The following is a 144,179-nucleotide window of genomic DNA, read 5'->3' as shown; positions in this document are numbered from 1 at the left end:
TAAGTCAGACTAAACGATCTACTATAAATATGTCTGCTTCTGACAAGTCAATGCCAACCATCCAAGGCGTCATGAGGTTACAGGAGGACGCTCCTGAGAGTGATAATCAAATGTGGAAACGGTTAGGTTGAACATATGATTCTGTTTCCTCTTTATGGACCACGCCTGCACATCAGACTTGTATGTCTGATGTGCTGGCTTTATGGGTCATTGAATGTGTACACTTTGCAACTCATTGTGGGGCTCGAGGGACTAGTGATTTGTTGCTGGACACTTGGTGGCACCCTAAAATGCAGGGGTTGGCCCAAAGTATCAGTAATCGGTGTTTGATTTGTCAGCAATATAACACCGGAAAAGGTATCCCTTGTGGGAAGGGGCAAACCCCGTTGCCCAGTGGTCCCTTTGAGACGCTCCAAATGGATTACATTGAGTTGGAAAGGTGTCAATGTTACAAATATGTTTTGGTCATTGTGGATGTGTTCTTAGATGGGTCGAGGCGTATCCGACTATCGATAATAAAGCTGCTACTGTGGTTAAAGTCTTGATGAGGGAAATCATTCCCCGGTACGGTATACCAGCTCAGTTAAGTTCTGATAATGGGCCTCGTTTTATTGGACAAACTAACAAGGAGTTTTGCTCCCAGTTGGGCATACGCCAGCAGTTACACTGTGCTTACAGACCGCAGGCGGCCGGGGTGGTTGAGAGACACAATCAGACCCTCAAAACTAAATTGGCTAAATTAAGAGCAGACACGGGACTGACATGGCTTAAGTTGCTCCCCGTTGCCCTCTTCCAGCTGCGGGTTACACCTGCGGGACCGGCCCGGCTCTCTCCCGCCGAGATTCTTTATGGCAGGTCTCTTTGAACTCCCTGGAGCCTGCAGGTTCCCAGACTGGTTCAGTTTCATTAGATGACTGAAGAAATGACCGCCTATGTTCTAGCCCTTACGCAAGTGCTCAAGGAACTCCGTGGCCAAGTCCGCGCGGCTCACCAGCCATTGCCCCAGTACCTAGCTCACTTTCAGTCCAGTCCGGTAGTTATGTCATGGTCAAAAATTGGACTAGGAAGGGGTCGGAGCCGCGATGGGACGGGCCCTTCCAAGTTCTCCTTACCACCCCCACAGCAGTTAAAGTGGAGGGGCGAAGTGCTTGGGTCCACCTACATCACTGTAAATTGAGTCCATCTCCACTACTGTAAAAGGTCGGATACTAACCTGCCTCCCTTCTCCAGTGCTATTTTACAGGTGTGGAGCATGATGGAGTGGCTACGCATCGTCTGTCTGATATTTGGCCTCACTTCGCTTTGCGTGTTATTGGCGATGGACATGGAAAAGGGGAATATTATGTATCTGTGTAGCCCCAACCAATCTACAAGGATACATCACCTATGCAAAGGTAATGTTTTCGCTGCCCCCATATACGAGGACATGGTATCGACTCATGGAAGGTCTTCAAAGTTAAGGAGAATGCAGGAGTCATGAAGCAGTTGCACCGGTCCCGGCGATAGAAAGGGAACATTATATGGACATTGCCTTGTTTTTGGAATACATGTAAATTTGATTTTGGATGTGTTAAGAGTGGTACAATAAAGGTCAAATCAGGCTGTCAGAAGAGTGTAGTAAGAGGCTATGAGAAAGAGAAAGGGACTAGAGAGAGGACGGGGCGTATGAAAAGGGAAGTACAGCTAGAACGTAGGTTACCGGGAGATACACTTAAGTTAGTTAAAGGCCAAACTGAGGAAAACCCGGGTAGTAAACCTTGGGAGCCCTCGGGGCAATAACCAAGGAGTTGTCTCAGCTACGGTTGTTTGCAATGCAGAACCGGTATACTCTTGACTATCTTCTGGCCCGTGAGGGTGGGGTATGCGCCATAGTACAGGGCAAGTGTATCATGGGTGTTCAGGACTTGACCGCTAACATTACTAAATTTATGGATCGCATACGGGATCACTTGGACGGGATGCAGGATCCTGGCTCTTGGGGTAACTGGGGACTTGGAGGATGGAAGGACTGGTTGATAAATATGGCCATGTATCTAGTGGTAGCTATCGGCTGCATCTTTGTGGGCCTGGCCATCCTTAAATGTGTGATGGGTAGAATGCGGGGTGCACTGGATCAGATCACCGCCCCAATCACCGAAAAAAATTTAACTGTTAAAATCCATGAGGGTGAGGCAGATGAAGGGGGGCTAAGGCAGGAATTGGAAATGCAGCGACGGATCTTTTAGATGAGGAACCGTAGCTATGGATTGGATAGTTCGGTTATCATGGAATGATAAAAGGAGGGAATGACGAATGTGATATAAAATAGTTACTTTAGAGATACTAGTTAATGTAATGTAGAAATAAGCCACTTTGATTCTGGCAGTTAGGGAGAAAGGGATTTGAGAACGCATGGAAAAAGCAGGAAGAGGTGTGTCTATGAGAGTGATGCTGCATTGATCGGGGCCAGAGAAAGGGATTGGAAGTGAGCCAATCAGAATAGATCAAACAGGTCAGGAGGGATATAGGCTGACCTATGGGCGTCGAGTATGTGAAACTTGATACCATTTGAATTGATTTGCAGAGATCCCTTTGTTTCTTTGTTCATTCGCTTTCTGGGATATAGGAAACTGGATGTCTCTTATATTTCTAAGAAATGAATCAAGCTTGCAAGCTAAATAAATAACTTCTTTTTACGTGCGAATCCATCTCAACTTTTATTGAGGCCAGACTGACAGAGAAAGAAATTTGGGAATCAACACCCGTAACTCTTGATGCACTTACTGGCCAGGAATCTATCCCAGTGTTACATTTACACAAGGACTCTACCCCCACTGATCACCGTGGAAAGCAGTTACAAACACTTAGAAGCCTCTGAGAGACGAAATTCGGCCAGTGCCCAGTCTGAAATAGGCACGCATCTGTTCTAACACTATTCTCCCTGGTCCAAGTGTCTCCCATGAAGGGCAACGTCCTCTCATGCATTTAACCTGACAACCTCCTTGAGAAACCTTTTTTCAGTGAGATCATCTTGCGTTCTTTTAAAATCAATGATTAGATCCCCAACACGTTTAATCATTGCTCTCAATAATCCAGATTAGGACGTTGCACAGTTATCCGTTGTTGCCAAATTGCCCCACTTTTAAACCACAACCCTTTGATCGAGCCAACATTCCATTCGCCTTACTAATGAGCAGCTGAATCCCTGTGCGAACTTCGTCTCTTTCATGCAAACATACGCCCAAGACTCGTTGTGTTGCTGTTTTATGCAGTTATTTCGTTGTTTAAACAATATGCTCTCATTGTAATGTCTTCCGTAATGAACACGTTTACGTTTTTCCTCGTTGTACTACATTTGTAAATTTTTGACCACTTTCTCAACCAATCGTGATCTGGTTGCAAACTCTTCGCATTGCCTCGCAACTTGTCTTTCCATTTAGTGTTGTGTCATCTGAAAATGCGGTTATAGTACATTTTATTGTTTCATCCAAGTGATTAGCATATATTGTAAACATTCGCAGTCCTAGCACTGTTTCTGCGGAATCTCACTGGTTACAAATCGCCAGACTTAAAATTAATCCTTTATTCGCCTTTTTTCGGCCCATGCCAATATGCTACTCCAACATCATGGTCTCTTAATGATGATTTAAATGACCGTGCGGTGCCTTACCTGAAGTATTTTAGCAGTTCGAATACAACGCATCCACTGGTTCTCCTCCAGAACTCTGTTGGAGACATCCTCTAATTGTGTAATACGTTAGTCAGACACAGTGTGCTTTTCATGAGGACATGATTCCTCTGCTGGATGAGATTGTGATTTTCCAAATGTATTGCTATTCCTGCCTTAATAATTTGTTTCAATATTATTACAAAAAAACATGTTAATGAAATTCGTCAATATTTACGGGTATGCTGTCTCCCTCCCAATTCGAATAGGTTTTATACATTGTAAGATTTCCAATCCTCCAGAATCGAAGCTGTTTAGCAAAATTGTAACCAATGTATCCATTATCTCTGTAACTACTACATTTAATATTCTAGGGTGCAAGCGATATGACAATGTTCTTGCCTGCTTCTAGCACAATTAGCTTGTCTAATATTACTGCTCTCGTGACGGTGATGTTATTCAATTGCTCCCCTTATTACTTAAAACGAATGGAATGTTTGAATTATTTTCCACATTCAAGGTTGATGTAAAATATATATTTGCCTTCTCTGCCATTACCTTGTTCCCCTAGTTTTCCCTGCGATGCCATTCCCAACAATAGCTTCCAAAGCGGTACTTTGTTTTGCACGGGAATGGTCACAGCATAAATGCACACTGTCTGTCCCATCTTATTTCTCTACCTGGTGGTCACGCGTTCCTTTCCTGCCTGGGGAGTCCGTGCCTGTGGTCTGCCGACCTGCATATGTATGCTATCGAGACAACTCTCCGCCTCGCAGATGCTCCACAGTGACACTGCCGCTCACGTTCTTCAACTCGGATTTGCAGGAAATTCAGCGGAGACACTTCTTGCACAAACGATGGCGCCGGGAACACGGAATTCGACTAGACTTCCATTACGAATCACCGGGATTGAACCACGGATTGGAACTCTCCTGCAATGGAATAACTTTTAAATTAACCATTTTGAAGATACGTGATATACGTTAATGCCAATTATGCTCATGTTCTTCTTTCCTGCTCCGTGTCACAAAAGAAGATGGCAAAACAAATAATAAGTGATAAAAGTAGTAAATACCTACCCGACGACTCCGATGGCTGAACAATAAGGCAATTGGTTCTGTCAGCTGAAACCTCTACTCATGTAACAGGTATTATGGCCCGGGGCTCAGAGAATATCAAAGTACATCATGGAGTTCACACGACCCACAACATTGAATAGATTTTAGGAAAGAAGAACATGAGCATAATTGCCATTATCTCATATCAAGTATCAGCAAAAGGGTTAATTTACAATGCATTCCATTGCAGGAGAGTTTTAGATATGGGGAGCACAAAGGCCCAATTAACAGCTGTGGTGCAACAGTGAACAACAGGTATATTTCAACAATAACAATGAACAAAGAACAAATAACAAAGACAAGTACAGCACATGACCAGGCCCTTCGGCCCTCAAAGCCCGTGCCGACGATGCTGCCCGACTAAACGTCAATCTTCTGCACTTCCTGGGTCCGTCTCCCTCTATTCCCATCCTATTCATGTATTTTTCAAGATGCCCCTTAAATGTCACTATCGTCCCTGCTTCCACCACCTCTTCCGGCAGCGAGTTCCAGGCACCGACAACCCTCTGTGTAAAAAAGTTGCCTCGCACATCAACTCTAATCCTTGCCCCTCGCACGTTAAAACAATGCCCCCTACTAATTTACCCCTCTACCCTGGGGAAAATCCTCTGACTATCCACTCTGTCTATGCCCCTCATAATTTAGTAGACCTCCATCAGGTCGCCTCTCAACCTTCGTCGTTCCAGTGAGAAGAACCAGAGTTTATTCAACCGCTCCTCATAGCTAATGCCCTTCATACCAGGCAACGTCCTGGTAAATCTCTTCTGCACCCTCGCTAAAGCCTCCACATCCTTCTGGTAGTGTGGCGAGCGGAATTGAATACTAAACTCCAAGTGTGGCCTAACTAAGGTTCTATAGAGCTTCAACATGATTTGCCAATTCTTATACTCAATGCACCGCCCGATGAAGGCAAGCATGCCGTATGCCTTCTTGACTACCTTCTCCACCTGTGTTGCCCCTTTCAGTGACCTGTGGACCCGTACACATAGATCTCTCTGACTTTCAATACTCTTGAGGGTACTACCATTCACTGTATATTCCCTACCCGGATTAGACCTTCCAAAATTCATGACCTCACATTTGTCCGGATTAAATTCCATCTGCCATCTCCCCGTCCAAGTCTCCAAACGATCAACAACCTGCGGTATCCTCTGACAGTCCTCATCGCTACCCGCAATTCCACCAACCTTTGTGTCGTCTGAAAACTTACTAATCAGACCAGTTATATTTTCCTCCAAATCATTTATGTGCACTACGAACAGCAAAGGTCCCAGCACTGATCTCTGCGGAACACCACTCGTCGCAGCCCTCCGATTCGAAAAGCACCCTTCCATTGCTACTCTCTGCCTTCTATGACCTAGACAGTTCTGTATCCATCTTGCCAGCTCGCCCCTCATTCCAGTATACCAGGAGGGACCTTGTGAAGTCCATATAGACAACATTCACTGCCCTACCTGCATCAATCATCTTTGTGGCCTCTTCGAAAAACTCTACAAAGTTAGTGAGGCACGACCTCCCCTTCACAAAAACATGCTGCCTCTCATTAATACGTCGATTTGCTTCCAAATGGGAGTAGATCCTGTCTCGATGAATTCTCTCCAGTAATTTCTCTACCACTGACGTAAGGCTCACCGGCCTGTAGTCCCTTGATTATCCTTGCTGCCCTCTTAAACAAAGGAACAACATTGGCTATTCTCCAATCCTACGGGACATCACCTGAAGACAGTGAGGATCCAAATATTTCTGTCAAGGCCTCTGCAATTTACACCTGCGCCTCCTTCAGTATTCTGGGGTATATCCCATCAGGCCCTGGGGACTTATCTACCTTAATATCTTTCAAAACGCCGAACACTTCGTCTTTTTGGATCTCAATGTGACCCAGGTTACCGACACACCCTTCTCTATCGCAACATCCACCAGTTCCTTCTCTTTGGTGAATACTGATGCAAAGTATTCATTTAGTACCTGGCCCATTTCCTCTGACTCCACACATAGGTTCCCTTGCCTATCCTTCAGTGGGCCAACCCTTTCCCTGGCTACCCTCTTACTTTTTATGTACGTGTAAAAAGCCTTGGGATTCTCCTCAACCCTATTTGCCAATGACTTTTGGTGACCCCTTCTAGCCCTCCTGACTCTTTGCTTAAGTTCCTTCCTATTTTCCTTATATTCCAACCAGGCTTCGTCTGTTCCCAGCCTTCTAGCCCTGATTAGTGCCTTGTTTTTCTTTTTGACGAGGCGTACAATATCTCATGTAATCCATGGTTCCCGAAATGTGCCGTATTTATCCTTCTTCCTCACAGGAACATGCCGGTCCTGAATTCCTTTCAACTGACACTTGGAAGCGTCCCACATGTCAGATGTTGATTTGCCCTCAAACATCCGCCCCCAATCTAGGTTCTTCAGTTCCCGCCTAATATTGCCAGAATTAGTCTTCCCCCAATTTAGCACATTCATCCTAGGACCACTCGCATCCTTGTCCACCAGCACTTTGAAACTTACTGAATTGTGGTCACTGTTCCAGAAATGCTCCCCGACTGAAACTTCTACCTCCTGGCCGGGCTCATTCCCCAATACCAGTCCAGTACAGCCCCTTCCCTAGTTGGACTGTCTACAAATTGTTTCAAGAAGCCCCCTTGGATGCTCCTTGCAAACTCGGCCCCGTCTAAGCCCCTGGCACTAGGGAGTCCCAGTCAATATTGGGTAAGTTGAAGTCTCCCATCACAACAACACTGTTGTATTTGCTTTTTTCCAAAATCTGTCTACCTATCTGCTCCTCTGTCTCCCGCTGGCTGTTGGGAGGCCTGTAGTAAACCCCCAACATTCTGAATGCACGCTTCTTATTCCTGATCTCTACCCATATATCCTCACAGGCCTCTGAGATGTACTCCCATAGTACAGCTGTGATATTCTCCCTAACCAGTAGCGCAACTCCGCCACCTCTTTTACATCCCCCTCTATCCCGCCTGAAACATCAAATCCTGGAACTTTAGCTGCCGGTTCTGTCCTTCCCTCAACCAGGTCTCTGTTATGGCAAGAACATCATAGTTCCAAGTACGAATCCAAGCTCTAAGTTCATCTGCCTTACCCGTAATACGTCTTGCATTAAAACAGATGCACTTCAGGCCACCAGACCCGCTGTGTTCAGCAACTTCAACCTGTCTGCTCTGTCTCAGAGCCATACTGGCCCTATTCCCTAGTTCTCCCTCAATGCTTTCACCTTCTGACCTATTGGTCCTGTGCCCACCCCCCCTGCCATACTAGTTTAAACCCTCCCGTGTGGCACTAGAAAAATTCGCGGCCAGGATATTTATGCCTCTCCAGTTTAGATGCAACCCGTCCTTCTTATACAAGTCACACCTGCCCCGGAAGAGCTCCCAGTGGATCAAATAACGGAAATCCTCCCTCCTCCACCAGCTGTTTACAATGTTTATTCTATGGGTGCAGTTAACGTTTTTACAAACCCACAGTAAACATCTTACCAACTAGCAACACTGATAATCCCCACAGATTCAAATCTCTTTCGGAAACCCTTGATAACTTTCCTAACAACATCCATATCGCAAAAAACTCTTTACAACAAAGACAGTATGTTTGAATTCCTTACAGAAACAGGTATGGCTTTGAAAGCATCAAGTGGTCTGTTGACATTCTTTAGATTGCAGAGAGAAATATCAATACACATCTGCTTGGTTTGAATGCAGTTCTCCAATTGAAAGCGAAACTAAACACGGAGCCAAAAACAGCTCCGAGCTCAAAGCAAAAGTAAAGAGCTGAGCAGAGCCCAGCTCCACCCATACAATGACATCACTTCGGCCACTTAAGAAGGCAAACATTTCTTAAAGTGACATTCATATGACACACGGCAAATCTACCCTCTGAAGAGGAATAAAATTAGGAAACAAAAAAAAAATAATCAGGTATAATCCCCCCCTCCCCCCCTCCCCCCCCCCCCCCCCCCACCAGCATTGACTTCTCACTCTGCTCCTAATTTTCGATAACCACATACACATTGGCTGTGTTTCACTCCCGATGAATTTTCTTCCAATGTTAGTGCGAAGCGTCCATTGATCTGGCGGTACAAGTTTCAGATACCTCATTCCAACTACCTCGATGACGTTACACTTGAATATTCCCTATTTAAAAATGACATCAGTTTGAGAAGTTGTAATGACTAAGAGGCACGTCAGCCATCTTCCTTATTATCTATTTGAATGATGAAGCTTTTCTGGCATCGCTATTTGAACCTTGTGCATGGTATGAATTGTGTGTCGTATTTTTTTGGTTCCCGATCAGTTGACATGCCTTTTGCAAATCCACACTTCTGAACAGAACATTTTTCTTTAACGTTAAATTGGATGTGCCAATACTTTTAATCCTCTTAAGCCTCTCATTTTAAAATTCATTCAAGAAAAATTAGAAAATCCACTCTGAAATTGTGGTAAATCAACAAAGCGTCATGTTCAAATACATAATCCCTTTAATCCGTACCATGCAGAGAATGTAAACCAGGAATATGAATGCAATGCAATATAATCTTCGTCCAATTTAATTGCGTAAAAAAATAGTGTAAACGAATCTCGAAACAGTGTGTCCTATTTGTCACGTAGTTTATAACGTAGTCTAATTGCTCCAATTGCACTTCCACAGATGCATAAATGAATAAGGACGATATTGAATTTTGAAATTATCATGATCAACTGTGCTGAGTAGTCCAACTGTTCGTGTATGCCGCCCAGCTGCTTTAAACCACCAACGGCCTCACACCACTACTCCAAGCCCCACCTCCGCCGCTACTTTGAACAGTATTTTATGTTGGCGATATAGTGGGAATGACTGTTGAATGTATTCGTGGACAGGCGCCACTGAGGTGTTTCACGATATCGTCGCTTTTGAATCTGACGCGGCTGTGTTGACAACTAATTTGACATTTCTTGGTTTTCGCCCCACTGTGCTATCATCCCCTTGGCAGATACAATAACGCTGTGCCACTGATTGTGTGATACTTAGAACATAGAACATAGAACAATACAGCGCAGTACAGGCCCTTCGGCCCACGATGTTGCACCGAAACAAAAGCCATCTAACCTACACTATGCCATTATCATCCATATGTTTATCCAATAAATTTTTAAATGCCCTCAATGTTGGCGAGTTCATTACTGTAGCAGGTAGGGCATTCCACGGCCTCACTACTCTTTGCGTAAAGAACCTACCTCTGACCTCTGTCCTATATCTATTACCCCTCAGTTTAAAGTTATGTCCCCTCGTGCCAGCCATATCCATCCGCGGGAGAAGGCTCTCACTGTCCACCCTATCCAACCCCCTGATCATTTTGTATGCCTCTATTAAGTCTCCTCTTAACCTTCTTCTCTCCAACGAAAACAACCTCAAGTCCATCAGCCTTTCCTCATAAGATTTTCCCTCCATACCAGGCAACATCCTGGTAAATCTCCTCTGCACCCGCTCCAAAGCCTCCACGTCCTTCCTATAATGCGGTGACCAGAACTGTACGCAATACTCCAAATGCGGCCGTACCAGAGTTCTGTACAGCTGCAACATGACCTCCTGACTCCGGAACTCAATCCCTCTACCGATAAAGGCCAACACTCCATAGGCCTTCTTCACAACCCTATCAACCTGGGTGGCAACTTTCAGGGATCTATGTACATGGACACCTAGATCCCTCTGCTCATCCACACTTTCAAGAACTTTACCATTAGCCAAATATTCCGCATTCCTGTTATTCCTTCCAAAGTGAATCACCTCACACTTCTCTACATTAAACTCCATTTGCCACCTCTCAGCCCAGCTCTTCAGCTTTTCTATATCCCTCTGTAACCTGCTACATCCTTCCACACTATCGACAACACCACCGACTTTAGTATCGTCGGCAAATTTACTCACCCACCCTTCTGCGCCTTCCTCTAGGTCATTGATAAAAATGACAAACAGCAACGGCCCCAGAACAGATCCTTGTGGTACTCCACTTGTGACTGTACTCCATTCTGAACATTTCCCATCAACCACCACCCTCTGTCTTCTTTCAGCTAGCCAATTTCTGATCCACATCTCTAAATCACCCTCAATCCCCAGCCTCCGTATTTTTTGCAATAGCCTACCGTGGGGAACCTTATCAAACGCTTTGCTGAAATCCATATACACCACATCAACTGCTCTACCCTCGTCTACCTGTTCAGTCACCTTCTCAAATAACTCAATAAGGTTTGTGAGGCATGACCTACCCTTCACAAAGCCATGCTGACTATCCCTGATCATATTATTCCTATCTAGATGATTATAAATCTTGTCTCTTATAATCCCCTCCAAGACTTTACCCACTACAGACGTGAGGCTCACCGGTCTATAGTTGCCGGGGTTGTCTCTGCTCCCCTTTTTGAACAAAGGGACCACATTTGCTGTCCTCTAGTCCTCTGGCACTATTCCTGTAGCCAATGATGACATAAAAATCAAAGCCAAAGGTCCAGCAATCTCTTCCCTGGCCTCCCATAGAATCCTAGGATAAATCCCATCAGGTCCCGGGGACTTATCGATTTTCAGCCTGTCCAGAATTGCCAACACCTCTTCCCTACGTACCTCAATGCCATCTATTCTATTAGCCTGGGGCTCAGCATTCTCCTCCACAACATTATCTTTTTCCTGAGTGAATACTGACGAAACATATTCATTTAGTATCTCGCCTATCTCTTCAGATTCCACACACAATTCCCCATCCCTGTCCTTGACTGGTCCTACTCTTTCCCTAGTCATTCGCTTATTCCTGACATACCTGTAGAAAACTTTTGGGTTTTCCTTGATCCTTCCTGCCAAATACTTCTCATGTCCCCTCCTTGCTCGTCTTAGCTCTCTCTTTAGATCCTTCCTCGCTACCTTGTAACTATCCATCGCCCCAACCGAAACTTCACACTTCATCTTCACATAGGCCTCCTTCTTCCTCTTAATAAGAGATTCCACTTCCTTGGTAAACCACGGTTCCCTCGCTCGACGTCTACCTCCCTGTCTGAACGGTACATACTTATCAAGAACACGCAGTAGCTGATCCTTGAACAAGCCCCACTTATCCAGTGTGCCCAACAAGTGCAGCCTACTTCTCCACCTTATCCCCCCCCCCCAAGTCACGTCTAATGGCATCATAATTGCCCTTCCCCCAGCTATAACTCTTGCCCTGCGGTGTATACTTATCCCTTTCCATCATTAACGTAAACGTCACCGAATTGTGGTCACTGTCCCCAAAGTGCTCTCCCACCTCCAAATCCAACACCTGGCCTGGTTCATTACCCAAAACCAAATCCAACGTGGCCTCGCCTCTTGTTGGCCTGTCAACATATTGTTTCAGGAAACCCTCCTGCACACACTGTACAAAAACGACCCATCTATTGTACTCGAACTATATCTTTTCCAGTCAATATTTGGAAAGTTAAAGTCTCCCATAATAACTACCCTGTTACTTTCGCTCATATCCAGAATCATCTTCGCCATCCTTTCCTCTACATCCCTAGAACTATTAGGAGGCCTATAAAAAACTCCCAACAGGGTGACCTCTCCTTTCCTGTTTCTAACTTCAGCCAATACTACCTCGGAAGAAGAGTCCCCATCTAGCATCCTCTCCGCCACCGTAATACTGCTCTTGACTAGCAGCACCACACCTCCCCCTCTTTTGCCTCCTTCTCTGAGCTTACTAAAACACCTAAACCCCGGAACCTGCAACATCCATTCCTGTCCCTGCTCTATCCATGTCTCCGAAATGGCCACAACATCGAAGTCCCAGGTACCAACCCACGCTGCCAGTTCCCCTACCTTGTTTCGTATACTCCTGGCATTGAAGTAGACACACTTCAAACCACCTACCTGAACGCTGGCCCCCTCCTGCGACGTCAAATCTGTGCTCCTGACCTCTATACTCTCATTCTCCCTTACCCTAAAACTACAATCCAGGTTCCCATGCCCCTGCTGCATTAGTTTAAACCCCCCCCCCCCCCCAAAGAGCACTAACAAATCTCCCCCCCCAGGATATTTGTGCCCCTCAGGTTCAGATGTAGACCATCCTGTCTGTAGAGGTCCCACCTTCCCCAGAAAGAGCCCCAGTTATTCAAAAATCTGAATCCCTCCCGCCTGCACCATCCCTGTAGCCACGTGTTTAAATGCTCCCTCTCCCTATTCCTCATCTCACTATCACGTGGCACGGGCAACAACCCAGAGATAACAACTCTGTTTGTTCTAGTTCTGAGCTTCCATCCTAGCTCCCTGAAAGTCTGCCTGACATCCTTGTCCCCTTTCCTACCTATGTCGTTGGTGCCAATGTGGACCACGACTTGGGGCTGCTCCCCCTCCCCCCTAAGGACCCGGAAAACACGATCCGAGACATCACGTACCCTTGCACCTGGGAGGCAACATACCAAACGTGAGTCTCTCACGCTCCCACAAAATCTCCTATCTGTGCCCCTGACTATAGATTCCCCAATTACTAATGCTCTGCTCCTCTCCCCCCTTCCCTTCTGAGCAACAGGGACAGACTCCGTGCCAGAGGCCCGTACCCCATGGCTTACCCCGGTAAGTCGTCCCCCCCACAAGTATCCAAAGCGGTATACTTGTTTCTCAGGGGAACGACCGCAGGTAATCCCTGCACTGACTGTTTTTTCCCAGTCCCTCTTACAGTTACCCACCTATCTCCAATCTTTGGTGTAACTAATTCCCTGAAGCTGCTATCTATGACCCCTTCTGCCTCCCGAATGATCCGATGTTCTTCCAACTCCAGCTCCAGTTCCCTAACTTGGTCTTGGAGGAGCTGGAGATGGCAGCACTTCCTGCAGGTAAAATCAGCAGGGACACGAACTGCATCCCTCACCTCAAACATCCTGCAGGAGGAACATTGCACTCCCTTCCCTGCCATTCCTCTAACTTTCTACCAAGATCTGGCTAACAACTAAATTAAATTTTTATAAAAAATAATAATAATATAATAAAATATGGTACTTCCCTCAGACCAATGGGTTTTATTATTAGGTTAGAGGAGGAGGGCGGGTGGGAGACACTACACGTGTAGTGTCTCGGGTTTCCTCTCCACCAGAATTTATTGGTGAGGGTCTTCCCAGACGTCCGCGGGTCGACTTCCTGATCCCGCCTAAAAAACTAATTAAAAAAAAAAGAAAAATTCTCAGCTCCTGCTGAAATTGACTAACCATCCAGCTGTTCTCACGCCGCCGAAATCGACTGGCCTGCCCCTTGGGTTCAGGTTCATGTTAAATCTCATTTATGCTGAGTTGCGGCAACAGCAAATCGAGTTCCGATTTGGAATGAAAATGCTCAAAGTCCTCGGCCATTAAGCACATAGACCACGCCCCGATTCTCTTTTGCATTTGGAGTTGGATTTTATTCATTGTCACGTGTAACGAGGTACAGTGAAAAATATTTTTCTGCGAGCAGCTCAACAGATCATTAAGCACGTGAAATGAAAAGGAAATAAAAGAAAATGCATAACAGGGCAACACAAGGTGCACAATATAACTTCATAACACCGGCATCGGGTGAAGCACACAGAGGTGTAGTGGTGTTAATGAGGTCAGTCCATAATACGGTCGGTTAGGACACTGGTATCAGCGAGAACAAGCTGTTTATGAGTCTGTTCATGCGTGTTCTTGTTCGTGCGTGTGCTTTTTGATAGTTGTGCCTCAAGAATCCTAGTTTGTCACCGGCTATCTGATTAATTCAATTTGAATTACATGAATATGAAACAGGGAAAGGTGGACTTCGGCACAAATCTATTAATTCTAAGTTATGTTATGTCGCTCGTACCCTTGTGGCATTTTATGTGCCACATTGCTAACACTAAAGGATAAACAAAATAACCATTGGCTCACATTGCTCAAAATTCCTCAATCCTGCCTGCGTCCACTGTGATTTGCCTCACATGAGCACAGCAACTTCGCCAACCGTTTGCACTCCTCCATTAAAGGTCCTTTTTTGAAAATGTTTTTATTCAAGGTTTTCAAAAATTTGTACAAAACACTCCAAAAGGGAAAATAATACAAAGAAAACAGAGCAATATGCAAACAAAACAAAACACTTTACCCTCTAAACGATTAACAATTTAACACCCATCTCAAAGCAGAGTGGGACATGCGCCCCTTACGAAAAGAAAAATAAATCAGCCCTCCCACCATCCCCCCCCCCACCACCCCCGGGTTGCTGCTGCTGACCTCCACCTAACGTTCCACGAGAAAGTCAAGGAACGGTTACCACCGCCCGGAGAAGCCCTGCAAGGACCCTCGCAAGGCAAACTTAATCTTATCCAACCTAAGAAACCCCACCATGTAGTTGACCCAATCCCCTACGCTTGGGTGCTTCGCATCCCTCCACATGAACAACAGCCTTCTCCGGGCTACCAAGGAGGCAAAGGCCAGAGCTCCGGCCTCTTTTGACTCCTGCACTACCCGATCTTCCGATACCCCAAAGATCGCTATCCACCAGCTCGGTTTTACCCGAGTATCCAAGACCTTGGACATAGCCTTTGTGAAGGCCTTCCAAAATGCCATAAGCGCCGGGCATGTCCCAAACATATGGGCATAGTTAGCTGGGCTTCCCGAACACCTCACATACCTATCCTCTACCCCAACAAACGTACTCATCCTTGCCCCTGTCATATGAGCCCTGTGCACCACTTTAAACTGGATCAGGCTGAGCCTGGCACAATATGAGGAGGAATTGACCCTGCCCAGGGCGTCAGCCCACAGGCCCTCAGCCAACTCCTCACCCAGCTCATCCTGCCACTTGCCCTTCAGCTCCACCAACGAGGCTTCCTCCGCCTCCTGCAGCTCCTGGTATATTTCCAATATATCACCCTCCCCGACCCACACGCCTGAAACCACCCTGTCCTGTATGCTCCGGGCAGGCAGCAGCGTGAATTACCGTGCCTGCGTTCTCACGAACGCCCGAACCTGCATATACCTAAAGGCATTTCCCGGAGGTAACCCACATTTCTCCTCCAGCGCCTCAGACTGGCAAATGTCCCGTCAATTAATAAACCCTCCATCCTTTTAATTCCCACACGGTGCCAGTTTAGGAACTCACCATCTATCCTACCTTTAACGAACCTATGGTTGTCCCGTATCGGAGCTCAGACTGAGGCCTCTACCCCCCCCCCCCCCCCAGCCACCCACCCCCCACCCCCGCTATACCGTCTCTACTGCCACCAAATCCTCAATGTCGGTGCCACCATCGGGCTCGTCGTATACCGCGCCGGCGGAAGGGGCAACGGTGCCGTCACCAGTACCCCCAGGCTAGTACCTATACAGGAAGCCGCCTCCAACATTTTCCACGCCGCCCCCTCTCCTTCCATTACCCACCTCCGAATCATAGACACATTGTCTGCCCAGTAATAGCTGCACGGGTTTGGCAGTATCAACCGCCCCCCCCCCTCTCCCCCCCCCCCCCCCCCCCGCCGCCAACACCACCACCCGGCTGCGCTTCAAGAACAGCCTCTTAACCCTCGGGCTCCTATTTGCCCACTCAAATCCCATAATGCCCCTGTTAACGCGTCTAAAGAAGGCCTTGGGTATGAGAATGGGCAGGCACTGAAAGACGAACAGGAACCGAGGGAGGACCGTCATCTTAACGCACTGCACCCTAACCGCCAGGCAGAGTGGCAACATGTCCCACCTCCTGAAGTCCTCATCCATCTGGTCCAGCAGCCAAGCCAGATTGAGCTTATGCAAGACCGCCCAACTCTTGGCCACCTGGATACCCAAATACCGAAAACTCCTCTCCAACATCTTGAGTGGTAGCTCCTCCAACCTCTTTTCTGGTCCCTCGCATGCACCACAAACAGCTCGCTATTCCCCACGTTGAGCTTATATCCCGAGAAGTCTCCAAACTCCCTAAGGGTCTGCAATACCACCCCCATCCCCTCCACCGGATCCACAATGTACAACAGTAGGTCATCCGCATATAGTGAGACACGGTGCTCCTCCCCCCCCCCCACCCCCAACCAACCCCCTCCAGTTTCTGGACTCCCTCAACGCCATGGCCAGCGGCTCAATCGCCAGGGCAAAGAGCAGTGAGGACAAAGGGGACCACTGCCTCGTTCCACAGTACAACCTAAAAGACCCTGACCACAGCCGGTTCGTCGATACACTCGCCACCGGGGCCTGGTACAGCAATTTAACCCATCCTATGAACTCTTCCCCGAACCTAAATCTGCCTAACACCTCCCACAGGTACTCCCACTCCATCCAGTAAAACGCCTTCTCCGCGTCCATTGCCGCTACCACTTATGCATCCCCCCAATCCGTGGGTATCATAATCACATTCAGGAGCCTCCGCATGTTCGCGTTCAGCTGCCTGCCCTTCACAAACCCTGTCTGGTCCTTATGTATCACTCCCGGAACACAATCCTGAATCCTAGTGGCCAATATTTTTGCCAACAGCTTGGCATCCACATTGAGGAGCAAAATCGACCTCCAAGAGCCATACTGCAACGGGTCCTTATCCCGCTTGAGGATAAGCGAGATCAAAGGCTGCGACATCGTCTGGGGAAATATTCCTTTTTCCTTCGCCTCATTAAAGGTTCTCAGCAACAACGGGCCTCTCAGCTCCGTGAACTTCCTGAAGGACTCAACCGGGAACCCATCCGGCCCCGGGGCCTTGCCAGCCTGCGTACTCCCCAACCCTTTAACTAGCTCCCCCATCTTGATCGGGCCCCCCAAACCCTCTACCCGCCCTTCCACCATCCTTGGGAACCTCAGTTGGTCCAGGAAATGCCGCATCCCACCTCCCCCCCCCCCCACTCCGGGGGTTCTGATTTGTACAACTTACCATAAATGTCCCTAATGACCTCGTTTATTTTAGCTGGAATCCGCACCGTGTACCCCCCTCTATCTCTGACTGCCCCAATCTCACTAGCCAGCTCCCTCCTCCGCAGCTGATGCGCCAACATCCGACTCGCCTTCTCCCCATACTCGTACACTGCTCCCTGTACACTCCTCCACTGGGCCTAAGCTTTCCCCGTGGTCAGCAAGTCGAACTCCATTTGGAGCGTTCACCTCCAGCAGCCCCTCTTCAGGGGATTCTGTGTATCTCCTATCCACCCTCAGCATCTCCCCCACCAATCACTCCCTCACCATCATCTCCCTCTTCTCCCTGTGTGCCCTGATTGAAATTAGATCCCCCTTACCATTGCTTTCAGCGCCTCCCAGACCACACTCACTGACAATTCCCATTATTATTGGCCTCCACATATCTTTCGATGTCCCCCCTGAATCCGCCCACAAACCTTCTCGTCTGCCAGCAGTCCCACATCCACTCGCCACAATGGCCGCTGGCCCCTCTCCTCCCCCAACTCTAGCTCCACCCAGTGTGGGGTGTGATCGGAAATCGCAATGACCGAGTACTGTGCCCCCCTCCACTCTCGGGATCAGCGCCCTGCTTAACACAAAAAAGTCTATTCGCGAGTGGGCCTTGTGCACATGGGAGAAGAAGGAGAACTCCCTCGCCCTTGGCCTGGCACACCTCCACAGACCCACTCCCTCCGTCTGCTCCACAAACCCCCTCAGAACCTTGGCCGCTGCCGGCCTCTTACCCGACCTCTACCGATACCGATCTAGTGCCGGTTCCAGTATTGTGTTCAAGTCCCCCCCCCCCCCCCCCCCCCCCCATTATCAGATTACCTGCCTCCAGATCCGGGACTTGACTCAACATCCGCTTCATGAAACCTGCATCGTCCCAGTTTGGGGCATACACATTCACCAGCACCATCTGGGCCCCCTGCAGCCTGCCACTCACCAACACATATCGATCCCCTTTATCCGCCAGAATACCCACCACCTCAAATGCCACCCGCTTACTCACCAGGACTGCGACTTCCCTGTTTTTCGCGTCCAGCCCACAGTGTAAAACGTGCCCCACCCATCCTTTCCTCAGCCTGGACTTATCCGCGATCTTCAGGTGTGTCTCATTTAACATGGCTACGTCTGCCTTTAGCCCCTTTAAGTGCGCAAACACCTAGGCCTACTTGAGCGGCCCATTCAAGCCTTTCACGTTCTATGTGATCAGCCGGATCGGGGGACTACTCGGCCACCCCCCTGCCGACTAGCCATCTCCTTTATAGGCCACCCACGTGCCCGAGCCTCCCGCACTCTACAGCCCCCCAGGCGGAGGCTCCACACCCCGACACTTCCTCTTACCTTCAACTCCCCCTTAGTCAGAACAGCAGCCACCCAGTTCCCCCCCTCCCCCAACCGCCCCCAACCTCCCTCCCACGGCAAGAACCTGTTTAACGCACCAACTTCCCACATTGCACTCCCGTAAGTCAGGTGACTGCTGCTGACCCCGGCCGCGCTCGCCTGCTGCTCCCGAGACCACTGAGCCCACGCTGCATGTCCCCCCCCCCCCCCCCCCACGCCGCCATTTGGCTTTTCGCACCCGTTCTGCTCTCTTCTCTAGTGCCACGTTTTTGACCGCTTCGCTCCTCGTTCGCTCCATACAGTGCTGGGGGAACCTCACTGCTTCCTTCCCACAACGGGAATCGTCGTCCAAGTGCCGCTGGAGCTCCTTTAAAGGGCCCAAAGGTCCGTTACCGGCGGGAGCTGCCGACCGTGCGACCTACCCAGGCATAGCCGCAACCGGAAGTCCATTAATGGTCATTTTGAATCAGCGATGACAGTATGGAAGAGCTGAACAGCTTACCTTCAGAGATGCAGGATATCGGCATAGAAATATAGGACTTAACAGTGGAAGAAACCCAGTCATTTGTACAAGGATACTCCCCACTCTATAGGTACATGGCAAATAAGAAAAAAAATAGAATCTTATGATGTTTTATAGGTACAATTAGGATAAACGGTTAAATTGAGAAAGAGAAGGGTCCATTAAGAATCAGAATAGTATTTCTGTCTGGAGCAGGAGGATTTAGGTAGTTTTCACAATCAATATACAGTGTCAGTGTTCACTCATCAGAGTGACAGTGTGTCTCCAGAAATTATGGAGACAGTGGTTCTCGATTGGTTCTTCTCTTCCGCAAGCTATCCGTTTACCCTTAATGTACTTGTAAAATATCTTTGGATTTTTTTTTATTTTACTTGCCAGTATCCTTCCGTGTCCAATTTCTACGCTCTGAATTCTCTTTTTAAGGGACAATAGTACAGATAATAACATATACAACAAGGAAGTTCTGAGTGGTCTTGCAGGACTGAAGGTAGACAAATTTCCAGGGCCAGATGAAATGCAAACTTGGTGTTGAGTGAGGCAAAGGAGGAAATGATATTGTCTCGGGCACTAATTTTGAATCCCTCCCAGACTACAGAAGAGATGCCGGAGTACTGGAGGACAGCCAAAGAGCTCCTCTAATTCAAGGAGGGAGAAATGGACAAACTGGGAATTACAGGCAAGACAGTCTAACCTCAGTGGTGGGGGAACTATTGGAAGAGTTTTGAGAGTAAAATTAATATGTATTTGGAGAGAATGGATTAATCGGGAACAGTCAGAATGGTTTTGTTACGGCGAGGTCATGTCTGACTAACTTGATTGGACCTTTCGAAGAAAAACCAGATGTATTGATGAGGGAAATGCATTTGAAAATGGATACTTGGACTTCAGCCAGGTAACCAAGTTAGGAGCCATGGGAACCAAGGAGCGTTGGTAAGTTGGGTCCATAATTGGCTGAGTTGTGGAAAACAGAGACTGAACTGGTGGCGTTTTTCTGACATGTTGTCTGTGCAGAACTGGTTACTTTCCGGATCGGTGTTGCGGCCCTGGTTGTTTATGCTGTATATGAATGACTAAGATCTAAATGTAGGCAGGTTAATCAGTACGTTTGCAGATTATGTGAAAAATGTTTGAGTGGTAAACAGTGATGAGCATAGCCTTCGATTTCAGGAGGATGTACACGGGATGGTCAGATGGGCTGAGCAGTGGATAATGCAATTTTATCCGGATAGATGTGAGGTGATTCAATTGGGCAGGACAAACAAGACAATCCAATGCAAAATAATTGACAGGACCGAGAGAAGCACCGGGGATAGGAGGAAAATGGATTTGCATGTATACACATCCCTTAAGATAGCAGAGAAGGTGGGGACAATGGTTCGTACAGCATATTGTTTAATTGGCTTTCTTAGCCAAAGTATAGAGTTTAAGAGCAATGAGGTTACGCTGGAAATTTCTAATAATAAGATAATAATAATCGCTTGTTGTCACAAGTAGGACCAATTTAGTTACTGTGAAAGGCCCGTAGTCGCCACATCCCGGCGCCTCCTCGGGGTGGCCGGTAAGGGAAGCCCACTTGGTTCGGCCACAGTTAGAGTATTGTGTGCATTTATATAATTTTCCTTGTATGAGAGATGTGATAGCACATGAAAGAGTCCATAGGACCTTTGCCAGTATGCTTCCAGGCCTGGAGATTTATGGTTATGTTGAGAGATTGGATAGACTTGGGTTATTTTCCTTAGCGCAAGATACTAAGGAGGGACATGATTGATTTGGATGAAAATATGAGGGGAATGGTAGAATTGACAGAGAGGAACCTTTCACCTTGCTGGAGGCATCAATGACCAGGGGGCATGAATTTTATGTTAGGGGCAGAACGTTTGCACGGGATAAGAGGGAAAGATGTCTTATCTAGTCGCTGGTGGGGAGTGTGGAACTCAGTTCCTGAAAGGGTGTTGGAGGCAGAGGCCCTCATACTATTTAAGGAGTATTTATATGTGCACGCGGGCAGCGCGGTGGCGCAGTGGGTTTTCACTACGGCCTCACGGCACGAGGTGCCAGGTTCGATTCCAGCTCTGGGGCACTATCCATGTGGAGTTTGCGGATTCTCCCCGTGTTTGCGTGGGTTTAGCCCCCACGACACAAAAATATGTGCAAGCTAGGTGGATTGGCTAAGCTAAATTACCCCTTACTTGGAAAACAATGAATTGGCTACTCTAAATTAAAAAAAAAGATGTGCGTGCGATCCTAAGGCATACAGGACTGTCGGCTAAGTCTGGGAAATGGGATTATCTTTTGACCGGAGCAGACCTGATGGGCCGAATGGCCTTTTCTGTATTGTATGAAAGCTATAAGGCTGTGACCCTACCCCCATGTAAAATGATAATTCAGTGAAGTAAAAAGCCTGGTGTGGCTAAAACGAGATTTGATCTTTCAGAAGCCAAATCTCTGAGGAAAGCTGCAGCCTTTTCGATTTTTGTAACAGTTGGGTAACCATAGAGCCACAGAGTCATAGATTTTTACAGGATGGTATCAGGCCTTTTGGCCCAGCTTGTCCACGCCAGCCAGATTCTATCATTAAGCTAGTCCCGCTTGCCCGCATTTGGCACATATCATTCTATAACCACACTTCCCACGTAAATGTCTAACACTTTATTAAAGGAAAACATTGTATCCGCCTCTACCACTGCCTCTGGCAGGTCATTCCATATGCTCACCATCCTTTGTGTGAATAAATTTCCCCTCTGCTCTCTTTTGTATCTCTCCCCTCTCACCTTAAAACTTAAACCGATGCTCTCTAGTTCTAGACTACTCTACATTTGGGAAAAGGTGTTGAGTATCTACCTTATCTATGCCCCTCATTGTTTTATAGGCCCCGATAGGTTTACCCCTACGCTCCAGGGAAAAAGGTCCCAGCCTATCCAGCCTCTCCTTATTGCGCAGACCATCAAGTCCTTTTAGCATCCTCTTAATTCGCTTCTGCACTCTTTCTCGTTCATCATTCTCCTTCCTGCAGTATGGAAACCGGCACTGAACACAGTATTCGATGTGGGGCCATACTAATATCTTGCACATCTTCAACAAGACGTCTCAACTCCTGTATTCAATATTCTGACTAATAAATCCTCGCATGCTGAATGTCTTCTTCACCACCCTGTCCACTTGCGAATCCACCGCCAAGGAGCTGTGAACATGTACCCCTAGATCTCGTTGTTCTGTAAATCTCCCTAAGTCCCACCCATTAACTGAGTAGGTGCTGCCCTGATTAATGTTTAATGCACAGATTCAATGTTCCAACCATCGTAAATTTACAACCATTATGAGTGCAACCTGAATGTTACCATTAACTGAACTGAAAAAATTGAAATGTCCACAGCAGCTAGTTTCTGATGGATTGCCAGTTTCTGAACTCCACGAATGAAGGTTTATGCAGTATTTATGGTTTGTGAGCAACAACTAATGCATCACAGCAGCACCCATGTACGCAACAATCTTGGTCTGAAGCAATAGATAAAGGAGAAATTGAGAGGTGACAAATCATATTCGGAATTATGTTTAGGGAAGGATCAATTGCTCAGTTAAAGGTACGAATCTCATTGCACCGCGAGTTTTCTGGGTTGTTTTAGGATTTAAGGGTTAACTAAACTCAACAGAAACTAGGAATATGCTGGACAGACAATCAATTATTTTTCTAGTCGTCTGAACGCATATTTTGAGTTTCGTGTCCAGCATTAAATCAGATACATTTTTTAAATTCCAAATTATATGCCTGTATAACCTTTTGGGTAACATTAAATGCAGTTTGTATTTCTCTCTCGCACTCTGCCTAACCCGTAGACAACGATGCAATTGAAAATCGCTCGGGAGGTGAATGCTGAAATGGTGACGTTATTTCAGCCGACATAAATGAAATGTTTCTGACCCCGTAATCCAGAACTCGAAGAATGAAAGCAAACTTTAAATTATGTCACTCCGCAAGGGGCCTCGTGTTTTATCCCCTGATAGAAGTTGCGAACTGAAGAAGAACAGACATTACAGCGCCCCGAAGTACAGCTTAGATCGTTGAAAAAGCATACAACGCTCTTGAAACCATTCTTGTATGCAATACTATTAAAAGTATGCTCATGTAAATTGATAGTTTTAGCTTTTCTTCGTAGCATTTAGCATGAGACATGGAAAATTAGTTTTCAGAACAGATGTCATACCTCGTGATGCTGTAACAGCCCGTAACAGCCTCCCCGAACAGGCGCTGGAATGTGGCGACTATGGGCTTTACACAGTAACTTCATTTGAAGCCTACTTGTGACAATAAGCGATTTATCTTATCTTATCTTATCTGACATCTCCACGAGACGCTGTTTGCAAAATTTGAAGATGAAGCAATTTTGATTTCATCTTATATTGTCAATGGGTTACTACTATCTTACCTGCCAATTGCTTCATTAGCCAATCAAGCAGCAACCACAAGAGAATGAATTGCCTTGTCTCAAAACATAATTCATAATGGAAATGTCAAATCCTTCGCAAGAATGTAGCGAACCTGCACCCAGTCACTACACATCCCACTCTCCACATTTATCAGCAACGAGTTCAGAATTGAAATCAGCATCTATATAATAACCACACATGAACACCATCTCATTGAGATGCACAAAAACACATTGAATATATTTTTCACAGTTTTGTAAAGTAAATGTTCTATTTCAATTGTTATATCTCTACTGCACTGAAATAGATGACAAGGCGCAATCAAAGGAGAACGGTAATTGAATGTTACGTTGTGATGTCACAACAGCAGCAGGGATCGAGTTGGTACTTTGTTTCTTCCCTAAGCCAATAATACGCAAAATTATGTTGGTGATTTATTGAACTGACATTGGAGACATGATTCAGAAATCGTCTTAATTCAAATGGTGTTAAGCCCCCATCTGTCCACGCTTGCCAATTTTACAGTTGATGTGGGGTCGACAGAAAAAAATCATAGCCCTGTGTCGTGGAAAGAATGATGGAGACAGAGGCTTCAATTTTCGTTTCAGGAATTGGAATTGAAACGATATCGTGGAGAGACTGCAGTAGGCTATATAGCCATCCCACAGTACTCTGAATAATACAGCCGTGTCTAGCCTGAAATACACAAAGAAGTAAACAAACAGCTGGCTGTCCATTGTTTATATTTAACAAACCTTGGAAAGTACGGAAAATGAAATACGTAGTATGTATGTCCTTGCTCTTGGCTGAAAACAACTCCAGTATGCATTTCGTGGTCCTTCGGAAAACCAACTTGTTAAAATAATAAATCCGAGTCCAGCGTACTAAGCAGTATTTTTTTACGTTCACACGCCTTCTGAGTTTTGTTCAAAAGCAGGGTTAAAATATAGCCCTGCATTCCTAGCATGCTTTATCGTGCATTTTCTATAACAGCCACGAATATTAATGTATTATCTAAGCGGACTACTAATCATCACATTATCTTCCCTTCCATACGCTACGATGCGAAATTACAGGGTTTGGGGGGGTGGGGGGGGGTGGGGTGCGCTATTTATTTGGTGTTGCATTATGTTGCGCATTGGACGTAATTGCGCAAAGAATTTTGTGAAAAAGAGACGCAGTTGGTGTGTGTGTGGGAGGGGGAGCGTGGGGGCAGGGGGTATTGTCGAAGCGATTATTGCTCCGTAGGAGGAGGTTTAGAGTTCTTCCTTTCTGATTTTCCACATTAATTACTATAAACCATAACCAGCAATCCGATTACTTGACGTTATATTGCGATAATGTGCATCAGGGATTAAGATTGTTTTGTGCCGAATTATCTTCGTTTGTTCAAAATTTGATTTCTGCGCATTATTTACAGCATTCGTTGGAATCTATGAGAGGAATAAGAAAACACAATTCCCTCTCCAACAAACCGGAACTTTAAAACTCTTTGTTCCAGTATTCTTCTTTGATGGCAATGAGGCAAGTTGGATGAATCGGCTAGAGATTTGCAGACCTACTTTTTTGGCTAACCGGTATCTACGGATATCTGTCATTTGTCAGTTCAAGACATTGTGGTCAAATTCTTGGGGCCAGTTAGGGTCAGCTTATCATGCTGAGCTTTATGTCTTCCCGTTGTGATGGCACTCAGAAACCTACGGTTTATGCAAAAATGTTGGCCGGAAGCTCGCATTCAGCGGGCCTTCGAACCTTGATCGCATAATGACTGTGCAATAGGCGATGTGATAGAAAGACAGACAGGATTTTACTAACACTGGAGATTTGTGTATTCATTTACGGGGTGAGGGCATCGGTAATTAGAACAGCATTTATTGCCCATTTCTAGTTACACTTCAGAAGGTGGTGGTGAGTTGCCTTCTTTAAAAATCTCTTCTGTAAAAGTAGCCATGTAAATGCCTATTGGTGTTCTGGGCTCTGATCTTCCCTTTGCTTGCCAGTTTAACACAAGACACTGCTCCCATGTCCACCTGTCTGTCCTTGGCCTACTGCAATATTCCAGTGAAGTTTAACGCAAACTGGAGGAATAACATATCGTCTTCCGCTTAGGCATGCCTTCCATGCTCAACATCGAATTCAATAACTTCAGATGATTACCTCTGCCCCAACTCGACGTCTTTGCTTTCATCCCATTTCATTTTAACTGCCTTTTGCCATTTATTTCTTCCTTATCTTTATTTATATATATTTACCCTCCCTATCGTATCTCCCTTTCCTTACCATTTCTCCCCGTTTCTGTCCCTTCCCCTCCGCCAACCTCTACATCTGTCACAGTTCACACTCTGATATTAGTGTTCTGCTGTTTGGCCTTTCACACCTTTTTTCTCTCTCTGGGGACTGTAATTTGCATTCTTTCCCTCGGTTTCTGTGGCGATTAGCAACCTGTCCCCTTAGTTTCTGTGGCGATGACACTCCTTTCATTCTCCCACCCCACAGTATAAATACTTCCCACTTTGTGTTCTTTCAGCTTGGACAAAGTATCACCTGGACTCGAATCTTAGCTATATTCTCTCCGTATAGATGCTGCTAGACCTGCTGAGATTTCCGAGCATTTTGTCTTTGGTTCCAGATTCCAGCATCGCAGTAGTTTGCTTTTATCCAGTGCGTTTACTATTGTTTCAAATCAATATGCTTGTATTCATAAGCTCATTTTCTTTTTATTCCAGAGCTTTCAGCATGCAAAACAACGTTGAAGAACTTAGGTGAAGAAGAAACACTCATTTTGAAAATTTTCGCGTGATGACATGATCGAATGTATTTCTGGGACAGAAACAATGTTTTACCAAACGACACTTTTTGTTACTTCATTAAAACTTTGATTGCGGAAAATAGGACAGGCTGTCAGGAGTCTTACTGTGCTTTTGCGTGATTGCAGTATTGCATGGGCCTCATGATTAAATTCAGCTGCATGTTATTCAGTTTGCCAATAACCAGCAACGGTGGTAACTTGCATAATATTAGAGAATGGGCTTTTTAGCGATTGAGGTTGATGTTATTCCTGCAGGAGATTATATAATTGTAATCGAAAAGATAAACATCATATCTTGGCTGATTTCCAAAAAAGATTACGTCTCGCTCTTGTCCACCTACCACAATCGCCCCGCTATTTAAGTTTTGAACCGGGCGATCCCTCGATTAGACCAACACCCCAGTCTGAAATTGAGGCTTTAAGCTGTTTAACTGTTGTACCCTTAACAAATGTTTGTGGGGGCAGCACGGTGGCGCAGTGGTTGGCATTGCTGCATCATGGCGCTGAGGTCCCAGGTTCGATCCCGGCTCTGGGTCATTTCCCGTGTGTAGTTTGCAAATTCTCCCTGTGTTTCCGTGGGTTTCGCCCCGAAACTCAAAGATGTACAGGATAGGTGGATTCGCTGCTGAATTGGAAAGATGAATTGGGTACTCTAATTTTTTTTTTAAGTTTGAGGGTGGGTGGGGTGGGGCGGAGGGATTACTGTGCCATGAGGGAATCGGCAAAAAAATCGGAGCCAGCTCTCGTCCTGCATAACGCACATCGGGTACACCCCTCAGCCCAAGTAATGAATGATATCAAACGGACGTCAGTGGCCGCTTGCCTCATGAAGCGACCGCCTTTGCCCACATTCTCCTCTGAATAACTCACCCAATATTCCTGTCCTGGGACAGTTGTCTGTTCCTGGAATACCGGGAATCATTCAATGGGGACATATTACTTACCAATTCTCAGTCAATTCAACGATGGCCCTCAAATTAGAAGAATATTTCTCCAGCAGATTATTGGGCGAGGCATTCTCCCGAGTGAGAGCGGCGCTCCCGTTCGCAGTACATTAAGTCTGGTCTGAGTGGCCAGACTTAATTCCCCGGCAACAATCCAGATAACGTTAAGGACAATGTTTACGCTAAGCTGAAAGTGATTTACTACTGGTAACGTTTTAAGCAACCCTCACCTAAGCAGACCGCGGGTCGTGTTGTCAGATTTTGGCTGTGCACGCTAAATGTTTCCTGCAAAATAGAGAAGAAAATCAAAGCAATGGAGGAAGGTAAAGACTAAAGAAATAAACATTTCACAGTGGCAATATAATTTAATTTGCTTTTGTTTTTCCCTCTTAAATCGAATTGATTTCACATCACTGCTGTGCCTTGTTGCAGGCGCATGGCACTTGTCCTCTCTTGATTCGGATGACAGCGAGTGGGGTCTCGTGGGTTAACGCTGTAATGTGTTGACCAAGGCATGTATATTAGAATGAAATTCATTCCTGTACTGAATGCGTGATAGTTTGCTATGGATTCGTTCCACAATCTTCCTTACAGAATGGCTGTCATGGAAATTTGAGGTAGAATTGGAATAGAAAATTCCGGTGGCCTCGATGAAAAGGAACACAGGCCATGAGCAGGTTCTGCATTGATAATTATACCTTAACTATCATAATTCATCATGGGTAATCTGCTTATTGAGCTTTGAAATAAGTTAATGAACATCGAGGAAATAGGCAATTCAATCCCCAGGTATATGCGAATTATTCAGTTTACTCCCACTTGGCATTTAAAACTGGGATATTGTTATTACCAATGTTACAAGTGTATGAAATGAAGAGCAATGCAGAATTCTTTCGCAAACATCATTTCAAAGTCCCATCGTGGATTCAACTCTTGTATGCTGTGGAACCAAACAGAATCCGGAAGACCCTGGAGAATTGCATGCTAACGATTCAGGCCAAATGAACATTTCTGCCTCTACTTCAAATGCAAAGGAAGGGGTCGCTGGAACGTATCGTCTAAAAAGCTCTGCTCAACTGTTTATGCACGAATGTCCAAATACTTTTAAACACACGTATTATTTTTAATTAAACGTTCGGTCCAAGTCACGAAATAAGATGACAAAGGAAGGGGAGAAGTGTACAGTGAAGGCCGTGGGTGGTGAGGGGAGAGAGAGTGATAGAACCTAAGGAAAACACAGACCTGGCAAACAGAACTCAACCTTTACGGGATAGATTGCTTGTACCTCACTGCCTGAACCACCGTGGCTCTAAATTCCTGTCAATTCATATGTTTGTCCTGTTTTGGTATGTAAAGTTTGCAATGAAATGTCAAACACGGAACCAAAAGATATTTAGAAATAGCCAAATATCCCAATATCTGTATAGTGTGTCCTTTCATAATTTGAGTGAAAAAATAACATTGTTTGAGGCTGACAGCATGTTTCTAAATACATACAATTTTTTTGCGCTCTATGCTCCATTTAAACGTCAGGTCATCTGGTCAATATGAATGTGCTGATCCTCTCATTTCTCCTATTTCAGAGCTCACTGACAGCTATCAAGACTTGAAAGATTTACGTAAGGAAATAAATATTTATTCAACATACTTTCGCACACATTCATGGCAAGAATGTTACCTGTGACAGACGCAGAGCGCAAAACATCTCGCTTTATAAGCCTGCATGAAAAAGTTCCTGTTATTAATTGCAAATATTACTACGGGTGAAAAGAAACATCAATAATTCTGCAAAACAGGCGGTTCCTTTAGCAAAAACCAATTATTGTTCTTGCCAGATAGATATTTGACGTGCCACCTGTCTGGAAGTGACGAATGCGATATAAAATAGTTACTTTAGAGATATTAGTTACTGTAATGTAGATATAGGCCGGTCTAATTCTGTTAGTTCACAGACAAAGGATTTCAGAATGCCTGGCAAGAAAAGGGGAGGGGTGTCCAGTCTATGATGAGAAAAGGATGCTGGGTAATAGGAGGCCAGAGGAAGAGATGAGAAGTGAGCCAATTAGGATGTATGGCCAGGTCAGGAGGGGTATAGTATGACCGATAGGAATCGTGCATGTGAAACTTGATGCCATTTGAATGTATTGGTAGAAATTTCTTTTTTGTAGAGATTTATTTGTTCCACAGACTCACTCGATTCGGGGACTCGGGAGGCAGCTGGTCTCCTCTGTTTGTGTGAAACGAGTCAGACTTGCAAGTTGTTGCTCGTTTTAGCCTTAGTTTACTTATTCTTATTCTGTCACCTTTGCTCATGCGTCGCCAGGTATCTTTCTGATACCGCCACGTGGTTCAAGTCCAAGTAATGATTAATAATGCAACACACCGCTTAGTAAGAGTTAAATCAACGCTCATTTATTATAGACAGCAATTAAGACTTATACAATAATTCTTATTCTAAACTACTACCTACCACTAAAAAGGTCAATACTTAATTTTGGAAATGGCCCACCAGGTCAGGGAAACGAATGGTCTTTCGAATTGGTTCTGAGCCTGCGGGATTCAAAAGCTGGTACAAATCGATAGTCAGGAGTGCCTATCTGGTAGCGATCGCTGGAGTAAAACGTACGTTCTCTTGTAGAAGGGTCCCGAAGGTTGCGAGCAGGAAAAGAAAGGTCGAGTTGAACTTGGCCCCTATTCGTATAATCCCCACGCGCTTCCCGCCTCTCGGGGCGGACCTTGTACCTGGTTCCAAGTGACTGGACTTGGTCCCAATCACTTGGTTCGATATGCTCCAGTACTGTAGCGATTCCTTGATCGGGGGGTGGTCGTTTACCTTTCTTTGTTTTAGCCCCTGCTGGCGCCGAAAGGTCTGGGTCGGCTTTATGCTGCTAATTTGTAGCAATTATTCCCGGGATGGCTGCTTCATATGCAGATGGCTGGGTTGTTGGGATGTTGATGGCTGCAGGCATCGGTCTGGACAGACTTCCCCAGAGGCGAATACACTGTTTTACCTGCAGCTGTCCGTTTGAGTCCTGTTGGCTAATTTTCCCATCAGCCTCTTCCGGTCGCCATTTTAAATCTGGGTTTGACCATTCTAATCGGGAGTCAGCCATTTTACATGGCTACAAACCCTCCTTGTGATCCTAACACGAAGTGTGAAGGATCACATCAATTTGTTACTTTCCATTCCCTGACCGGGAGGGGGGGCGGGGTGTGCACCTCCTACACGGCTTCTGCTTTGACCATAGCTATGCACAAAATGTTTTTAACTAACAATTCTAAGGGCGCTATGTCAAACAGGGACATGCATTACAAAATAACAAACTTGGAACCTCTAATTTATCCATATTACACTACACTCGCTAAACATTTCATTATCCTATCTTCCTCAATCGTCCAACAAAATCACATCATTCCATAATCTTTCCTGGCTTGGCAGTCAAGCTCAGGATCATACAATGTTTTTCATAAAAAGTTTTGTACATCTCTTTATTTATAGCAGTAATGCAAGTGTATGCACTATATTGTTTTTATTATAGATCGCGGGGGTCGGGGGTCTGGCAGTAAACGAATATAGGGGACCTGATCCTATATGCCGGGGTCCGAGCGTGGTATGCTCTACTTCTCCATTTACGTAGGCGCATAGTCTGCACTACACAGCAGACTATCGCCAACGCTAACAGTGCTTCGATCACGTAGGACAGGGAGTACCAGGTTATGAACCTGGCACACCAGGAAGATGCAGTGTCGCTGGTGACTGGGCTCTGGGAATTGCGGGGCAGTGAAACATTAACGGCTGGGAGGTTTGAAGTCATGGGGTTCGCGGTCACGCACAACCAAATGTCCAAGAGAAAAATGTTGATCACGATGAAGGAGTTCCTCATGGCTGTCCTCTTTCCTTTTCTTTCTTTGAGTTCTCTTTATTTTCTCCGATCCTGGAGCATCTGGAGTTCTGTAAAACAAGCATAGTATCTGTAACTATCTTTGTTTAATATCCGGTATGCTAGGGTGTCTGTCCTTTGGTGCCAATTAGTCCCTTATAATTGGTCACTATGTGTGACTCCCTCAATTTTTTTTTACAAAACAAATTTTAGGACACGGCACACTTTCCAATGACGGACCAGTGCTGATTTACCATCCAAATGTTCCAGGATGTAAATAGCAGATGGCCCGCAACCTAAAGGTTCCCTAAACAAACGAAAACTATTTGAAATGAAAAATGTCAGATGAGGAGCGTATGGGCTGCGACGGGTAAGATTTGGATGGAGACCCCGGGTAGGACGGCTACCAATGCCGGATCTCCCCTACCCGAGCGTGAATGACCAGCGGGGGGGGGGGGGGGGGGGGCTCCTCAGGCAGGGCGGGTCTCACGCCGTTTCTCCACTGCCTGAGCAACCGACAAGAACGGGCAAAAATGTAGTCATTCGGGTGGGGCTGCCATAGTGGTTCTATCCTTCGAACCAGAAAGGCAGTTACGATCGGGCGTCTGATACCCGAACAAGCATCAGCTGAAAAGCTAGTTCCACTGAACAAGCGTGCCGTCTGTTGACCAGGTGTCTGCAGATAAATTAATTCCGCTGAACAAGCGTCTGGCAGCGTTGGGACTCTGAGGGCAAGTGCTCAGACGTTTCAGGTGAATGGGCGTGTGGCAGTGATAAAAAAATTCTCCTGTCGGACAAACAACATTAAACAAACTTACTAACAACATAAAACATTCTGCAGGTTCCATCAGGAAGGACAACACTTTTCCCAAGCGTTTCCTTTAAAACATCATGTGGAGACCTCAGTTCTTGGTTGCGAACAGGGTCGCAAAGGGGTTGGCGGTTTGGGAGTCAGACCCAAGGTCGTCACCTTCTCCCGTGTGCCAAACTCTGGAGTGGATTTGGGCTGAAAGGGCTGCTTGGTGTAAGTTGGGGTTGCTCTCATCGTTGCGGACGAGTCTGTAGGAGTTGTCGCGGTGCCAAAAGTTTGTGTCGAGTTGTGTGGGGAAAAAGTCGGGGTCGGCCGTGTGGTTCGGTGGTCGGTGGTGGGATTTATTTAGAAAAGTTATCAGGAAGGGATCACTTGGGTCGAATTCGGAGTCGCTGGGTGTGGGTCCGGTTGCATTGGGATGGTAGGGAGGCGTGCTGTGGCCATCGTCCGAGTCACTGTCGCTTTTTCTGCTGCTGCAGTCTGTGGGCGTTCCGGGGCGGAGTGTATATTGCGAGGCTGGAGTCGAGGTCGAGTCCATGGCTGGGTGGACGTGGTAGGGGTTGGTCGGGTTACGTTGGCTGTGGGCGGGGTGTGGTCTGCTGCGTCAAACATGACGTGGTGTGCGTGGTTCGACTGTGGTCCATCAGCCTTTAACTGGTTTATATGAAACCACGCAGTCTTACCATTCGGGTACTTTATTTTGTAAACGGATGGGCTTACTTTATCCGCAATGGAATACGGACCCGAGTATTTTGGTGACAGGAATGTGCTGGGGTTATATACGGACAGCATCACTTGCTGTCCGATATCGTACTCCGTTGCATACACTGCCTTATCGAAACAAGCCTTGCTCTGTTTCTTTTTGGTGCCGAATTTTACTGCGGCTGGCAACTGAGCCGTTTATACATATGCAACCTATTGCTCCACGGCTTTCTCGTGGGTGAGGGCCGTTACTTCAGGGCTGGTCAGGTCTAAACCTAACAAATATTCTGTCCCTTTCATGGGGCGTCCGGTCATGAGAGTGTGTGGGGTGTAACCTATGGAGGTGGAAACAGTGTTACGCAAAAACATCAGTGCAAAAGGGAGGACTGAGTCCCAAGTTGTGTTGTTCTGCTGGACCATTTTTCTGAGGGTGGTTTTTAGGGTCCGATTCAAGTGCTCCACGATTCCACTCGACTGTGGGTGGTACGCAATGTGGATTTTTTGGGTGATGCCAAATATCGTGAGGACGTTCTGCATGACGCGTCCCGTAAAATGAGAATCTTTGTCTGATTCAATGCTGCGGGGGAGTCCCTATCTTGTAAAGATGTGGTGGGTTAGGATCTTGGCTGTGGTTTTCGCGGTGTTGGTGCGGGCTGGAAATGCTTCCACCCATTTGTAAAGGTGTCTCTGACCACCAGTACATATTTATAGCCATTCCTGCAAGGGGGCAATGGATCTATAAAATCAATCTGGAGGTTAGTCCAGGGGCCGGTAACGGGTCGGGTGTAGCTGAGTTGGGCCTTTTTGGCATATCTGTCGGGGTTATTCTGCGCACAGATAAGGCAATTCTCAATGTAATGCCTTACATCTTCCTTGAGACTTGGCCACCAACAAAGCTGTTTGAGGTGGGCTGCAGTGGGATCGATTCCCTGGTGTCCATCACCATCATGGAACAAACAAATCAATTGTTCCTGTCCTGTTCAGGAACTACATAAAGAGGGTCCTTTAACACCACACCGGCATGTGTGGTCAGTGTATTTCTGAACCTCTCGTAGGAGACTGGTAACTTTCCTTTCACAATCTCCGGCAGATTGCTGTCCTGCTTCTGGGCCTCTTCTAGATCCTCTATTCTAGTCTGTGTGACCTGAACTGCACTCACTGGCGCGCTTTCGGGGGTGTTTCCAAAGATACCCATGTCTGGAACCTGCCAGTGCGTCGGCGTTTACATTTCCAGGAGGAACGATGGTAGCTTCGGACTTTTATGATCCCAAAAGTCCTGTTCTGGGCATTCTCTAAAATATGGAGGAGTAATGGGGCTGAGGGGAGGGGTTTCCCATCTGCGGAAACAAATCCTCTTGCTTCGCACAGGGGCAGAAATTTCGTAATGCTGTTACAGACATAGAGGCTGTCCGAGTATATGTCTGCCGGGCTATGGAAGGCATCTGGGAGTTCAACGATGTGTGCGACGGCCGCAAGCTCTGCTGCCTGCGAGCCTAAGTGTCCGGGTAGTTTTAACGCAATTTCTCGAGGGCGCGTCCCTGCTCAACCTGTTATGCATTGCCCATCTAAGACTGTGGAAGGTCCATCCACATAAATCTTAGTGAATTCACACGTGTCCTTGTGCGGGGGGGGGGGGGGGGGGGAGGGGGGCCTCTGAGATGAATTTCCTATCTTTCGGGGGGGGGGGGGGGGGAAGGGTCCATCTAGCTGCACGTATTTGCCTGACGGTACCGTCCTTGAGTCGTCCGTCCAGTAAAAGTTGGGTGGGGGTGTGTTCGGTCAGAATGGTGATGGGGTTCAGTCCGGTAATATAGCAAAGATACTGGACTTCCCATAAAACTGCGTGAAGGTGCCTCTCACAAGCTGAAAATCCCTGCTCCACAGCATCTAAATGTCGGGAGGCGTAAGCTACGGGTCTTAACTGGTCATGCCGTTCCTGGAAGAGCACGGCTGAAAGGGTGCGGTCTGTGGTCGCTACCTCTATTGCATAAGGGGAAAGCGGGTCTGGAACGTGTAGTGCGGGGGCGGCTATGAGTGCCTGTTTTAAAGAGTCCACAGCATCCGTATGCTGCGGAAGCCATTCATAGGGGGCTCCTTTATTTAGGAGGTCTGAGAGGGGCGCTGACCTGCTGGCGAAACCGTCAATGTGGTTGCGGCAGTAGCCAACCAGTCCTTAAAACGACCGGAGGGCTGAAGCGTTCTGGGGAAGGGGCAATTTAGCGATCGGGTCAATTCTTTTATGCTCGATCTCGCTTTTACCATGCGTGATTATTGTTCCCAAGTATGCCACTTTTTCTTCCAAAATTTGGGCCTTTTTGGGGTTGACTTTACAACCAATGGAATGTAACAATTCCAGGAGTTCGGACAGAAGCTCAATGTGCTCTTCCTTAGTGTCTGACTGCAGTAGTATATCATCTACATACTGTACCAGACATTCGGGGCGAGAAAATTTCGCTAGTCCATTTGCCAGCTGTCGGTGGAAAATGGAGGGAGAGTTGTGGCAGGCATGTCCATGCGTACTGCTGCGCTTTAAAGGTGAAGGCAAATTTGTACTCGCACGCCTTTGCCAATGGAATGGACCAGATTCCATTACTGATGTCCAAAACCGTGAAGTAGCGGGAATTGAGTCCCTGCTTGAGCATGGTCTCGGGACTTGTTGCTCCGGTGGGGGCTGCTGCGGGGGTAACTTTATTGCATTCCCGATAATCAATGGTCAGGCGCCATGATCCGTCGGGCTTTCTTACTGGCCAAATCGGGGCATTATTAGTTGAGGCTACTGATCTTAGTACGCCCTGCTCTAATAAGGTCTCTCACTTTGATGATTTCTCCCTCTGCTTCGAGGGGGAATCTGGACTGTTTTGGGGGTCTAGGGTCAGCTCCTGTTACTTGTACTGAGCCCTTCATCCGTCCACAGTCGTGCTTGTGGGTCGGGAATGCTGCCCTGTTCTTTTGCAGGACTGCCCTAACCAGCTTGTCCGTGCGAAGCGTGGTCGGGTTGAACCAAAATTCGCCTACTGCGTTTATTTTGTTCATGTCGTGTCCTATGTTGAGCGTTGCGGGGGCACTAGCGGATTTCGCCATCTTCCAGACACACTGGTTGACTGGATCGAAGGATAGGTGGTGGGAATTCATAAAGTCGATTCGCAGAATGTGTCCTGCTGCGTTGGGCAGGTCTACTAAAACTACGGGGTGTTTGGTGGTGATGGTACCTATTTGAATGGGTACAGGGGCTGTGATGTGTCCCTGCTGTGAGTGGCCTGTAAAGCCACTGAGGGTGATAGTGGCTGTAGTGGGCCACGTGTCTTTTTGAAATAGGGTGGAGGAATTTATGGTGGTGCGGGACCCTCCTGTGTCCCAAATAAATTCGATAGGCTGTCCCCGAATTTTCGCTGCGACTACGGGTCGTCCTGACCTATCCCAAAGGGTGTCGCAGACCCAACTGGTGGAGCCCGTACACCGTCAGTCCGTTCCGGACCCAGGCAGGGTTGTGAGGTGTTGCTTTTACTGCCTGCATGTCTGTGGCGGCTTGCTTTTCTTCAGTCGTTTTATCTGTGGGTTGACTCTGGACAGACTGCTCCCAAACGCGGGACAATATTTTAACTACCCACTTCTCGTTATGGGCCTCCTCTGAGGGAGCGTAACTCGACAGGCATTCTGCCCTGCATCTGTGACATGGGAGATAAGGGTGCGGGTCCATTTGGCCATATTGTCTGGGGACATATGGGCACGGTCTACGTCTCCAAAAACGGCTGCGAAGTGAATCCACAGGCGCCCTGCGAACGCTGTGGGGTGCTCAGACTTCTTCTGCCTACACTTATTGAGGCCATCTACAGGGTCACCCCGTTATACCCTATCACATACAGGATCGCGGCATGCATTTCTGCAAGGCGCCTCCTCCTACGATCTGTGGGTCGGGAAGGGCTGCTACTACCGATGGATCGAAACTTAAAACCATGAGCTTTACATGCTCTCTCTCATCCAGGCCGTACATCTTCGCCTGATGTTTGACGGTGGCAAACAAATAATGGGGGTCTGCGGATAGACAAATTAATCCGAGAGCTGTTGCAACAGGGTATTTTGGTCCTTTGCTAATCAGAATGTAACACCCCCATACTTGCTGTGCTTAAAGCAGCCAAACCAGACCAGTACCGATTAGTACAGGATTCACGTTCAATCAATGCCATTGCGCAGCCGTTACATGCTCACGTCCCTAACCCTGCCCACATACTGGCTCAAACTCCAGCTCAAGCCCGGGTCTTCGCCATAATAGACCTTCAGCATGCCGTCTTTGCCCTCCCACTTGCATCTGAAAGCCAATATTTGTTTGCCTTCACTTACAATGGACAGCAGTATATCTGGACCCGACTGCCACAGGGGTTCGTCAACTCACCGACGCTCTTCTCCAGATGTCTGCAGACCCAACTCCAGACTTTGACATTGGAGCATGGTTCCACTCTAGTGCAGTGTGTAGATGACATATTGACAGCGAGTCCTGACGAGCCCAGTAACAGGGATGATGTGATCCAGCTATTAAACCACCAATCCTCGTTGGGATATGTTGTTTCACAATCAAAGGTCTTGGTGGCTCGGACAAAGGTCAAGTTCTTAGGAGTTTTACTTACAGCCACAGAAAGAAGTCTTGAACCCAGTAGGATTGAACCAATATGCCAATTCCCCGCCCCTACCATAGCCAGGGTGGTCCGTCATTGGCTGGGTGTGGGGAATTATTGTCAGCAGTGGATACCAAACATCGCAGTCTGTACAAAGCTGCTGACACCTTACACTAGTAAAGGGGGGAATTTTACTCTCACCACCGAGGCACTCGAAGCCTTCCGTTGCCTGAAGCAGGCCTTGTTACAAGCACCGGCCCTCGGGAGGCCCTTGTACGACCGACCGTTCCAGATATACTGTACTGTTCTGGAAGGATGGTCAACAGCGGTACTCACCCAGCAACATGGACACAAGCATATTACTCTTCCAAACTCGACCCAGTGGCGTTGGGCCACCCTGTTTGCACCCAGATCTTGGCAGCGGTATACAATAGTTTGCAGGCTGCTGCCAATATAACTCTCCAACATGATATTACGGTATAGAGCTCCCACTCGGTAATCGCACTATTGGGGCAACTGCAGACTCAGCATCTCACCGCAGCTCGTCAGAATAGGTATGAAATATACCTTTTGAACAATCCACGTCTTACATTTAAATACAGTACCACTATCAATCCAGCCTGTTTTCTTAGCGGTCCCACTGTCCATGAGGACGCACCTGGCAGCGACTGTTTAGCCTTGATTCGGGAAACTACCACAATAAAGGACGATATGAGGGAGATTCCGTTAGAACAACCTGATATGATTATGTATGTTGATGGCAGTGCATTACTGAGCCGCACTCTCCGGAGACTGTCCGGTTACGCAATCGTAGATCAGGATGGTCTGATCCTAGAAGCGGCAGCTTTCCAGACCCCTTAATCAGCCCAGCAAGCCGAGCATGTTGCCCTTACCCGTGCATGTATACTTGGGGTAGATCGACGGGTAAATATTTACACTGACTCCCGATACGCTTTCGGGGTAGTTCATGACTTCGGACAGCCCTGGAAGGATAGGGGATTCCTTACCTCGGCAGGCATTGAAATATCCCACCAGGGTTTAGTCAATGACTTACTACAGGCCCTCCTTATGCCCGCGCAGATTTCCGTCATTAAATGCACTGCCCATACAAACGGTAAGACCCCAGTTGTCGTTGGTAATGAACGAGCAGATTGTGCAGCGCGCACAGCCGCGCAAATTCAGCAAGTGATGGTGCCTAAAATGTTAAGTCAGACTAAACGACCTACTATAAATATGTCTGCTTCTGACAAGCCAATGCCAACCATCCAATACGTCATAAGGTTACAGGAGGACGCTCCTGAGAGTGATAGACAAATGTGGAAACGGTTAGGTTGTACATATGATCCTGTTTCCTCTTTATGGACTACGCCAGCACATCAGACTTGTATGTCTGATGTACTGGCTTTCTGGGTCGTTGAATGTGTACACTTTGCAACTCATTGTGGGGCTCGGGGGACTAGTGATTTGTTGCTGGACACTTGGTGGCACCCTAAAATGCAGGGGTTGGCCCAGAGCATCAGGAATCGATGTTTAATCTGTCAGCAATATAACACCGGCAAAGGTATCCCTTGTGGTATGGGGCAAACCCCGTTGCCCAGTGGTGCCTTTGAAACGCTCCAAATGGATTACATTGAGTTGGAAAGGTGTCAATATTGTAAATATGTTTTGGTCATTGCGTATGTATTTAGCAGATGGGTTGAGGCGTATCCGACTATCGATAATAAAGCTGCTAATGTGGTTAAAGTTCTGATGCGGGAAATCATTCCCCGGTACGGTATACCAGCTCAGTTAAGTTCTGATAACGGGCCTCATTTTATTGGACAGATTAACAAGGAGTTCTGCTCCCAGTTGGGCATACGCCAGCAGTCACACTGTGCATACAGACCGCAGGCGGCCGGGTTGGTTGAGAGACACAATCAGACCCTCAAAACTAAATTGGCTAAATTAAGAGCAGACACGTGGCTGACGTGACTGAAGTTGCTCCCCGTTGCCCTCTTGCAGCTTCGAGTTACACCTGCGGGACCGGCCCGGCTCACTCCTGCCGAGATTCTTTATAGCAGGTCTCTTAGAACTCACTGGAGCCTACATCTTCCCAGACTGATTCAGTTTCACCATATGACTGAAGAGATGACCACCTATGTTCTAGCCCTCACTCAGGTCCTCAATGTGCTCCATGGCCAGGTCTGCGCGGCTCACCAGCCATCACTCCCATTACCTAGCTCACTTTCAGTGCAGACCGGTAGTTATGTCATGGTCAAAAATTGGACTCGGAAAGGGTCGGAGCCGCGATGGGAGGGGCCCTTCCATGTACTCCTTACCACCCCCACGACAGTTAAAGTGGAGGGGCGGAGTGCTTGGGTCCACCTCCACAACTGTAAATTGGGTCCACCTCCAGCACTGTAAATTGGGTCCACCTCTTCCACTGTAAAAAGGACGGTTACTAACCTGCCTCCCTTCCACAGTGCTATTTTGCAGATGTGGAGCATGATGGGGTGGTTACGCACTGCCTGTGTGATCTTCGGCCTCGCCTCGCTTGGAGTGCCATCGGCGACGGACATGGAAAAGGGAAATATTATCTACATTTGTAGCCCCAACCAAACTACAAGGCCATTTCGTTTATGCAGAGGTGATGGTCTTCGCTGCCCCCATATACGAGGACATGGTATCGACTCATGGACGGTCATCAAATTAACGGACAATGCAGGACTCATAGAACATAGAACAATACAGCGCAGTACAGGCCCTTCGGCCCACGATGTTGCACCGAAACAAAAGCCATCTAACCTACACTATGCCATTATCATCCATATGTTTATCCAATAAACTTTTAAATGCCCTCAATGTTGGTGAGTTCACTACTGTAGCAGGTAGGGCATTCCATGGCCTCACTACTCTTTGCGTAAAGAACCTACCTCTGACCTCTGTCCTATATATATTACCCCTCAGTTTAAAGCTATGTCCCCTCGTGCCAGCCATTTCCATCCGCGGGAGAAGGCTCTCATGTCCACCCTATCTAACCCCCTGATCATTTTGTATGCCTCTATTAAGTCTCCTCTTAACCTTCTTCTCTCCAACGAAAACAACCTCAAGTCCATCAGCCTTTCCTCATAAGATTTTCCCTCCATACCAGGCAACATCCTGGTAAATCTCCTCTGCACCCGCTCCAAAGCCTCCACGTCCTTCCTATAATGCGGTGACCAGAACTGTACGCAATACTCCAAATGCGGCCGAACCAGAGTTCTGTACAGCTGCAACATGACCTCCCGATTCCGGAACTCAATCCCTCTACCAATAAAGGCCAACACTCCAGAGGCCTTCTTCACAACCCTATCAACCTGTGTGGCAACTTTCAGGGATCTATGTACATGGACACCTAGATCCCTCTGCTCATCCACACTTACAAGAACTTTACCATTCGCCAAATATTCCGCATTCCTGTTATTTCTTCCAAAGTGAACCACCTCACACTTCTCTACATTAAACTCCATTTGCCACCTCTCAGCCCAGCTCTGTAGCTTATCTATATCCCTCTGTAACCTGCTACATCCTTCCACACTATTGACAACACCACCGACTTTAGTATCGTCTGCAAATTTACTCACCCACCCTTCTGCGCCTTCCTCTCGGTCATTGATAAAAATGACAAACAGCAACGACCCCAGAACAGATCCTTGTGGTACTCCACTTGTGACTGTACTGATTCTGAACATTTCCCATCAACCACCACCCTCTGTCTTCTTTCAGCTAGCCAATTTCTGATCCACATTTCTAAATCACCCTCAATCCCCAGCCTCCGTATTTTCTGCAATAGCCTACCGTGGGGAACCTTATCAGACGCTTTGCTGAAATCCATATACACCACATCAACTGCTCTACCCTCATCTACCTGTTCAGTCACCTTCTCAAAGAACTCAATAAGGTTTGTGAGGCATGACCTACCCTTCACAAAGCCATGCTGACTATCCCTGATCATATTATTCCTATCTAGATGATTATAAATCTTGTCTCTTATAATCCCCTCCAAGACTTTACCCACTACAGACGTGAGGCTCACTGGTCTATAGTTGCCGGGGTTGTCTCTGCTCCCCTTTTTGAACAAAGGGAACACATTCGCTGTCCTCCAGTCCTCTGGCACTATTCCTGTAGCCAATGATGACATAAAAATCAAAGCCAAAGGTCCAGCAATCTCTTCCCTGGCCTCCCATAGAATCCTAGGATAAATCCCATCAGGTCCCGGGGACTTATCTATTTTCAGCCTGTCCAGAATTGCCAACACCTCTTCCCTACGCACCTCAATGCCCTCTATTCTATGAGCCTGCGGCTCAGCATTCTCCTCCACAACATTATCTTTTTCCTGAGTGAATACTGACGAAAAATATTCATTTAGTATCTCGCCTATCTCTTCAGCCTCCACACACAATTTCCCATCCCTGTCATTGACTGGTCCTACTCTTTCCCTAGTCATTCGCTTATTCCTGACATACCTATAGAAAGCTTTTGGGTTTTCCTTGATCCTTCCTGCCAAATACTTCTCATGTCCCCTCCTTGCTCGTCTTAGCTCTCTGTTTAGATCCTTCCTCGCTACCTTGTAACTATCCATCGCCCCAACTGAAACTTCACACCTCATCTTCACATAGGCCTGCTTCTTCCTCTTAACAAGAGATTCCACTTCCTTGGTAAACCACGGTTCCCTCGCTCGACGCCTTCCTCCCTGCCTGACCGGTACATACTTATCAAGAACACGCAGTAGCTGATCCTTGAACAAGCCCCACTTATCCAGTGTGCCCAACACTTGCAGCCTACTTCTCCACCTTATCCCCCCCCCCCCCACTCAAGTCACGTCTAATGGCATCATAATTGCCCTTCCCCCAGCTATAACTCTTGCCCTGCGGTGTATACTTATCCCTTTCCATCATTAACGTAAACGTCACCGAATTGTGGTCACTGTCCCCAAAGTGCTCTCCCACCTCCAAATCCAACACCTGGCCTGGTTCATTACCCAATACCAAATCCAACGTGGATCGCCTCTTGTTGGCCTGTCAACATATTGTTTCAGGAAACCCTCCTACACACACTGTACAAAAAACGACCCATCTATTGTACTCGAACTATATCTTTTACAGTCAATATTTGGAAAGTTAAAGTCTCCCATAATAACTACCCTGTTACTTTCGCTCTTATCCAGAATCATCTTCGCCATCATTTCCTCTACATCCCTAGAACTATTAGGAGGCCTATAAAAAACTCCCAACAGGGTGACCTCTCCTGTCATGTTTCTAACTTCAGCCCATACTACCTCGACTCATGAAGCAATTGCACTGGTCCCGGCGATGGGAAGGGAACATTACATGGACATTACCTTGTTTTTGGAGTACATGTAAATTTGAATTTGTATGAGTTAAGATTGGTGCGATAAAGGTAAAATCAGACCATCAGGAGAGAGTAGGAAGAGGTTGTGGAAGAGAGAGGGGGACTAGCGAGAGGACGGGGCGTGTAAGGAGGGGAGTACAACTAGAACGTAGGTTATCACGAGATACACTTAATTCATTTAGAGGCCAAACTGAGGAAAACCCGAGTAGTATGAATCTTTTCTACCAGATTTACCACCGCTTGTATGGCCAGGGACGGGTTGTCTGCTACCCGAACCCCGCAGCGGTGTCTAGGTTATTTTCTGTTTCACCGCTTTGGGGCACTCCCCAAACGGTGGTTGATTGTCAGCGTTCCGAGCCAGCGCCCGAGCAAGTCACTCTTCCTTACGATCCGGGTTCAGCACCACCGGCTATTTGCCTTCCCCTTCCTCGGGATAATTCCCACTCACAGTATGATCGGCTGCAACGGTGGAGGGCGTACATACGTAGCCACTTCACTTCCAATAGAGACTCCCGGTCGTGCGAGAATTAGAACATAGAACATAGAACATAGAACAATACAGCGCAGTACAGGCCCTTCGGCCCACGATGTTGCACCGAAACAAAAGCCATCCAACCTACACTATGCCATTATCATCCATATGTTTATCCAATAAACTTTTAAATGCCCTCAATGTTGGCGAGTTCACCACTGTAGCAGGTAGGGCATTCCACGGCCTCACTACTCTTTGCGTAAAGAACCTACCTCTGACCTCTGTCCTATATCTATTACCCCTCAGTTTAAAGTTATGTCCCTTCGTGCCAGCCATATCCATCCGCGGGAGAAGGCTCTCACTGTCCACCCTATCCAACCCCCTGATCATTTTGTATGCCTCTATTAAGTCTCCTCTTAACCTTCTTCTCTCCAACGAAAACAACCTCAAGTCCATCAGCCTTTCCTCATAAGATTTTCCCTCCATACCAGGCAACATCCTGGTAAATCTCCTCTGCACCCGCTCCAAAGCCTCCACGTCCTTCCTATAATGCGGTGACCAGAATTGTTTCAGCAGGAAGGATACGGCTGTTTGCTGGTAGATGTGGAAACGAATATAACATGTCTGTTCCCCACCTGCACGGACAAGCTTTGTCATATCACCCAGGCGTCTGGCCAATGCTTTTGTTACACCACCACCTGTGTTCCATTGATCGCCGGCCTCCAGCTCCTTTGTGGCTGGGCGAATGTCTCTCATATCACTATTGGGACTAGGGCTTTCCGCATTGCTGGGAGGTCCGAATGGGCGTTTCAAAGCTGGATAAACTGAGCTACTGGGGGATCCCTACCCAACCGATATACTGATTGTGATGCTAGCCTGTACACGGAGCAAGGATAGTAATTTTTATTTAATGGCACAGCGACCAATGTTTTGACTGCCCCATTTCCCCGCCAAATTGCTGTTGGGACTCTAGTCCCGACCACAGTCCCCTGCCCCTCGGCGTGGATGCTGCATAATCAGTTAGCACGCTGGGCAGTCTCAGCTGAATTCTGCGAGACCTGGAAAAAACCTCAGGTTCTCGCACCCCACCGGGGCCACTCAGCCGGGTGGGGAATTCTGAGCGTCTTGACACTGGGAGGTGTGGGGGGGAGGGGGGGGGGGGGGTTCCTTGGCGGTAAGTGATAGGAATTATTTTATTTGTGGCCTCACCATCTTGGACAATGAAACCTTGGGAGCCCTTGGGGCAATAACCGAGGAATTGTCTCAGCTGCGGTTCTTTGCAATGCAGAACCGGTATGCTCTTGACTATCTTCTGGCCCGTGAGGGTGGGTGAGGGGCCATAGTACAGGGCACGTGTACCATGGGAGTTCAACACTTAACCGCTAACATCACTAAATTTAAAGATCGCATACGGGATCACCTGGACGGAATGCAGGATCCTGGCTCTTGGGATAAATGGGGATTTGGAGGTTGGAAGGATTGGTTGATGAATATGGCCATGTATTTAGCGGTGGCTATTGGCTGCATCTTTGTGGGCCTGGCGATCCTTAAATGCGTGATCGATAGAATGCGGGGTGCACTGGAACAGATCAACGCCCCTAGAATCTTGGCTGTTAAAATCCATTAGGGTGCAGTTCGGTTATCATGAAATGATAAAAGGAGGGAATGACGAATGTGATATAAAATAGTTACTTTAGAGATATTAGTTACTGTCATGTAGATATAGGCCTGTTTAATTCTGTTAGTTCACAGACAAAGGATTTCAGAACGCATGGCAAGAAAAGGGGAGGGGCGTCCAGTCGATGAGGACAAAAGGATGCTGGGTAATAGGAGGCCAGAGGAAGGGAGGAGAAGTGAGCCAATTAGGATGTATGGCCAGGTCAGGAGGGGTATAGGGTTACCTATAGGATTCATGTATGTAAAACTTGATGCCATTTGAATGTATTGGTCGAGATTTCTTTGTTCTACAGATTCACTCGGTTCGGGGACTCGGGAGGCAGTTGGTATCCTGCGCTTGTGTGAAACGAGTCAGACTTGCAAGTCAAATCAAATTAACTAATGCTATGCCTGCAAATCCATCTCTAGTTTTATTGAGGCCAGACTGACGGGTAAAGAATTAAGATTTCTCAGAAGTAGGCCTTTCTTTGCCTTTCTTAGAGTAAGGAGTTTCTTGGCGATATATTTTGAGATTGAATCTGCAAATAAATGACATCTATTTTACAGAAGAAGAGCTGAAAACAAAGCAAAAGGGTACTAGAATTTTAACTTTCAGCTATGGAAGCGTCTATGGCGCATCCAAGACAATGGATCAAACATTGAACTTGTCCTGTTAATGATCTTGTTCACGATTTTCAATAACCTTGCTTCAAAATTGAAAAACAAAGCAGTTTTCAAGAAAAAGAAAAATCCGACCCATGAAGATCTTCATCACGAATGTGCTTCTCCTCCCCACATATATATTTTTAAAATTTAGAGTACCCAATGTTTTCCTTTATTTTCCAATTAAGGGACAATTTGGCGTATCAAATCCATCTAGCCTACACATCGTTGGGTTTTGGGGGCGAAACCCCCGCAAACACAGGGAAAATGTGCAAACTCCACACGGGCAGTGACCGACGACCAGGAACAAACTGGGCTCTCAGCACCGTGAGGCAGCAGTGCGAAACACTGCGCCACTGTGCTGCTCTATCCCCGCATATTCTTTAGGAATTGTGTAACAGATATAATAAAAAGCGTGGAGTGAAATGCCTTCATCAATGTCATCTGTTTCACGCCAGGGAGTTGTATGTCTTTCATCTTGCGAAAGACATAGCGTGACTACCATCCAACAAGTCACAAAGGAAGGAATCTAATACGACTGGTGTGCCTTTTTCGACATCAATTTCCTTTGATGTATCATAAGAGGGGAAGGCGTAATGATGAATAAATGTAAGCCCATGCCAATCAAATGAACATTAACACAATTAACTGGCACTATTCAATTGCCGTGATGAACGAAAATGACCGAAATGTAACTAGAAAGATTTATAATTATGAAAGATTACCGAATCAATTTAAAATTAAAATGATGTTCTCGTTTGCAATGCCCGTTGTCGCGTGATCAATGTTTCCGGCCAAAGACCAGATTTTTTTTCAATTCGATTATTGAACTGTATATCATAGACTTTACAGTGCATAAGGAGCCCATTCGGCCCATTGAGTCTGCACCCCACCCAAGGTCAACCCCTCCACCCCATCCCCATAACCAAGTAACCCCACCCAACACTAAGGGCAATTATGGACACTCAGGGCAATTTATCATGGCCAATGCACCTAACCTGCACATCTTTGGACTGTGGGAGGAAACCGCCCGGAGCACTCGGAGGAAACCCCGCACACACGGGGAGGATGTGCCGACTACGCACAGACAGTGACCCAAGCCGGAATCGAACCTGGGTCCCTGGAGTTCTGAACCAATTGTGTTATCCACAATGCTACTGTGCTGCCCCATATACTTGATATGTTCTTTTCTCGTGCCGATCAGAACTGGACGGTTTAGAAATAATACTCCTATAACTCGCACATAACTAATAGTGGATCTTAGGCATGCTTCTTTGCATTTTTGCCTAACTTGAGTATTTCCATTTTACAAACAGATTGTAAGGTAATTTTAGCATGTTAAATATAATATGTCGCGAACGGGTTCAAAGGTCGAAGACAACGGGCTGTGTTCTCCTTTTTCCCCAGCTGCATCCTTTTGCATGGCGTGCCGTTCCCTGGCAACAGGATTCTATACTCAGTCGGAAACCTCCGGGCGGTGTTGCGCTGTCACTGGGAAAAGGTAAATCGTTTGTGATTGTCTGTACCTGCCGTCACCGAACCGTTGCGGTTTCAATGGGAAATATCATTGACAAGGCGATAGAATCCCGCCATCAGCGAACAACACAGAGTCGGGAAACACGCTACTGGGAAAACTGAGAATCCAGCCGTTAGTCTCGCAAATGGAGAATCCCGGCCAATGTATTTTGTTGCCCGAAGATCACGAGTTTCTTCACCTAAAATTAATCACTGGATGTTGGTTATATGTCCAACAATGTTCAGGTTACGTGTATTGCCCACGCTAACTTGCCCCTTCGTGTCCAACGGTTAGCTGGAGTTATGGGGATAGGGTGGAGGTGTGGACCTACGTAGGATGCTCTTTCAAAGGCCGGTATTTGCACGATGGGCCGATTGGCCTCCTTCTTCACTATATATTCTATGATTGTGGCTCATTATGGTTCTAATATTTGGCACCAATTCGTTATTGCACTGCAGTTGGAGATAAGCGGTATGTAAATGAACATTATATTCTTCTGAAACAGCTGCTGTGCGGCAAAATGATAAATTTAATGACACGTAGGGCAACTGGACTTTAGTTCGCGAATGTCGGGTCAAAGAATAAAAGTTTACTGGTATTGCATTTTAGAAAATGAGGAACTCAAAGAATGCAAAACATGTTTCGAACGTATAGGTAAGATATGGAGATCGACATTGTCAATTCGCTAATGGCAGATTTTAACATATTTTAAATCAAACGACGATGCTATGTTTATGTGTGTCAAAACACAGGTATCATTTTTTTGCATGGAATAGCTGGATGCAAATAGTGTGTCTGCCAACATATATGTTCTCGACATTCAGCTCCATTTGTCTTTCGTTAATTGTTGTAGGAATGCTTTACTGGGCTGTGATGACCGCCGGCTAGGCGAACAAGTGACATTACTTCTAAATTCCCGGAGAGAATCTGCCGTCGTGTGTTGCCAAAAGCTAATCTTCTAATGTCTGATTAGTATACAAAACATTCTATCCCACACTCTGGAAGCAGAACTTAGAACAAAACAGATATCAGTCGATTTTCTTCATTCCGTATGCGATTTATATCTCCCAGTACTGTACTCAGCTCCATCAATCCGACATACATATGCCATTATTAATCAATCCTAGGATGTATCGATGGTATCAATTTTATTGTGGTAAATAGAAACATGTTAAATATGAATACTGTGAGGCCATTCGACACCTCCGGACTTTTCCGCCAGTCATTCCAATTAGGGTCGATCACACAACTCAGTTTCCTGTTCCCGCTCCTCGCTCCCCGCCCCCCCCCGCCCGCCCTATCATTTGGCCCCTTTAGACAAATAGATATCAGTAACATCGTCTTGAAAACATGCAATTTTGTGACCGCAACTGCTTCATGTCGTAGATAATTCCACAGGCGCATGATTGTGTGGGTGATTGAAACGAACATAACAAAATAAGAACTAGGAGCAGGAGTAAGCCATCTGACCCTTCGAGCCGGCTCCACCAGTCAATGAGATCATGGCTGATCTTTTGTGGTCTAAGCTCCAGTTTCCGGCGTGAACACCATAACCCTTAATCGCTTTATTCTTCCAAAAACTATTTATATTTATCTTAAAAACATTTAATTAAGGAGCCTCAACTGCTTCACTAGACAAGGAATTGCATAGATTCACAACCCTTTGGGTGAAGAAGTTCCTCCACAGCTCAGTCCTAAATCTACTTCCCCTTATTTTGAGGCTATGCCCCCTAGTTCTGCTTTCACCCGTAGTGGAAAAAAATCTGCCCGCACCTATCCTATCAATTCCCTTCATTATTTTATATGTTTCTATAAGATCACCCCCCCCCCCGCCCCCCGCATTCTTCTACATTCCTACGAGTACAGTCCCAGTCTACTCAACCTATCCTCGTAATGAAACTCCTTCAGCTCTGGGCTGAACCTAGTGAATCTCCTCTGCACGCCATTCAGCGCCAGTACGTCCTTTCTCAGGTAAGGACTCACTAACACCTCATACAATTGCAGTATAACTTCCCTAGTCTTACACTAGCAATGAAGGACAAAACTCCATTTGCCTTCTTAATCACATGTTGTAACTGTAAATCATATTTTTGCGACTCATGCACAGGCACACCCAGGTCCCTCTGCATAGCAGCATGTTTCAATATTTTATCATTTAAACAATAATCCCTTTTTGCTGTTATTCCTACCAAAATGGATAACCTCGCATTTGTCAACATTGTATTCCATCTGCGAGACCCTTGCCCATTCACTTATGCTATCCAAATCCCTCTGCACACTTCCGGTATCCTCAGCACTTTTTGCATTACCACTCATCTTAGTGTCGGCTGCACACTTGGACACATTGCACTTGGTCCCCAACTCCAAATCATCTATGTAAATTGTGAACAATTGTGGGCACACCACTGATCCCTGAGGGACACCACTAGCTACTGATTGCCAATCAGAGAAACACACACTAATCCCCACTGTTTGCTTTATATTAATTAACAAATCCTCTAAGCATTCTACTCCTTTACCCTTAATGCCATGCATCTTTATCTCATGCAGCTAGTGATAAGCAACCTTTTGTGTGGCACCTTGTCAAAGGCTTTCTGGGAATCCAGATATACCACATCCATTGGGTCCCCGTTATCTACCGCACTGGTAATGTCCTCTAAAAATTCCACTAAATCAGTTAGGTACGGCCTTCCCTTTATGGGCCCATGCTGCGCCTGCCCAATGGGACAATTTCCATCCAGATGCCTTGCTATTTCTTCCTTGGTGATAAATTCCACCATCTTCCCTACTACCGGCCGATAATTACCCGCGTTCTGCCTACCTCTTTTTTAAACAGTGGTGTCACGTTTGTTAATTTCCTATACGCAGGGACCACCCCAGAGTCTCGAGAATTTTGGAAAATTATTACTAGTGCATTTGCAATTTCCCTAGCCACCTCTTTTAGCACTCTGTGATGCAGTCCGTCAGGGCCAGGGGACTTGTATACCTTTCGCCCCATTAGCTTCCCCATCACTACCTCCTTAGTGATAACCATCACCTCAAGGTGCTCACTTGTCATATCCTCATATCCATCAGTTACTGGCATGTTATTTTGTAATTTCATTTCATTTCATCTCATGTTCTGATCGTTGTCATAAGTGTTTTCTCCATGTTCTTATACTGTGACTATTGGATCTGAGCTCGCCCGCTCTCGGGAACCTCCTTCTCACATCTGAATATTAGAAAACGGCAAGATTTCCCTTTTTCTCAATCCCTCCTGTCTTGTTTCGGCATCACTCGTCCTGAATATATGCATAATTGTAGCCGAACACATTTTTATTCCGATCTGCCCCTAGGATGAAACGAATTACGTCAACGTAACGACCGAATGTATCAGTTGTCCTGACATTTGCAACTGCTTACTCCTCATTGTTCCATTTTCAAGTGTCTTCAAGCAACACCAAGCATTCATTGATGAACAATGTGATTCATAAATAGACGCTGTAATTGCGGTGAACCTTGTCAATTCCATGGCCGCTCTGTTTACTTGTGATCCCAAAACGGATATCTGGATTTAAATTTGTCCAACCCTCAGATGTATCTCTCCTCAAAAGCGCCGTGCGCAGAGGCACACTAAATCTCAAAAAACTTGCTACAACTGTATAATGTTTCCGGTTTATTCTCACTGTTGATAATGCACCTTAACAGAAGAAAAAATAAAGTCGAAAGAAGATGGTAAGTAATGGTTATAGCCATGTTCCACCAAAATAATTGTAGTTAAGTTTTTATCTTACCGTACAAATCCCAACCCCACCCCACCACCACGACTTTTCTCATCTCCTCCACGCAATAAATGCAGGCACAAAGTCATAACAAATGGATTTTTCGGAGAAAAGGTTTCGGAATATCTGTGAAAAGCTGTTGAATAAGTGATTACATTTTTCTTATTTTACGTATATTCAGACACGTCCACGTTTACAGCTATGTGATGCATACTGCTGTAACGCTGAACTACACTGACGTTTGTCGACGCGTTGGATATGATGATTTTCTCGTCCCGCGCTGAGTGTGGGCGAATTTTGACGCAGCTGCAGTTAAATGGTCGCCAAAATAGTTCACCTGCCTAGTTAAGAATGGAATACCCAAGGGCTTGGACGAAAAGAGACAGGAGTACCTTTCAAATTATATTCTCGACCATAATATAGCGATAGCCATTACACATAGCCCACTATCCGTCTATGTTCAATTGCATTCCATGAATGTGAATCAGGGAATAAACATTATTGGATGCAAATTGTCCAGTCTGAGATGTGTTTTGTCCCTTTGATAACATAATCAGGCATATATTTGCAACATTGTTAGAAATCTTTCAAAGATGCAACACCAACGACTTTCTAAAATACTTCATGGAGGAAAACTCTCCCAAGTTGTCAGTTCCCACTTTTCTTGGAACCTGTCCGAAGACGAGAGATTAGCCCTCCTCCGATTTTTGACTGTAGCTATGATGTGCAGAAGCTGGCGTTGGACTGGGGTGAGCACAGTAATCAGTCTTACAACACCAGGTTAAAATCCAACATGTTTGTTTCGAATCACTAGGGTGCGGAACACTTTTCCTTCCTCAGGAACATGAGGAAGGAGCAGCGCTACGAAAGCCAGTGATTCGAAACAAACCTGTTACACTTTAACCTGGTATTGTAAGACGTATTGCTATTTTTGACTGTTATGTGACTATTGTTTATGTCATCCATAAAGGTTCCCGTTTTCAACAATGCCCTTCGCCCACGGTGTGGTGATCCTCGGGTTAAATCACCACCAGTCAGTTCTCCCCATCAAAGGGTAAAACAGCCTTTGCCCATTTGGGACTCTGGCTGCTTTACCTTTACTTCACCTATTTTTGACCAGCAGTGTATCAGCAGTTGTACCGCGCCACCTTCAGCCCCTTTACATTTCATTGCTGGCATCATGCCTGCAGCGTCGCTATTTATAATTGTAATAATTGGGCACTTCATCGGCAACGTCTTTGGCAAACATAATTATTTTGTCCACCTCTGTCAATGTTGTTGGGTACTGTTTGCTGTCAATGAATAGGCTGGACCTTGCCAATCCGAGAACAAGTTTTTTTTATGGAAGTCAAATATAAAAGCAAGTTAATTTTACAGATACTTAATTTACCTATGAATTTATTTTTCTCGATTAGTGCTCATTAAGTATGAAGTATACTTGAAAGCATCAGGTGAGATCGAGGACCATTTCGAATCTCGCGGCCGATAACAGAGCAATGGCACCCACTTGGGCACAAAGGCTGCGCTATCATTTCACAATCAGTTTTACCCATTAAGCATTTTCAGTTATTTACGTTTCGACCTGTCTAATTTTCAGACTGGTACGACAATAGCGATAGTCATAAATTGGTCGGAACACTGTCACCGATGATTGCGAAGCAACGTCAATTTTTTTCTCCACACATGACACATTTCAGTAGTATATAAATTATAGAAGCTATGGAGCAGCAACCATTCTGCAGGATGATGTCTAGGGAACAAGCACAGTCAAAACCTTAAATTGGCATGCTAGCAATAATATTCCATACATCTTCCGTTATGAATCTAGTCGGCGAGAGAGTGGAACATAGAACACAGTGCAGAAGGAGGACATGAAGCCCATCGAGTCCGCACCGACTCACTTAAGCCCTCATTTTCACACTATCTCCGTAACCCAATTACCCCTCCTAACATTTTGGACCCTAAGAGCAATATATCATGGCCAATTCACCTAAACTGCACGCCTTTGGACTGTTGGAGGGAACCAGAGCAACCGGAGGAAACCCACGCAGACACAGGTAGAACCTGCAGACTCCGCAGAGGCAGTGACCCAGCGGGGAATTGAACCTGGTACCATGGCGCTGTGAAGACACAGTGCTATCCACGTGTGCTACCGTGCTGCCCGGACGTGTCCTGTGAGTTCGCTAGTGAGACTTGTAATAGGGGGTTCTTGATTTGAAGATACAATAAGGCACAACTGTCGACTTCCCCGAGGTCCGTTTCCCTGTAGGAAATTCACAGGTAAATGCTTGCCAGGCAACGATCCTGCGCAGTGATATGTACGAAAATGGGAGTAAAACCGCAGCCTCTGTATGGTTACGCCAAGGTTACTCAGCAAAATGTAGATGAATGAAGCACAATCGAATATCTAGTTATAAAAACAGAAAATACTGGACAATGGGAGCAGTGTGACAGCATTTTTGGGGAGAGAAGGGAGCTCACGTTTCGACTCTGCGGGACTCCTTCTCAAAAAAGTAACTGCTGCCATTTAGATTGTTTGACCGCTATCGAAGACCCCTCCAAAGTCAGGGGCGAAAGTCTGGCCCATAGCCAAGTAGCGCCCCGTGGATCGTGAAATGTCTGGTTGTCAGCAATAATCTCCGCGACACTTGAGTACAGAAGCACCGTCGTCCAGTTTATCCTGCACCAAATATTTTACGTACATCAAGAAGGTATTTGTGTCGCTGAGCAAATGTTCATCGTCACTATATACGAGTTTCATGTTGTGTAATGTTTCCTAAGTATTGTTTGTCCTGCCCTTTAACAGCTGACAAACTGGAAGTAAAGAGGAAGATAGCTGATTGCGAAGTTATTATTTTAAAACTGATATATCCTTCAAATTGTTTTTCTCGAAGGAAGCCGAGCGAAAATGATTGTTGTTGACATTTCAGAAGGAACATTAATGACGTGAATGACGATTTCTACACTCTTAATGCGGATGATGGTGGTGTTTTATTTGTGTGGGCGTTCCTGTTTCAATGTTGCATTGTATTATCTCACCTTATATGTCTGAAGAATATTCCACAACATTATTGCATACTGATTAGTCGTTGTGGGCGCATTCTAACGTAATTATGGCCCAATAATGTACGTCCAGTTCACACCTGACGATTGGAATGGAAATTTAAAAAGGCTTTGAGTAAGATGTGGTTTAGAGATCTTCATTCCAAAATGATTAACGCAGTTACCTGATCCGATAATATACTGTCTGCTTAATTCACATTGTGCTGCATTATACGGCACCAAACAAACAGGTCACTCAATGCATAATACGAATGCCATACTGAGAGTTTGACGCATGGTGCCTTCGTCAAGGTATAGGCATTATTATTTCGAATACCACGTCGATGTGAAAGGAGTAACACATCGCAAGTATTACTCTGACTGCTCATCGTCGGAAAGCCTAACTAACCTGTCAGGTTTTCTTTTGCGAGATCGTAATGTTCCTCCATATCTGACACAGTTACATCACATTACTGACGTTACTTAAACTGTTTCGCGCTCTGTGGCTGCAATTATTCCCTCAGATGAATTCTGAATAAAGTTTTGTTTTTATGTTGTGACACGCATAAACATCCATAGATATGATACATGTTTTGGCCTCAAACTCCAATACATGTTTTTCCTCTTTATGGGATAAGGGTTGCCTAAAGTTCTCAGCATCAGTGAGACAGCACAGTTGCAAACAATTCACTATTTTCTTCAGTGTCTTATTATAAACACAGGTTCGCATTGTTTGGAATGAATGGGCTGATCAGTTCATTGTCTTCATTCCAGAGATCAGTGACTGCCAATGAGATGTGAAAGGTTGAAGTGAGCCCAGAGATGTGCATTCTTCAAACTGGCGCACGATTACAAAGCAAGATATTTACCTGCAACAAAAGCATAGCACGAGTTATATCGTTCTGGTACTCCTCTTCAACAACCAAGCATTTTTATTTTCGGTCACTTCTGCTGGTCTAAATATGAAATGGAGTTTCGAACAATCATTTATTCTAGTGCCACACATTTCTCGCTTTCGCCCGAAATATATCTCCAGCGCCATATGTTTGGATACTAAGACGTCTCACTGAGGTCGCCAATATAAGTTGTTTGGTGTATATTGCCCGCGGTACAGAAATGGTCAGCAATGAAACAGACTTTAGAGAATAACATTTCTGGCGATACACTGAACTGGAGAATCTTAAAATCAATAGCGTCTACATTTTGCAGAGGAAAAGCTAAAAGTAAATAAAGAAGGTACTGGTGTCCTGAAATTCAAATTTTGCAACGGATTTTTGTCAGTGCTGTAAAGAGAATTAAACGGCCATTGAAGCAGGCATCCTAAAAATATATAGTCACGTACTTAAATAAAACAGGATTAAAACTTAGCAGCAAAAATGACGGAAGCGAAATGGAAACGCGCAAGAGCAATGGTACAACATAATGACGATTTTCAAGGTGTTCACCGTTATTACATGGATTAAAAGTGTGAATATAAAAGAGTTCATTTTCCACAAATAATCATATGTTTTTTTAAGATATTTAAAAATGTCGATACACCGATTGATTTAAATTGGTATCATGTTTGGGAGATGCGTGTTTTTTTCCTGAAAGGTTAAAAATGGGCGATTGATCCTGTATTCGAAAACAATGCCCTATGTCAGTCGACTCAAATGAGATTTGACATCCCAAAATAATGAACCGGGCAATGACGGGATATATTTGATGACATACTAATCACATCCAGATTATCACAAATTAAACGCATCATTGAAATGAAGTAACATAAGAAAAAGACGGCAATGCAATAGAAAAATTATTTCGTACGAAATGTTATGGGATGCATTTAACGTTGACCCAAAACGTCTTAGCACCATAGCCTGGGCCTTGGAGGTGCTCCAGTAATACGCTGGAGAATCCCTTTGGGGTGTTCCTGCGATTAGTGCACTGGACAAGATACTAAAAGAGCTATTTCGGGTTGCTCTGCCTGTTTTAGCATCATAATTACACCGAACGACTTACCTGGAAAACAAAACACTTCCAACGTCAGAGTAACCATGTTTTGTTTTATAAATTTAGAGTACCCAATTGATTTTTTCCAATTAAGGGGCAATTTAGCGTGGCCAATCCAGCCAGCTTGCACATTTGTTGGTTGTGGGGGCGAAACCCAAGCAAGCAAGGAGAGAATGTGCAAACTCCACACCGACAATGACCGAGAGCCGTGATTGAAACTGGGACCTCGGCGCAGTGAGGCCACAATGCTAACCCACAGCGCCACCGTGCTACCGAATAACCATATTACTGACACAGGAGGCGCCCCACATGCTGACCTCAGGTTACGTCCCCCCGCCGAAACACTATCCGACACGCAAACCTCCCCACCCCACAACCAAAAAGCAGCCAACCTCGCTCGATATCTGTACACCTCCAACCTGAGTCCAACTTGGAACAACGTCGCCATTCGGGTCTGACTTCGATAGCGCCCAGTACCCACGTTCTGATCCAATTCTCAAACAACCATATCAGGGTTCGACATAGTTTCAGCACCCTCCCACGTTCGATTTGACTCCGGCAACATCCCTCTCCCGAGCGGCCACAATTCGGATCTCGCATATGATGTCTCAACCACCACACCCAGAGTACTTTAAAATTACCTTCTTGTTTTCAATATTCCGGTTTACATACCTGCTTTATGGCAAGCTTGGGTCTTAATTATGATGCCTATCCTTGCTCGCTTAGCTCCACTTACACCAGGCTAATGAAGCCTGGAGCGCGCATTACTGCTTCTTTTTCAACGATGTGAGTGAGCAAGATGGAGTGACACACAGACTCTGGATCTCCAGCAACGGTAAGCCATTGCAGTGACGATACAGGTGTGATAGCGATTTAGAAGAAACTGAGGGCCATTGAAATGTGGTTCTCTTGTTGTTATTAAACTTGCGCTCTGCCAATGCAAGAGACGAGTGCACTGTAAATATATTGCTTTTGACTATCTGACGTGGAAGGTTCTAATGCGTTTCAGCACTGGACAAACTAAAGAAAGTCGCCGATGACTCTGGTTTGCACTCGAATCTTAGGAATGCTTCTTTCAAAATTTCGAAACCGAGGAATTCTGTAGGTTAGAAGGTAATGTTAACGATATTAAACAAAAAAAGGTGGTACTGTTTAGAAACAATCAGCTTTGGCACAGAAATGTAACCGAGTGAATGTTCTCAACAGTATGTGTGCAATCCAAATGTCAACGGATTTGTACTTAGATGGAGCAGTGAACTCTAACATTGGGACGACGGAATAACTCGTATTTAGTATCCACCAAAGACGCACGTCAAAGTCATATAGGAGAACAGAATAGAAAAAAGAAAACATTAACCATCATATATAAACGTGTACAGCTTATATCAAATTCCCATCAGAATTAGAGACCTGTTTGTCTCAACGATTGTGAAATCCGTTTGAGAAAATCCAATCGCTCGGATGTAGGAACCGAAGTCTTGAAGAAATTTCGGGAGGAGCATGGGAGGATGTAGGGTTAATATATTTTTCACTTAATCAGCCACAGTAAAAATAGAAAATTATTTTGTCAATCACGTCACCATATTATGTTCAATTTCCGTTCGAAAATTAAAATATTTCTTGCCAACGCTGCCTCAAAAAAAATACCAATCATAAATAATCACGACGAAGATGCGGATAATGATGGTCTCGAAATTAAAATTCCATTATTAACTGACAAGTTGGATTTTTTCCGAACTGTGGAATGACGTAAATTACGATGGTGAATGTCTGTTCAACGAAATGTTTTATTCCAGCTAATATAAAACTGAAAACATTTAAATAATACTTAAATGATACATATAAAGAACGAATTCTATGCAATCAAAACTTTAAAAAATACTTACACATTGCCTCGGGCTGAAGCGAACACATTTTCAATGTTTCCAAGTATCAAGGCAAAAATAACATGATAAAAGCATAAACCTTGGCGGTGGATGGTATATTTTGTTGGCATTCCGTTACATTCGGAAGAGTATTTGAAAATAAATGTACAAATGGTGAATATTCTTCCGGGTCATGTCAATAATTGACACTGAAACCAAATATCCCAAAATAATGCAATTGCTAATTTGCCGCAGTATGTGCCCGCGAGCACATCCTGTGAGCAGAGATTCTACCCACACCAATGAAGCCGAATTTAGGAACTCAACTAAATCAGGCGATTCGCCCCACTCTACCTTACATTTAGGTGTTGAATGAAGCGAATTCACTTCTGGTAATCTTCCTTGGTACAACAGACTTGCATCCATATAATCACAGTCTTATTTCTGGCATGTAGCGTTGAAAAAAACACCACGCCACGATTGCATTTCCCCGGTTCCTGTTTGCAGGCATCACTCTTCGAGGCTTTATGAATAAGTTTCCGTTGGTATAATTTATTGTAACTCAGTGAGCATCGGCGTAAATTACATATGCCTCTGTAAACGAGGGAATACCTTATATCTTTTGCTGGTTTAAATCGATGACAGATTAATATTCCATATCTGCGTAATTTAAAGCAACGTTTTGCAATATTAATCTTCAAACCACTTCTTAAAACCTCCCTTCAATTGCCATGGATCTGTTCTGCGGTGCTTCGATGGGCAATCTGTTCGCACCCATTATTGATCCTTGGACGTTAATTTTAATCTAAATATTGTTATGGGTCCGGGTTTACAGAACCCCAAACTGTTTCATGGAGTTCAACCGACCCACAACTATTAATAGAGTGTCGTGTGGGAAGCAGACGGCGTACTCTCCATGTGTGATACAGCAATTATGGAAAATGGTTTTTAAAAACAAAACAATGTTTATTCTAAGAACTCAAGTCAACCTTTTAAAAACAAACATTGAATATCTTAACACCCATTACGTCAAAGATAACCCCAAAAGACTGCAACACTAAATAATCCATCAAACTGTTCCTTTAAATATCCAAAAGACTTCAAACCTTCAAAAACAGACATGAGGTTACATTCAATATATATATAGTCTTTGGATTTGCAGACATCAACAGACCAGCTCTGTTTCTTCCTGCAGCTTTCAGCAAAACACACAGACATTCCGAGCTTTCTTCCTCAAACTGAAAAGCAAAAAGCAGAAGTGAGCTCAGCTCCATTCCACCCTCTGACATCACTTCAGTAATATGATCAGCTCCATTTCTTAAAGGTACATTGCTTAAACATCCATTTCTTAAAGGTGCTCTCACATGACACCTCCCTTCAAGAAAAAATAAATAAACCATCAACTTCAAGATGGTTTCAGTTTTCACCTTTGCACCATCAATTAAGAAATGCACACGGTAAAAACACTTTACCGGTTCAAAAAACAACACACGGAAACAGGTATAATAATATAGTCCATTTTTTTCTCGTTCTTCTTCCACCAACCGAAATCCTTTTCGATTGACAGTCTCTTTGAACAAAAATGCCTCTGCACGATCCATCCATTCCACTACGCCACGGCATTTCTCTTTAAAGTTAGATAATTCAGTTCAATCTGATCACAGAGTCCTTTGCAATTCTCCAATACAGGAGTATCGGTTACCACAGCTTTCAGGCAGTGAAATGCCTGTTGAAAGACCGCTGTCCATTGACATTTTTTTTACACGTTTCTTCAGCAAGTCCGTAGTTGAGCGATCACGCTACAAAACTCTTGCACAAATGTTCGATCAAATTCACTCATGACACGACATCGAATTATTTCCCACCCTGCCGTGGGTATCGGAACTCCCCAATAACTTTCGTTTTCACATCCCGTGGGACCAATCGCACCTGTCCGATTGTATGGCCCAGGAAAGTGACTTGGGCTTTTCCAAATCCACTTTTGGCTAGGTTTATCACCAAACCCGCCTCCTGAAGTCGATCGAATAACTCCATAAGATGTTTTACATGGACTTTCCATGTCTGGCTAAAAACTACCAGGTCGTCGAATATACTGCACAATTGGGAAATCCTGAAACGACTGTATTAGTTAACCGTTGAAATGTGGTTGGGGCGTTTTACATGCCAAATGGCATAGCTTTGAATTGGTATATACCACCTGGAGTTACAGAAGCCCAAATCTCCTTCGCCCTTTCGGTAAAAGGTGCCTGCCACAAACCTTTAAGTAAATCCAATTTGGGAATAAAAGCGGTTGTCCAACTTTCTCAATGCAATCCTCCAAACGTGTGGTAGAATAAGAGTGCGTTCTTGTATTCACCTTTCTATGGTCCACACACAACCGTTGGATACCGCCTGGTTTAGGTACTATCACAATGGGTGAGCTCCATTGGCTACAACCCACTTCAATTAAGCCATGTTTAAGCATACTCTCAATCTCTTTGTTAACCTGTGCCAATTTTAAAGGGTTAAATCTATATGGATGTTGTTTGATTGGAACAGCTTTTCACCACTCTAAATCATGTAAATCCATTTTCGTACTTCCCAATTAACTCCACAAACTTGCCCATGTGATATCAATAAATCTTTCAGGTCAGTTCGTTTTTCCTATGGAAGATAGCTCAACAATCTACCCCAATTTTTAAGACGATCCTCATTTTCCAATTTAATTTGAGGTATGTCAAATTCAGTCATCTGGATTTGGTTCGTCACTTTGAGTTACAATCATTAAAATCTCCTTTTGCTCTCCTTCCCTTACAACGTACTTTTTAAGCATATTCATATGACACACTCGGTAAGTCTTCCTTCTATCTGGTGTTTTTACCACATAATTCACATCACTTAATTTCCTTTCATCTGATACGGTCCACAAAACCTAACGTTTAAAGGTTCACCTGCCAGTGGTAACAACACTAATGCCACCTTTCTAACGTTCCCTGCGATTCTGAATGGTACGCAGTTGATTTACATTGTTTTATTTCAAAACTATCCATAACTTCTTTTAATAACTATGAGGTAAAATTTGATCCTTGATCTGATTGAATTTCTGTGGGTAGACCATATCTAGTAAATAATTTAAGTACCTCCTCCACAATCTTTTTAGATGTAATATTACGCACTGGAATGGCCTCTGGAAACCTAGTAGTCGACACATCCATTATAGTCAAAAGATATTGATTCCGACTTTTTGTTTTAGGAAGCGGTCCTACACAATCAATTAGGACCCTTGTAAAAGGTTCCTCAAATGCTGGAATAGGTATTAAGTGCGCTGGTTGAAATTAAATGAAAATCGCTTATTGTCACGAGTAGGCTTCAATGAAGTTACTGTGAAAAGTCCCTAATCGCCACATTATGGCGCCTGTTCGGGGAGACTGGTACGGGAATCGAACTGTGCTGCTGGCCTGCCTTGGTCTGCTTTAAAAGCAAGCGATTTAGCCTGTGTGCTAAACGAGCCCAGGCTGTATCGTTGCTGGAGGTTTCCCTATCACTTGACATGTGTGAAATGATTGCCAAAATGTAATTACAACTTTATGTAGGCAGGCCAATAAAAATGATTCTGGATTTTAGCTTGAGTTTTCCTTATCCCCAAATGACCACCCACTGGTACCTCATATGCCACTCGCAACACCTCCTTTCTGTACTCTACCGGCAATACTACTTGATGAACCTCTGCCCACTTTTTATCCGCCTGCATATGTCTCCATTTTCTCATCAATACATCACTTTTACGGTACAAACACTCTGGAATACTCTCAGATTCCTCTTCCGTGCATGGTATCTGATACATCCGTTTTATTTCGACATCGTTCTGTTGTAACTCCGCCAATTTTCCTGAACGAAAAATATCCGCCTCATCCTCCACCTGTTCTTGTTCTTTTTCCACCATCTGATCAAAAATCGTTACTGATAATTGCACTTCCACTTCATCTTCACTCTTTGATTTCTCCTCTTGTCTTAACCTGTGACTTTGCGACCTTATTACGACACAATCCGGAAAAATCACAGGATATTCGTCCTTCAGTTTTCTGATTTTCCACTGGCTTATCAACCGCAGTAGTATTCACTCCCACCTACGATCCAGCTATATCATAACCCAAGATAAACTGTATTCCTGGACAAGGTAGTTTCTCTATTACTCCTACCACCACTTCGCCACTCTTCACTGGACTTTCCAACCTTACCTTATATAATGGAACTCCTCTCACCCTGAATTCCACATATTACCACCTTTTTTCAACATTCTTCCCAAACTACATAATTCCTCATCTCTTACCATTAAAGATTGACTTCTTAATTATCTCTTGAAATTATGACTTATTTACCTGCTCTTCCTGATACACATGAGTAAACTTTACCCACAAAAGTAAATTCTTTAAAGCGATCTGGCACCTTCTTATCAATCGCCTCTTGAACAGGCTGTACAGTATTTTGCACCTCCTTCGCTCCACTTGGGCTTTCCTTCAATACTTTAACAAACCCCACTGTCTTATCCTGTTTAACTACATCGGCCTTCCCAGTGCTTTTCTTCAACCACCAACACTGTGACTTTACATGGCCTAGTTTATTCCAGTGAAAACATTTGAAATTTTTCATTTCCTTTCCACCCTCCTGGATCTCTTTTTAATCTGAGGTACACTCTCCTTATTATCTCCCATCAGATCACTTTACCCTTACCACTTGAGTATTTTTCATGTCACCAGTTTATAACCCTCACCTTGTAAAACTGATGTTGGAAATCAAGCTTGATTTATTAACTAATTCATAATCATCTGCCATTTCTGCCGCTAACCCCTGCTCTTCCACATACATGAGTTCTCACTACATTAGGATTTGAATTTTAAGCTCCTCCAAAAGTATAATTGCTCTGAGAGCTTCATACCTTTGGTCTATTTTCACAGCCCTTATCCACCTATCAAAATTACTCTGTTTGAGCCCTTCAAACTCCATGTATGTTTGACCAAATCATTTCCTTAAATGTAGGCTTCAAGCACGAGTTCATATGCACCTAAGATGGATTTTTCACCTCCTCATTCGACCCAGATACCTCCTCCGGTAGTAATGCAAACACTTCAATAGCTTTACCTACCAGCTGTGTTTGAATCTGTAATACCCACATGTCCTGTGGCCATTTCATTTGTTTAGCTACCTTCTCAAATGAAATGAAAGAGGTTTCCACCTCCTTCTCGTCAAACGTTGGCAATGCTTGGCCATATTTAAATAGATTTCCAAGCCTATGACTTTTACGCTCTTTCTCACTATCCTCATCACTATCATCCAACTGTACGTTTCCCTTTACATCTGCCAATTTTAACTGACTGTCAGGTTTCATGGCCATTTTCTGAAGTTCAAGCTCTCTCTCTTTATCTTTTTCCCTGATCTGTAACTCCCTTTTTCTTTCTTTTTGTTCTGGTATGGCTATTCTTTCTTTTCTCCCTTCTTCTCTCTGTTTTCTTTTTCCTCTCTCCCTCTTTATTTTTCCTCTCTACCTCTTTCGTATTCACGCTGCTTTAATTCTTTCTCGTGTTCCATTTGCTTAATTTGCAACTGAATTTTTGCCATTTCCAATGAATCAAACGGTATCTCAGGCAACTTGAAATGCTTAACCACCACCATAATTACCTCATCTTTTCGCATTTTCTCAGGTAATGTTAACTGCAATGTTTTTGCCAAATGTAACAGATTGCGTTTAGTTTCTGTCCGTAAGGTATTGCGTGTTACCGTGTCCACCCCCAAAATCTCCTGAGCCTCTGAAAGCGCCATTGTCGACAACACACTCCCCATTTAAACTAAAACACCACACCTGAAAAACAACCAAAATATGCTGACCCCTCACTGTCTTTAAGTTCACGAAGCGAATCCAATAGATAGACTTTTATCCCCCTCGAGCCCTCAATTGTTATGGGTCCGGGTTGACAGAACCCCAAAGTGTTTCATCGTGTTCAACCGACCCTCAACTTTTAATATGGGAAGTACACGGCGTACTCCAGGTGTGACACAGCAATTATGGACAAATGGTTTTTAAAACAAACGACGTTTACTCCATGAACACAAGTTAACCTTTTAAAAACAAACATTGAATATCTTAACACCCATTACTTCAAAGATAACCCCAAAAGACTACAACACGAAATAATCCTTCTAACTGTTCCTTGAAACATCCAAAATACTTCACACCTTCAAAAACAGGCATGAGGTTACGTTCCATATATTTATAGTCTTTGGATTTACAGTCATCAACAGACCAGCTCTTTTTCTTCCTGCAGCTTTCAGCAAAACACACAAACACTCCAAGCTTTCTCCTCCAACTGAAACCAAAAGCAAACGTGAGATCAGCTTCTTCCACCCTCTGACATCACTTCAGTAATATGATCAGCTCCATTTCTTAAAGGTAAATTGCTTAGACATCTATTTCTTAAATGTCCTCTTACGTGACAATATGTTCAAACCCGAGGTTAATCAGTATACATGTCATAGACATAGACATAGAAGTTACAGTGCAGAAGGATGCCATTCGGCCCATTGAGTATGCACCGGCTCTTGGAAAGAGCACCCTACCAAAGCCCACACCTCCACCCTATCCCCATAACCACATAACCCAGTAACCCCACCCAACACTAAGGGCAATTTTGGACACTAAGGGCAATTTAGCATGGACAACCCACCTAGCCTGCACATCTTTGGACTGTGGGAGGTAACCGGAGAACCCAGAGGAAACCCACGCACACACGGGGAGAACGTGCAGACTCCACACAGACAGTGACCCAAGCGGGGAATTAAACCTGGGACCCTGGAGCTGCGAAGCAATTGTGCTAACCACTATGCTACCGTGCTGCCCTTGTCACGCGTATGCAATCACTCAATCTCAAAACCCTCTTCCAGTGGTAAAATCCTTTCTTGAAACTTGAATCGTTATTGATATACTTTTTACATAAGGAAAATGGAAGACAAACGAAGGCGGAATGGAACTTTAAGTTAGTACTTCAGAACGGCAATTCACGCATTTTGTTTCCATGAGAGGATATTCCACATCAATATTGACAAGACATATAGAATGATGTTGGATCAGAAATGAACAGGTATATTTAGTCCTGATTTAGGAGCTTCTGCGAACATCAACAATGTATTTTATGATTCCTGCTATTCTCATGCCGTTTAGCCTGTGGAAGTATGTCCTGCAATCCACTATGATACATCGTATGCGAATGCGCATGCGAATGCGAATTGTGTTCCGAAACACAAGTTGCATTTCCCAAAGCCGTACTTAATCATGTCAAGGTTCTTTTCCTGATTACATTCCCGATCTCAGGATCTACATGTGCATAATAGATTATACGTCTATTTTAAATTCAGTTATAGGAAAGTGCTTCAGGGAACAGAACATTGGATCTAAACTGATTCCTTTGTCTCCTTGACTGGATTGGCTGACTGGAAGAAGGCAAAGAGTAGGGATAAAGGTGCCCTTTTCAAGATGGCAGCCGGTGACTAGTGGTGTTCCTCGGTGGTCTGTGTTGGGACCACAACTTTTTACAATGTACATTAATGATCTGGAAGAAGGTACTGAAGGCATTGTTGCTAAGTTTGCAGATAATGCAAAGTTCTGTAGAGGGACAGGTTGTATTGAGGAAGCAAGGGGGCTGCAGAAGGATTTAGACACGCTTGGAGAGTGGGCTATGAAGTGACAAATGAAATACAATGTGGAAAAGTGTGAGGTGATGCACGTTGGAATGAGGAATTTAGGCACAGAATATTTTCGAAGTGGGAAAATGCTTCTGAATGCACAAGCACGAAGGGACTTGGGAGTCCTTGTTCACGATTCTCTTATGGTTAATGTGCAGGTTCAGTCGGCAATTAACACGCCAAATGCAATTTTGCATTCATGTCAAGAGGTCTAGAATACAAGACCAGGGATGTTTTTCTGAGGCTGTATCAGGCTCTGGTCAGACCCCATTTGGGGTATTGTGAGCAGTTTTGGGCCACGTATCTAAGGAAGGATGTGCTTGCCTTGGGAAGGGTCCGGAGGAGGTTCACATGAATGATCCCTGGAATGAAGAACTTGTCGTATGAGGGACGTTTGAGGACTCTGGCTCTGTACTCGTTGGAGTTCAGAAGGATGAGAGGGGGTCGTATTGAAACTTACAAGATACTGCGAGGCCAGGATAGAGATGACTTGGAGAGGATGTTTCCACTTGTCGGAAAAACTAGAACCAGGGGACACCATTTCAGACTGAAGGGACGATCCATTAAAACAGAGATGAGGAGAAATCTATTCAGCCAGTGGGTGGTGAATCCGTGCAACTCTTTGCCGCAGAAGCCTCTGGAGGCCCATTCATTGAGTGTCTTTAGACTAAGACTGAGGTAGATAGGTTCTTGATTAATAAGGGGATCAGGGGTTATGGGCAGGAGAATGGAAATGAAAAAATATCAGCCATGATTGAACGGCGGAGCAGACTCGCTGGGTCAAGTGGACTAATTCTGCACCTCCGTCGTATGGTCTTGACAAGATAATTAGACACACAATTTAACGCTGCTACCATCTCTGACAGGTGCAAGAAAACTGCAATTTCCAAAATCGGTAAAGGGAGGAGAAGCCCTGCAAATTACGACTCTACTCTGTTCCTGGAACTGTAACGATCACCACAATACATGGAGAACGTTGCTCTCATCCAATTATGGCAATTTGTGTATCACCGATGATGACATGTAACAGCTGTAGGCGTTTCTTTCAGCCGTTTGACATATAAACGTTGGAAGTGTACCTGCGCACAACTGTGCTTCACTACTTCATGCTCTTACGTTGTGACACTTTCTATCGGTTGTGTCTTAAATTAATATTTGTGTACATCCTGTGGACATGCTGTTTGTTTAGAAAATCGTTCTAAAACCGAAATTAATCTGATTGCGAAAGAACCTGTTTAGATTTGTATTTGTTTTTGCAGAGCTCACGGCGTGCAATAAATCTTTGAAAGTTTTAGGTGAGAAAGCAGACAGGTATTGTGAAACACCCGCCCGATGAAAAAACCCCAAAGCAACCGGATCGGATGCGCTGCGCGGGCCATGTTGTTCTGATGATCCAATTGACGCAATACGCATTATCAGACTCGTTCACTTCAATGCATTTTTATGTGGAAGGAAGTGTACAACAGCTGGGTTAATACAGCACCACTGGGGTTCATTCAGTTCATCTGCCTGCTATGCTTCAGGATATTCGAGCGAATGTAGCGGCAGTTTATTGATATTACTGCTTTACACCGTTACTCCCTTTACTGCAGAAGTGTGAAACAAGATAAATGTTTTCGAGAAACCCTCGCGATAAACAGTGATGTCGATCCTTGAATTCGACAGACATTGCCAGAAGAAAAACGGAAAGAAATGCAAAACAATATTCGCTTTTGAAAATTACCTACTATATATGTAAAAGTTTTATTGTTCGTAATAGGTTGAAGACACTGTCATTCAAGCAGCCCTATCATTCAGCTCAACGCGTCTATTTCGCTACAACATGCCAATGCAGGAACACAGCCCACGTTACGACTTCAATCATCTTGGCATGTGGCGGATGATAGAGATGTGGATGGCAAAATTTACGATGATGTGAATGATGATTGTTAATTGAATATGTTTGTTGGCACAATGAACGGCATGATATTGAACAGAGTATACAAATTGGCGCAGCAAATTATCTTTTCCTGCTGATTAATGATTTATGTTTCGGAATGCAAAAAGTTCCTCTTGTCACAGCTAAAATATAACTTTCGTCTTGACTGGTAACAAACGTTTTCTGTATGGAGCGTTCTGCCGTTTCACGTTGTCCCAATTAAGCTTTCACACGCTCCGAGTGGGACAAAGTATTCATGCAAAATATTACAAGCCGAACAGTTACAAAGTGAAAGTGTTGCACCGAAGTTAGTATTCACCATTGAAAGTATGTAACTAAACTAACTGCAATAACTCAGGAGAACCACTTTTGACTTTTAAGCTAAAGTTTGCGCACGTTTGAAAAATACTGGTCCCATTCCTTCCGTAATTGGACGGAGCCAAAAAAGACCTCCAATGACTCTAGTCAGCACTCAACGAGTGCCGAGTTCGGTATGCTCCTCCATTCAACAGGAAAAGGTTGAGACGATGGCGGTTGGAGTGCAATGAAGGCAAGCATTCCGTATGCTTCCTTGACCACCTTGCCCAACTGTGGTGTCACGTTAAAAGGTCTGTGGACCTGCACGCCCAGATCTCTCTGACCTTCTATTTTCCTAAGATTTTTGCAATTTACGGTATATTTCCCCTCTATGTTCGACCTACCAAAATGCATTACCTCATATTCGTCCGGATTGAACTCCATTTATCATTTCTACAAAGAAACAAAATAGGCCCCAGCACAGATCGCTGCGAAACACCACTAGTCACAAACTTCAATTCAGAAAAACACACCTCTCCTGCTACCGTTTGCCTTCTGAGACCCAGCCAGTTTTGTTCGATCTTACCACCCCACTTCCGATCCCGTGTGACTTTACCTATTGCACAAGTCCACCATGAGGCACCTTGGCAAAGGCTTTACTGAATCCATGTACACAAAATCACCCGCCCTCCCATTATCAATCATTTCGTCAACTGCTGAAAAACCTCGATAAGGTTAGTGAGGCACGACCTCCTCTTCACAAAACCATGCTATCCATCGCTCATTAGTCCATTTTTTTCCAAATAGGTATAAATCCTGCCCCTGAGATTTCTCTCCAATAATTTACCTACTAGCGACATGAGACTTACCGGCCGAAAGAAACCAGGATTATAAATAAAATATATATTTAAAAAAAAAACAGGATTATCCCTTCTACCCTTCTTTACCAGCGGTACACCATTAGTTATTCGCCAGTCCTCTGTGACCTCAACTATAATCAATGAGGATACACAAATGTCAGTCAAGGTCCCAGAAATCTCCTCCTTCGCTTCCCTCAATATTCTGGGGTAAATACGATCTGGCCTTGGAGACTCATCTACCTTTATATTTCTCTAGAGATCCAATACCTCCTCCTTTCTGATGTCAACATGACCGAGGTTCTCCACACACCGGAATCAAGAATCATCTGCCGCAGTGTCCTTTTATTTTTTCTGCACTGCTGAAAAGTACTCATTTAATAGTTCGCCCACTTCCTTTGGCTCAACACATCGATTCCCGTCACTGCCCTTAAGGGGTCCAATCCTTTCCCTGGCCTCCTTCTTGATTTTTACAGATGAATAAAACGCGTTGGGATTCACCTTAATCCTAATTGCCAAATATTTTCATGACCCCTCCTCGCCCTCCTAATTTCCTGCTTGGGTACCCGCCTACGTTCATTATACTCCTCCAGGGTTTCAACTATCCCCACCGTTGTAGACTGTCAAAATGTCTCATTTTTCTTTTTTACGAGATTCACAATATCCCTCGTTATCTAACTCTCCCTAAACTTCCCTTACTTATCCTTCGTTCTCTCAGGAACGTGAGTTTCCTGAATCCTAATCAACTGTCGCTTGAAAGACTCCCACATGTCCTATGTTGATTTACCCTCCAACTGCCACACCCAATGCAAATTCTTCAATCCCTGCCTAATGTTATCGTAATTTCCCCAGCTTATCACTTTAACGCGAAGGTTGCCCTCTTCTCTATCCAAAAGTACCCTAAAACGTACGGAACTGTGGTCATTACTCCCAAATGTTCCCCTACCGAAACATTAATCACCTGTCCAGGTTCATTCCCTAATACCAGATCCAGTACTGCACCTTCCCTGGTCGCTATATCTACATATTGCATCAAAACGCCTTCCTGGATACACCATACAAACTCTGCCCCATCCAAGCCCGTAGCACAAAGTGAGTCCTAGTCAATATAGAGGAAATTAAAACCACCTACCACATTAACCCTGCTCCTTTTGCACATATCCAGAATATCCCTACCCATCTGCGCGCTATCTAACTGTTGGGGGGCCTGAAATAAATGCACAACGTCGTAATTGTCCCCTTTCTGTTCGTAAGCTCTACCCAGATTTCCTCATTGTATGAGCCCTCCAAGCTGTCCTCCCGCAGTACGGCTGTAATATTCTCCTTAACCAGTAATGCTACTCATCCAACACTTTTACATCCCCCTTTTATCTGTCCTGAAGCATTTATATCCTCCAACATTGAGCTGCTAATCCTGCCCTTCCTTTATCCACGTTTCTGTCATAGCCACAACATCATAATTCCAAGAACCAATAAGTGCTCCAAATTCATATCTCACAACAGTTATACTTCTGGCGTTGAAACAAATGCACTTCAAACCACTGCATGTGAGCAGACAGGGTGGTGTTGTTCTCTTATCTTTGTTTTCTATTTACCCTTCAGTTTTTACACTTTATAAGCTGGTGCTCTGGTTCCCAGCCCACTGTCATAGTAGCTAAGTACTTCCGAGTCACTCTAGCAAATCTCCCAGTCAGTATATTTGTACCCCTCCAGTTTCGATGCAACCACCCTTCTTGTAGAGGTCTCACCTGCCCCGGACGTCATCCCAATGGTCCAGAAATATGAAACCCTCCCTCTTACACCATCAGTTAAGCAACGTATTTAGCTGCACAATCCTCCTAATTCTAGCCTCACTGGCACGCGGCACTGGGATTAATCCTCAGATTACAACCCTAGAGGTGTGCTTTTTAGCTTACCGCCTAACTCCCTGGACTCCTTCTGCCGGACCTCAGCACACTTCCTGCCTTAATGTCATGAGTACCAATGTATACAACGAGCTTTGGCTGTTCTCCTTCCCCTTCCGGATCTCCTGTGTTCGTTCAGAAACATCCTTGACTGTGGCAACAGACAGCCAACATATCATCCTGGAGTCTCTTTCACGTTCCCGGAACCGTCTATTTGTGCGTCTTACTATAGTGTACCCTATAACTATCGCTCTGCTGCACTTTATCCGCCCCTGCTGAGCAACACAGACAGTTGTGGGGCCACTGTTATGGCTTCTGTTGTGTTCCCCTGGTAGGCAATCCCAATCAACACTACCCAAATGGTACACTTATTTGAGAGGTGGAGAGCCACAGGGGATTCCTTCACTGACTGCCTTCACTCTCTAGCGGTCACTCATCTGTCCACCTGAACCTTGGGTGTGACCAAGTCTCTGTACCTCCTATCTATGCCGCTTTCCGCCACCTGAATGCTCCCAAGTGCATGCAACTGCCGCTCTAGCCGAAGCGCGGGGTATGTGCGGAGTTGCCGTAGGTTACACTTCCTGCAGACGAAGTCGACCGGAACACTGGAAGCGTCACGGTCTCCCACACCTCACAGTAAGAGCACTGCAAGCCGTTGAGTAACATTTAAACACGAGATAAAAAATTCAAATGAAATACTTAATTCGTTATTAGATTTAATTACAGTTAACTATGTGGTCCCTGACGCTAGATTTGTACTGTAATGTGCAATGCTAAATACTAATCACTGACCTCAGATTGAGTTAGTCCTCTGCCTAGCTTGTTTTTTTAAAGTAAAATTTAGAATACAGAATTCAATTTTTACAATTAAGGGGCAATATAGCGTGGCCAATCAACCTATCCTGCACATATTTCGGTTGTGGGGGCGAAACCCACGTAAACACGGGGAGAAAACTGCACACGGACAGTGCTGGGATCGAACTTGGGACCTCGGCTCCGTGAGGCAACAGGACTAATCCGCTGTGCCACAGTTCTTCTCCCCCTCTACCTAGTTAAGTAATCAATTTTGATTAGCTTTTTTTTCAATGTTTTTTTTTCAAATTTAATAATATAATAATAAGAATTGATTTCCTATCAGCGAATCAGCTCACAGTTTTACTGTGACGTCACCTCCCCCCCCCCTCCCCCCGACAATTTGAAAACACAGAGAGACACAGACACAAATACCACTTACATTATCAGACTGCAGTCAGGATTTATCTTGCTGAGCTCAGCTCCCGATATGAAAGACTTACTTGCCATACCCTGCTACTCACCAATCAGTTATCTCCCTTGTAGTCACCGGCATCAGGGAAAGGCCACTTACTGGAAATTTGAGTGCAACAAATTAGTGAAAAGAAGCACTTCCACGCACCCAGCTTCGAATTTCCACCTAGCTTCAAATTACCAGCTCCCAAACTCCCTCTTCAATGTGTCTCACTCGGGATGTACCTTCTTTGTCTCTTTGGGAGTCCTCACTGGGAATGAGTTTCAAAAACCCTTTCTTGAATAGGCCTGAGATGATTCACATATCTGGTAAACGTAGAACAGAACAATTGCAATCAGTGCCTCCTGATTAGACTTTAGGTGACTGCCACTGCCACTCAGTTATGTGAGTGGGTTGGACAGCGCCTTTTTAACCTGTTTCTGCAAAATTTGGAGATTAACGTACACTCCTGAACTTTAAAAACAGGCTTGACAATTCAATTCCGACCTAGCTTCAAAGTCCCAGCTCCCAAACTCACTTTTCCATGTCTCACTGTGGATGTGTCTTGTATGTCTAACTGGGACGTGTTATCCTACATTCCACTTCAACGCTATATAATATATATAATATAGTCACTGTGATTTCTTTTAAAATTTTGCCCATGAAAATAAATGTTTAACTCTCTCTGGTTGAAAAAACAAAATCACACTGAATTCGGGGTGTGCTGGTTAGATGGCACAGAACTGGCTTTCTTATACAAGACATACAGTAGTGGTTTCAAGTGCGGTTTTCAGAATGGAGATCTGTAGCTAGTGGTGTCCAACAAGTTTCAGTGCTGGGACTTCTGTTGTTTGTCGTGTGTATAAATATGCTTGAGGAAAATATGTGTGGTCTAATCCATAAATTTTCGGATAACAAAACGATAAGTACCGAGGCGTATCAGGTGATGCAGATTGGAGACTTGGGCATATACATGGCAGGTGGAGTTCAATCCGTACAAATATGAGGTGATGCACTTTGGAGGATCAAGTCTAGGTTTGAATTATACTGTAAATGGCAGATCCCCGAGGAACATTAGCTAACGGTAGAATCCGGTCGTGGAGTGCCCTAAAAGTGTTAACACTGGCGGAAAACGTGATTAACAAGGGAAATGGCATGCTTGCCTTCATTTGCCGGGTCATTGAATACAAATTTGGGAAATCATGTTGCAGTTATATAATAGTAAGAAGTCTTACAATACCAGGTTAAAGTCGAACGGGTTTGTTACAAATCACTACCTTTCGGAGCACTGTTCCTTCCTTAGGGGAATGAAGAGGTATGTTCCAGAAAAATATATACAGATAAAGTCAAAGAAGCAAGACGAAACTTTGAATGGGAAGCATTTGCAGGTAATTAAGTCTTTACAGATCCAGTGATAGGGGTAGCCCCAGGTGAAAGAGGTGTGAATTGCCTCAAGCCAGGATAGTTGGTAGGATTTCGCAAGTCCAGGCCAGATGGTGCAGGATCCGCAGACATGACTCCGGCCTGAAGCGGGACATTGCATTCATGTCGCATTACATTCATCCCCCACCACCTGGCCTGGGCTTGCGAAATCCTAGTAACTGTCCTATCTTGAGACAATTCACACCTCTTTTACCTGGGTAACACCTGTCCCTGGATCTGTCAAGACTTAATTACTTGCAAATGCTCGCATTCAAAGTCTCGCCTTGCATCTTTGTCTTTGTCTGTATATATGTTTCTGGAACATACCTCTTATAGAATTTAAAGTGCAGAAGGAAGCCATTCGGACCATCGTGTCTGCACCGGCTCATGGAACGAGCACTCTACCCAAGGTCAACACCTCCACCCTATCCCCATAACCCAGTAACCCCACCCAACACTAAGGGTACTTTTGGACACTAAGGGCAATGTATCATGGCCAATCCACCGAACCTGCACATCTTTGGACTGTGGGAGGAAACCGGAGCACCCGGAGGAAACCCACACACACACGTGGAGAACGCGAAGACACCGCACAGACAGTGACCCAAGCCGGAATCGAACCTGGGACTTTGGAGCTGTGAAACAATTGTGCTATCCATAATGCTACCTTGCTACCCTTCTTTCACCTGAGAAACGAGCAGTGCTCCGAAAGCTAGTGATTTGAAACAAAACTGTTGGACTTTCACCTGGTATTGTAAAACGTCTTACTGTGCTCACCACAGTCCAAACCGGCATCTCCACATCGCAGTTGTATAACATCTTGGTTCAGCATTTGGAGTATTGCGTGCTGCTCCGCTCACCACATTATCAGAAAGAGCTTTGGGGAGAGTGCAAAGAAGGTTCACCAGGATGTTCCTGGCCTGAGTGCGATGGCTGAGGTTGAATAAACGAGGATTCGTTTTACTTGAAAGACGGAGGATGAGACGGAGAGTTTTTAGAGGTGGTCACAAAATAATTGATGCAGGTAGGACAGTGGATGTTGTCCATGTGCACTTCAGTAAGGCCTTCGACAAGGTCCCTCATGGCAGACTAGTACAAGAGGTGATGTCACACGGGATCAGAAGCGAGCTGGCAAGATGGTTGCAGATGTGGCTAGGCCATAGATGGTATAGAGTAGCAATGGAAGGGTGCTTTTCTGATTGGAGGACAGCAGGGTGTGGAGGCTTTCGAGAGGGTGCAGAAGAGATTTACCAGGGTGATGCCTGGTATGGAGGGCATTAGCTGTGAAGAGAGATTGAATAACCTCGGTTTGATCGTATTGGAACGATGGAGGTTGAGGGGCGACCTGGTAGAGGTCTACAAAATTATGAGGGGCATAGACAGGGTGGATATTCAGAGTCTTTGCCCCACGGTAAATGGGTTAAATATTAGGGGCATAGGTTTAAAGTGCGAGGGGCAAGGTTCAGAGGAGATGTACGAGGCAAGGATTTTACACAGAGGGTAGAGGGTGCCTGGAATTCGCTGCCAGAGGAGGAGGTGGAAGCAGGGACGATAGTGACGCTTAAGGGGCACCTTGACAAATACACGAATATGATGGAAATAGAGGGATACGGACACCGGAAAGGTGGAATATTTTAGTTTAGGCGGGCAGCATGGTCGGCGCAGGCTTGGAGGGCCGAATGGCCTGTTCCTGTGCTGTACGTTTCTTTGTTCTTTCATGAGGGGAGACCTGATAGAGGGTTACAAAATTATCAAAGGCATAAACGGGGTGGATAGTCATTTGCTTTTCAGAGGGGTAGAAGTGCCAATTACACGAGGCACAGGTTCACGTTGAGAGGGGAAAGGTTTAATGGACATGTGGGGGGTAGGATTTTCACGCACTGAATGGTAAGCGCCTGCAAGGCACTGCTAGAGTATCTGGTGGACGCAGACGCATTAACAACATTGAGGATGCATCTGGATTTGTACATGAAGAGGGAGGAAATACAAGGATACGGATCGAGCAAGGCCAGACGTTTTTTTTTTTTACTTCGGGCATTATGGTCGACAAAGGCATGGAGGGACGAAGGGTCTGTGTCTGTTCTGTACTTCTGTTCGTTCTTGGTTTTTTGTTCGACCTCATGTACGGAATATTGTCTTCATCCTCAACAATTGAATTGGCTCGCCATTGAATGTTGCATAAGAATGTGAATCCATGCCCCCTCTCGCTAAATATTTGTCATATTCACGAATCATGGCAATGTTTGTCGTCAATCTACAGTGTGGAAATTGTAAATCCGTGATATGTTTAATTAATGCGGTGTACATGAATGAAAAGCGCTTCAAGATGTAATCAAGCCTGCGAATTATAGCAAATTACGGGTGACAAAACTCAACGAATCTGTACAATTTGCACAATGATTATTGTTCTTTGATTGTTTGTAATGTGCTTCAACAGAGGCAAAAACGAAAACTTGCGTGGAGGGTAAATGATTTTGTAATTATTACTTTAGGACGTCAGTTGTAGTCTTGTATTCTTGCGCCCTGCCAGCAAGCGACAAGTGCAGCAGCGACTATTGTGAATACTCATGGACGCCAATTCTCGGAATGATACTATATGTTGCTAGTTCGACACCAAGGTGGATGGTTGATGCCTTTCAAATCATAAATAGTTTGCTTCTGAACTATGACAATTGGAAAAATGCTCCCGTCCGTTACTTAATGAGACTTTAGGTCATATCTGCGCAAAGAATTACAGTTCTTATGCAGGCCTCCGTTGGTAATCGGGAAGGAAGATGCAAATAGGAAATGAGCGTGATCAGCTTCCCCGCCCCCCCCCGCACTTCGAAAAACAGCTACGATAAGCTGTAGCCGACTATCTGCTCAGTTTACACTGACTTACCTGAACTTTCTACAGGAGAACAGAACAGACGATCACGTTGGAATATAAGAATAATATTTATTATTTTTACAGTGAAAATCCCCAAGTGGCCATATTCGGGCGCCTGTTCGGGTACACAGACGGATAATTCAGAATGCTCAATTCACAGAACAAACACGTCTTTCGGGACTTGTGGGAGGCAAGCGGAGCACCCAGAAGAAATCCACGCGGACACAGGGAGAACGTGCAGAGTCCACACAGACAGTGACCCAAGCGAGAATCGAACCTGGGACCCTGACGCTGTGGAGCACCAGTTCGAAACAACGTGCTGCCGTGAATACAACAAAATATTGTGATCTCGCATGTCCTGTTCAGAATATAACGTGTTACTATTTTCGCAACGCCATCAGCGCCATCTGAAGAGAGATGGGGAAACGTTATTTCATCAAACATGCAAGCATATATTTGCCCGTGCCGTCCCGTCTTTCATTTATTTCCATGGAACTTCTCGTGACCTGAACGCAAATTCGTGTCCTCTAATTCTGACGGTGTTTCGCCGTTTGACCCCATTTAAACACTCCTGGAATTACGTTCAGAGAATATGACATTCTCGGTGGAATCCCTCATTCACAAAATCAGCAGGATTAGAGCCATTGAGTCATAGAGCACTGAAGAAAGCCTTTCGGCCCATCGCCTCTGCGCCGATCAAAACAACTGGCGAACTATTTTTATCCCATTTTCCACAAGATGGACAATACCCTGATATGCCTTGAGATCGCAATTGCACATCTCAATACATCTTAACTGTTACTTCTTTTAAAAAAACATTTCGAGTACGCAATTTATTTTTTCCAATGAAGGGGCAATTAAGTGTGGCCACTTCACCTACCCTGCATATCTTTTGGTTCTGGGGCGAAACCCACGCGAACACGGGGAGAATGTGCAAGCATGACACAGACATGGACCCAGAGCCTGGATCGAGCCTGGGACCTCAGGGCCGTGAGATCCTAACTGTCATGTTGGTCGATGCCTCCACCACACTTTCAGACAACGACTTCCAAACCTCTGCTGGCACCTGTGTAAAAAGAAAATCCTCACGTCACCAATAAACATCCTACCCTTTACCTTAAATCTGTCACCCCCTTTTCATTGATCCCTCTACACAGGAGAAAATGTGTTTGCTTTCTATTGTATCTATGCCCCTCATCGTTTTATACATCTCAATCATGCCCCATTCCTCATTATCAGTCTTCTGTTCCAAGGAAAACAATCCAGGTCTGTCAATTCTCTGTTCATAAATAAAACTCTCCAGTGCATTCAGCATCCTTGCAAATCACGTCTGCACACTTCACAGTGTTATCACATCTCTCAGATAATGTGTATTCAAAACCTGCAGACATTGCTCTAGAGTTCGCACAACCACTGTGATCTACAGCAGTGTTCTTCAAAGTCGGGGGCGCGACCCGCGGGTGGGTCGCGGACGGGTGTCGGGTGGGTCGCGGAGCCATTGTGCGCGGCGCTCCCGATCGCGCAAATCCCCCCGCAGCAGCCGGCTTTTCATAACGCCGGCTGCAAGCGGCCGCAAACATGAATATAAAAAATCGACCGCATTGCGCATGATGATTCGTCACGCATGCGCAGTGCAGCCACTATTTTTTTTAAACGGTTGCAGCCTTTTGTTTTACAAGTTGGGCAACACGGTAGCATAGTGGGTAGCACAATTGCTTCACAGTTCCAGGTTCGATACCCGACTTGGGTCACTGTCTGTGCGGAGTCTGCACGTTCTCCTCGTGTGTGCGTGGGTTTCCTCCGGGTGCTCCGGTTTCCTCCCACAGTCCAAAGATGTACAGGTTAGGTGGACTGGCCATGCTAAATTGTCCAGAGTGTCCAAAATTGCACTTAGTGTTGGGTGGGTATGGTGGATGTGTGGGCTCGGGTAGCGTGCTCTTTCCAAGAGCTGGTGAAGACTCGATGGGCTGAATGGTCTCCTTCTGCACTGTAAATTTTATTATTGTATGAATCTATGATTCTAAGTTTGTAGTGGTTTTTATTCATTTATTTGATTCATTTAATTTTTATTTTTTTCATTTATTTTATTCATTTTGGTTTTTTTTTACAAGTTCGGGAGTGGGGTGGGGGGTGGTTCTTCATCTTTTTCATTTATTTTACTCTGTTTTTTAGAAGTTCGGGGGAGGGGGATTTATTTGATAACCTTTTATTGGGAGAAAATTTAGAACTTTGGACAGGTGGAGACTCCATACTTTCCGACACCAGAAGGCTTCACCTTCATCCAACAGGTTCCATTGGAGGAGCGTGTACGAGGGCCAAAGGGACCCAAAACCATTTCCTCCACTTTTGGCAGCAGTAAACAAGGTAAGAGAAAATGGTGGATCGCGCAGGTCGGCCGGCGTGGGTCGTGAAGGTCGGTCGGGTTGGGTCCCGAAGGATGTCCGGTTGGTAAATAAGGGATCCCAGAATAAAAGTTTGAAGAACACTGTTCTGCAGTTCCAGCATAACTTCCTTGCTCTTAAGCAATATGCCTCGGATAATAACGGCAATTTTATTTTTGGCCTTCATAACCACTGAATCCACTACTCTGCTACATTACGGGATCGGTGTACATGCACAATAATGTCACTGTGATCATCGGTGCTTCCCAGCGTCTGGTTGTTTATCATGTACTCCCTTATCGTGTTTATCCTTCCCAATTCCCTCACAACATCCATATAATGACTGAATATCATTTGGCACTGATCAGCCCATATGACCAGCCCGTCTATATCCTCCGAAAATAGAAGTATTTCCTCCTCACTATTTATTCCCAATAATTTTAGTTCCTCCTCAAACCTCCTGATCAACCCTCCTACATTTGTACCTAAATCATTTATCAAAAAAAAAACAGAAAGGACCTGACGATCGATCCCTGTTGGACGTGACTGCACAGAGGCTTCCACTCATAACAAGCACGCCGCGACAATCAACTGCTTGCTGCCACAGAGCTAAATATGAATATAATTTGCAAAATTTCAGAAGATCGCATGGGGTCATACCTGCCATTCTTGTTTCCCATGTGCGACCTTTACAATAGCCTTGCTAATGTCCAAGTAGTATACGGCAAATAAAATATCTGGAATTCAAAGCCTAATGATAATGATGAAACCATTGTCGATGTTTGTAAAACCCCATCTGGTTCACTAATGTTCTTTAGGGAGAGAAATCTGCCATCCCTATGTGGTTTGACCAAAATGTGACTTCAGACCCACAGCAATGTGCTTGACTCTGAAATGCCCCCTGAAGTGGCCTCGCAAGCGGTTGCACTCAACCACTACGAAAACACAAAAAAAAGAATGATAGCAGACGGACCGCCCAGCATCAAAGCAGGCACCGGAATGACAACAGCGAATCCAGAATTGCTGACTCTACAAAGTCCTCCTTAACAACATCTGGGGACTTGTGACATAGTTGGTAGATAATTCTGACAGATAATTAAGCAACAGCCTGACATAGTCATACTCACAGAATCATACTTCCAGACAATGTCCAAGGTACCACTTCACCATTCACCAAACTGAGACAGTTGGTTCTGTCTCACTGGAAAGACAGACCCATCAGAGGTGGCGGCACGGTGATATACAGTCGGTAGAGAGTTGCCCTGGGAGTCCTACACATCGACTCTGGACCCCATGACGGCTTTGGCTCCAGGTTAAAGAAAGGCAAGTAAACCTGTTGCTGATTACGACGTGCTGGCCACCATCAGCTGATGAATCAGTAATCCTCCATATTGAATATCACTTGGAGGAAGGACTGAGTATGGCAAGGGCGCAGATTATGCTCTGGGTGGAGGGCTTCCCCAAGGTTCGGTAGCACCACACAGACCGAGCTGGCTGGGTTCTAAGTGACATAGCTGCAAGACTGGGGTCGCAGCAGTTGTTGAGGGAACCAAAAAGAGAAGAATCATACTTGACTCATGCTCATCAATCTGCCTGCTGCCGATGCATCTGTCCAATACAGTATTGGTAGAAGTGACATCTCCACAGTCCTTGTGCAGACAAAGTCCCGTCATCACACTGAGGATACTCTCCATCTTGTTGTAGGGCACTGCCACCATGCTAAATGGGATAAACTTCGAACAGACGTAGCAACTCAAGACCTGGCCTTGCTGAGGCGTTGTGAGCCATCAGCAGCAGTACAATTGTTTTCAACCATAATGTACAATCTCATAGACTGACATACCCCCTACTCTACCGTTACCACCCAACCAGAGATCAATTTGGTTCAATGAAGAGTGCAGGAGAACAGGTGCCGACCTGGTGAAGCCACAACAGATGATTACTTTTTTGACAAACAGCTTAAGCAGTAAGTATTACACAGAGCTAAACGATTCCACAACACACCCGTCAAATCTAAACTATGTTGTTCTGCTACATCCAGCCGTGAATGTTGGTGGACCAATAAACAACTCACTGGAAGAGGAGGTTACACACAGATCTTCATCCTCAATGAAGCAGGAGCCCAGCATGTATGCGCAAAAGGCAAGCCTGAGGCATCAGCAACAATGTACAGACCAGATGTGAATGACCCATCCCGGTCTCCTCAGGATGTCCCCAGCATCAGAGATGTCAGATTTCAGTCAATACTATTTCCTACACGTAATGTGAAGAAACGGCTGAAGGTGCCGGATATCACAAAGGCTATGGGCCCTGACAATATCCCAGGACTAGTACGGAAGACCTGTGCTGCAAAACCTGATGTATCCCTAGCCAAGCTGTTCTTGTACAGCGACAGCACTGGCATCTACTGGGCAAAGTGGAAAATCGTGCATGTGTGTCCTGTACACAAGAAACAGGACAAATCCATCTCAGCCTATTAGGGCCCAATCAGTCTACTCTATGTCATCAGCAAAGGGATGGGAGAAGTAATCGACAGCACTATCAAGCAGCACTTACTCAGAAATAACCTGTTCCCAGGCGCTCACTTTGGATTCTTCCAGGGTCACTGAGCACCTCACCTCATTACAGCCTTGGTTCAAACATGGAGAAAAGAGCTGAATGCCTGAGGTGAGGTAAGAGTGACTGCCCTTGCCAGCAAAGCAGCATTTGACCGAATATGGCATTCAGGAGCACTTGCTAAACTGGAGTGAATTTGAATTGGGGGTGGGTGGGGGGGGGGGGGGGGGGAAGTGGGGGTGGGCTCTCTGCTACTTGGAATCATGCCTGGCACAACGGAAGACGGTTGTGGTGGTTTGAAGACAAACATCTCAACTCCAGGACATCACTGCAGGAGTTTCTCAGGGTAGTCTCCTGGGCCTAATCATCTTCAGCTGCTTCATCAATGACCTCCTAAGGTCAAAAGTGTGGTGTTTGCGGATGACTGCACACGATTCAGTACCATTCGCGACTCCACAGGTAATGACGCCGTCTATGTTTCAATTTAGCAAGACCTGGACAATATCAAGGCTTGGGCTGAGAACTGGCAATTTACTTTTGCGCCACCCAAATGACCATCTCCTACAAGAGGGGATCTAACCACCATCCGTTGAAATTTAAGAGCTTGACTGTCGCTGAAACCCCCATAATAAGCATCGGGAGTTAGCATTGGTCAGAAACGAAACTGGAAAAGCCTCATCAATGCGGTGGCAACCGGGGCAGGTCAAAGATTAAGAAACCTACAGCGAGTAACTCAGCTTCGACACCTCTCCCTCCCGCAATGCCTGTCTGCCATCTAAAAGGCACAGGTCGGGAATGTAACGGAATACTCTCCACTTGCCTGCATGAATGCAGCTCCAAAGAGACACACGATGCTCGACATCATCCAATACAAAGCAGCCCTCTTGATTGCTCCCCCTTCAACAACCTATCAACCCTCCAGCACCGACGAACGTGGTGCAGTGTGTACAGTCAACAAGATGTACTGCAGCAACTCACCAACGTTCCTTTGTCAACAACTTCCAAACACCTTGCCACTATCATCTAGATTCTAGAAGGACAAGTGCTGCAGAAACCTGGGTGTCCTAACACTTGGATGTTCTCCCCCAAGTCACTCACCACCCTGACTTGGAAATATATCGGCGCACCTTGACTGTTGCTGTGGCAGCATCCTGGAACTCCCTCCCTAATACCACATTGTGTTTCGTTGCGCGACAGGAATTGCAGCAGTTCAAGAAAGCAACTTTACACTACCTTCTCAAGAGAAACGGGGGATGGGCAGAAAATGCTGGCCTGACCAATGACGCCCACATCGCGTAAATGCATTAAATAAAAGCATTTCCCTCATCTACAACCCTGATCACCTCTTCGAAAAATTCAATCAATTTGGCCAGACATGACTTCACCCCAACAAAACAATGCTGGCTGTTTTTGATAAATCCTTACCCCTCCAAATACAAATTCATTCAGTCTCTCCAAATTGCTTCCAAGAGTTTCCCGATCACCGAGGTTTGACTTACTGCCTTGTAGTTTACTGTTTATCTCTGCTTCCCATTTTCGATAATTATACCACATTGGCTGTCCTCCAGTCGCGCAGAATATCTCTTGCGGTCTGAAAGGAAATTACAAGGTTTGCTTACACATTGCCTGTGCTATTTTCTCCCTGCCTCACTCAACAATCTGAGATATATTTCGTCTGACACTATTGATGGGTCTACTTTTAAGGCTCCTTGACAGGACAGAACCTGCTCTCTGTCTATATTAATCGATTTAATTTAATCACAGCCCTTCTCCCCAATTTCTATTCCCACACTGTCCCTCGCACAACTGAATAAAGTAATAATTTAGAATCCGTCACACATCCTACGGATCGACACAAATTACCACAGTCGTTCTTCGTGGAGCCTACTCTTTCCCTCGTTATTATTTTACCCTTACTGTTCTTCGAAAAGGGAAAAGAATGTGTCCTTTATTTTACCTGCTCATATCCTTTCATGTTCACCTTTTGTGATCCTAATTTGCTTTTCAAGTTGCTCCTTGCACATTGTTCATGCCGTTAGCGCTTCTGCTGTTTTTAGCCCTCGATCTCTTCCAAATTCGTCCCGTTTTCTCCCGTTCCCATGCCGTATATCCCTCTATATCCATGGTTCACTGGATTTGTTGCTCCCACCTATTTTCTTGATTGGAGTATTTTGGCACTTTACTCTCCCTATTTCCTCCTTGAATGCGTCCCACAATGTGTTCTGCCGTAGACTCACTTAAAAGTGTCTGCCCCCGGGACACTCCGGTCACATCTGATCTTATTAAAATCGGCCTTTTCACCGTTTCGAACGTTGACACAACGCACATATTTGTGCTTTTCCATAACGATCATGAATCGAACGGAATTGTGATCATGGTTTGCAAAATGCTGCCAATGATACTTCAACCACTCCGGGTTGGTTTAGCACAGGGCTAAATCGATGGCTTTGAAAGCAGATCAAGGAAGGCCAGCAGCACGGTTCCATTCCCGTAACAGCCTCCCCGAACAGGCGCCGGAATATGCCGACTAGGGGCTTTTCACAGTAATTTCATTTGAAGCTGACTTGAGCCAAAAAGCGAAAAACAAAAAAACGCTTGGCCATCTATGTTGCGGGAAATTCAGCCCAGGAACTTTTTCCTCTCTCTATCTACCGGCTTACCAGTTTTTACTGCATGCATGTTAAGAATTCCGCACGCTCAAAACCTTTCACGTACGGCTCGCCCAGTTAATATTGGGGAAGATGAAATCCGTGACCATCACAACCGATTACCTTTACACTTCTCTATAATGTGCCTATATTTGGGCGGCATGATGGCGTTGTGTTTAGCACTGTCCATGTGGAGTGTGCGCATTCCCCTCATGTCTGCGTAGGTCTCACTCTGAAATCCGAAATATTGCAGCGTAGGTGGTTTGGCCACGATTAATTGCCCATCAATTGAAAATAAAAGATTGGGTACTTAAAATTTAAGGCAGCACAGTGGCATAGTATTTCGTACTGCTGCTTCACCACACCAAGGACCCGGGATCGATTTCAGCATTGAGTGACTGTCTGTGTGGAGTGTGTATGCTCTCCCGTGTCTGTGTGGGCTTTCTCCGGGTGCTCTGGTTTCCTTTCACAGCCCAAAGATTCAAAGGGCATGTTGACTGGCCTTGAGAAATTCCCCCTGGTGTCCAGGGCTGTGTGGCTTTGATGGGATTTCGAAGTTGCAGGGGAGGGCGGGAGAGTGATTAAAGTGCTACTTCAGTGGGCCACTGCAGCCTCGAACGCCCTGATCATCCAATGTGGGGTGTCTATGGCTTAATAACTAATCTTCCCTTTCTCTCGGATTTGCATGGCGGGGGGTCGGAACCGGGTTGGGGGGGGGGGGCAGACCGTTAGCTTAGAAGGTGTCATAATTGAAGGTAAAATACAGAACAAACATTTAAAAAATCAACATCATCCTCAGGCAGAGCAAAGGAAGGTGATCGATGCAGGACTGTACCCGAATGCGCAAGTATACTGAACAGTGTAATTGAGCTTGTTGCGCACATTGAAATTGGCCGGTACAATGTTGTGGGCATCACAGACAGATGGCTGCAAGGGGATCTTGGCTCGGATGGAAATATGCAAGTGTGCCCTATCGAACGAGGGGCAGATGAGCAAAGGGGGCGGGGTGTATTGTCAGTAAGGAATGAGGTTACATCGACAGCAAGGAGAGATATCGGATCAGAAGGCATAGAATATCTGTGGGTAGCGTTGAGGAAATGCAAAGGTAAAAATACACTGTTAGGAATTATTTAGAGCCCCCCCTAGTATTAGTCAGGATGAGGGGCACAAAATAAAGCAGGTGATAGAGAAAACATGTAAAAAAGGCAACATGACAAGAATCATGGGGGGCTTCAATATGCAGGTGGACTAGGAAAATCACATTGGAAGTGGATACCAAGGAAAGGAATTTGCGGAATGTTTAAGAAATGTTTTTGGGAGCAGCTTGTGGTACAGCCCACGAGGGAGAAGGCATTTCTGAATTTGGTGAGGTGTAATGAGGCATTATTGTCTGGGATCTTAAGTTTAAGGAACCCTTAAGGAGCAGTGACGACAATATCATAGAATTAGAACAAAGAACATAGAACATCGCAGTGCAGTACAGGCCCTTCGGCCCTCGATGTTGCGCCGACCTGTGGAACCACTCTAAAGCCCATCTACACTATTCCTTTATCGTCCATATGTCTATCCAATGACCATTTGAATGCCCTTAGTGTTGACGAGTCCACTACTGTTGCAGGCAGGGCATTCCACGCCCCTACTACTCTCTGAGTAAAGAACCTAACTCTGACATCTGTCTTATATCTATCTCCCCTCAATTTAAGGGCAGCACGGTAGCATCACCATCGGAGGAATAAGGCTCTCACTGGCCACCCTATCCAATCCTCTGATCATCTTGTATGCCTCAATTAAGTCACCTCTTAACCTTCTTCTCTCGAACGAAAACAGCCTCAACTTCACCCTGCAGTTTGAGAGAGAGAAGCCGGAATCAGATGTAACGGTATGACAATTAATTAAGGGTAACTGCAAAGACAAGACTGAGGAGCTGCCCAGAGTTGATTGTGAAAGGAGCCGAGCAGAGAAGACAGTGGAGCAGCAAGGGCAGGAGTTTTGGGGGGTTATTCGAAAGGCACAGCAGAAATCCATCCAAGGAGGTGAAAACATGCTAACGGAAAGACAAGACATCAATGGTTGATGAGGGAAGTCAAGGGCAGCATAAAAGCAAAATAAAAAACATACGAAGTGGCGAGGATTACTGAAAATTCAGAGAATTGGGAAGACTTCAAAAGCGAGCAGAGTACAACAAAAAAAAAACAATAAAGGGAGAGAAGATGCAATATAAGCGCCATCTAGCTGGTAATACAAATGCATATAAGAAGAGTTTTTTCGCAATATAGAAAAGGTAAGAGAACGGCAAAGATAGGCATTGGATAGCTGGAAAACGTGGCTCGATAGGAAATAATAGGAAACAAATAAATGGCAGTCGAACTGAACGGTCACTCTGCATCAATGTTTAAGGTGGATGACACTAGTGGGATGCCAGAGCTCCAGGAGAATAAGGGGGCAGAGGTGAGTGCAGTGACCATCACTAAGAAGAAGGTTCAGGGGAAACTGAAAGATCTGAAGGTGGATACGTTAGCTGGCCGGGATGGACAACACCGTAGGGTCCTACAAGAGACAGCTGAGGAGATTGTTGAGGTTTTGGTGGTGATCTATCCGGAATTCCTGGAGGCAGCGTGGGTCCCAGAGGCCAGGAACGTGTTGAATTTCACACCACTGTTTAAGCAGGAAGGGAGACAGTAGACGGGAAATTATAGATCGGCAAGTCTGGCTTCGGACATTGCGAGCATCTTAGAGTCCGTATTAAAGGTGAGAACGTGGAGTGCTTCAAGTGCATGGTAAAATATGACTGAGCGAACACGGCCTTGTCAAAGGGAGGTCACGTCTGACAAATCAGTTAGAGTTCATTCAGGAGGTAGCAAGGACGTGAGACAAAGGAGAACCAGTGGACGTGATGTATTTCGATTTCCAGAAGGCCATTGACAAGGTGCCTCATTACAGATTGTTAAATAAGTTAAGAGTCCATGATGTTAATGGTAAGATCATGGCATGGATAGAAGTTTGATTTACTGGCAGAAGGCACAGAGTGGGGATAAAGTGGTATTTTCCAGGATGGCAGCAGGTGACTACTGGTGTGCCTCAGGGGTCTGTGCTGGTACCACAGCTTTCCACAATGTACATTAATGATCTGGAAGAAGTAATTGAAGGCACTGTTGCTAAGTTTGCAGACGGTATCAATATCTGCAGAGGGACACGTATTATTGAGGACGCAAGGAGGGCTTGAAGGATTTGGATAAGTTGGAGAGTGGGCGATGAAGTGGCAGATGAAACACAATGTGCAAAAGTGTGAGGTTATGCACTTTGGAAGGAGGAATTTAGGCATAAACTATTTACTAAATGGGGAAACGTTTCGGAAATCAGAAGCATAAAGGAACTTCGGAGATCTTGTTCACGATTCTCTTAAGGTTAACGTGCAGGTTCAGTCAGCAGTTGGGAAGGCAAATGTAATGTTAGCATTCATGTCAAAAGGGCTGGAATACAAGATCAGGGATGTACTTCTGAGGCTGTATAAGGCTCTGGTCTGACCACATTTGCAGTATTATGTGCAGTTTTGACCCCCGTATAGAAGGAAAGACATCCTGGCCTTAGAATGGGTCCAGAAGAAGTTCACGAAAATGATCCATGCACTGAACAGCTTGCCATATGTGCAACGGTTCAGGACTCCGTGTCTGTAATCGTTGGAGTTTAGAAGAATGAGGAGGGACCTGACTGAAATGTATAGGATACTGCGAGGCCTGGATAGATTGGACGTGGAGAGGATGTTTCCACTTGTAGGAAAATCTAGAACCATAGGACACAATCTCAGGCGAAATGGATGATCCTTTAAAATATAGATGAGGAGGAATTTCTTCAGCCAGAGGGTGGTGAACCTGTGGGACTCTTTGCCGCAGTAGGCTGTGGAGGCCAAATCACTGAGTGTGTTAAAGACAGAGATAGATAGGTTCTTGATTAATAAGCGGATCAGTGATTATGGGGAGAAGGCAGGAGAATAGGGATGAGAAAAGTATCAGCCAGATTGAATGGCGGAGCAGTGTCGATCTGCCTAGTGGCCTAATTATGCTTCTATGTCTATTGGTCTTATGGTCTGTCAGGGGGCGTATAAAACACTCCCAGTATTGTGATTGCTCCTTTTTGTTTTTTTAACTTCCAGCCATATGACTTCATTTGAAGAGCCGACTAAGGTGTTGCCCAGCCATAATGTTGGAATTGATTCATTATCAATATTGCGACATTCCCTCTCTTTTAGCACCTTTCCTATCTCGTCTCAAGATGCTATATTCTTAAACGTTGAGCTGCCAAAATGCCCTTCTCTCAACCTTGACTCTGTGACAGCAATTGCATTATAGCAACATGTTTTAATTTTTGCCCTCAATTCATCTGCCTTCTCCGTCAGACTCCTTGCCTTAAAATACATAGCATCCAATATTGCCGAACTCACGTGTGTCTCAATTGGCATCGAAATTCTTAGCCTTCAGGAATCATTTGAGGTCTCTTCTAATTTTAGACGTGCATCTTTCCCTTCCGAACATTATCTCAGGACCTGAGGCCCCTTCCATAAGACCATAAGACCATAAGACATAGGAGCGGAAGTAAGGCCATCCGGCACATCGAGTCCACTCCACCACTCAATCATGGCTCATTTGAACTCCATTTACCCGCTCTCTCTCCATAGCCCTTAATTCCTCGAGAAATCAAGAATTTATCAACTTCTGTCTTAAAGACACTCAACGTCCCGGCCTCCACCGCACTCTGTGGCAATGAATTCCACAGACCCACCACTCTCTGGCTGAAGTTTCTATTAGATCTCCCCTCAACCTCCTAAACTCCAATAAATATAATCCCAGGATCCTCAGACGTTCATCGTATGTTAGGCCTACCATTCCTGGGATCATCCGTGTGAATCTCCGCTGGACCAGCTCCAGTGCCAATATGTCCTTCCTGAGGTGTGGGGCCCAAAATTGCTCACAGTATTCTAAATGGGGCCTAACTAATGCTTTATAAAGCTTCAGAAGTACATTCCTGCTTTTATATTCCAAGCCTCTTGAGATGAATGACAACATTGCATTTACTTTCTTAATTACGGACTCAACCTGCAAGTTTACCTTTAGAGAATCCTGGACTAGGACTCCCAAGTCCCATTGCACTTCAGCATTATGAATTTTGTCACCGTTTAGAAAATAGTCCATGCCTATATTCTTTTTTCCAAAGTGCAAGACCTCGCACTTGCCCACGTTGAATTTCATCAGCCATTTCTTGGACCACTCTCCTAAACAGTCTAAATCTTTCTGCAGCCTCCCCACCTCCTCCATACTACCTGCCCTTCCACCTATCTTTGTATCATCGGCAAACTTAGCCAGAATGCCCCCAGTCCCGTCATCTAGATCGTTAATATATAAGGAGAACAACTCTGGCCCCAACACTGAACCCTACGGGTCACAACTCGTCACCGGTTGCCATTCCGAAAAGAATCTTTTATCCCCACTCTCTGCCTTCTGCCTGACAGCCAATCGTCAATCCATGTTAGTACCTTGCCTCGAATACCATGGGCCCTTATTTTACTCAGCAGTCTCCCGTGAGGCACCTTATCAAAGGCCTTTTGGAAGTCAAGATAGATAACATCCATTGGCTCTCCCTGGTCTAACTTATTTGTTAACTCTTCACAGAACTCTAACAGGTTTGTCAGGCACGACCTCCCCTTACTAAATCCATGCTGACTTGTCCTAATCCGACCCTGCACTTCCAAGAATTTAGAAATCTCATCCTTAACAATGGATTCTAGAATCTTGCCAACAACCGAGGTTAGGCTAATTGGCCTATAATTTTCCATCTTTTTCCTTGCTCCCTTCTTGAACAGGGGGGTTACAACAGCGATTTTCCAATCCTCTGGGACTTTCCCTGACTCCAATAACTTTTGAAAGATCATAACTAACGCCTCCACTATTTCTTCAGCTAGCTCCTTTAGAACTCGAGGATGTAGCCCATCTGGGCCGGAGATTTATCAATTTTTAGACCTTTTAGTTTCTCTAGCACTTTCTCCTTTGTGATTGCTACCATAATCAACTCTGCCCCCTGACTCTCCGGAATTGTTGGGATATTACTCATGTCTTCTACTGTGAAGACTGACGCAAAGCACTTATTTAGTTCCTTAGCTATTTCCTTGTCTCCCGTCACAAAATTACCAGCGTCATTTTGGAGCGCCCCAATGTCAACTTTTGCCTCCCGTTTGTTTTTATGTATTTAAAGAAACTTTTACTATCATTCCTAATTTTACTGGCTAGCCTACCTTCAGATGTGATCCTCTCTTTCCTTATGTCTCTCTTTCTTAACCTCTGTTTGTTTTTGCAGCCTTCCCAATCTTCTGACTTCCCACTACTCTTTGCCACATTATAGGCTTTCTGTTTTGCTTTGATGCATTCCCTAAATTCCTTTGAAAGCCGTGGCTGCCTATTCCCCCCTCTGATAACCTTTCTTTTCTTTGGGATGAACCTCTGTACTGTGTCCTCAATTACTCCCAGAAACTCCTGCCATTGCTGTTCTACTGTCTTTCCCACTAGGCTCTGCTCCCTGTCGATTTTCCTCAGTTCCTCCCTCATGCCCCTGTAGTTACCTTTCGTCGATTCGTGACCATGCTTTTTGTTGTATCCTAAAATTAGACTGTAAATGTAAATGCATTGCAGTGTATTAATGCATTAAATTTCCACTCATATTAAAGATGCAAAACTTAGGATCTACGAAGAACGGAGGAGTTACTCTCCCAAATTTCAGTTTGATCGTGAAAATGCATCGACTGGCCTCCAAAACATTCTGGTTACCTCATTATTTAGACTGGCCTGACCTCAGATGACCTTTTCAGCTTCAATTGGTATATTCCCCAAGAGTTTTCACAAGTCTGCTTTTTATTACAAAGTCATGGTAAATGTTGTACTTTTAAAATCATTTCTCGACGCAATGTGCAAAATTTTACGTTGACGTCCTTTTACAGAAGTCGAACATTGAAAATCATTTATGCATATCTAACGTCCCGAAATGTGTCTTTAACAGCTGGATAGCGTTAATCTTTTATCTTGCATCGGCAAATTAACTCACGCTTCTTAATGAAACCGTTACTCATAATTGGCTCTCAATTTAACAACCTCCTTACCTTGCAGGTCAGCTGGGAGCGGGAGAGAGAGAGAGCCGGGATATTGAAAACAGCGCGGGAGTTTTAAAAAGCGCGGGAGCTGCGAGGCAGAGCGGACAGTTTAAAAGTTCGCAGCATGGGTGAGGCAAGTACTGTTTAACAACTTTCTTACCTTGCAGTTCAGCTGTTAGTTTCGGGAGATCAGTTTCGGGAGCAGGCCAATTGGCTGACTGTAAATCAGGAAGGATACAAAAGGTGTGGCTGAAGTGCCTTTAGAAACAGAGTGCAGGAAGCAAACAGAGTGTATCTGAGTTTGGGAAAAGCTGAGTTCGGGTAAGAGGTGAGTGAGGGCTGTGTTTTTTGGAGGTTGGTGTTTGGGGTTGAGTTTGCAAAAAAAAAAATCCAACTAATTAAGTAAATTAATTAACTAGTTAAGGGAATTTGGTGCTCATCTTAAGGAGGTGCAGAGAAGCAGACCTGTGAGGTAGTCTCGGGAGCAATTACATCACAGCCAGCAGGTGAGTGATTGGCTTGTGACTGGTAAGTCATTTTTCTCTCTTTGACTTTCTCTTAGCTGTGCAGTGGAGTTCAAATTTAACTTCAAGTTTAAGTCATGGCAGGAGAGCTCAGACTCGTGTCATGCTCCTCTTGTGAGATGTGGCAAGTCAGGGAACCTTCTGGTGTCCCTGACTCCTTCGTCTGCAAGAAGTGTGTCCAACTGCAGCTCCTGTTAGACCGCTTGACGGCTCTGGAGCTGCGGATGGATTCACTTTGGAGCATCCGCGATGCTGATGAAGTTGTGGATAGCACATTCAGTGAGTTGGTCACAGCGCAGATTAAAATTACTGAGGCAGATAGGTGAGTTTGGTGACCAACAGACAGAGGAAGAGTAGGAAGTAAGTGCAGGTATCCCCTGCGGTCATCTCCCTCCAAAACAGATTTACCGTTTTGGAAACTGTTGGGGGAGATGGCTCACCAGGGGAAGGGGGCAGCAGCCAGGTTCATGGCACCGTGGCTGGCTCTGCTGCACAGTAGGGCGGGAAAAAGAGTGGCAGAGCTATAGTTAAAGGGGATTCAATTGTAAGGGGAATAGACAGGCGTTTCTGCGGACGCAAACGAGAATCCAGGTTGGTATTTTGCCTCCCTGGTGCAAGGGTCAAGGATGTCTCGGAGCGGCTGCAGGGCATTCTGGCGGGGGAGGGTGAACAGCCAGCTGTCGTGGTGCATATAGGCACCAACCATGTAGGTAAAAAAACGGGATGAGGTCCTACAAGCTGAATTTAGGGAGTTAGGAGTTAAACTAAAAAGTAGGACCTCAAATGTAGTAATCTCAGGATTGCTACCAGTGCCACGTGATAGTCAGAGTAGGAATGACAGGATAGCTAGGATGCATACGTGGCTTGAGAGATGGTGAAAGAGGGAGGGTTTCAAATTCCTGGGACATTGGGACCCGTTCGGGGGAGGTGGGACCTGTACAAATCGGACGGTCTGCATCTGGGTGGGACCGGAACCAATGTTCTCGGGGAGGGGGGAGGGGGGGCGGTGGGGGTGTTGTTTGCTAGTGCAGTTGGGGAGGGTTTAAACTAATGTGTCAGGGGGATGGAAACCGATGTAGGAAGTCAGTGGGGACAGAAGCAAAAGGCAGAAAGGGAGAGTGTGTAAAGCATGACCAGAGAAAGCAGGGCAGAGAGCAAGGAAAGTCTACATTAAACTGCATTTATTTTAATGCAAGGGGCCTGACGGGCAAAGCCGATGAACTCAGGGCATGGGTGGGTACATGGGACTGGGATATTATAGCTATGACTGAAACATGGCTAAGGGAGGGGCAGGACTGGCAGCTCAATGTTCCGGGCTACAGATGCTATAGAAAGGATAGAACAGGAGGTAAGATAGGAGGGGTTGTGGCGTTTTTGATTAGGGAGAACATCACGGCAGTACTTAGAGGGGATCTATCCGAGGGTTCGCCCACTGAGTCTATATGGGTGGAACTGAAAAATAAGAAGGGAGAGATCACCTTGATAGGACTGTACTACAGGCCCCCAAATAGTCAGCGGGAAATTGAGGAGCAAATATGTAAGGAGATTACAGATAGCTGCAAGAAAAATAGGGTGGTAATAGTAGGGGACTTTAACTTTCCCAACATTGACTGGGACAGCCATAGCATTAGGGCTTGGATGGAGGGAAATTTGTTGAGTGTATTCAGGAGGGATTTCTCATTCAGTATGTGGATGGGCCGACTAGAGAGGGGGCAAAACTTGACCTCGTCTTGGGAAATAAGGAAGGGCAAGTGATAGAAGTGTTAGTGAGGGATGACTTTGGGACAAGTGACCATAACTCCATTAGTTTTAAGATAGCTATGGAGAATGATAGGTCTGGCCCAAGAGTTAAAATTCTTAATTGGGGCAAGGCCAATTTTGATGGTATCAGACAGGAACTTCCAGAGGTAGATTGGGGGAGACTGTTGGCAGGCAAAGGGACGGCTGGTAAATGGGAGGCTTTTAAAAATGTGTTAACGAGGGTTCAGGGTAAGCACATTCCCTTTAGAGTGAAGGGCAAGGCTGGTAGAAGTCGGGAACTCTGGATGACTCGAGATATTGAGACTCTGGTCAAAAAGAAGAAGGAGGCATATGACGTACATAAACAATTGGGATCAAGTGGATCCCTTGAAGAGTATAGAGATTGTCGAATTAGAGTTAAGAGGGAAATCAGGAGGGCAAAAAGGGGACATGAAATTGCTTTGGCAAATAATGCAAAGGAGAATCCAAAGAGCTTCTACAGATACATAAAGGGAAAAAGAGTAACTAGGGACAGAGTAGGGCCTCTTAAGGATCAACAAGGACATCTATGTGCAGAGCCACAAGAGTTGGGTGAGATCCTGAATGAATATATCTCATCGGTATTCACGGTGGAGAAAGGCATGGATGTTAGGAAACTAAGGGAAATAAATAGTGATGTCTTGAGAAGTGTGCATATTACAGAGGATGATGTGCTGGAAGTCTTAAAGCGCATCAAGGTAGATAAATCCCCGGGACCTGATGAAATGTATCCCAGGATGTTGTGGGAGGCTAGGGAGGAAATTGCGGGTCCCCTAACAGAGATATTTGAATCATCGGCAGCCACAGGTGAGGTGCCTGAAGATTGGAGAATGGCGAATGTTGTGCCCTTGTTTAAGAAGGGCAGCAGGGAAAAGCCTTGGGAACTACAGACCGGTGAGCCGAACGTCTGTAGTAGGTAAGTTACTAGAAGGTATTCTGAGAGACAGGAGCTACAAGCATTTAGAGAGGCAAGGACTGATTCGGGGCAGTCAGCATGGCTTTGTGCATGGAAAATCATGTCTCACAAATTTGATTGAGTTTTTTGAAGTGGTGACCAAGAAGGTAGATGAGGGCAGTGCAGTAGACGTTGTCTACATGGACTTTAGCAAAGCCTTTGACACGGTACCGCATGGTAGGTTGTTGCAGAAGTTTAAAGCTCACGGGATCCAGGGTGAGGTTGCCAATTGTATGGACGACAGAAGACAGAGGGTGGTTGTAGAGGGTTGTTTTTCAAACTGGAGGTCTGTGACTAGTGGTGTGCCTCAGGGATCGGTGCTGGGTCCACTGTTATTTGTGATTTATATTAATGATTAATGATTTGGATGAGAATTTAGGAGACATGGTTAGTAAGTTTGCAGATGACACCAAGATTGGTGGCACAGTGGATAGTGAAGAAGGTTATCTAGGATTGCAACGGGATGTTGATCAATTAGGCCAGTGGGCCGACGAATGGCAGATGGAGTTTACTTTAGATAATTGTGAGGTGATGCATTTTAGCAGATCGAATCAGGCCAGGACCTACTCAGTTAATGGTATGGCGTTGGGGAGAGTTATAGAACAAAGAGATCTAGGAGTACAGTTTCATAGCTCCTTGAAGGTGGAGTCGCAGGTGGACAGGGTGGTGAACAAGGCATTCGGCATGCTTGGTTTCATTGGTCAGAACATTGAATGCAGGAGTTGGGACGTCTTGTTGAAGTTGTACAAGACATTGGTACGGCCATACTGGGAATACTGTGTGCAGTTCTGGTCACCCTATTATAGAAAGGACATTATTAAACTAGAAAGAGTGCAGAAAAGATTTACTAGGATGTTACTGGGACTTGATGGTTCGAGTTATAAGGAGAGGCTGGATCGACTGGGACTTTTTCCCCCAGGAGCGTAGGAGGCTTAGGGGTGATCTTATAGAGGTCTATAAAATAATGAGGGGCATAGATAAGGTAGAGATAGTCAACATCTTTTCCCAAAGGTAGGGGAGTCTAAAACTCGAGGGCATATGTTTAAGGTGAGAGGGGAGAGATTCAGAAGGGCCCAGAGGGGCAATTTCTTCACTCAGAGGGTAGTGAGTGTCTGGAATGTGCTGCCAGAGCTAGTAGTAGAGGCGGGTACAATTGTGTATTTTAAAAAGCATTTAGATAGTTACATGGGTAAGATGGGTATAGAGGGTTATGGGCCAAGTGCGAGCAACTGGGACTAGCTTAATGGTAAAAACTGGACGGCATGAACTGGTTGGGCCGAAGGGCCTGTTTCCATGCTGTAAACTTCTATGATTCTATGATTCTAATTCCTCGCTGTAATTGCAGGGAAGGCAGACAGCGTCCTTTCGTATACAATCTCATTGCGTGTCATGCGCCACAGCAGATTAAAACGCGACATTCAAATCGGAGCGTATTTTGATTACCTGTTATTGATTTATAAGCCAAGTACAAGACACATTGTTCCTTCCGTTGCTGCCTCGGAGAATGAAGCAGTCAATCACATGTTGGGGAGAATAGTGGCCTGGAATGGGAAAGCTGAGTCAAGATCTTGCCAGTCTTGTTCTGAGATCGTGTCGGCTTGGCATCAGTGTGACTTCTCTTGATTTTCGTTTAAAATGCGGCAAATTGGGCTTGATGGTCAGATAGAATTAATAGTGCGTTTCGATAACTATGATTCGGTACAAAAGGGAATTGATGTAGAATGGCATTGAGATTTTCTTTCCGGCTGAATATAAATTTCCAAAGGGATCGGTGGATCAGAGCTATACCTGTGCTTCTGGTCTCTTTGTCTATATGTGTGTGAGGGGCGCGGGCGTGGTTGGCGTGACATTGTGTGTGGTAGTGTCGCCGTGTGGAGTCGTTTTCCTCTTTCTATTTTTGGCTTAATTCCCTCAAATATCATAGCGCAATAAGGAACGTTCTCGTTATTTGACTGCGCATTGCCTGAGTTCAAAAGAAGTGTTCCACCTGAATTGGTAAATGTGGAAGATGTGCTTCTGCGATGAATTGCTCTTGACAAAATGCACTTCATTCGCATACATGGCATGAATCGCTGCTCGGCAGATTATGACGGACACAGTCCCAATCTGATCAGGCTTGATAAACATCTCGATCTGACATCGTGCTTCATTGGAAAGTATGCGCACATCGTAGCTCCATGAGAGATCTGCATGCCTCCAAACCTGGCCAATTTGGTACCACGGATTCCCGACAATAAGCACAATTCGCAGCTACTCAAATATTGAAGCAGTCCATGTCCAAATGCAGCGAGACGTGGACAATGTTCAGGTTTGAGATGACAAGTGGTGTAATACATTCGCGCCACACAAGTGCCAGGCAATGACTGTCTACTACAAGTGAGGATCTAACTACTGCGCCTTGACATTTAATGGCATTGCCATCTCTAAATCCCCCACAATCAACATCATGGGGTTATCATTGATCAAAAACTGAACTGAAGCCGAGGCATATTAATCCTGTGGTTACCACGGCAGGTCAAAGGCTAGGAATTAATCGTATTTTAACGCACCTCCTGTATCACCCCCACCCCCAAAGCCTGTGTAGACGTCTAGAAGGCGCAAGAATGGTTTGATGAAATAATCGCTAATTGACTGGATGCCTTCAGATCCAACAAACACCCATGAAGCTCCACACCATCGACGAACAATGGCAGCCATGTGCACGATCTACAAGATGCACTACAGTATCTCACCAAGGTTCTTTAGACGGCATCTTCCAAATCCATGACCACAGTCATCTTGTATGACAAAGGTAGCAGAGATCTGGGAATCCCAACTCCTGGAGGTTCACCTCGATGTCACTCCCATTGTGCCTAAGAAATATATCGCCTTTCCTTCACAGTCACTGGGGCAAAATCCTTGAACTCCCTCCCGGACAACACAGTGGGTGTAACTACACCTCAGATAATGCATCGATTCAAGAAGACAATTTACCACCACATTCTGAACGGCAACTCGCGACGCCCACATACAGGAAAAGAAATTTAAAAATCATATATTGCAGGTCCCGACTAAGGTGTGTACCATAAAAAAGTAGATTGCGTATCCATACTTTATTCAATACTCAGAAACTATTTACCCAAATGTTTTAGAGGACACAGTGTCAAGCAAGATGACATCACCGTACAAGATACATTCTGAGCTGATGCCACTATTACACTTTATAAACAGTGGAGAGAACGAAGGTTCTATTGTTAATGCAAAGGAGGTATGCACATTATTTTTTTTTAAGTCAGAAATGAGTCCAATGCTACTGGAAGCTTCTAGTTAAGTAACGGACACGTACAGTGTTAAGTTTGTGACATTATGTTCTGTCACCAAATCTCGATTTTCAAAAGACGTTCGTTCTATTCTTCCAACAGAACAAAACTGGGATTCTCTTTTCCCGCAGGTAGCGCACCCCTGCCCGCGGTTTCTCGGCAGAGCAGACTAGCTTCAGTGGGAAATTGTCAGGCGGCGGATGTGAGAATCCGCTGCCACGAAAGGCGTGCCACAGAGAATCGCGCATCTGGCGTATCGGCAGATCCATCTGCACCAATATATTCCAAAAGATTTAAATAAAAAAGTGTGGCAGTGAGTGCAAATGGTCCTATCCTAATGACATGACAATAAGGGATTATTATTATTATGTCTAATTTCTCTCCATTACTGAAGGAGGATTGAAGAATAGACTAAAAGCGAATTATTCATCCCCTCTTTATTACACACGTATGTCGAGCTTCTATCCTCGGCTTCAGAGATCGACATTGGTGAAGTCGAACAGTGTTCCGTTTTCAGCTAGTACACACTGTAATACAGATTTGCCTTCAACATCAGATGACGTTTAATATTTAATTGAACAATCGCGTATATTGTTCTTTGTTCTGCTGACTGGATGAATTATCCGACTCACCAGCAGCGTGTTTCTCAGCAGCGCACCTTTGCCAGCAGTGGATTTCTACGTTCCAGCCGCTGACCAATGGGATGTTCCATTGCAACCACAGCAGGCAGCTGGGTAAACCGCGGCCGCTGGTACGCTTTGGGAGGACCGGGAATTCATCCGGGGGAACGCAGAATGCCGCTGGTGGGTAAATCACCCATTGTTTCTTTATATCTGTCCGATCAATTGTTTAATTCCTCTGCGGGGGGGGGGGGGGGGGGGGGTGGTGGACGCAGACGTTTAGCAGATTAGAGACACTGCATGACACAGGAAAACAATAAAGTCAGATGTAATACAGCGGTAGTAATTTGCAAGGGACTTGATGACCTCTAAATTATTGCCAGGAATATTTGCGGTGAAGCGGATGAGTTTTGGGCGAGGTTTGACACATGGCATGTGATACAGTAGCCATCAGGGCGACGTGGTTGAGAAAGGGGTAGGATTGGGAACTTAAGATTCCGGAATATTAAATCTTCAGGGGAATCAGAGGAGGATTATGCAATATTAGTTTAGGAGCCAAAGAGAGATGGTTTCTTGGAAGGCAATCAAATGAAGCTTTGGTTGGAGAGATCTGCAACACAACAGGGACAGCCACATTGCTAGATGTTTATTACATACTCCAGATAGGCAGCATGAAATCGAGGAGCACGTGTTAGTTCAATTCGCAAGCGGTGTGCAAATAATTCTAATGGTAATTATGTCAGGTAATTTCAAGTTTGCCACATTAATTGGGATAGCTATCGTGTTAAGGGCTTTGATGGCGTGGCGTTCTTCAAATGTATGCAGGGGAACTGATTCGCTCAACATGTTGTGGTTCCAACAATGAACAGTGCAGTGCTGGACCAATTTCTGACGATTGAAGCTGGTAAGCTGGTTGATGTGTTGGTGGAGGAGCATTTTGGTGAAATCGACCACAACTTGAGTTTAAGTTTCATATGGACGACTAAATAGACATGTTGCAATAAAACAGCTTTGGATTCGGTGAGAGCGGATCTTCGTTAAATAATGCATGATCTGGCCAAGGTCGATTGAAAACAGTAACATGTAGGAAATGAAAGAAAGGAAGAAAAGATAGAAAATCGCTCATTGTCAATGAAGTTACTGTGAAAAGCCCATAGCCGCCACATTCCGGCGCTTGTTCGGGGAGGCTGGTACGGGAATTGAACCGTGCTGCTGGCCTGCGTTGGTCTGCTTTAAAAGCCAGCGATTTAGCCCAGTGTGCTAAGCCAGACCCTCTATACAAATATACAGAATATCAATGGTGGGGGGGGGGGGCGTTCAAACAGGAAATGCGTAGGGTACAAGCCCGAAATGTTCCCTCTAGTGTAATAGGATGCATTAGAAAGGCTAAAGTACCATGGATTAACAGAGATATTCAGGATACGCTCAGAAGGAAAAGATAATGTTTTAGCACGTACAAGGGGGACACATTGATGGAGGCATTAGTCGAATACAGAACGTGCACGATGGAGCTAAAGCTAGAAATTAGGAGAGAAAATAGTGTATATGAGAAAACTCTGGTTAGTAATAGTAGGGAAGCCACAAGACAATCTGTAAGAATATAAACGGGAAGACGATAACCAACGAAAGAGTAGGAACCATCTTGGACCAAAGGGGAAATCATGGTTGGAGCCAGAGAAAATTGGTAGGGTGTTGAAGAAATATTTGAAATCTATCTTCAGCCAGGAGGATGAGGAGGTTGATATGGAACTCATGGAGAGAGACTATGAGGTTATTGATAAAAAAAGTCCCCGGGAGTGACAAGGCATTGGAAGTGTTGGCAGGCATAAAATTGGACGAACCTCCAGGTCTGGATGGATTATGTCGCAGGATGCTTTGGGAGGAGAATGAGGTGTATGCAGGGTCTCTGGCCCAAAACAACAAATCATCTCTGGTCACGGGATGGTGCTAAAGGACTGGAGCACAGCTGGTGCGGCCCTCTTTTAAGAACTTATGTAGAGATAAGCTGCGAAAATACGGACCAGTGTGTCTCACATCAGTGGTAGGGACACGATGGACAATATTCTGAAGGAAAAAATCGAGCTCGACTTCGAGAGTCAATGATGATCAGGATCGTCAGCATGGCATTGTCAGAGAGACGTCATGCCGAACGAATTGGACTGGGTTTTGAGCATGTGACTAGCTGTGTAGATGACGATTGTGCATTTGATGTCATTAACATGGGTTTCAGAAAAGCCATTGACAAGATCCCACATGGGAGACTGATGAAGAAAGCAAATGCACATCGGATGCACGGTGACTTGGTAAACTGGATTCAAATTGGGTCAGCTGTAGGAGGCAGAGGATGATAGAAGACAGCTGCTTTAGTGTCTTCAAGTCAACGTCCTGTGGAGTACTGTGCTGAGACCCCGATTGCCATTTGTTGAAATGGCATAGCTGGCCACGTGATGTGGTGGTGGGGGGTGGGGGGGGGTTGGTAGAACCACTCGTATTGCGGAAGACACAAAGATTGGTCAGGTGATTAGCAATGAGGTTTCGTGTCTTGGGTTACAGGAAGATATGGATGACATGCTCAAATGGGGAGATAAGCGGCAGATGTAATTTAAGGGTGAAGTGATAAACCTTGGAACGAGTAATGTGGCAAGGACTTTTTTAATGTATTACCTTATGGGCGCCACAGTGACGCACTGGTTAGCACTGCTGCCTACGGCACTGAGGACACGGGTTCTATCCCGGCCCCGGGCCACCGTCCGTGTGGAGTTTGCTCATTCTCCCAGGCTCTGCATGGTGTCACACGCACAATTCAAGGACGTGTGGGTTAGGTGGATTGGCCACTCTAAATTGGCCCATAATTGGGAAAAAAATAATTGGGTACTCTAAATATATTTTTCGAAAAAATGTATGGCTTGATAGTGGGACGTTTCGAAGAACAAACGAACCATTGCGAGTTTGTCCATAGAACTCTGAAGGCAGAAGGGCTGGGTATTATGGTGGGGAAAAGGGTTATTGGACACTTTCATTTATCAATCGAGGCCTGAATTCCTAAAAGCAGGGAGGTCATGTGCTGTTGTACAGAACTTCGGTGGGGCCACTGCGAGAGCACTGCGTACAATTCTTGTCGCCACATTACATGACAGATCATAGAATCATAGAACCTACAGTACAGCAGGAGGATATTCGGCCATCGAGTCATCACCGACCCTTGGAAACAGCACCCCATTTAAGCCCATCTTCCAACTTATCCCCGAAACCTCGTAACCACACCTAACCTTTTTGGGCACTAAGGGCAATTTGGCACGGCCAGTCCATCTGACCTGGAGATCTTTGGACTGTGGGAGGAAACCGGAGCACCCTGAGGAAACCCACGCAGACACAGGGCGAATGTGCGGACGCGGCACAGACAGGGACCCAAGCCGTGAATGGAACCTGGGAGCCTGTTGCTGTGAAGCAACTGTGCTAACCACTGTGTTACCGTACTTCTCTAAGGATGTGGTTGCACGGGTGGGGGTGCAGAGTCGATTCACTAGTATAGGTCGTACTTTAAAGTTATGGAAAGTGGTTGAATAGCCTTGGATTGTTTTCACTCGATCAGTAAAAACTGAGGGGATACTTGATGGAGGTGTCCAGGATTATAAGGAGCATGGTAAGGGCAGATTATGACCAGCTTGTGTTAGATTTTTAGCTGCTGTTGTTTAAACAGTCAAAGGTACTGCTCCTTTTAAAAACACTTTAACAGACTCCGCACAAAACTATATCTTCCCATCGCCTGACACAAAGGCCACCTGAAGCCTCTTTACATATCAGTGTCAATTATTGGATACTTAATATAAGTGAGACAACTAATTGGAATGTCTCTTAACCCATTACTTAAGCATCTCCCCTTCCTTGGAGAAACAAATAAATTTGGTGAAAATAAAATTACAAGAAACTCTTGTTTTCTCTTTGTTTGGAATAAAAAACAACAGTCACAGAAACAGGCGTCCTTCATTTACAATATCCAAAGGTTTCTGTGAACTAGCCCCTCTTTTTGTGAACCTGTCTGACAACTGATAGCTACTGTCGACCCATTTAATTTTTGCTATTTCCCCTCTGTCCAACACCTGCTTCAGACTTGCGATGTCGATCCTTAACCTTTTTTATCATTGACATTTTTTGTAGAGTGGGCATTTCCCACAGGGATTTATTGTCAATGTGACATTCAATAGGATTATTAACCATATTCCCGAATCCCAAAATTTTTGTCAATATCTGAGATATATAAAAGGCCACATCAACCGCCTCTACCAGACTTAACGTCTCAGCAGCCAAAGTACTTTGGACCACTCACCATATTTTCTATGTTTCCCACAGAAGAGGGCAACATTTACCATTGTTCCCCAAAAGGAAAATTAGAAAACCTCCTGCGCTTGAAACCCCATCACAAAAATTTGCATAGAACCCTTCACTAGAAACTGTGAGTTTCAACTTCCCAAGGTAACATAAAACCGGGAACCTCAAAACCTGAATTTTTAGTTTGACCAACGCCTTATTTGCTCTTATTATGTCTTCCACTTTGGGATGATTCAGTTTTGTACTCAACTCTGAGACATCAATACTCACGTCCGGTCTAGTCTGTCTACCTAAAAAATTCAGTTGCCCAATTAAACTTCGCAGTTGCTCTTTCTCCATCTTTGAAACCAATGCGTCTTTTTGTGAAACCCGGCCAGGACTAATTGCTATTGGGCTGATGCTTTCCAAATAAGATTGCTGACGTAAAGTTGCCCCTAACTTAGTCTGTCTGATTTCCAGTCCAATATATTTAAATGCACCAGAAGCCTGACTTCAAACAAACAAAGAACAAAGAAATGTACAGCACAGGAACAGGCCCTTCGGCCCTGCAAGCCCGTGCCGACCATGCTGCCCGACTAAACTACAATCTTCTACACTTCCTGGGTCCGTATCCTTCTATTCCCATCCTATTCATATATTTGTCAAGATGCCCCTTAAATGTCCCTATCATCCCTGCTTCCACTCCCTCCTCCGATAGCGAGTTCCAGGCACCCACTACCCTCTGCGTAAAAAACTTGCCTCGTACATCTACTCTAAACCTTGCCCCTCTCACCTTAAACCTATGCCCCCTAGTAATTGACCCCTCTACCCTGGGGAAAAGCCTCTGACTATCCACTCTGTCTATGCCCCTCATAATTTTGTATACCTCTATCAGGTCTCCCCTCAACCTCCTTCGTCCCAGTGAGAACAAACCGAGTTTATTCAATCGCTCCTCATAGCTAATGCCCTCCATACCAGGCAACATTCTGGTAAATCTCTTCTGCACCCTCTCTAAAGCCTCCACATCCTTCTGGTAGTGTGGCGACCAGAATTGAACACTACACTCCAAGTGTGGCCTAACTAAGGTTCTATACAGCTGCAACATGACTTGCCAATTCTTATACTCAATGCCCCGGCCAATGAAGGCAAGCATGCCGTATGCCTTCTTGACTACCTTCTCCACCTGTGTTGCCCCTTTCAATGACCTGTGGACCTGTACTCCTAGATCTCTTTGACTTTCAATACTCTTGAGGGTTCTACCATTCACTGTATATTCCCTCCCTGCATTAGACCTTCCAAAATGCATTACCTCACATTTGTCCGGATTAAACTCCATCTGCCATCTCTCCGCCCAAGTCTCCAGACAATCTAAATCCTGCCGTATCCTCCGACAGTCCTCATTGCTATCCGCAATTCCACCAACCTTTGTGTCGTCTGCAAACTTACTAATCAGACCAGTTACATTTCCCTCCAAATCATTTATATATACTACAAACAGCAAAGGTCCCAGCACTGATCCCTGTGGAACACCACTGGTCACAGCCCTCCAATTAGAAAAGCATCCCTCCATTGCTACTCTCTGCCTTCTATGGCCTAGCCAGTTCTGTATCCACCTTGCCAGCTCACCCCTGATCCCGTGTGACTTCACCTTTTGTACTAGTTTACCATGAGGGACCTTGTCAAAGGCCTTACTGATGTCCATATAGACAACATCTACTGCCCTACCTGCATCAATCATCTTAGTGACCTCCTCGAAAAACTCTATCAAGTTAGTGAGACACGACCTCCCCTTCACAAAACCGTGCTGCCTCTCACTAATACGTCCATTTGCTTCCAAATGGGAGTAGGTCCTGTCTCGAAGAATTCTCTCCAGTAATTTCCCTACCACTGAAGTAAGGCTCACCGGCCTGTAGTTCCCGGGATTATCCTTGCTACCCTTCTTAAACAGTGGAACAACATTGGCTATTCTCCAGTCCTCCGGGACATCCCCTGAAGACAGCGAGGATCCAAAGATTTATGTCAAGGCCTCAGCAATTTCCTCTCCAGCCTCCTTCAGTATTCTGGGGTAGATCCCATCAGGCCCTGGGGACTTATCTACCTTAATATTTTTTAATACACCCAACGCCTCGTCTTTTTGGATCACAATGTGACCCAGGCTATCGACACCCCCTTCTCCAGACTCAACATCTACCAATTCCTTCTCTTCGGTGAATACTGATGCAAAGTATTCATTTAGTACCTCGCCCATTTCCTCTGGCTCCACACATAGATTCCCTTGTCTATCCTTCAGTGGGCCAACCCTTTCCCTGGCTACCCTCTTGCTTTTTATGTACGTGTAAAAAGCCTTGGGATTTTCCTTAACCCTATTTGCCAATGACTTTTCGTGACCCCTTCTAGCCCTCCTGACTCCTTGCTTCAGTTCCTTCCTACTTTCCTTATATTCCACGCATGCTTCGTCTGTTCCCAGCCTTTTCCCCCTGACAAGTGCCTCCTTTTTCTTTTTGACGAGACCTACAATATCACGCGTCATCCAAGGTTCCCGAAAATTACCGTATTTATCTTTCTTCCTCACAGGAACATGCCGGTCCTGTATTCCTTTGAACTGCCACTTGAAAGCCTCCCACATGTCAGATGTTGATTTGCCCTCAAACATCCGCCCCCAATCTATGTTCTTCATTTCCCGCCTAATATTGTTATCATTAGCCTTCCCCCAATTTAGCACATTCATCCTCGGACCAATCTTATCCTTGTCCACCAGTACTTTAAAACTTACTGAATTTTGGTCACTGTTACCGAAATGCTCCCCTACTGAAACATCTACCACCTGGCCGGGCTCATTCCCCAATACCAGGTCCAGTACCGCCCCTTCCCTCGTTGGACTGTCTACATATTGTTTTAAGAAGCCCTCCTGGATGCTCCTTACAAACTCCTCCCCGTCTAAGCCCCTGGCACTAAGTGAGTCCCAGTCAATATTGGGGAAGTTGAAGTCTCCCATCACCACAACCCTGTTGTTTATACTCTTTTCCAAAATCTGTCTACCTATCTGCTCCTCTATCTCCCGCTGGCTGCTGGGAGGCCTGTAGTATACCCCCAACATTCTGACTGCACCCTTCTTATTCCTGATCTCTACCCATATAGCCTCACTGCCCTCTGAGGTGTCCTCTCGCAGTACAGCTGTGATATTCTCCCGAACCAGTAGCGCAACTCCGCCTTCCCTTTTACATCCCCCTCTATCCCGCCTGAAACATCTAAATACTGGAACGTTTAGCTGCCAATCCTGCCCTTCCCTCAACCAGGCCTCTGTAATGGCAACAACTTCATAGTTCCAAGTACTAACCCAAGCTCTAAGTTCATCTGCCTTACCCGTAATGCTTCTTGCATTAAAACATATGCACTTCAGGCCACCAGACCCGCTGTGTTCAGCAACTTCTCCCTGTCTGCTCTGGCTCAGAGCCACACTGTCCCTATTCCCTAGTTCTCCCTCAATGCTCTCACCTTCTGATCTATTGCTCCCGTGCCCAACCCCCTGCCATACTAGTTTAAACCCTCCTGTGTGACACTAGCAAACCTCGCGGCCAGGATATTTATGCCTCTCTGGTTTAGATGCAACCCGTCCTTCTTATACAGGTCACACCTGCCCCGGAAGAGCTCCCAGTGGTCCAGATAATGGAAACCCTCCCTCCTACACCAGCTGGTTAGCCACGTGTTTATTTGCTCTATCTTCCTATTTCTAGCCTCACTGGCACGTGGCACAGGGAGTAATCCCGAGATTACAACCCTCGAGGTCCTGTCTTTTAACTTTCTGCCTAGCTCCCTGAACTCCTGCTGCAGGACCTCATGCCCCTTCCTGCCTATGTCGTTAGTACCAATATGTACAACGACCTCTGCCTGTTTGCCCTCCCCCTTCAGGATGCCCTCTACCCGTTCGGAGACATCCTGGACCCTGGAACCAGGGAGGCAACATACCATCCTGGAGTCTCTTTCACGTCCACAGAAGAAGCGCCTATCTGTGCCCCTGACTGTAGAGTCCCCGATTACTATTACTCTTCTGCGCTTTGACTCTCCCTTCTGAACATCAGAGCCAGCCGTGGTGCCACTGCTCTGGCTGCTGCTGTTTTCCCCTGATAGGCTATCCCCCCCCGACAGTATTCAAAGGGGTATATCTGTTCAAGAGGGGGACAACCACAGGGGATTCCTGCACTGATTGCCTGCCCTTTCTGGTGGTCACCTATTTCTCTGCCTGCACCTTGGTAGTGACCACATTTACATAACTGCGATCTATGATGCTGTCCGCCACCTGCATGCTCCTAAGTGCATCCAATTGCTGCTCCAACCGAACCATGCGGGCTGTGAGAAGCTCCAGTTGGGTGCACTTTCTGCAGATGAAGCCATCCGGGACGCTGGAAGCCTCCCGGACCTGCCACATCTCACAGTCAGAGCACAACACCCCTCTAACTGACATTGCGCCAATTAATTAAAATTAAAATTTGTCTTTTATTTAAATATTTTTTTTTTAATTTCAAAGTTACTGTCAACTATCTGTTTCCTAGCACTAGATTTCTAATAGAAATGCGATAGCTAACTATAGTACTCTCCGATCTCTGGCTTAGATATCCCTCTAAATTATAATTAAGTTATTATGTTTAATTAGTTACCAAATACTCAATTTTTTTTAAAATTTAGGGTAGAATCCCAACCAGCCACTCTGGCCACAGCTTTTCTGTGATGTCACTTCAGTTTCCCCCCGACACACACAATTTGAAAAAAGGTACAAAAGTAAAAATAAGTAAAAATCACTTACTTACCTTCTGAGTGTCTTAGATGTTCTCAGGTTCTCTCGCTGACAGAGACTGCTCCTCACCTCCGAACCTTGACCTGCACAATGCTAATAATATAATAATAATATAATATGGCACTTACCTTACACCAATGGGTCTTATTATTAGGTTAGAGGAGGAGGGCGGGTGGGAGACACTACACGTGTAGTGTCTCGGGTTTCCTCTCCACCAGAATTTATTGGTTGGGGGGGGGGGGGACTTCACAGAGGTCCGCGGGTCGAACTTCCGGTTCCCGCCTTATATAAAAACAAATAAAACAGAAAAGAAGAACAGACACGGGACCAGGTAAGGCTTTTTAAAGTCGCTACTCACCTCCCAGAAGGGCCCTGCGCACCGCTGCCGCCGAAATCCAAAGGGCTGCTCCTGTAAAGGTAAGTGGTTTTAAAGTCGCTACTCACCTCCCAGAAGGGCCCTGCGCACCGCTGCCGCCGAAATCCAAAGGGCTGCTCCTGTAAAGGTAAGTGGTTTTAAAGTCGCTACTCACCTCCCAGAAGGGCCCTGCGCACCGCTGCCGCCGAAATCCAAAGGGCTGCTCCTGTAAAGGTAAGTGGTTTTAAAGTCGCTACTCACCTCCCAGAAGGGCCCTGCGCACCGCTGCCGCCGAAATCCAAAGGGCTGCTCCTGTAAAGGTAAGTGGTTTTAAAGTCGCTACTCACCTCCCAGAAGGGCCCTGCGCACCGCTGCCGCCGAAATCCAAAGGGCTGCTCCTGTAAAGGTAAGTGGTTTTAAAGTCGCTACTCACCTCCCAGAAGGGCCCTGCGCACCGCTGCCGCCGAAATCCAAAGGGCTGCTCCTGTAAAGGTAAGTGGTTTTAAAGTCGCTACTCACCTCCCAGAAGGGCCCTGCGCACCGCTGCCGCCGAAATCCAAAGGGCTGCTCCTGTAAAGGTAAGTGGTTTTAAAGTCGCTACTCACCTCCCAGAAGGGCCCTGCGCACCGCTGCCGCCGAAATCCAAAGGGCTGCTCCTGTAAAGGTAAGTGGTTTTAAAGTCGCTACTCACCTCCCAGAAGGGCCCTGCGCACCGCTGCCGCCGAAATCCAAAGGGCTGCTCCTGTAAAGGTAAGTGGTTTTAAAGTCGCTACTCACCTCCCAGAAGGGCCCTGCGCACCGCTGCCGCCGAAATCCAAAGGGCTGCTCCTGTAAAGGTAAGTGGTTTTAAAGTCGCTACTCACCTCCCAGAAGGGCCCTGCGCACCGCTGCCGCCGAAATCCAAAGGGCTGCTCCTGTAAAGGTAAGTGGTTTTAAAGTCGCTACTCACCTCCCAGAAGGGCCCTGCGCACCGCTGCCGCCGAAATCCAAAGGGCTGCTCCTGTAAAGGTAAGTGGTTTTAAAGTCGCTACTCACCTCCCAGAAGGGCCCTGCGCACCGCTGCCGCCGAAATCCAAAGGGCTGCTCCTGTAAAGGTAAGTGGTTTTAAAGTCGCTACTCACCTCCCAGAAGGGCCCTGCGCACCGCTGCCGCCGAAATCCAAAGGGCTGCTCCTGTAAAGGTAAGTGGTTTTAAAGTCGCTACTCACCTCCCAGAAGGGCCCTGCGCACCGCTGCCGCCGAAATCCAAAGGGCTGCTCCTGTAAAGGTAAGTGGTTTTAAAGTCGCTACTCACCTCCCAGAAGGGCCCTGCGCACCGCTGCCGCCGAAATCCAAAGGGCTGCTCCTGTAAAGGTAAGTGGTTTTAAAGTCGCTACTCACCTCCCAGAAGGGCCCTGCGCACCGCTGCCGCCGAAATCCAAAGGGCTGCTCCTGTAAAGGTAAGTGGTTTTAAAGTCGCTACTCACCTCCCAGAAGGGCCCTGCGCACCGCTGCCGCCGAAATCCAAAGGGCTGCTCCTGTAAAGGTAAGTGGTTTTAAAGTCGCTACTCACCTCCCAGAAGGGCCCTGCGCACCGCTGCCGCCGAAATCCAAAGGGCTGCTCCTGTAAAGGTAAGTGGTTTTAAAGTCGCTACTCACCTCCCAGAAGGGCCCTGCGCACCGCTGCCGCCGAAATCCAAAGGGCTGCTCCTGTAAAGGTAAGTGGTTTTAAAGTCGCTACTCACCTCCCAGAAGGGCCCTGCGCACCGCTGCCGCCGAAATCCAAAGGGCTGCTCCTGTAAAGGTAAGTGGTTTTAAAGTCGCTACTCACCTCCCAGAAGGGCCCTGCGCACCGCTGCCGCCGAAATCCAAAGGGCTGCTCCTGTAAAGGTAAGTGGTTTTAAAGTCGCTACTCACCTCCCAGAAGGGCCCTGCGCACCGCTGCCGCCGAAATCCAAAGGGCTGCTCCTGTAAAGGTAAGTGGTTTTAAAGTCGCTACTCACCTCCCAGAAGGGCCCTGCGCACCGCTGCCGCCGAAATCCAAAGGGCTGCTCCTGTAAAGGTAAGTGGTTTTAAAGTCGCTACTCACCTCCCAGAAGGGCCCTGCGCACCGCTGCCGCCGAAATCCAAAGGGCTGCTCCTGTAAAGGTAAGTGGTTTTAAAGTCGCTACTCACCTCCCAGAAGGGCCCTGCGCACCGCTGCCGCCGAAATCCAAAGGGCTGCTCCTGTAAAGGTAAGTGGTTTTAAAGTCGCTACTCACCTCCCAGAAGGGCCCTGCGCACCGCTGCCGCCGAAATCCAAAGGGCTGCTCCTGTAAAGGTAAGTGGTTTTAAAGTCGCTACTCACCTCCCAGAAGGGCCCTGCGCACCGCTGCCGCCGAAATCCAAAGGGCTGCTCCTGTAAAGGTAAGTGGTTTTAAAGTCGCTACTCACCTCCCAGAAGGGCCCTGCGCACCGCTGCCGCCGAAATCCAAAGGGCTGCTCCTGTAAAGGTAAGTGGTTTTAAAGTCGCTACTCACCTCCCAGAAGGGCCCTGCGCACCGCTGCCGCCGAAATCCAAAGGGCTGCTCCTGTAAAGGTAAGTGGTTTTAAAGTCGCTACTCACCTCCCAGAAGGGCCCTGCGCACCGCTGCCGCCGAAATCCAAAGGGCTGCTCCTGTAAAGGTAAGTGGTTTTAAAGTCGCTACTCACCTCCCAGAAGGGCCCTGCGCACCGCTGCCGCCGAAATCCAAAGGGCTGCTCCTGTAAAGGTAAGTGGTTTTAAAGTCGCTACTCACCTCCCAGAAGGGCCCTGCGCACCGCTGCCGCCGAAATCCAAAGGGCTGCTCCTGTAAAGGTAAGTGGTTTTAAAGTCGCTACTCACCTCCCAGAAGGGCCCTGCGCACCGCTGCCGCCGAAATCCAAAGGGCTGCTCCTGTAAAGGTAAGTGGTTTTAAAGTCGCTACTCACCTCCCAGAAGGGCCCTGCGCACCGCTGCCGCCGAAATCCAAAGGGCTGCTCCTGTAAAGGTAAGTGGTTTTAAAGTCGCTACTCACCTCCCAGAAGGGCCCTGCGCACCGCTGCCGCCGAAATCCAAAGGGCTGCTCCTGTAAAGGTAAGTGGTTTTAAAGTCGCTACTCACCTCCCAGAAGGGCCCTGCGCACCGCTGCCGCCGAAATCCAAAGGGCTGCTCCTGTAAAGGTAAGTGGTTTTAAAGTCGCTACTCACCTCCCAGAAGGGCCCTGCGCACCGCTGCCGCCGAAATCCAAAGGGCTGCTCCTGTAAAGGTAAGTGGTTTTAAAGTCGCTACTCACCTCCCAGAAGGGCCCTGCGCACCGCTGCCGCCGAAATCCAAAGGGCTGCTCCTGTAAAGGTAAGTGGTTTTAAAGTCGCTACTCACCTCCCAGAAGGGCCCTGCGCACCGCTGCCGCCGAAATCCAAAGGGCTGCTCCTGTAAAGGTAAGTGGTTTTAAAGTCGCTACTCACCTCCCAGAAGGGCCCTGCGCACCGCTGCCGCCGAAATCCAAAGGGCTGCTCCTGTAAAGGTAAGTGGTTTTAAAGTCGCTACTCACCTCCCAGAAGGGCCCTGCGCACCGCTGCCGCCGAAATCCAAAGGGCTGCTCCTGTAAAGGTAAGTGGTTTTAAAGTCGCTACTCACCTCCCAGAAGGGCCCTGCGCACCGCTGCCGCCGAAATCCAAAGGGCTGCTCCTGTAAAGGTAAGTGGTTTTAAAGTCGCTACTCACCTCCCAGAAGGGCCCTGCGCACCGCTGCCGCCGAAATCCAAAGGGCTGCTCCTGTAAAGGTAAGTGGTTTTAAAGTCGCTACTCACCTCCCAGAAGGGCCCTGCGCACCGCTGCCGCCGAAATCCAAAGGGCTGCTCCTGTAAAGGTAAGTGGTTTTAAAGTCGCTACTCACCTCCCAGAAGGGCCCTGCGCACCGCTGCCGCCGAAATCCAAAGGGCTGCTCCTGTAAAGGTAAGTGGTTTTAAAGTCGCTACTCACCTCCCAGAAGGGCCCTGCGCACCGCTGCCGCCGAAATCCAAAGGGCTGCTCCTGTAAAGGTAAGTGGTTTTAAAGTCGCTACTCACCTCCCAGAAGGGCCCTGCGCACCGCTGCCGCCGAAATCCAAAGGGCTGCTCCTGTAAAGGTAAGTGGTTTTAAAGTCGCTACTCACCTCCCAGAAGGGCCCTGCGCACCGCTGCCGCCGAAATCCAAAGGGCTGCTCCTGTAAAGGTAAGTGGTTTTAAAGTCGCTACTCACCTCCCAGAAGGGCCCTGCGCACCGCTGCCGCCGAAATCCAAAGGGCTGCTCCTGTAAAGGTAAGTGGTTTTAAAGTCGCTACTCACCTCCCAGAAGGGCCCTGCGCACCGCTGCCGCCGAAATCCAAAGGGCTGCTCCTGTAAAGGTAAGTGGTTTTAAAGTCGCTACTCACCTCCCAGAAGGGCCCTGCGCACCGCTGCCGCCGAAATCCAAAGGGCTGCTCCTGTAAAGGTAAGTGGTTTTAAAGTCGCTACTCACCTCCCAGAAGGGCCCTGCGCACCGCTGCCGCCGAAATCCAAAGGGCTGCTCCTGTAAAGGTAAGTGGTTTTAAAGTCGCTACTCACCTCCCAGAAGGGCCCTGCGCACCGCTGCCGCCGAAATCCAAAGGGCTGCTCCTGTAAAGGTAAGTGGTTTTAAAGTCGCTACTCACCTCCCAGAAGGGCCCTGCGCACCGCTGCCGCCGAAATCCAAAGGGCTGCTCCTGTAAAGGTAAGTGGTTTTAAAGTCGCTACTCACCTCCCAGAAGGGCCCTGCGCACCGCTGCCGCCGAAATCCAAAGGGCTGCTCCTGTAAAGGTAAGTGGTTTTAAAGTCGCTACTCACCTCCCAGAAGGGCCCTGCGCACCGCTGCCGCCGAAATCCAAAGGGCTGCTCCTGTAAAGGTAAGTGGTTTTAAAGTCGCTACTCACCTCCCAGAAGGGCCCTGCGCACCGCTGCCGCCGAAATCCAAAGGGCTGCTCCTGTAAAGGTAAGTGGTTTTAAAGTCGCTACTCACCTCCCAGAAGGGCCCTGCGCACCGCTGCCGCCGAAATCCAAAGGGCTGCTCCTGTAAAGGTAAGTGGTTTTAAAGTCGCTACTCACCTCCCAGAAGGGCCCTGCGCACCGCTGCCGCCGAAATCCAAAGGGCTGCTCCTGTAAAGGTAAGTGGTTTTAAAGTCGCTACTCACCTCCCAGAAGGGCCCTGCGCACCGCTGCCGCCGAAATCCAAAGGGCTGCTCCTGTAAAGGTAAGTGGTTTTAAAGTCGCTACTCACCTCCCAGAAGGGCCCTGCGCACCGCTGCCGCCGAAATCCAAAGGGCTGCTCCTGTAAAGGTAAGTGGTTTTAAAGTCGCTACTCACCTCCCAGAAGGGCCCTGCGCACCGCTGCCGCCGAAATCCAAAGGGCTGCTCCTGTAAAGGTAAGTGGTTTTAAAGTCGCTACTCACCTCCCAGAAGGGCCCTGCGCACCGCTGCCGCCGAAATCCAAAGGGCTGCTCCTGTAAAGGTAAGTGGTTTTAAAGTCGCTACTCACCTCCCAGAAGGGCCCTGCGCACCGCTGCCGCCGAAATCCAAAGGGCTGCTCCTGTAAAGGTAAGTGGTTTTAAAGTCGCTACTCACCTCCCAGAAGGGCCCTGCGCACCGCTGCCGCCGAAATCCAAAGGGCTGCTCCTGTAAAGGTAAGTGGTTTTAAAGTCGCTACTCACCTCCCAGAAGGGCCCTGCGCACCGCTGCCGCCGAAATCCAAAGGGCTGCTCCTGTAAAGGTAAGTGGTTTTAAAGTCGCTACTCACCTCCCAGAAGGGCCCTGCGCACCGCTGCCGCCGAAATCCAAAGGGCTGCTCCTGTAAAGGTAAGTGGTTTTAAAGTCGCTACTCACCTCCCAGAAGGGCCCTGCGCACCGCTGCCGCCGAAATCCAAAGGGCTGCTCCTGTAAAGGTAAGTGGTTTTAAAGTCGCTACTCACCTCCCAGAAGGGCCCTGCGCACCGCTGCCGCCGAAATCCAAAGGGCTGCTCCTGTAAAGGTAAGTGGTTTTAAAGTCGCTACTCACCTCCCAGAAGGGCCCTGCGCACCGCTGCCGCCGAAATCCAAAGGGCTGCTCCTGTAAAGGTAAGTGGTTTTAAAGTCGCTACTCACCTCCCAGAAGGGCCCTGCGCACCGCTGCCGCCGAAATCCAAAGGGCTGCTCCTGTAAAGGTAAGTGGTTTTAAAGTCGCTACTCACCTCCCAGAAGGGCCCTGCGCACCGCTGCCGCCGAAATCCAAAGGGCTGCTCCTGTAAAGGTAAGTGGTTTTAAAGTCGCTACTCACCTCCCAGAAGGGCCCTGCGCACCGCTGCCGCCGAAATCCAAAGGGCTGCTCCTGTAAAGGTAAGTGGTTTTAAAGTCGCTACTCACCTCCCAGAAGGGCCCTGCGCACCGCTGCCGCCGAAATCCAAAGGGCTGCTCCTGTAAAGGTAAGTGGTTTTAAAGTCGCTACTCACCTCCCAGAAGGGCCCTGCGCACCGCTGCCGCCGAAATCCAAAGGGCTGCTCCTGTAAAGGTAAGTGGTTTTAAAGTCGCTACTCACCTCCCAGAAGGGCCCTGCGCACCGCTGCCGCCGAAATCCAAAGGGCTGCTCCTGTAAAGGTAAGTGGTTTTAAAGTCGCTACTCACCTCCCAGAAGGGCCCTGCGCACCGCTGCCGCCGAAATCCAAAGGGCTGCTCCTGTAAAGGTAAGTGGTTTTAAAGTCGCTACTCACCTCCCAGAAGGGCCCTGCGCACCGCTGCCGCCGAAATCCAAAGGGCTGCTCCTGTAAAGGTAAGTGGTTTTAAAGTCGCTACTCACCTCCCAGAAGGGCCCTGCGCACCGCTGCCGCCGAAATCCAAAGGGCTGCTCCTGTAAAGGTAAGTGGTTTTAAAGTCGCTACTCACCTCCCAGAAGGGCCCTGCGCACCGCTGCCGCCGAAATCCAAAGGGCTGCTCCTGTAAAGGTAAGTGGTTTTAAAGTCGCTACTCACCTCCCAGAAGGGCCCTGCGCACCGCTGCCGCCGAAATCCAAAGGGCTGCTCCTGTAAAGGTAAGTGGTTTTAAAGTCGCTACTCACCTCCCAGAAGGGCCCTGCGCACCGCTGCCGCCGAAATCCAAAGGGCTGCTCCTGTAAAGGTAAGTGGTTTTAAAGTCGCTACTCACCTCCCAGAAGGGCCCTGCGCACCGCTGCCGCCGAAATCCAAAGGGCTGCTCCTGTAAAGGTAAGTGGTTTTAAAGTCGCTACTCACCTCCCAGAAGGGCCCTGCGCACCGCTGCCGCCGAAATCCAAAGGGCTGCTCCTGTAAAGGTAAGTGGTTTTAAAGTCGCTACTCACCTCCCAGAAGGGCCCTGCGCACCGCTGCCGCCGAAATCCAAAGGGCTGCTCCTGTAAAGGTAAGTGGTTTTAAAGTCGCTACTCACCTCCCAGAAGGGCCCTGCGCACCGCTGCCGCCGAAATCCAAAGGGCTGCTCCTGTAAAGGTAAGTGGTTTTAAAGTCGCTACTCACCTCCCAGAAGGGCCCTGCGCACCGCTGCCGCCGAAATCCAAAGGGCTGCTCCTGTAAAGGTAAGTGGTTTTAAAGTCGCTACTCACCTCCCAGAAGGGCCCTGCGCACCGCTGCCGCCGAAATCCAAAGGGCTGCTCCTGTAAAGGTAAGTGGTTTTAAAGTCGCTACTCACCTCCCAGAAGGGCCCTGCGCACCGCTGCCGCCGAAATCCAAAGGGCTGCTCCTGTAAAGGTAAGTGGTTTTAAAGTCGCTACTCACCTCCCAGAAGGGCCCTGCGCACCGCTGCCGCCGAAATCCAAAGGGCTGCTCCTGTAAAGGTAAGTGGTTTTAAAGTCGCTACTCACCTCCCAGAAGGGCCCTGCGCACCGCTGCCGCCGAAATCCAAAGGGCTGCTCCTGTAAAGGTAAGTGGTTTTAAAGTCGCTACTCACCTCCCAGAAGGGCCCTGCGCACCGCTGCCGCCGAAATCCAAAGGGCTGCTCCTGTAAAGGTAAGTGGTTTTAAAGTCGCTACTCACCTCCCAGAAGGGCCCTGCGCACCGCTGCCGCCGAAATCCAAAGGGCTGCTCCTGTAAAGGTAAGTGGTTTTAAAGTCGCTACTCACCTCCCAGAAGGGCCCTGCGCACCGCTGCCGCCGAAATCCAAAGGGCTGCTCCTGTAAAGGTAAGTGGTTTTAAAGTCGCTACTCACCTCCCAGAAGGGCCCTGCGCACCGCTGCCGCCGAAATCCAAAGGGCTGCTCCTGTAAAGGTAAGTGGTTTTAAAGTCGCTACTCACCTCCCAGAAGGGCCCTGCGCACCGCTGCCGCCGAAATCCAAAGGGCTGCTCCTGTAAAGGTAAGTGGTTTTAAAGTCGCTACTCACCTCCCAGAAGGGCCCTGCGCACCGCTGCCGCCGAAATCCAAAGGGCTGCTCCTGTAAAGGTAAGTGGTTTTAAAGTCGCTACTCACCTCCCAGAAGGGCCCTGCGCACCGCTGCCGCCGAAATCCAAAGGGCTGCTCCTGTAAAGGTAAGTGGTTTTAAAGTCGCTACTCACCTCCCAGAAGGGCCCTGCGCACCGCTGCCGCCGAAATCCAAAGGGCTGCTCCTGTAAAGGTAAGTGGTTTTAAAGTCGCTACTCACCTCCCAGAAGGGCCCTGCGCACCGCTGCCGCCGAAATCCAAAGGGCTGCTCCTGTAAAGGTAAGTGGTTTTAAAGTCGCTACTCACCTCCCAGAAGGGCCCTGCGCACCGCTGCCGCCGAAATCCAAAGGGCTGCTCCTGTAAAGGTAAGTGGTTTTAAAGTCGCTACTCACCTCCCAGAAGGGCCCTGCGCACCGCTGCCGCCGAAATCCAAAGGGCTGCTCCTGTAAAGGTAAGTGGTTTTAAAGTCGCTACTCACCTCCCAGAAGGGCCCTGCGCACCGCTGCCGCCGAAATCCAAAGGGCTGCTCCTGTAAAGGTAAGTGGTTTTAAAGTCGCTACTCACCTCCCAGAAGGGCCCTGCGCACCGCTGCCGCCGAAATCCAAAGGGCTGCTCCTGTAAAGGTAAGTGGTTTTAAAGTCGCTACTCACCTCCCAGAAGGGCCCTGCGCACCGCTGCCGCCGAAATCCAAAGGGCTGCTCCTGTAAAGGTAAGTGGTTTTAAAGTCGCTACTCACCTCCCAGAAGGGCCCTGCGCACCGCTGCCGCCGAAATCCAAAGGGCTGCTCCTGTGAAGGTAAGTGGTTTTAAAGTCGCTACTCACCTCCCAGAAGGGCCCTGCGCACCGCTGCCGCCGAAATCCAAAGGGCTGCTCCTGTGAAGGTAAGTGGTTTTAAAGTCGCTACTCACCTCCCAGAAGGGCCCTGCGCACCGCTGCCGCCGAAATCCAAAGGGCTGCTCCTGTAAAGGTAAGTGGTTTTAAAGTCGCTACTCACCTCCCAGAAGGGCCCTGCGCACCGCTGCCGCCGAAATCCAAAGGGCTGCTCCTGTAAAGGTAAGTGGTTTTAAAGTCGCTACTCACCTCCCAGAAGGGCCCTGCGCACCGCTGCCGCCGAAATCCAAAGGGCTGCTCCTGTAAAGGTAAGTGGTTTTAAAGTCGCTACTCACCTCCCAGAAGGGCCCTGCGCACCGCTGCCGCCGAAATCCAAAGGGCTGCTCCTGTAAAGGTAAGTGGTTTTAAAGTCGCTACTCACCTCCCAGAAGGGCCCTGCGCACCGCTGCCGCCGAAATCCAAAGGGCTGCTCCTGTAAAGGTAAGTGGTTTTAAAGTCGCTACTCACCTCCCAGAAGGGCCCTGCGCACAGCTGCCGCCGAAATCCAAAGGGCTGCTCCTGTAAAGGTAAGTGGTTTTAAAGTCGCTACTCACCTCCCAGAAGGGCCCTGCGCACCGCTGCCGCCGAAATCCAAAGGGCTGCTCCTGTAAAGGTAAGTGGTTTTAAAGTCGCTACTCACCTCCCAGAAGGGCCCTGCGCACCGCTGCCGCCGAAATCCAAAGGGCTGCTCCTGTAAAGGTAAGTGGTTTTAAAGTCGCTACTCACCTCCCAGAAGGGCCCTGCGCACCGCTGCCGCCGAAATCCAAAGGGCTGCTCCTGTAAAGGTAAGTGGTTTTAAAGTCGCTACTCACCTCCCAGAAGGGCCCTGCGCACCGCTGCCGCCGAAATCCAAAGGGCTGCTCCTGTAAAGGTAAGTGGTTTTAAAGTCGCTACTCACCTCCCAGAAGGGCCCTGCGCACCGCTGCCGCCGAAATCCAAAGGGCTGCTCCTGTAAAGGTAAGTGGTTTTAAAGTCGCTACTCACCTCCCAGAAGGGCCCTGCGCACCGCTGCCGCCGAAATCCAAAGGGCTGCTCCTGTAAAGGTAAGTGGTTTTAAAGTCGCTACTCACCTCCCAGAAGGGCCCTGCGCACCGCTGCCGCCGAAATCCAAAGGGCTGCTCCTGTAAAGGTAAGTGGTTTTAAAGTCGCTACTCACCTCCCAGAAGGGCCCTGCGCACCGCTGCCGCCGAAATCCAAAGGGCTGCTCCTGTAAAGGTAAGTGGTTTTAAAGTCGCTACTCACCTCCCAGAAGGGCCCTGCGCACCGCTGCCGCCGAAATCCAAAGGGCTGCTCCTGTAAAGGTAAGTGGTTTTAAAGTCGCTACTCACCTCCCAGAAGGGCCCTGCGCACCGCTGCCGCCGAAATCCAAAGGGCTGCTCCTGTAAAGGTAAGTGGTTTTAAAGTCGCTACTCACCTCCCAGAAGGGCCCTGCGCACCGCTGCCGCCGAAATCCAAAGGGCTGCTCCTGTAAAGGTAAGTGGTTTTAAAGTCGCTACTCACCTCCCAGAAGGGCCCTGCGCACCGCTGCCGCCGAAATCCAAAGGGCTGCTCCTGTAAAGGTAAGTGGTTTTAAAGTCGCTACTCACCTCCCAGAAGGGCCCTGCGCACCGCTGCCGCCGAAATCCAAAGGGCTGCTCCTGTAAAGGTAAGTGGTTTTAAAGTCGCTACTCACCTCCCAGAAGGGCCCTGCGCACCGCTGCCGCCGAAATCCAAAGGGCTGCTCCTGTAAAGGTAAGTGGTTTTAAAGTCGCTACTCACCTCCCAGAAGGGCCCTGCGCACCGCTGCCGCCGAAATCCAAAGGGCTGCTCCTGTAAAGGTAAGTGGTTTTAAAGTCGCTACTCACCTCCCAGAAGGGCCCTGCGCACCGCTGCCGCCGAAATCCAAAGGGCTGCTCCTGTGAAGGTAAGTGGTTTTAAAGTCGCTACTCACCTCCCAGAAGGGCCCTGCGCACCGCTGCCGCCGAAATCCAAAGGGCTGCTCCTGTAAAGGTAAGTGGTTTTAAAGTCGCTACTCACCTCCCAGAAGGGCCCTGCGCACCGCTGCCGCCGAAATCCAAAGGGCTGCTCCTGTAAAGGTAAGTGGTTTTAAAGTCGCTACTCACCTCCCAGAAGGGCCCTGCGCACCGCTGCCGCCGAAATCCAAAGGGCTGCTCCTGTAAAGGTAAGTGGTTTTAAAGTCGCTACTCACCTCCCAGAAGGGCCCTGCGCACCGCTGCCGCCGAAATCCAAAGGGCTGCTCCTGTAAAGGTAAGTGGTTTTAAAGTCGCTACTCACCTCCCAGAAGGGCCCTGCGCACCGCTGCCGCCGAAATCCAAAGGGCTGCTCCTGTAAAGATAAGTGGTTTTAAAGTCGCTACTCACCTCCCAGAAGGGCCCTGCGCACCGCTGCCGCCGAAATCCAAAGGGCTGCTCCTGTAAAGGTAAGTGGTTTTAAAGTCGCTACTCACCTCCCAGAAGGGCCCTGCGCACCGCTGCCGCCGAAATCCAAAGGGCTGCTCCTGTAAAGGTAAGTGGTTTTAAAGTCGCTACTCACCTCCCAGAAGGGCCCTGCGCACCGCTGCCGCCGAAATCCAAAGGGCTGCTCCTGTAAAGGTAAGTGGTTTTAAAGTCGCTACTCACCTCCCAGAAGGGCCCTGCGCACCGCTGCCGCCGAAATCCAAAGGGCTGCTCCTGTAAAGGTAAGTGGTTTTAAAGTCGCTACTCACCTCCCAGAAGGGCCCTGCGCACCGCTGCCGCCGAAATCCAAAGGGCTGCTCCTGTAAAGGTAAGTGGTTTTAAAGTCGCTACTCACCTCCCAGAAGGGCCCTGCGCACCGCTGCCGCCGAAATCCAAAGGGCTGCTCCTGTAAAGGTAAGTTGTTTTAAAGTCGCTACTCACCTCCCAGAAGGGCCCTGCGCACCGCTGCCGCCGAAATCCAAAGGGCTGCTCCTGTAAAGGTAAGTGGTTTTAAAGTCGCTACTCACCTCCCAGAAGGGCCCTGCGCACCGCTGCCGCCGAAATCCAAAGGGCTGCTCCTGTAAAGGTAAGTGGTTTTAAAGTCGCTACTCACCTCCCAGAAGGGCCCTGCGCACCGCTGCCGCGAAATCCAAAGGGCTGCTCCTGAAAAGGTAAGTGGTTTTAAAGTCGCTACTCACCTCCCACAAGGGCCCTGCGCACCGCTGCCGCCGAAATCCAAAGGGCTGCTCCTGTAAAGGTAAGTGGTTTTAAAGTCGCTACTCACCTCCCAGAAGGGCCCTGCGCACCGCTGCCGCCGAAATCCAAAGGGCTGCTCCTGTAAAGGTAAGTGGTTTTAAAGTCGCTACTCACCTCCCAGAAGGGCCCTGCGCACCGCTGCCGCCGAAATCCAAAGGGCTGCTCCTGTAAAGGTAAGTGGTTTTAAAGTCGCTACTCACCTCCCAGAAGGGCCCTGCGCACCGCTGCCGCCGAAATCCAAAGGGCTGCTCCTGTAAAGGTAAGTGGTTTTAAAGTCGCTACTCACCTCCCAGAAGGGCCCTGCGCACCGCTGCCGCCGAAATCCAAAGGGCTGCTCCTGTAAAGGTAAGTGGTTTTAACGTCGCTACTCACCTCCCAGAAGGGCCCTGCGCACCGCTGCCGCCGAAATCCAAAGGGCTGCTCCTGTAAAGGTAAGTGGTTTTAACGTCGCTACTCACCTCCCAGAAGGGACCTGCGCACCGCTGCCGCCGAAATCCAAAGGGCTGCTCCTGTAAAGGTAAGTGGTTTTAAAGTCGCTACTCACCTCCCAGTAAAACATTGCCGGGTCTGCTTTCAACTGGCATCAGCCTGACATGAACAAAACTGACCTCAGCGAAAAGTACCAGACTCTAGGCGCATCATGCACTCCATATACACATTTGTTCAACTTCCAGAGTACCCCTTCTGCGTCGCTGCCTCTTTCGGAGGACGGAGAATAATGTACATCCAGAGCAGATGCCCCTGCAAAAAGGCAGCTTTTATATCTATATATTTGCATTCCCATGCCTTTGTGGCTAATAGAGCCAAGAAGATCTTGAAAATAACCTTTCCTGCCGTAGGTGAATTTACCCTTAAAGCCTGATCTTGTAAGTTTTCTTCAAACCACCTTGCCACAAGCCTAGCCTTTGCCTGATAGGTTCCATGCGGAAGAACCTTTTCCATGCAAATCCATCTGTGGGATAGAGCTCTTTGTCCCCTATCCGGTTCCTCCGTGTATTCCCCAAATTCACTCCAACGATGCAGTTCTTGCTGTTTGGTATCTTTGACAATTCTCTCTTCTAATTTATTGGAAGCCACCAAAATCTCACGTGGAAGTGGGCTTCTACTCCTGTCAGTATTTTTAGTCTTACTCATGTTCCGATATCTTGATAAACTACGTCCCCTCTCCCGCCTGGTATCTCGTTCTGTACTGCCACTGCTTGATCTTTCTGCTGTGGGATGTCCTTTCAATAGTTCTCGAACTTTTCCTGAGAACCTGTTCACTATCCGATGTACGATCTGAACTGGCACTGCGTTTCTGTACCCTGCCTTTTTGAACTTCGTCTTCCCAATCTATTGTATTGACTCCTTCCCCTGAATGCTGTACATTCAACCAATGTATATACTTTCCAGTGGCCTTCCCTGCTCTACAAATAACAGTTGAATCCTTCCATTGACTAGACCCTTCAGGCATGAATGTCACTTATGTACCAACTTTTGGCAGTTATCCTTTTGGAAAAATGGCCTGCTCTAATTCATCTGAAGTGCTACGTTCCTCTACAGAAACCCTGGCTCTGAAGTTAACTGGTCCTCATAGTTCTGTAACACTTGCGTATCAGATTACTCTGGTACATCGTCATATCTGTCTGCTCTGTCTAAATTTGAAAATTTGTAATCTGTACCCATTATCCTTGATGAATGTACCCTAACAGTTTGATTCCCATGTTGTAAAATAATTGTTTTGCCATCGATGCCTATGATCTTCCCTGGGCTTTCCATTCATTCAAAGTGTCTCTCTTGTAGTATATATATCTCGTTGCTGAAAAACGGTGTACGATGGCCGTACATTATGTCTTAAAATTCTGCGAGTTCTTTCAGAGACTTCTGCTTCCAAGAAAGCTTTCCTACTGCCATGCAATGCATGTAAATGCTCAGCAAAGGCAGAGCTAATTGTAGTCCCTTCCCAAGCTGGAGGCTGGTCATCTAAAATGGACGGAACTTTAGGATTTCTATCAAACACTAATTGATAGGGACCTCTACCATCTGCAATGAATCACTTGCATGTACCGCCCATGCTAAAGCTGAATTTAGCTTCAGTTTGGTCTATCTGCCAAAATTTTCCGCAGCATGTCATCTATTACCGCATGGTTTCTTTCACACACACGCCGTTACTAAATGGGCTTTCCGCAGCCGTATTTAGAACTGTGATATTCACGTTTTCCCACATATCCCTAAACTCATCATTAGTAAATTCTCCCCCAATGTCCGGAAGGAATTTTGCTGGTGGATCCTGTCCTTATCTTTTCGTTACTTCGTACAATCGTTGATTGACTAAATCTGGTTGCTAAATCTGCAAAATAAATATATTATTGGCTTTATCCCAGGTCTTAAGGTCCATGGCCACAATGTCGTTAAAATCTCTGGCCAAAGGTAGGGTTGCAATTTCACGTGCTGCTGTCCTTCTGTACTTTCAAGAAACTTCAAAGCGATCACTAATCTGTTCTATCAGTTCAGTATAGTCTTTACCCCTTACCCCTGAATCCTTCAATAAATATTTGAGCGTCCGAGGAGACGGATGCACAAATTGCCTATGCTGTACAAAAAGCTTTTTATTGCTAAAGTCCCATTTTCAACTGCCATTGACACATCGTTAACACATGTAGTTGAAATGTTATTTGTCAGTATTGGCATACAATAGTGTCCCGACTGTGTAAATTGGAAGTCCACCGTCTTTCGAAAAACTGTTGCCTTATCCTGTTCCATATCCAGTTTCAAGTGTGCGTTCTTCATCGACGTCTGCTCAGAAGCAAACGTAACGCACTTGATACAACCTCCGTGCGAATGATATTATTCACTCCGGCAATATTGTAAGGGATTACCACTCTTTTCAACAACTTGAGAGAATTATCATCCCCAAACGTGAAACTGGTGGAACTTTCAAATTCCTTCACCTTGTTACGATTTTCAGCATTCAATAATTCCTGGTAACATTTTAACCAGTCATATTCACACACAGTAGATGTGCAGCCACTGTCCAATACAGCATAATGGAAGGATTCTACAACCAACACCCTCATTACCGGCGTAAAACAGCTTGTTAATCGGACAATGCCTTCTTTCTGGTTACTATATTTTTCCTCTTCTGACTCTTCTGTGTCATGTGTCGCTTCAAACACTGTATTATAACGTGTTGGTCAGTTGAATGCATAAGGGTATTGAGAGTCACAACGAAAACATCGATTTTTCATATGCCGGCCATTTCTGGGGTTCATCTTCCTATTGCAGGTTCGAACTGGGTTTCTGTCCTCATAAGTTTCGCGTCCCGATCTCCTTCTATAGTTTTGGAATATGTTTGTAGCCGTGCGATTTCGCCATACTGTTAGTAGAGTATCTTCCATATTTTGCTTTATTGCAGACAGACCTATTTAGGTAATCAAGGCCATCGGAATCAAACGTTCCCCAAGAAACATTTTTAAAGCTTCTGTCATCAAATAAGGTAACCTTATCTGCAAACTCAACTCCCGTCGAAACCAGGAGCCTATTCATGTTGTTCACTCTGGCACACATAATTTAAAGTCCAACACAGACTGTGCAAATTCCAGGTTCTTTTCCTGCAGCCTTTTATATAGTCTGACAAATTCCATTATATAGTCTTCCATGGATAAATCCTCTATTTTCCGAAACGTATCAAAATCCGACCATGCTTCATCTGCACTTAACAAGTCATAATTTTGATAGATCTTATCCATATAAGGTATTAGAGTCTCCAGACCTTGTTCTGTGTCTAACTCTTCCAATACCAGCTCAGAAAACACTGTGCTTCGGATTTTATTGTCATAATAGAGAAAGAGCCAATACAATTCTTTGTTTTCTCTTTCCCAAGGCAGTTACTTTAGCTCACATAACTACTGCACTTCTCCATTGGACGTACGGTCACATTTCAGAAAATATGGGGAGGGTAGTCATATCGGGCCATCTATATCCTAGGTTCAGTCAGATATCTTCTTTTTTTTTCTTTTCACTCACTGCTTGGTTTCGTCGGGGAAAGTTGTATCTTTCAACCATTCACATTTGCACAGCAACCATTCTCTGCTACAGATTGTTAGACGTTTAGCTGCTGTTGTATAAAGAATCAAAGGTACTGCTCCTTTTGGAAACAACTTTGTTCCACTTTGACAGAATCTGCACAAAACTATATCTTCGCATCACCTGACTTAAAGTCCACCTGAAGCCTCTTTACATATCAGTGTGAATTATTGGATGCTTAACATAAATGCGACAACTCATTAGAATGTCTCTTATCCCATTATCTGTCCCCGTAGTTCAATGGTCAGTTACGAGGGGACAAGAGTTCAAGGAGAGGCCAGGTGGTGTAAGATGGGGAAACACTGATTTTACCAGGGTGGTGACGTTGTGGAATGCCCTGCCCGCAGGGGCGAGTTGCCTCACATCCTTTAAAAAGTACCTGGATGAGCCCCTGGCACGTCATAACGTTCAAGTGTTGGCAAACGGGGCGAAATGGACAGATCAGGTATGTTTCATGCGTCTGTGAAGAGTATTTGTTCCTGTTTAGAATTTTTTTCCAATTAAGGACGATTTTGCTTGGCCAATCTGCCGAACCTGCACATCTTTGGATTGTGGGGGCGAAACCCACGTCAACACGGGCAGAATGTGCAAACTTCACACAGACAGTGAACCAGAGCCGGGATCGAACCTGGGACCTCATCGCCGTGAGGCAGCAGTGCTACTCACTGCGCCACCCTGCTGCCCAATGTTTGTCCCGACCGGGAATCGAGCCCGGACCGCGGCGGTGAGAGCGCCGAATCCTAGCCACTAGACCGCAAGCGAGTCTCTGCAGACTCGATTATGCCTTTTCTGCACTTAATTTTCCCGTGATTCTGTTCAATCACCAACTTGATCGAAATGATAGACTTAAGCCCCTTTTCGAAATCGTATTTTGCATGTAACTCTCCACACCTCCCTATGATGACGCTGAAACGTCACTGTTGCACTTTCAAGACAAGAATGTGCTTCATGGGATATGACGCATAGAACTAAATTAAGTATCCTACATCTGCACTATGTTTAGTCCCGTCTCAGTTTTCAATTAATGGAAGCAAAAACGGGCATATTTTTAGTGCAGGTTTAATGCTGCACACTAATGGCTGCGTATTCCCTTTACCTTACAAATGAACAGATGTAAAACTGAAAGAAAAAGAGGAAGGTTACTACTTTTGAAATTGTTCGTATGCAATAGCTATGGAGATCAAATCATTATTCGTATTCCAAAGAAGATGATGACATATAGCGGTTGGGGATAATCGTGGTTCCTGATTTTGCCTGCCTCAAATCAGACCGCCGTGGGGTGATATTTGTGTGTGCTTTCTCACTTTCACAATGGTATGCATCCCCGTCGCCCTGTATGGCACAATGCTATTCCAATACACCTCCGATTGTGTGATTCGTCGTTGCAGGTATTTTCTGAATCACGTTCTGGCAGAACGGCTCAATACAGGATTTAAGAGGAATATCAAAATTAACAGAGCATGCGGAGTGTCGTTATCCTCTACTCAACTTTATGTATTGACATGCTGATTCTGTAACAGGCTATCTGTTAATATTACCATGAAGCACTTGAATGTGCATCACGGAAACAGATCATTCAAGCGATCCCGTTTGCCAAGGCTTGTTTTTGTCCCATCCGCCGATTTGACAACTTGAACGGACACATTATTAGCACAACGAATTGGAGCATCTGAAAGAATTTGAAAAATCCGACTTTCTCTCAAACTGTCCATGCTTTAAAAGTCTAACCATTCTGTTCGTCTCTGTGTCTTGGAAAAAAATCCTGTGATCTTGCCACTCCGCCATTCTTTCAACCATCAAGTCTCCCATCCAGTTCAACGTCTTTCCATTTTTCCCCTCAGATTCGGACTCTATAGCCGTAGATTCCACCCCAAAACAAATCAACTTCATTACTTTTAAAAAGGTTTTCTGACACGCTTTAGTATGTACATGATAGATGAAAGATATTTTCACAAGTATCATTACCCGCTTTGTTCCCTTTGTTGTCATTGATTCTAAATTGTTTTCTCATCATTTTGAATTATGTGTCCTTGGCAAGACTTCACTTTCACGTAATTACACCTATTAAATCAATTGACTCATCGCTTCGTTTTTTCCTTAATCCAGACCTCGTCGACTGCTTGCAAGATTTGAAAGATTTAAGTGAGATAATAAACTTATAATCCAAACTTTCACGCATGATGACATGCCACGATTTATCTGCAACAGAAACACGGCACAAGGCATTATCATAATGGCATCCTCCTGAACAGCCATAGTTATTTCGGGCGGCACGGTGGCACTGTGGTAAATTGCTCTTTAAATGAATAGAAAGATTTGGGTGCTCTATTTTTCTTTTAAAAAATCATTAAAACAACCATAGGTCTTCAGTTTCATTAACCCCCTCGCAAGTAAGTAGCAAGAGGAGTTTCGAATAGGTGTCCACAAATAGCATTTTTTAGCACTTTCCGGCTAGAGACATTTCAATGCCACACACATGAATCGGAAGTTTCCATTGAGATACCTAATCAAGGAATCTTTAGCCTACATTACCATTTGTAGACAAATTGACAACAATAGCAACTGCTTTGCAAAATTATATTTTTGCGTTAAACACTGCTGCTGACTCACGAAGTGGATAGCGTCTTCCTTTCGGAAACAGAACTAAAAGGCAAGAAAGGCAATACTTAAGATTAGGAACGCAATTTTTGAAACTCCTTAAGACCAGTGCGAGAAGGACATTAGTACAATTATTGAAGTTGTCGTGCGAATCAAGTTCACGTATCCTTAGCAATAACCATCTTGAAAGCGAAATAAAAACTAGCCGTAGTCTACTTTAGTCAAAAGGAATTTGATGGTGCTGCAAGAAATCATCGCGGGAAGAATTATTAATAAAATTAAAGTTTTCTCCAATTTAACATCTGTACGTCTATTGAAAAGGCTTGGAAGGTGTACAGAGAATTACCGATAATTATTGATTCCTGTTGCTATATCACAAATGCACGTCTTCATGTTCCTGGAAGGATAGGGTGAAACCGGTTTTCCCGGTTCCGTCCGTCCCGAGAGCAGAGATTTATGCCCCGTAGTCAATTGACGTTCTAATGGTCGTCAAATTTGTTGTGCGCCAATTGCAGCGGCGGGCAGCATCTGAGAAATTTATTAATTGGTTTCATTACTCGCCAAATCGTGTTTTTCTTGTCGATCCAATCATGATGAAACTTGCCAAGATAGGAATCAGGATAACGACCCTGTCTGTGTTATTACTTCTGAATTAAATGCGCTGCATTAACTCGTTTATTATGCCTCCTTCAGTGCGCGCAATGAACATAATGAGCTTCAATGGCATTCTAACGACTTCTGATATAGAACATAGCACATAGAAAAATACAACACAGAACAGGCCCACGATGTTGTACCGAACCTTTGTCCTAGATTAATCATAGATTAACATTGAATTTACAGTGCAGAAGGAGGCCATTCGGCCCATTGAGTCAGCAACGGCTCTTGGAAAGAGCACCCTACCCACAGTCAACACCTCCACCCAACACTAAGGCAATTTTGGGCACTAAGGGCAATTTATCATGGCCAATTTACCTAACCTGTACATCTTTGAACTGTGGGAGGAAACCGGAGCACCCGGAGGAAACCCACGCAGACACGGAGAGGATGTGCAGACTCCACACAGACAGTGACCCAAGCCGGAATCGAACCTGGGACCCTGGAGCTGTGAAGCAATTGTGCTATCCACAATGCTACCGTGCTGCCCTTAAGAACAACAAATCTACACAATATCATTTTACAGTATTCCATGTACCTATCCAATAGCTGCTTGAAGGGCCCTAATGTTTCCGACTCAACTACTTCCACATGCAGTGCATTCCATTCCCCCACTACTCTCTGGGTAAAGAACCTACCTCTGACACCCCCCCCCCCCCCCTATATCTTCCACCATTCACCTTAATTTTATGTCCCCTTGTAATGGTTTGTTCAGCCCGGGGAAAAAGTCTCTGACTGTCTACTCTATCTATTCCCCTGATCATCTTATAAACCTCTATCAAGTCGCCCCTCATCCTTCTCCGTTCTAATGAGAAAAGGCCTGGCACCCTCAACCTTTCCTCGGAAGACCTACTCTCCATTCCAGGCAACATCCTGGTAATTCTCCTTTGCACCTTTTCCAAAGCTTCCACATCCTTCCTAAAATGAGGCGACCAGAACTGTACACAGTACTCCAAATGTGGCCTTACCAAAGTTTTGTACGGCTGCATCATCACCTCACGGCTCTAAAATCCAATCCCTCTGTTAATGAACGCTAGCACACCATGGGCCTTCTTTACAGCTCTATCCACTTGAGTGGCAACTTTCAAAGATGTATGAACATAGACCCCAAGATCTCTCTGCTCCTCCGCATTGCCAAGAACTCTACCGTTAACCCTGTGTTCTGCATTCATATTTGTCTTTCCAAAATGGACAACGTCACACTTTTCAGGGTTAAACTGCATCCGCCACTTCTCAACCCAGCTCTGCATCCTATCAATGTCTCTTTGCAGCCGACAACAGCCCTCCTCACTATCCACAACTCCACCAATCTTCGTATCGTCTGCAAATTTACTGACCCACCCTTCAACTCCCTCATCCAAGTCATTAATGAAAATCACAAACAGCAGAGGACCCAGAACTGATCCCTGCGGTCCGCCACTGGTAACTGAGATCCAGGCTGAATATTTGCCATCTACCACCACTCTCTGACTTCTATCGGTCAGCCAGTTCGTTATCAAACTGGCCAAATTTTCCACTATCCCATGCCTCCTTACATTCTGCAGAAGTCTACCATGGGGAAACTTATCAAATGCCTTACTAAAATCTGTGTACACCACATCCACTGTTTTAGCTTCATCCACATGCTTGGTCACCTCCTCAAAGAATTCAATGAGACGTGTAAGGCAAGACCTACCCCTCACAAATCCGTGCTGACTATCCCTAATCAAGCAGTGTCTTTCCAGATGCTCAGAAATCCTATTCTTCCGTACCCTTTCCATGACTTTGCCTACCACCGAAGTAAGATTAAATGGCCTGTAATTCCCAGGGTTATCCCTAGTCCCTTTTTTGAACAGGGGCACGACATTTTCCACTCTCCAATCCCCTGGTACCACACCTGTTGACAGTGAGGACGAAAAGATCATTACCAACGGCTCTGCAATTTCATCTTTTGCTTCCCATAGAATCCTTGGATATATCCCGTCAGGCCTGGGGGACTTGTCTATCCTCAAGTTTTTCAAAATACCCAACACATCTTCCTTCCGAACAAGTATTTCCTCGAGCTTACCAGTCTGTTTCACACTGTCCTCTCCAACAATATGGCCCCTCTCATTTGTAAATACAGAAGAAAAGTACTCATTCAAGACCTCTCCTATCTCTTCAGACTCCATACACAATCTCCCGCTACTGTCCTTGATCGGACCTAACCTAGCTCTAGTCATTCTCATATTTCTCACATATGTGTAAAAGACCTTGGGGTTTTCCTTGATCCTACCCGCCAAAGATTGTTCATGCCCTCTCTTAGCTCTCCTAATCCCTTTCTTCAGTTCCCTCCTGGCTATCTTGTATCCCTCCAACGCCCTGTCTGAACCTTGTTTCCTCAGCCTCATATAAGTCTCATTTTTCTTCTAAACAAGACATTCAACCTCTCTTGTCAACCATGGTTCCCTCACTCGACCATCTCTTCCCTGCCTGACAGGGACATACAGATCAAGGATACGTAGTACCTGTTCCTTGAACAAGTTCCACATTTCACTTGTGTCCTTCCCTGACAGCCTATGTTCCCAACTTATGCACTTCAATTCTTGTCTGATAACATCGTATTTACCCTTCCCCCAATTGTAAACCTTGCCCTGTTGCACGCACCTATCGCTCTCCATTACTAAAGTGAAAGTCACAGAATTGTGGTCACTATCACCAAAATGCTCCCCCACTAACAAATCTATCACTTGCCCTGGTCCATTACCAAGCCCTAAATCCAATATTGCCCCTCCTCTGCTCGGACAATCTACATACTGTGTTAGAAAAGCTTCCTGGACACACTGCACAAACACCACCCCATCCAAACTATTTGATCTAAAGAGTTTCCACTCAATGTTTGGGAAGTTAAAGTCACCCATGATTACTACCCTGTGACTTTTGCACCTTTCCAAAATCTGTTTCCCAATCTGTTCGTCCACATCTCTGCTACTATTGGGGGGCCTATAGAAAACTCCTAACAAGGTGACTGCTCCTTTCCTATTTATGACTTCAACCCATACTGCCTCAGTAGGCTGATACTCCTCGAACTGCCTTTCTGCAGCTGTTATACCAACTCTAATAAACAATGCCACCCCCCCCAACCACTTTTACCACCCTCCCTAATCTTATTGAAACATCTATAACCAGGGACCTCTAACAACAATTTCTGCCCATCTTCTATCCACGTTTCCGTGATGGCCACCACATCGTAGTCCGAAGTACCGATCCATGCCTCAGGTTCACCCACCCTATTCCTGATGCTTCTTGCGTTGAAGTATACACACTTCAACCCAACTCCGTGTCAGCAAGTATTCTCCTTTGTCAGTGTTCCCTTCCCCACTGCCTCATTACACGTTTTGGCGTCCTGAATATCGGCTACCTTAGTGGCTGGACTACAAATCCGGTCCCCATTCCCCTGCCAAATTAGTTTAAATCCTGCCGAAGAGAATTAGAAAACCTTCGTCCCAGGATATTGGTGCCCCTCTGGTTCAGATGCAACCCGTCCTGCTTGTACAGGTCCCACCTTCCCCAGAATGCGCTCCAATTATCCAAATACCTGAAGCCCTCCTTCCTACACCATTCCTGCAGCCACGTGTTCAGCTGCACTCTCTCCCTATTCCTAGCCTCTCTATCACGTGGCACCGGCAACAAACCAGAGATGTCAACTCTGTCTGTCCTGGCCTTTAACTTCCAGCCTAACTCCCTGAACTCATTTATTACCTCCACACACCTTTTCCTACCTACGGCGTTGGTACCAATGTGCACCACGACTTCTGGCTGCTCCCCCTCCCCCTTAAGAATCCTGAAGACACGATCCGAGACATCCCTGGCCCTGGCACGCGGGAGGCAACATACCTTCCGGGAGTCACGCTCGCGACCACAGATTCTCCTATCTATTCCCCTACCCATTGAATCTCCTACAACTATTGCTTTTCTATTCCCCCCTTCCCTTCTGAGCCCCAGAGCAAGACTCAATGCCAGAGACCTGGCCGCTAGGGCCTTCCCCGGTCGGTCATCCCCCCAACAGCATCCAAAACGGTATACTTGTTTTGAAGGGGAACGGCCACGAGGGAGCCCTGCACTGTCTACCTGTTTTTTTTCTCCCCCTGACTGTAACCCAGCTATTCTTGTCCTGTACCTTGGGTGTGGTTAGTTCCCTGTAACTCTTCTCTATCACCCACTCTGCCTCCCGGATGATCCGACGTTCATCCAGCTTCAGCTCCAATTCCCTAACACGGTCTTCGAGGAGATGGAGTTGGGTGCACTTCCCGCAGGTATAGTCAGCGGGGACACCGATGGTATCCCTCACCACCCACATCCTACAGGAGGTGCATGCAACTAGCCTAGCCTCCATGCCCTCTTACCTTACAGAATATAGCTGCCCTGTGGACCAATTGGTTCTCCGCCCTCCGACTCTGCTCCCAGTCAGCTGCATGCTCTGTAAACTCCTGGCTCTCTTCTCACTCTTTGCGGAAATGTAGGAAACAAAATGAAAGGAGCACCTTCCTCCCTCCTCACCTAACTCCCTCAGTCACCAAACTCTCACTATAGCACTCAAATGCACCACATTCAGCACTCAGTGCAAACAAAGTCTGCACTGCAGGGGATCACTTTTATACTGTGAATCTAACGTCTGAAAACTGGCCTAATCCAATTAACTAATTAACCAGCTCCAGCTGCAAGTGTTTCCAAGTCGAAGCTTTGTTTAAAGCTGCTTGAAAATTCACCTTCTTGTAAACCAAACAGCAACTTTTAAGTTAATTAACTAAATAAAAGAAAGACTAGACTTGATATGAAGCCTTAAACTCCCTCAGTCATCAAACTCTCACTATAGCACTCAAATGCACCAAATTCAGCACTCAGTGCAAACCTACAAGTAGAAACTGTGTTTAAAGCTGATTGAAAATTCACCTTATTCTAAACCAAACAGCAACTTTTAAGTTAATTAACTAATTAAAAGAAAGACTAGACTTTAGATAAAAATGAAGCCTTATACTCCCTCAGTCGCCAAACTCTCACTATAGCACTCAAATGCACCAACTTACATATGCTTATCTCATGGCATAGAAAACCTGTGATCGCGTGAGCGCCACAGGTTTTAACACTCCACGGGTTAGAAAATGACTTCATACATTGGTAAAATGTTGCGGAGTTGCTTATTCAGTTATCCCTGATTGGATTTGCGCGGACAGGGAGTGATGGGTAAAGAAGAATTGGGATAGTCATTGGGAGCTGACGATGGAAAGTGAAGTGCAAAAGGCTGAGCATGCATTCCAACGAGCAGGCCTCATTTAAAAGGGTCCTCCAGCGCAAGCGTTCGAGGCGGAGAAGGGCGGAAAGCTCTGCTGGCCTCAGATCGCGGAAATATGATCTGACTTTGTGTGAAAGGTTGGAGTTGACTGTGCGCTACGACCAAGTTCGTGTGTGCGACATATGGAGTGAATCTTATGTGAGAAAGGTTTAAATGTGCGCGAGAGCATAGGTGGACGTTTGTGAGAAAGTGTTGGAGTGTCGTCGCGAGTGCCTGAGAATGAGTGATTATCTGTCAGAGATGTTGTGTGTATGTTGAGAGGGTGTGAGAGGCAGTCTGTGTGTGAAACAGAGGGAGAAAGGAGTAGATACCAATGTGTGTTCGCGTCATGAGAGCAAGACACGTGTTTGCGAGAAAGCGGCAGACTTGTGTGCATGTGAGTGGGAGAGGTCATTGTCTTCTGTAAGTGGAAGTGAGTTGCGTTTGGCTGATTATAGTGTCAGTTCTCTAATTGCTCTTTCCATTGGAAAGACACAAGCTTTGTTCACGCAATATTTTTTTAGATTGCCCACTCCAAAATTGGATAGTAATTCCAGCAGTTAATGTTAAAAGGATATGGCAGGATGGCTTGCCCTGGGCTTAACATGGAATGGCCAATGTATTTGTGAGTGCTATCTTCTCCGTAATTCCTTCAAATGCTGAAATGCAGATGGAAAAGACTTGATGGAATTATTTTCTTTCTTCGCACCAATATCGCGGCAAAAGTGTCGTCATCATTATCAGAATGCTTGGGATTCACGTGGGAGGTCACTAGACGCTGCGTGACATGACATTTATAGGAATCCCCGGGCTAAATTATCACCAAAATGTGGTTATTTGGTACTATTGTTCAGTAGCTTTCCAGTCAGTGCCACTAATGATCTGTCCCAATGTCAAGATGATACATAAATTTGAAGATATTGATTACCCATATCTGATGCATCCAATTTTCACGCCTTCTAGAACTGTACGAAGCGAAAAAACTGGCCGATAACTCAGGTTAGCACACAAATAAATGATCTGCGAGGGATACATTTGGCAATTACGTCTATATTGAGAATGTCAAGTCTGACGGTGAAGTATAAGTTAAGGTGAACTCAATGCAACAATATTCCTGCCGGAGTGAAGAAATAATCCGTTTTTCTTGTCAACGTTCTCAGACAACAAAGCGTGCAGTGTGTCTGTAAGGTGTTAGCAAAATAACATTTCATCCGATTCCACATGATTCAACATAGAGAATATTCGTATCAGTATTTGTTTTGCCAATGCAATAGGACGCATCGAATTATCTAATTATTATAGATTCATCCCGAGGGTCGACGTAATTAAGCATAGACGTGGCAGAGATCCCTACCCATCTTTACTTTACTTTACTTTAGTGATGGAAAGGGATCGGGAAATACCGCAGGGCAAGAGTTATATCTGGGGGAAAGACAATTATGATGCGATGAGGCAAGACTTAGGATACATCGGATGGAGAGGAAGACTGCAGGGGATGGGCACAATGGAAACGTGGAGCTTGTTCAAGGAACAGCTATTGCGTGTCCTTGATAAGTATGTACCTGTCAGGCAGGGAGGAAGTGGTCGAGTGAAGGAACCGTGGTATACTAAAGCAGTCGAAACACGTGTCAAGAGGAAGAAGGAGACTTATGTAAAGACGGGACATGAAGGTTAAGTTAGGGTGCTCGAGAGTTACAAGTAAGCTAGGGAGGACCTAAAGAGAGTGCTACGAAGAACTAGGAGAGGACATGAGAAGTCTTTGGCAGGTAGGATCAAGGATAACCCCAAAGCTTTCTTTCGATATGTCAGGAATAAAATAATGATTAGGGTAAGAGTAGGGCCAGTCAAGGACAGAACTGAGAAGTTGTGCTTGGAGTCCGAGGAGATAGGAGAGGTGCTAAATGAATATTTTTCGTCAGTATTCACAAAGGAAAAAGGCAATGTTGTCGAGGAGAATACTGAGATTCAGGCTACTAAACTAGAAGGGCTTGAGGTTCATAAGGGGGAGGTGATAGCAAATCTGGAACGGGTGAAAATAGATAAGTCACCTGGGCCGGAAGGGATTTATCCTAGGATTCTCTGGGAAGCTAGGGAGGAGATTGCTGAGCGTTTGGCCTTCATCTTTAAGTCATCTTTGTCTACAGGAATAGTGCCAGAGGACTGGAGGATAACAAATGTTGTCCCTTTGTTCAAGAAGGGGAGTCGAGATAACCCAGGTAACGATAGATCAGTGAGCCTTACTTCTGTTGTGGGAAAAATCTTGGAAAGGTTTGTATGAGATAGGATGTATAATCATCTGAAAAGGAATAATTTGATTATATATAGTCAACACGGTTTTGTGAAGGGTAGGTCGTGCCTGACAAACCTTATAGAGTTCTTTGAGAAGGTGACCAAACAGGTGGATGAGGGTAAAGCAGTTGATGTGGTGTATATGGATTTCAGTAAAGCGTTTGATAAGGTGACCCATGGTAGGCTACTGCAGAAAATACGGAGGCATGAGATTCAGGATGATTTAGCAGTTTGGATCAGAAAATGGCTTGCTGGAAGAAGACAATGGGTGGTGGTTGATGGGAAATTTTCAGACTGGAGACCAGTTACTAGTGGTGTACCACAAGGATCTGTTTTGGGGCCACTGCTGTTTGTCATTTTTATAAATGACCTGGAGGGGGGCGTTGAAGGATGGGTGAGTAAATTTGCAGATGACACTAAACTCGCTGGAGTTATGGACAGTACGGAAGGATGTTACAACTTACAGAGGGACACAGATAAGCTGCAGCGCTGGGCTGAGAGGTGGCAAATGGAGTTTAATGCATAAATGTGTGAGGTGAATCATTTTGGAAGGAATAACAGGAAGACTGAGTACTGGGCTAATGGTAGGATTCTTGGCAATGTGGATGAGCAGAGAGATCTCGGTGCCATGTACATAGATCCCTGAAAGCTGCCACCCAGGTTGAGAGGGTTGTTAAGAAGGCGTGCGGTGTGTCAGCTTTTATTGGTAGAGGGATTGAGTTTAGGAGCCATGAGGTCATGTTGCAGCTATACAACACTCTGGTGCGGCCGCATTTGTAGTATTGCGTGCAATTCTGGTCGCCGCATTATAGGAAGAATGTGGAAGCATTGGAAAGGGTGCAGAGGAAATTTACCAGAATGTTGCCTGGTATGGAGGGAAGATCTTATGAGGAAAGGCTGAAGGACTTGAGGCTGTTTTCGTTAGAGAGTAGAAGGTTAAGAGGTGACTTAATTGAGGCATACAAGATGATCAGAGGGATTGGATAGGGTGGACAGTGAGAGCCTTTTTCCTCGGATGGTGATGTCTAGCACGAGGGGACATACCTTTAAATTGAGGGGAGATAGATATAAGACAGATGTCAGAGGTAGGTTCTTTACTCAGAGAGTCGTAAAGGCGTGGAATGCCGTGCCTGCAACAGTCGTGGACTCGCCAACACTAAGGACATTCAAATGGTCATTGGATAGACATATGGACAATAAGGGAATAGTGTAGATGGGCTTTAGAGTGGTTTCACACGTCGGCGCAACATCGAGGGCCGAAGGGCCTGTACTGCGCTGTAATGTTCTATGTATGTTCATCCAGCATTCAAAGAATTCCCAGTTGATTTTCAAAAATTACAATGCTCGGCATGAAACATCTAATGAGAAATATAATGAAGGGACTAAAGCGACAACAGTCCACATAAGTGTTTGAAGATGTATACATTTTCGGGCAGGATTAGTGACAGTTTGCAAATAATTATTGCGCAGACTGTTCACCGCAATCCACTCGCATTGTTGAAAGAAATGATGTAATTACAACATTTTCGGGAAAATAAGATAAGGGTTTCTGGCATGAAAGGAGAATGACCGTTTGATTCAAAGTATCTGATTAGCAATGTTGGTCATATAGTTCACTAATTTTCTTCTTGATTTTGTTCTAACATTCAGAGTATTATGTTAAACATTTAATTACTGACCAGTTGGAAGTCAGACTTGTATGACAGCAGCAGTTCGTATTGAACAGCAATGGGACAAAGTCGATATTGGAATGCAAGTTGTATTATTGTCTCATCGTCGTTCTTTGAAATCAATTTGACCATTTTAATCCAAACTTCGTGTAATTCAAGTTAACATTATGAACCGTCGTTCAAAGTAAAGGCATTGATATTTAATTTCAGCTAATGCCGAACTCAAGGCATGGCAAGAATCTTTGAAAGACGCAGGTAAGAGAGAAGCTTCTACCTTTTGAAAACTCGAACATATTTTCTCATATTTCAAACTAAGTGACCATATCTATGTGTCGCAAAGCAGAGGTAAGATCACGTTCAAGTGTAATACTTGGCTTTAACCTTTTTGCTCAAGCTACGGATTTGACCAGGACGCATTTGCTTGGCAGTGCGTTCCAATGAGTAGACGTTCCATTTTATCTTTCGCCCACAGTGATGTAGTGTGAATCCTTTGGTTAGAGCAACAGATGGTCGCAACAATTATGGGACTGCTAATGTGCCACAACGTCGTCCAAGTGGCGGGATTATTTGCGCCCGTTCCAAACTATTGGTTTCTATCCACGCTAATGAAGCAGTTTGATAACATAGGGAGTGCGGTCGATTTACTCCATTTGAAATTCGGTTTAGATCGTGAATGATCTTCACTCAGATCCATCAATCCGCCATGGACCAGTCAGTATTCAATCTATTCGAACAGTCTCACAAGTAGGATAGTAATTTATTTTCTTCATTTGCCCCGGTCTCTAGCTTTGCAGGGGCCGCTCTTCGACTCGAAATGGATAATTTCACATGTGTGTTCTCTTTGCACACCGGAGAAAATAACTTATCTATGTATCAACGACCAACATCACGATCATCTTGATGCATCAAATTGATCACAATTTCACATTTTGTGCCTGAGTGAATTCCGCAAATTTTTGAAACCCTCATTCGAAATGCAATACATTGAGATTACCTGCAATTTTATGAACCACAATTGCGCCTTTCGACCGACAGTCTATTGTGAATCTGTTGCTACCGCGAAAAACAAATGGGTCATCTGTTTTACTGATGTTTCAACCTGTGATTTATCTGACTATTTAATCGGCGTCCATAAAATTGAAGAATGTCTATATGGTTTCTATATGGTTTATATCTGCTACACATACATTTTATACTCTTTAACAGAACAAACAATTAAGTCAAAAGACGACGGTAAGTGAGAGAACATTTAAAACTTCGCAACCAGCACTGCGCGTCTTTGTCTGTTTTTCACCCCAAGAGATGGTCTGCACAATGCTGACTGGAAGATCAGATGACAGAACAGGTGACGTCATGGACAATTCTGTGATTCTTGATTTGGAGACTTTAGCTCTTCCACCAGTTTTAGCAGTGAACTGGCTTGTGTATTAGGATGATATTTCGGTCCAGTACTGAAAGCAGAATGCTTTATGTGCGTGCACATTGACCTAGTCGATTCTGAACGACTGCCACTATAATAAATTGTCTTCCTCAGTCGGACGGTAATTTGTAAAACTCTCAACGAGTTGGAGAGACGTTTGTTTACAGATGCTATTCCCCATATGATTACGTTGGCTGCATATTGCATTCGAGCATTTACATCTGCTGTACATATTGTACATACATAAGGGAAACAATTGATTCCATCCAAGCTTTGCTGTCTGCATATTTTGTGTCTCCATTACTTTACGAATCGTACACAAAGTTAGCAGCAATGTTAAGACCATAAGACCAGAAGACATAGGAGCGGAAGTAAGGCCATTCGGCTCATCGAGTCCACTCCACCGTTCAATCATGGCTGATTTCAACTCCATTTACCCGCTCTCTCTCCATAGCCCTTAATTCATCGAGAAATCAAGAATTTATTAACTTCTGTCTTAAAGACACTCAACGTCCCGGCCTCCACCGCCCTCTGTGGCAATGAATTCCACAGACCCACCACTCTCTGGCTGAAGAAATTTGTCCTCATCTCTGTTCTAAAGTGACTCCCTTTTATTCTATGGCTGTGCCCCCGGGCCCTAGTCTCCCCTGCTAATGGAAACCTACATCCACCCTGTCTAAGCCATTCATTATCTTGCACGTTTCTATTAGATCTCCCCTCAACCTCCTAAACTCCAATGAATATAATCCCAGGATCCTCAGACGTTCATCGTATGGTAGGCCTACCATTCCTGGGATCATCCGTGTGAATCTCCGCTTGACCCGCTCCAGTGCCAGTATGTCCTTCCTGAGGTGAAGAGCCAAAATTGCTCACAGTATTCTAAATGGGGCCTAACTAATGTTTTATAAAGTTTCAGAAGCACACCCCTGCTTTTATATTCCAAGCCTCTTGAGATGAATGACAACATTGCATTTGCTTTCTTAATTACGGACTCAACCTGCAAGTTTACCTTTAGCGAATCCTGGACTAGGACTCCCAAGTCCCTTTGCACTTCAGCATTATGAATTTTTTCACCCTTTAGAAAATAGTCCATGCCTCTATTCTTTTTTCCAAAGTGCAAGACCTCGCACTTGCCCACGTTGAATTTCATCAGCCATTTCTTGGACCACTCTCCTAAACTGTCTAAATCTTTCTGCAGCCTCCCCACCTCCTCCATACTACCTGCCCCTCCACCTATCGTTGTATCATCGGCAAACTTAGCCAGAATGCCCCCAGTCCCGTTATCTAGTTCGTTAATATATAAGGAGAACAGCTGTGGCCCCAACACTGAACCCTGCGGGACACCACTCGTCACCGGTTGCCATTCCGAAAAAGAACCTTTTATCTCTGTCTTCTGCCTGACAGCCAATCGTCAATCCATTGCCTCGAATACCATGGGCCCTTATTTTACTCAGCAGTCTCCCGTGAGGCACCTTTTCAAAGGCCTTTTGGAAGTCAAGATAGATAACATCCATTGGCTCTCCTTGGTCTAACCTATTTGTTATCTCTTCAAAGAACTCTAACAGGTTTGTCAGGCTCGATCTCCCCTTACTAAATCCATGCTGACTTGTCCTAATCCGACCCTGCACTTCCAAGAATTTAGAAATCTCATCCTTAATAATGGATTCTAGAATCTTGCCAACAACCGAGGTTCGGCTATTTGGCCTATAATTTTCCATCTTTTTCCTTGTTCCCTTCTTGAACAGGGTGGTTACAACAGCGATTTTCCAATCCTCTGGGACGTTCCCTGACTCCAGTGACTTTTGAAAGATCATAACTAACGCCTCCACTATTTCTTCAGCTATCTCCTTTAGAACTCAAGGATGTAACCCATCTGGGCCCGGAGATTTATCAATGTTTAGACCTTGTAGTTTCTCTAGCACTTTCTCCTTTGTGATGGCTACCATATTCAACTCTGCCCCCTGACTCTCCGGAATTGTTGGATATTACTCGTGTCTTCTACTGTGAAGACTGATACAAAGTACTTATTTAGTTCCTCAGCTATTTCCTTGTCTCCCATCACAAAATTACCAGCGTCATTTTGGAGCGGCCCAATGTCAACTTTTGCCTCTCGTTTGTTTTTAACGTATTTAAAGAAACGTTTACCATCATTCCTAATGTTACTGGCTAGCGTAATGTCATATTTGATCCTCTCTTTCCTTATTCCTGTCTTTGTTATCCTCTGTTTGTTTTTGTAGCCTTCCCAGTCTTCTGACTTCCCACTAATCTTTGCCACATTATAGGCTTTCTCTTTTGCTTTGATGCATTCCCTAACTTCCTTTGTCAGCCATGGCGGCATAATCCCCCCCCCCCCCCCCCCCCCTCTGATAACTTTTCTTTTCTTTGGGATGAACCTCTGTACTGTGTCCTCACTTACTCCCAGAAACTCCTGCCATTCCTGTTCCACTGTCTTTCCCACTAGGCTCTGCTCCCAGTCGATTTTTGTCAGTTCCTCCCTCATGCCCTTGTAGTTACCTTTATTTCACTGTAACACCTTTACATCTGGTTCTACATTCTTTCTTTCAAATTGGAGATTGAATTCGACCATATTATGATCACTGCCTCCTAAGTGCTCCCTTACTTTAAGATCTTTAATCAAGTCTGGCTCATTACATAACACTAAGTCCAGAATGGCCTGTTCCCTCGTGGGCTCCATCCCAAGCTGTTCCAAAGAGCCCTCCTGTAAACATTCAATGAATTCCCTTTCCTTGGGTCCACTGGCAGCATTATTTACCAGTCCACCTGCATATTGAAGTACCCCACGATCACTGTGACCTTGCCTTTCTGACATGCACTTTCTATTTCGTGGTGCATTTTGTGCCCCCGGTCCTGACCACTGTTAGGAGGCCTGTACATAACTCCCATGATGTTTTTTTTTGCCTTTGTGGTTCCTCAACTCTACCCACACAGACTCCACATCATCTGACCCTATGTCGTTTAGTGCTATTGATTTAATTTCATTCCTAATTAAGAAGGCAACCCCGCCCACTCTGCCCACCTCTCTGTCTTTTCGATAGGTTGTGAATCCCTGGATGTTTAAATGCCAGTCCTGAACCCCCTGTAGCCATGTCTCTGTGATGCCTACCACACCATACCTGCCAGTCACAATCTGGGCCACAAGCACATCTACCTTGTTCCGTACACTGCGCGCATTTAAATATAGCACCTTTAATTCTCTATTGACCGTCCCCTTTTGTTTTCTTAGTGTGGTGGACCTTGGTTTACTGAGCCTTTCCATACACTGTGTCATATTTTGTGGGATGGGGACAATCATAACCACTCTTGAGTTTTGTCGGTTCGTGTTTTTTTGTATTCCTAAGCAGCTACGCTCCCCACTGATTACTTCAACTCTTGGTTCCCTGGCTTTCCCTTCCCCTCCCCCCCCCACCCCCAAATCTTTAGTTTAAAGTCCTATTGACCACCGTATTTACTCTTTTCGCCATAACACTGGTCCCAGCTCGGTTCAGGTGGAGACCATCCCAACAGTATAGGTCCCCCCCGTCCCAAAACCGATGCCAGTGTCCCATGAAAAGGAACCCCTCCTTCCCACACCACTCTTTCAGCCACGTGTTAACTTCCCTTATTCTTGCCTCCCTATGCCAATTTGCACGTGGCTCGGGCAGTAATCCGGAGATTATGACCCTTGAGGACCTGTTTTTTAATTTGAATCTTAGCTCTTTATAATCTCTAAACAGGCCCTCTTTCCTAGACGTGCCTATGTTGTTGGTACCGACATGGAACACAACAACTGGATCCGCCCCCTCCCTCTCCAGTATCCGTTCAAGTCGGTCAGAGATGCCCCACACCCTAGCACTGGGCAGGCAACATAACATGCGGGACTCTTTATCCTGCTCACAAATTATACTATCTATCCCCCTGATAATAGAATCCCCTACAACTACAATTTGCCTATTTACTCCCTCCCCTTGAATGGCCTGCTGAACCATGGTGCCTTGGTCAGCTGACTCATCCTTCCTGCAGCCCTGTTCGCCATCCACACATGGAGCAAGTGCCTCATACCATGGGCTGAGTCAAGGGCTGAGGCTCCTGAGTTCCTGACTGCTGGTTCCCCTTACCTGCCTGACTTGCAGTCACGCCCTGCTGTCCCTGGCCACTGGCAGGATTTAAACTACTTACTCTGACAGGTGTGACTGCCTCCTGAAACACAGTGTCCAGGTAAGTCTCCCCCTCCCGGATGTGCCTCAGTGTTTGAAGCTCAGGCTCCAGTTCATCAACTCTGAGCCGGAGCTCTTCGAGCAGCCAACACTTACTGCAGATGTGGTCGCTGCATCTCGTAATGGAATCTGCCAGCTCCCACATCAAGCAGCTCAACCACATCACCTGACCAGCCATCACAAATTAATTAATTCGTTTAATTTAAGTTTATGGTGGCGGCAGCTTCAGCCAATCAGACACTAATCTACACCAATCTACACTGCACTTCTAACTAAAAAACAGCACAATTAGATGAACCACTTACCTTTCCTGGTTACCTCACTGCACCGAACTACCAAATTCTCACTGTCTGTATCTCTCTCACTCAGGCTGTGTTTCCTTGACCTGCCCAATGCTAATAATATAATATAATAATGCTAATAATAATAATATAATATGCCACAGACCTCACAGCAATGGATCTTATTATTAGGTTAGAGGAGGAGGGTGGGTGGGAGACACTGCACGTGTAGTGTCTCGGGTTACCTCTCCACCAGAATTTATTGGTTGTGGGGGGGGGAGGGGCTTCCCAGAAGTCCGCGGATCGAATTTCCAGTTCCCGCCTTATATTAAAAAAAATTTAAAAATAAAACAGAAAAGAAGAACAGAAACGGGACCAGATAAGTGTTTTTAAAGTAAAAACCTACCTCCCAGAAAGCCCTTGCGCACCGCTCCCGCCGAAATCCAAAGGCCTGCTCCTGTAAAGGTAAGTGTTCTTAAAGTAAAAACTTACATCCCAGCGAGCCCTTGCGCACGGCTCCCGCCGAAATCAAAAGGCCTGCTCCTGTAAAGGTACGTGTATTTAAAGTAAAAACTTACCCCCCCCCCCCCCACAGAAATCCCTTGCGCACCGCTCCCGCCGAAATCCAAAGGCCTGCTCCTGTAAAGGTTAGTGTTTTTAAAGTAAAAACTTACCTCCCAGAAAGCCCTTGCGCACCGTTACCGCCGAAATCCGAAGGCCTGCTCCTGTAAAGGTAAGTGTTTTTAAAGTAAAAACTTACCTCCCAGAAAGCCCTTGCGCACCGCTCCCGCCGAAATCCAAAGGCCTGTTCCTGTAACGGTAAGTGTTTTTAAAGTAAAAACTTACCTCCCAGAAAGGTCTTGCGCACCGCTCCCACCGAAATCCAAATGCCTTCTTCTGTAAAGGTAAGTGTTTTTAAAGTAAAAACTTACCTCCCGGAAAGCCCTTGCGCACCGCTCCCGCCGAAATCCAAAGGCCTGCTCCTGTAAAGGTAAGTGTTTTTAAAGTAAAAACTTACCTCCCAGAAAGCCCTTGCACACCGCTCCCGACGAAATCCAAAGGCCTGCTCCTGTAAAGGTAAGTGCTTTTAAAGTAAAAACATACCTCCCAGAAAGCCCTTGCGCACCGCTCCCGCCGAAATCCAATGTTGGGCATTGCTGCAACCGTGTAGGAAAAACAGTTGTCCAAGACTGACCAGAGAGGATACATCCACCTTGCTATCGGACGACGTTGTTCTTGTAAACTACAGGAACATGATAGCTTATTGAAAAATTGGTCCTCCAATTCACCTTTGCATTCACCTTTCATTTAAGTGTTGCCCAATTGATCAGTGAAATTACTCCTGCAGGTACACTGCTTCGCTATGTACGGTTCTCATATTATGGCATGCTTTATCTAATATCTCGTCAACGAAGATTTTCAATCGTTGCTTGGTGCCTCTCAAAGGTGTTGCGCTCAATTTGCGATCTTGCTAATACTTATTTCTGTGGAAGCCACCAGATAAAGGTAGCCGACTCTTCAAGCAAACGTAATCGGTTCATAGGTTCATTTTCCTGAATACAGAACTCAAGGCATGCAAAGAAACATTAAAAGACTTCGGTGAGAAATAATACCTTTGTGAATCTCTACTGCTGACAGTGAAATTATGTAACTTGAGAAAGATTCGCCTAGGAGA

This window comes from Scyliorhinus torazame, chromosome 12 (genome assembly GCF_047496885.1).
Source record: "Scyliorhinus torazame isolate Kashiwa2021f chromosome 12, sScyTor2.1, whole genome shotgun sequence".
NCBI lineage: Eukaryota > Metazoa > Chordata > Chondrichthyes > Carcharhiniformes > Scyliorhinidae > Scyliorhinus > Scyliorhinus torazame.
This window is presented reverse-complemented; position numbering follows the sequence as displayed.